Raw genomic sequence first — 144,179 nt, 5'->3', positions numbered from 1 at the left:
TTAGTCTTTATTTATTTGTCTGCACCTTAGCTGTGGCGTGTGAGATCTTTTAGTTGTGGCATGCAAACTCTTAATTGTAGCATGTGGGATCTAATTCTCTGACCGGGGATTGAACCTGGCCCCCTGCATTGGGAGTGCAGAGCCTTAGCCACTGGACCACCAGGGAAGTCTTTGAGTGATTCTCATAGGGTGCTAGCACTGAGAACTGCCATAGGCCCTATAAGAGCATTTCCAGATTAAACATACTATACCTCTATTACAAGCTTTCTCTGAGCATTAAATCCTTGGAGCCAATGCCTGTGTGGGGCTGCTTGCACTGTGTTGAATTTTTCTGTTTGCTTGTATCTCTCTCTCCCTTGCTGTCCTATGCACTTTTCCAGAGTAGGGACCTTGTCTGTCTTGTGTATTTACATGTTGTCTGCATCTAGGACATGGTAAGCCATACAGCACGGGCTCCATACATGTGAATGAGTGAAAGCATTAGTCACTCCAGCGCTTTGCAACCCTATGGACTATAGCCTGCCAGGCGCCTCTGTCCATGGAGTTCTCCAGGCAAGAATAGTGAAGCAGGTAGCCATTCCCTGCTCCAGGGGATCTTTCCGACCCAGGGATCAAACCCAGGTCTCCTCCTTACAGGGAGATTCTTTACCATCTGAGCCACCCGGAAAGCCCCAAAACTATTGGAAATATTTTGAAAGAAGTCTGTCTCTAGATTTCATTGCCTTACTGTTGCTAGACTTTCAGGACATGGCTAATAGCTGCTGCAACTAAGAATCTGTTGCTCACTTGAAATTTCATTTTGGGTTGAGTCCTCAGCAAGACAAGAGAATTTTAAGCCAAGATTTGGCCAGAGAGATAGACAGACATCCAGCAAGACAAAGACCCAGACCAAAGAGTTCTTATCCATGAAGGTTGTTACTATAGGTTCAAAAGAGGATATGATGTTGAGGGAGCTTGAAACCTGGTGGCATGCTTATCCTAAGCATCCTGGAAGAAAGATGTTGTCACTCTGTAGGAGGAACCCTCTTTATAACATCTGGAGGCCATCTTTGAAAAGAGGCTGAACTCTGAAAGACTGGCCATTAACCTGAGCCAACCAGGGAGAGACCCAAATTACCTAAAGAGACCATTCAAATTATGAATGGGTATGAGTTTATTGGCTTGGATTCAATCTAGTCTCTAATTTCCTCCTCCACTTTGACCTCATCAGACTGTGGAGGGGATGTGGATGGGGAGATCAGAACAGTTTTAGGGAAATAACAAAGCTATGTTTTCCTGGCAGATCTGAATTTGGTATGGCTATATGTGAGACCCCACTACAAATGAATGAACTAGATTGCCTCTGGAGGGTTCTATAGGCATTGTGGGGATGCCAGAAAACTGTTAGCAAAGAGCTCCTACCCTGTTTCCACATGGCCTCATGAAACAATCAGAACACTCTGTCATTACAGAGATGCAGGTGTGTGTTTGCATAGTTGTGGAGAGGCAAGAGGCATGTGGGAAAGTGGGGACAATGAGCATTTTGCAGTCAGACAGCAAGTATCCTGTGTCTGCATGAACTTTTCTCGCCTCCTAACTCACGGGTTATTCATACTTAAACTTTTTTGGCTATACTTTAAAAGTTTCCTGATTTTCTTAGGCAAGGGAGGAAGCAAGTAGGCAATCCCATGGTAAAGGCAGAGACCTCCCTGTCCTCAGTTGAAGCTCCTGAGCAAAGTGCCTGTTGGGCACACAAACTTCCTGGGTTTTTCATTAATTCCAACCAGCTACAGTTAACCAAATACCCTTCATTCTCTGGTTATATCCAAATTTCCTTTAAAGGAAAGGTCTTAGAAATTGTTAGAACTGGGATTTGGCCCTTGCCCAAGGTCAAATTCAAAGTCATTTACAGAGAACCTACTTTAGGCCCTGCACAGTGCAGGATTCAAAAGATTCTAAGATGAACCATTTCCTTAGAAAATCACAACCCAGTGGGAAAGACAGACATAGGTGCAAATGATGACAGGGTAATGTGTCCAGGGCTGTCATGGAGGTCTGCACAAATACTCGTGTGACACAGGGGGAAAGTGATTAACTCTGTGTGGGATGGCCAGGGAAAACCACAGAATGGGAAGTTGAATTTAAGCTGGACACATGGGAGCTCACCAGTTATGTGGAGAAGGATATATTTCCCAGTAATTTCTGATGTGTGTGTGTGGTGGGGGGCTGTTGAGGGGAGGGAGCTATTGTATGGCTTTATGCTTGTTTTGTTGAAGTTTTCTCTTTCCACACTTTGGTGTGATATTTGCCACTGGGATTTCAGCTAATCCAGTCTGCTTTGCTCTGAAGCTTTCCCTCACCTCAACCTCCCAGTATAAGGCTTACATGCTTACATGCTTGCTCTCTTTATTTCTCTCATGTGGCAGTCTGGCTGCCCTGGAAAGGAGACTTGAAATCCCCTTTCCTTCTCTTTTATGAGTCTCAGCCTGCAGCTTGCTTACAAGAGTCAGCAACCTACTTTCTTCCTCTCCATCTTGCTGAGGCCTCTTACCTTTCTTTATACCTGCCTCTCCTGTGAGTCCTTGAAAGCCACAAGGGTCCCTCCCAGAAGAGCTTTACGTGAGGCAGAGAGGAAATTCCCTAGGGAAGGGGCCTTTTGAACAATGGGGCCCACTAGGCCCCCTGTACTGGCAAAGAAGAAACCTCCATCTTAATTTTGGACTTGATTTCCAAAGTTCATGTGGTCTGAGTCCTTATCTTCATACAAGTAGTGAACTTTACTTATTTTGAACATTTATAGATGGAGAAGCTGTTGTTCATACAGATAAAGTAACATATCTAAGACTACACAGGCAGCACCAGGATCTAAACCCAGGTTGCTTGACTACCAGTTAAAAGTTCTTTCTGTCATACCACTTGCTGGGTGTCTAACACCTGGATCTCTACGCCACACTCAAAAAAAATAATAATAATACTTCCAACATTCTGCCTGTACTAAATAACTGAAATTAAAAAAAAAAGAAAAAAAAATGTAGAGATAGCTTGAGGGTTCACGGGCTTCTTCCATTTGCCAATCTATTATGTCTCCTCTGGTGTCTTCTATTGTGTTTTTTATCACATCAAAAAGATAACATTATAAGATTTCAGCTATGATAACTAATTTTTTAACCTTTATTTCCTCATATCACATGATAGGTCCTCATTAAAATGTTTTAGGAGGGAAGGAAGGATAAATAGATGAATATAGCCTCTATAACAGCTTATGAAAAGCCCAAAGGAATATTTTGGCCAACCCAATATTGTTGCCAGAATTCATAACTGACTTCTAAAGCTCCCATATACTCCATATTGTTCACCACAGTTAGAGGAGGGTGATCATGATGGCATAGGAGATTTGAAAGACCGGATGCAGAAATAGCAGTTATTTAACCAGGAAAAGAAAAAAATTTCAAAGGGAATATGGTAGTTGATTTCAGAGTTGTTACGTAGGAGAAGGGCTAGACTAATAATATGTCTAAGAAGGACAAAATGAGAACCAATGAGCAGAAGTCAGAAGGGAGCAAGTTTCATCTAGATAAAAGTGATAATCTGCCAACAGCTAACAGAAGTTCAAAAACAGCTGCCTTAAGAAGTAATGGGCTTTTATTGATGGATTTACTAGAGCCATGATATTGAAGAATGAAATTCTACTTTGTGATTAAAGTAATAGTAACACATGGGTTCTAAGGCCCTTTGCAAGTCTGAGATCTGCTGAGATATTGCTGGTGGGGAAGAACACAGAGGTTTATGCTCTGAGATTTAGTCTGGTTTTTGCCTGACTTCTTTTACTGTGAATAATCCTTAAAGAGGTTTTCTGCAGAATTCAGTACAATGTACCTGCTGGATCTGATAAATGTTTATCCATAAACAGTAGTACTTTTCCTGACTCTTGAACTTCATTTGTGCCAATGAGTAGGTCTTGAGATCTCTCTTTTTCTCAAGTGGTTCATTTTTACCTGAACTAGAAATATGTCCCTGTGAGTTTTCAGAATTCTCCATTGACTTCACTCCTTTTCCCTATTTACTTCAAAATGTGGCATGCTAAATTCATCAACCCAAATCATCATAGTGCTATTCATTTAAAATAAAATTAAGGTGAAGTATGATTAAAAGACAAAATGATAAAATATTTAGATGATTTTTAATTATGCATAATTTAGAGGACAACCTAAATTATAACTTCATAAATTTTACTTGTAAAAACAGAAAGTCAATTGGAGTAGGCGATAGGAGAATATCCAAGCTACACACTCTCAGGGGCTTCCCTTAGGGTCCAGTTAAGACTCGAGCTTCCAATGCAGGGGTTACAGGTTCCATCCCTGGTTAGGGAACTAGGATCCCACATGCCACATGGCAAAACAAAACAAAAATCCCAAGGAGTTGTGTCTCAATACATTCTCAGAAAATGGTGTTTAATATCATCAATGTAGGATACTCAGAACTACTTATCCCAGAATCTTGTGAAGCACAGAAGTCCAAGCTATACCATCAAAAGAAAATGCTATTGTTTCTCAGCTTCATATTTTCCTTCTAAATGACTGAAATGCTCTAAAAATTGTATCCCATTAAGAAAAACAGTCTTCAATTTTTTCAGTGTTCATCACACTGAGTTCTACCAAAAAAGTATAGGAAGGTTTCTTGTAACATGTATTTGTTATCTTGAAAAAAAATACCGAACTAGCTATTTTGGAAGCTTGTTCCTAACTTGCTTATATATTCTCAGCTTGAGTTCATTTTATTTATTTTTTTACCATGTACTAGATTTTTTTTTTTTATGTTTCAGAATATATGAAACATAGTTGCAAGAAAAGTTTCAAATCCTAACTGAACTGGACTAACATTATTGTAAGAAGACTTGAGGTTCATCTAGTCCATATCTCTGATTTTTTAAATGAGACAATGTAGGGAAAGTCTTGGGTAAGATTACAGACCAAATTAGCAATAAATTCTGGCCTCTCATTTTAGCGATTCTACAGCTCCAAAACAGTCTACCTCCTGGGAAATGGGCTCCTTGCCAAATCTTTACACTGTCATCTTTATAAAGCCAGAGCTGGAAAATGTGAGTACCTCAAGAGGGACTGAAAAAGACTAGGTGTAATTAAAACTCTGTGCTTAGATGAGTCAGTATCTCCATGCCCCTTTCCTTCTTACATCGTTTGTGGCCAGGCATTTACTTCCAAGCCAAAATTTGAACAGAGACTTCCCTAAGGCATTTGAACTATTGGTATATGAAGAGCTAAGGCAGGCAGTGCAGGGAGTATGTCTCAGTGTAAAGACCATTTCGTTTTGGAATTATGGAATACCCAGTTCTCTGACTACCAACCCTAACACCTGCCAATCCCAAACCCTTCCACACACAAGCCTGGTCAACTTTCACATTCTCTCATTATACATCACAGAAATAAACAACTAATGTTTACTAGATATTTGAAGAAAGCCTGCTGCATGTCCAAGAGAAAGCAAGATGAAAGCAGAACTGACTCAGGAAGAAACAAGTAATTCAGAGACCACAAAACAGCTATTAAAAACAAACAAATTAGCATCCTAGACAATGTGGGAGTTTTCACAATATGTTCGCAGAGTTTTTGATATTCATCAGGCTTCCCTGATGGCTCAGCAGGTAAAGAATCTGCCTGCAATGCAGGAGAAGCAGGCACAGGTTGGATCCCTGGGTCAGAAAGATCCCCTGGAGAAGGGAATGGCAACCCACTCCAGTATTCTTACCTGGAGAACCCATGGACAGGGAAGCCTGACAGGCTACAGTCCATGGGGTCGCCAAGAGTCAGCAACCCAGAGCTCCACCCATGGCCTTAATCCTCCCCCTTGGAGCCAGCCTCCTTCTCAGGGAACAAGCTAGCCTTTGGAAATGAAAATCTGATTACCATATGCAAAATGCAGTGAAGGATTAGACACAGGAAAAAATTTAAAAAGACAAATTATGAAAGAAATGTAAAACTCAGAGTCTCAAATCAGTAGGTCTAGCATCCAACTAGTAGAAAAAAAGATCCTGTTAGAAACAGACTAGACAAAATAAACAGGAAGAAATAAGGTTAAAAATAAAGCAAGAATCTTAGAGTTGAATGAACAGGTAAGCCTTTCAATTGAAAGGACCTAATGAGTGTATTAGTCCAGGAAGAATGAAAAATGATCTACTGTGAATTTCAGAACTTTAGTGATAGATAAGTTCCTGGGAGCTCACAGAGAGAAAAACACCACCAGGACATACATAAAGAAAGAGAACTGGTTTTTATATCAGCTACAGTGGATGGTAGAGATCAGTGGAATAATGCTTTCTGCACTCTTAGGGAGTATGATTTCACCATGTTTCCATACCCAACCTGCTTCACCCAGGATTAAAGGTAGCTGTATTAGATATCCTAGAATCATGGTGGCTTGAAAACAAGACAACATTTCTTTCTTTGTTATGTACAAGTCCCAGTCAGCATTTCAGAGCTGGTACGACATTCAGGGGCTTCCCAAGTGGCTCTACTGGTAAAGAACCCACCTGCAAATGCAGGAGATGTACGAGACATGGGTTCAATGCCTGAGTTGGGAAGATCCTCTGGAGGATGACACTTCTTATATCCATTGGCCATATGCACTTATATCCATTGGCCATATGCACTTACAAGGGAGGCTGGGCGGTAGAGTCTTTATTGTGGGTGACCCTGTGACTAGCTAAATGCCTCATTATCATAGAAGAAGAGAGAATAAATACAGGTCAACTACTAATAGTTTTTGCCACTCTAGCCAAGGTTCTAATGAAATTTGACCTAAGAATACAGAGGATTTTTAGAAAATTCACTTCTGCTCTCTTTCTTAGGAAAGTTACTTAGAGATTTAAGTTATCAAACCAACGGAGTACACCAAGGAAGAGAATGAATATAAACAAACCCCACAGAACAGTGGCTCTATCTGTTGAGAGAAGTGAATATAAGTCTCAGAATTTAGACTCTGCAGTAGATCATCAGGGCAATCAATCCAGACAGTCAGGAGAATGGAGGGCTTTGGGAAGGAGGGCTTTGGGAAGAAGGGCTTCAGGGAATTGAGGGGTTTCTTGGAATAAGAGTAGAAGGAGACAAAGAAAGAATGGGGAAGATATGATTAATACCCCAAAACAAAAGCCAGAATATAAATAAAAAGACAACTCCAAATTCAAGGATAAAGAAGCCATGTTCCAAATATGAAGCAAACATATCACATGGTCAGTGAACCTCAGGAAAAAAATAAAAAGAGGAATACATTCCTAACAAGAGAAAGAATGAGTAAGAAATTGGAAGTCATTAGAAGTGTGATGAAGGAGGTAATCTGTATATGTAATTTCCTTTTCCAATAAGAAAAAGGAAAGCAGATGTGAAAAAGCCAGAAAAACAAAAGAACAAAAGATGTACCAACACGTGTTGTTTCATTATGAAATGAGCTAAATTATGACATATGTTTCAATGTAAGAAAGGAAAATCTGAGTGTTCTTGAGTGTCACAGTGGTCAAGACATTGGAATCACAGAGAATAAAGTACACTCATAGCACATGGCTTGACTCTCCACCTTATAATACTGACTTCCTCATAATAATGTGAATGCTGTTAATTAATCTTTTAACTTTTAGTATCAAGCTGGAGTCAAAGCACAGGAAAGGATGTCAGCAAAAGGAATATAAATGGGATCAACCTCTCCAATGTTCAGTTCAGTCACTCAGTCGTGTCCGACTCTTTGCGACCCCATGAATTGCAGCACGCCAGGCCTCTCTGTCCATCACCAACTCCCGGAGTCTACCCAAGCCCATGTCCATCAAGTCGGTGATGCCATCCAACCATCTCATCCTCTGTCGTCCCCTTCTCCTCCCGCCCTCAATCCTACCCAGCATTAGGGTCTTTTCCAATGAGTCAACCCTTCGCATGAGGTGCCCAAAGTATTGGAGTTTCAGCTTCAACATCAGACCTTCCAATGAACACCCAGGATTGATCTCTTTTAGGATGGGTTGATTGGATCTCCTTGCAGTCCAAGGGACTCTCAAGAGTCTTCTCCAACACCACAGTTCAAAAGCATCAATTCTGCGGCACTCAGCTTTCTTCACCGTCCAACTCTCACATCCATACATGACCACTGGAAAAACCATAGCCTTGACTAGACGGACTTTTGTTGGCAAAGTAATATCTCTGCTTTTAAATATGCTATCTAGGTTGGCCATAACCTTCCTTCCAAGGAGTAAGCGTCTTTTAATTTCATGGCTGCAGTCACCATCAGCAGTGATTCTGGAGCCCCAAAAAATAACGTCTGACACTGTTTCCACTGTTTCCCCATCTATTTCCCATGAAGTGATGGGACCAGATGCCATGATCTTAGTTTTCTGAACGTTAAGCTTTAAGCCAACTTTTTCACTCTCCTCTTTCACCTTCATCAAGAGGCTCTTTAGTTCTTCTTCACTTTCTGCCATAAGGGTGGTGTCATCCGCATATCTGAGGTTGTTGATATTTCTCCCGGCAATCTTGATTCCAGCTTGTGTTTCTTCCAGCCCAGAGCTTCTCATGATGTACTCTGCATATAAGTTAAATAAGCAGGGTGACAATATACAGCCTTGACATACTCATTTTCCTATTTGGAACCAGTCTGTTCTTCCATGTCCAGTTCTAACTGTTGCTTCCTGACCTGCATACAGGTTTCTCAAGAGGCAGGTCAGATGGTCTGGTATTCCCATCTCTTTCAGAATTTTCCACAGTTTATTGTGAAGCAAGGTGGCTGCGACGGCTCGGCACAGAAGCGTGGCCGAGAGGAACTAGGCCAGGCCGGGGGCCAGGAGCCGGGGACGGCAGCCGACAGGGGCTAGGCCGGGCCGGGGGCTGGGGGCCGGCGGCGGCGGCGAGAGAAATTACCCAAGGCCCAAGGTAAGAGAAACCCAAGTAAGACGGTAAGTGTTGCGAGAGGGCATCAGAGGGCAGACACACTGAAACTAAAATTTCCAATGTAGAACCTTTCAAATCTTATTACAGTGCATAAAACTTGGAAGTAGAAAGAGATTCCCAAAGTGGAAAGTCAAGAGAATCTCTATAATTAATAGAACAAGAAATAGAACTTTAAATATATCCAAAAATGAAATGATACAAAAAGTCAAATAACATGAATTAGGTAATGTTGCTCCCAACTGCTTCAAATATAGAAATATATCGTTATACCTTTATACATATTATACACATATATGATTTTTGAGAATACACTGGTGGGGGAGATCCATATCTGCATTTCCATCAGCAAAATAACTGAAGTTGGGCCAAAGGGTTTTTTCTAACTTGAGTCTAAATTCCATTTTATCCTAAGATTCAAACATATGTGTTGTAATGAGGAGTCCGTCTGACTCCATTTTTCAGGTTGGCCTGCTGATAGCAAGCCATTTGGGGACATCCTGGGACCCTGCCCTGTTCTCCCTGGAGAGCAATGTAGGCAATAAACTTTTTCATATCCTCTTGGTGTATAAGCAGCAGCATCAGTCCTGACATTGAATCCAAACTTGTGGTGGGGTCTATTTGACTGCTGGAGGCGGCCACAACATCTCTACTGTCTGGAGTGTGATCACGTGGAAGTACTAGGGAGCCCGTACAGGAGGGTTTGAGGTGTTTCCTGGGAAAGAACTCCTGTTTGGAGAAGGTTCAAGGGGAGGTAGTTGATTCAAAGATGATAGGCCAGTGATTTCAAGAACAGTGTAATAGTGTTGGCTACTTCAGTGGTCCTCTGGCACAGTTCCTATGAATTCATCACTCATCCTTCTGGGAGGATGAAATGGCCAGTAATCTAATAAGAGTTAAAAAGATCTTTTCTAAAAAGAAGCTTTTTTTGCTTGAATGAGGGATGTTGGAAGGGCTTCATCCTGTTTAATGGCAGTGATGACAGCAGTAGGTTTCATTACCGACAGTGACATCAACAGTGGTAGTCATGGTGTCATTGTCTTTGGTTCACGACTTTGGGTGTCAGAGCTCTTGGCACAAACATCAGCACTGCTGACCTTTAGTGCAGTCTGCTTCCATGCAGGAGCTGCAGCACCTACTGCCAACGAAAAGTTTGCTCTGGATTTAGATTATCTGCATTAGAATTCTGGCTCTGCTGCTGCTGCTGCTGCTGCTAAGTCACTTCAGTAGTGTCCGATTCTGTGCGACCTCATAGACAGCAGCCTACCAGGCTCCCCCGTCCCTGGGATTCTCCAGGAAAGAATACTGGAGTGGGTTGCCATTTCCTTCTCCAATTCCTATTTAGGGCAAGATTATTTCTTAGAGCCTCAGTTTCTTTGCATGGGCTTCCCTGGTGGCTCAGAAGGTAAAGCGTCCACTTGCAATGCGGGAGACCTGGGTTTGATCACTGGGTCAGGAAGATACCCTGGAGAAAGCAATGACAACCCACTCCAGCACTCTTACCTGGAAAATCCCATGGACAGAGAAGCCTGGTAGGCTACAGTCCATGGGGTTGCAAAGAGTCGGACATGACTGAGTGACTTCACTTTCACTTTGCATGGAAAAAGTAGAAAAGAATAGTATCTATTACTGACGGTTGTTTGGAGGATTAACTAAGTTCTAAACTTACAATCAAATGTGAATCACCTAGCTGACTGCCTGCTATATAGTATCCACTTGTTAAATATTGCTTATTATTATTGTCAAGTCTTATTTTCCATGTCACTGGCATTTTTGCTGTTGTCAGAGGCCAGAGATATAACTTACATAAGCTGAGAACTGAAAAGACAAAATAAGAGTCTGAGTCTGTGTAAGAGAATGAGTCCCTTCCTCAGGATTCCTGGAATTGTTTGGGAGGAGAGAGAAGTCACCCGGAACCAGAGCAAGCCCTGGTTACAATAAATGGACTGGTGAGGTCTCTGCCCTTGGGACATTTTCCTTTGGTGACTTGAAAGGTAAAGCAAGTAACCATTTTTAGCTTAATCAAAGGGTTTTGATTTAGTTGATCTCAGATGGAACATAATAGATGTCATGGTTTCAACCAGCACTGATCTGGTCCTTTATGACATTGAAGGGTCAGTTTTCAGAGCATTGATATTTGGCGGACGCCTCCCCATTTCTTTTCTTTCCCCTCACCATGGACCTGTGTTCCCACCTTGCTAGGCAGCCTTCTCCCCGAGCCGAGGGGCCCTGCTTCATTCGTTTCTGCACCTTCAGAAGCTAGTCCAGGGCCAGACAATGTTTTGGCACTTAAATAGCTGTTAGAAGAATGAGCGCATTACACGGAGCACCAGGTTCAGCTCAGTGAGTAATGCCATGGAAAACACTGGAAATGGACAGGAGTCCCTCAGTGGCTGGCCCCTCACTACACTGTGCCTTTCTCACTGCTCACACCCACTGACTGCTATGTCACTCCCATCACATTAGTCATTTCAGGTGGCAACACTGACTGGCTGAGGTGGCTCTTTTTCAATGTAACTCTGAGGAAACAAAAGGAAGGCACCAGAACAGTCTCCTGACAGCCAGCCTCAAAGGCCCTTAACTATAGGAATTCACTAGATTTGTGAATGCGGGTGGGGCCCACCTGCCTGTTCATGGGTTACAGGTGTTGGATTTCTCTCAGCTGGTGTGGAAAATGCATTTGGGGTTGGTGGGGAATGGGGAGAAATGGAAAGTTTATCCTTACCTCCCTGGAGTTCTCATTCCAACCTCAGGTAGAGGTTGAATGGCTAGTTTGGACATGAGTGTTGACTGTCGTTCACCCAAACACGGTCAGGGCAATGCCGGGCCTCTTTCATCTCCTTTCCCTTTCTAGGTGTGTCACTGGAAGCAGAGGAGGTACTGTTTTTCCTTGGACAGTCCCCTTTCTTGAGTTCAGAGGCAGTCTGCTGTGGACTGGCTCCACTGCTGTGTCAGAAGATGCCAGAAGGGTATCTAGAGCAGGGATTCTCTCTGTGATCAGTCAGCTGCATCTCCTACCCAGGTGCAAAGGGGAGTGAGAGAGAAAAGGGCCAAACTGCTCCCTCTTAGAGGAGGAGACTGAAGCAAAGAGGATTAGGGACACCCAGCCAAGGGCTTATTCTTGAGCAACCCTGAGCTGGAGAGAGTATCTCTGAGATCCCACGCCTGGGGCATCAACCACAGTTGAAAGGCCTCCTGCTTCTGTTTAAGTAAGCATTGTAAGGTATCGGTTTTTCAAATTACTTTGGAAACAAACTCGGGTTGAAAACCTCCTCATAGCTTGGGTCTGGCATCCAGTGCATCCGCTCTGCCATTGCCTTGCTGATTTAATTGGCCCAGCAAGGACGCTTGAGGTGTTTGGGATTGTAATTAGAGTTGTGGTGGCTGGAAAATCCTCCGTCTGTTATTATTTTTTTTTTCCTAAGATAAACTATCCTAGCTTACCAAACTTGTGGGGCTAATTAGAGTCTAATTCAAGTTACTTGTTTCTATTTTCAAATCTGCCCACTGAGAGAGCCGCAAGGCAGGAGAGAACATATGTTTAAAGTGACAGTTCTAAAAATGCTCCCCACCCAGCCCACCCCATCCCCCCGGCCCTCGGAGCTGCAGCCTGTGATTCATGCATTGATTTATATCCAATGAAAATGACAGCCAGTCTCTCCCAGGGCCCCCTCCCATTTAGCTGTGGGAAAGGATTTGTGTAATGAACAAAGGCCCCTTCTTTGTTAGTCATCTTCCAGCTGGAGATGCCAACTGTGCATTCAGAGGGGAAGTCATCTAGAAAAGGGCTCCTGACAAAATCTGGAGCAGAGACACTGCAAATCAGTACGATAGTGAAGTGCAGAGAAAAGAAGGATGACATTTGTTGAGGACTTACTATGGTTCTGAACACTTGGTACCTGCTTTCTAATTTACTGCCCACTGCAACCCAACAAGCCTGGATTTTGTAGGCTAGATTTTATGGAGAAGGAAACAGTAAGGAAGGAAGGGTGAAATCAGTTTCCCAAGGCTGCGGAGCTCACTCATAGTGATGGGTTTAGGATTCAAAGCACTGTCTGATGTAAAAGTCAACATCTCCTGGACAAACTCTCGCCCCTCTGCTGTGATCGCTCCTGAAAAGTTGCATCACTAACGCAGTAACCCTCTCTTTGCCTCATGCTGCTTCTTCTATAACATGGAAATGATAGTACCTAGATTGCCAGTCTCTGAGTTGTAATGAACAGATAAGATGATGAATTTTAAAGCTCTCTGTAAAGTGGAAAGCAACACTCATAGATGAGGCTTAGGAGAACTATGAACCATATCCTGTTGTATTAGTCATCTCTTTAGGGGTCATGCTTTTATACTCTTTATGCCAGAGACAACTAATAAAATATAGATCTTAAAGCATTTCCCTTGGCTCGGGTACCTCTGCTAAAAGGCAGATCTTCCTTCTAAATAGCCAACCCTTTTGACATGGGAACACTCTGTTGTGCATGACTGAAAGATGTTTAAAACAGTGGTGGCCCAACTCGATTTGTAGTCTTTTCTCTTCTATGATTGTTCCCTAGCTCCTCTTTTTCCTGTGACCTTTGACTGCTAACAACCCAGGCCACGGTGTTCTCTTTGTGGTGGCTGGTGGCTCATCGCAGGCCACTCCACGTGGTACAGCCACTGTCTACTACCCACTCCCAAAGGATGTGGAATTCAGACAAGGCCTGGACCAAACTCAAGCAAATGAAGCAACTAGGGCAGAACATTTAAGGAAGCACCAACTCTCAAGGTCATGTGAGTATGGAGTGAAGGTGAAAGTGAAAGTCACTCAATCGTGTCTGACTTTTTGTGACCCCATGGACTGTAGCCCACCAGGCTCCTCTGTCCATAGAATATTCTCCAGACAATAATACTGGAGTGGGTAACTGTTCCCTTCTCTAGGGGATCTTCCTAACCCAGGGATGAAAGCCAGTTCTCCCACATTGCAGGTGGATTCTTTACTGTCTAAGCCACCAGGGAGTATGGTGTAGGCACTGGAAAGTCAGTGTCTCCTTAAATTTTGCACCTTAGGTACCTCACTTGCCTTAACCTAGTCAGGGGCTAAAGAGGTCATCCATCTCCTAGTCACTGGTGCCACATTCATTTCAGAACCCATTTGTGGACATTTCCTGAAGGTCTGCTCCTCATTCCAGACTCTGTTTGTGGCTTTAATCAAGTCTGTATGTTTGTTCCTGTCTAGACTGCCAGTTTTCCATAGGGGGTGCCACCCCAGTAGAAATTCTAGCTTATAAGCAAAATAAAAATAGTTACAATTTATTGATTGCCTACTGAAAGCCAGGTCTGTAATTAGCTACTCTGCATATATTATTTCTAATCATCACAACCACTCTTTCCTATTTAAGGGAACTGATGTTTAGAAAAGTTAAGTTCAGTTCAGCAAACTCTATATTCCTTTCAGATCTAGAAGAGAGAGTTCGGCTATAGTAGGAGGTAGGTTAGCTAAATTCCCTACATCCTCTCTGGCCTGTTTCCTTTGGCCACTTGAGTCATCGCTTAGGGATACTCTAAATAGGGAGGAAGATGAGGGACAGGAAAGTTTCTCTGATCACTTGATAAGAAGTGATGCTCGAGTTCTTGGGTAAGTTTACACATAAGCAGAAGGATATTATGCAGTCATGTCAGGAGTGTGCTGTGAAATGTATGGGTAGTCTCTCTCTTAATGGGACTATATAATCACCATTGGAAGTGGTTTAAAAACAAAAATTAAAAAAAAAGAAGGCTGCTTTGCTTGAGTTATGTAGCACTATATATAGCAAAAGGGATCAACTTCTGTAATTAATCTACCACCACCTGTGATCTCCTTGAAATGGCTGGAACCCTAAGAAAATGTGACAAGGTTTCTGATGAGAAAGGGAGATGTTGAGATGTATAATTTTGAATGCTACTGAGAAAACATGGAAGAAGTATAAGGGGAGAGGCTCTTGATTGAGGTGCATCTCTGACCTTTATCAGCAATTTGCCTGTGTGTATTTTTTTTTTCCTTTCTCTATCATAAGAGCGCTGGAAATTGAGTGCTGATGCAGTGGTCATGTGTACAGATTTTAGAGGTCTTTAGCAGGCTGTGACATGCTGGGTTACAGTGTTAACAGGGTGACTGGATGTGGCATTCCAAATAGCATTCCTCAGGAGAGATGGACATATGGATATTTTCTCTGCCATCATAGGCGCAAACCTAGAAATCACTTAGTACTTGATTGTTTTATTAGGGAAATATTCTCATGACATCATGAAACATATTTTGGAAAAAGGACTTAAAAATCAGCTATCATCACACAACTGAATAGAATCATTTTTTTTCAGTATTTTGGAGGCTTTGGTCAGAGGTATAATTCTATTGTTTGCTTAAGGCAAAAGTTCTATCCCAGTGAGAAATAAAGGGCAGTATTGTGAGTGGAAGGCAATCACCAGTGTCTGAGAGGCTTCAGGTTGGGTGGCAGTGGGCAGAAGACTGACCTTTCTGATTGTTTCAGCACTGACACTGGCAGTGATGAGGAGGGTAGAGTTTTCTGAGGGGCAGAAGTCTGCAGGCAACTTCAGTGGACATTACCCAGCTCACAAAGTGAGCAAGAGCCATCCGTACATATGTCTGGCTGTGAGAGTGGACAGCTCTGGATCAGGGACCCTCTGTGTCTGGTTTCATCCAATCTTTCAGATCTTGTTGTCACAGCAACTGAGAGCATTGTTGGCAGGTATGGCTTTTTCTCTCCTCACCTTCTGTGCCAGTCAGTGTACAGATTGTATTTAATTACCAATTTGAATAGCCTTCCAAAGCCTGACTGCAAGCCTTGCTCATAGTGCAGCATCAGAAAAAACAAATCCGGATTCATTAAAAATCGCCAAGAACCACTTTTGTGATTGTCATTGTCCACAAGGTTACCACCTCACCTCAGCATAATCATTAGAAAAGAGGCTTTCGCTTTTGACTTCAAGTTGCCCATTGAATACTAATAAGATTATGATAGCTACAGAGCCTATACAGAGACATCAGGGTCACAAAATACAAAAGATACAAGTACTTCTATTGATGTTTTCCCCATTTTATAGACATGTGTATTCAGCTTCTACCAGTGTGAACATACTATCTGAGGGGGAGCTAGTACACTTATTATCCTGGGATCAGAGAGGAGCGATTCCTTTCTCTTATTCTCATAATCTACAGTATCAGTAGAAAACGACTACACGTAGAACTGGATCACTTTGTGGTGCACTGGAAACTAACACAACACTATAAATCAACTGTACTCCAATCTAAAACACACATTAAAAAAATAGAGAAGAAAAGGAGCTATATGAGCTTGGGATAGATACATGTGTATATACATATATATATATATATTATCTAAAATGAAATATATCAATATATATTTATACACACCCACAAACATATACGCATGCACATTGCCTTGGATGAAGGGGTGAAGTCAGTACAAATGGGAACCAGAACTTCTCTGAAATTGGGGCATTTCATTAGCTCCTTCCTGTTTCTTGACATGGGCTGGGACACAAGCACAGACTAGATATTGTTACAGCTCAGCATGGATATTTGCGCCTATTATTAACGTATATTAAATGTTCTGGGAAATGGGTGATGCTAGAAACACCTCTGTTAGGGTTTAAATTGCTGGAGGAGGAGAGTTGCCCATATAGTTGCCCACCCTACAGCGCTGCCCAAGATCCCACATAGGTGTCGTCTTTAAGGAGGTCAAGACCTACTCTAAATAAGCAATCGTGATTAACACCTCATCTGTGGTTTAGGGATTAGAAAGGTGGGAAATCTTCCAGAGGATTTGTTAAGATTATTATAACCGCTCAAAGGATCTAGCCCTTTGCTCTTCCGGACGTCTCCAGCAATGACTCGTTTAACCTACATTTACTGAGCACCTACTGTGCACCAAGTGCTATAAGACACCAGAGATAGACTGATGTATATACACACATTTGATATATATATACATGCATAATACGTAATCTAGGCATGGTGTCAGAGAAGCCAGCTTAAGACAGTTTGAGGTGGGCAGTGCATCAGAAGCTCCAGTTCCTCTACAAGTACTGTGTTTGGAGTCATCATCACTCTCACTCAGATTATTGTAATTGCCTCCTAACTGGTCTCCCTGCTTCAACCCTTGCCCTCCCATAGTCTATTCTCCCTCAGAGTAAACCCAAGTTCCCGACATCCATCTCCATGGCTCTCCATGTTCTATCCTAGAACCCCTTGCTTCTGGAGCTTTGGTTCTTTAATATTTATTTTTATTTGTTTAATATTTATTTTATGTATTTATTTGACTGCACTGGGTCTTAGTTGCCACATACGGGATCTAGTTCCCTGACCAGGGACTGAACCTGGGCCCCCTGCATTGGGAACATGGTAGCTTAACAACTGGATATTATTGTATGGAGAAAGAATGAGTCAGAACGTAAAGGCTACCACTTGACTGACTCTCAAAACAGCCATCAGCAGCTGACAACAATATGGGTGTCTCCACCCTGAAGCCAGGCAATGGAGGAAAGCTTTGGGGTGTTCATCACATGACAGTTGAACACGACACACAAGAGAACAGAGCACTTTCTCTTCACAGAGCAATTTGGCATGACAGCTCAGTGGATGAACAGATACGACTTCAACAGTTGTTGGACTCTAAGGGAAAATCAAAAAATCTAAATGTGGGCTTTTTGTTGGTCAACTTATTAGATGAATTGGGTTATTGTTTCTCTAGTGAAATAAGTTGACCTAAGTAAAGTCTTCTTTTGATCCTTCACTCAAGAACCTGGACTTTCTGGATGAACTCCACAGACAGTTTATCTAGGTTATTTTGATTCAGTGTTTTGATCTGTTGCCAACAAAGCAATGGGAAACCTTTTTTTCAAAAGGGTGAAACCCATTACTAAAATACCTCTTTGATGTTTAAATTAATATATGTCAAAGGTGGAGATCAAACTGTAGCTCTTTCATTTTTAAGGGGAAAGTGAGAAATGGAGAAACTTTGAGACCTTTATATTGATCAAGAAGTCTACTTCAATACCCTCCACCAAGCTCTGACTTGCCCTCAACTGAAGAAAGGCTGTGGGAAGAATTTATGAATCCATAGCAGCTATTCAGCCCATTTCTTCTTTTCTCCTTTGAGCCAATCTATGTTACTGGGAATCAAAACAATAAAATAAGTATCTTTGTAAGACGTAACTCTGGATAAGAGTAATATAGAAATGCACACATTTATATATATATATATATATATATATATATATATATATACATATATATAATATGGTTCTGATAACAAAATATATGAGAGTTCAGGACTGCCTTTGTTTACTCAGTTTTTTAACAGAGATGAAAATGAATGTAATTGGGTTAGTGGTTGTAAATGAAGATTTAACCCTGGAATATAGTAGGTGTCAAACATTTGTGAATGAATTAGTATCTCAGTGGGCTAATTCACTGTTATGAGGCCATGCTTATGTCAAAGATACATTGTCTCTAAGTATGTCAGCCTCATGTGTCATGTGTAGATTGAGCTTTTATTACTGTGGTAGCAAAGTTCATCACAAGCAGAGGATTTAAGACACCTATTTTAACAGGAATTTAATCAGTTCTTACTATGTACATAGCATTGTGCTAGGCATAATAATAATCGGATGCACAAAATTGGTGACAATATTTACAGATATGACATAATTAATAGCATGAAATTATGTAAAGTAAGTCTAAATCATGCATAATTATGCACATCCCATGCTGTGCCATGCTTAGTTGCTCATTCTCCAGACAAGAATACTGGAGTGGGTTGCCATGCCTTCCTCCAGAGCATCTATTCTGTTGTATGAATATACTCCATTTTGTTTGTCCCTTTATCAAATTGCTGGGCATTTGGGTTTTTTCCAGTTGCTTGGTGTTTTGAATAATATTGTTATGAATGTGCTTAGTCCCTCAGTCATGTCTGACTCTTTGCGACCCCATGGACTGTAGCACACCAGGCTCCTCTGTCCATGGGATTCTCCATGCAAGAATACTGGACTGGGTTGCCATGCCCTCCTCTGTGGGGTCTTCCCAACCCAGGGATCAAACCCAGGTCTCCCGCATTGCAGGGGGATTCTTTAACATCTGAGCCACTAGGGACGCCCGTGAATACTGGAGTGGGTAGCCTATCCCTTCTCCAGGGGATCTTCCCAACCCAAGAATCTAACTAAGGTCTCCTGCATTGCAGGCGGATTCTTTACCAGTTGAGCTACCAGGGAGGCCCAGTTATGTACAAGGAAGAACAAATATTAAGTGCTGTGAGCATGCAGGAAAAAAATCAGCTTTGACAGGAGAGCTTAAGAGTTTTTAGCAGTTCAGGGCTGAGAAATGGATCATGTGGTATTGTGGATTCAGTGATCACTAAGACCTTATCCCAGCTCTGTTAGGACAGCACTGTCTAAAAGAAATATAATGTGATGCAAAAGAATGAAATTGGACCCCTATCTTACTCGTAAAAATAAACTCAAAAGGTATTGAGAACTTACACATTAGACCGGAGACCATAAAACTCCCAGAAAAAAACATACCTAAAAAGGTCCTTGACATCAGTCTTGATGATGATCTTTTGACCATGACACTGAAAGCATGAGTAACAAAAGCAAAAATCAACAAGTGGGACTATGAAGAGCTTCTGCACAGCAAGAAGCAATCAAATGAAAAGGCAACCTACAAAATGGGAGGAGATGTTTGTAAATCATATACCACCTACAAAATCTGAGGGAATATTTGTATATCATATATCTGATAAGGGCTTAATATCCCAAATATGTAAGAAACTCACATGAATCAATAGCAAAACACAAACGGTCTAACTGAAAAATGAGCAAAGGACCTGAATTGACTTTTTCCAAAGAAGACATCCAAATCACCAACATGTATCTGAAAAAGTGCTCAACTTTACTCATAATCAGGCAAATCAAAACCATGAAGAGAGATCACCTCACACCTGTTAGAATGGCTATTATCAAAAAGATAAGTGATAAAAAAAATAAAGAGAATGTTGAGAAAAAAAAAGATTCATTGCCCACTGCCAGTGGGAATGTAAATTTGGTGCAGTCACTATGGAAAACAGTATGGAGGTTCCTCAAAGAAATTAAAAATATAACTATCATATGATCCAGCAATCTCAGGTGGTATTAGTGGTAAAGAACCTGCTTGCCAATACAGGTGACTTAAGAGACAAGGGTTTAGTCCCTGAGTCGGGAAGATCCCCTGGAAAAGCGCATGGATAAATTGACTTGGATTATTTTTTCTTTTATATCTTTGAAATCCATTCTGGATTTTGTGGTTACAGCACTCCAGTATTCTTGCCTGGAGAATCCCCATGGACAGAGGAGCTTGGTGGTCTACTGTCCATAGGGTCACAAAGAGTCAGACATGACTGAAGCAACTTAGCACACGCGCATGCATATTCTTACTTTAGGCATATATCCAATGGAAATAAGATAGATATATTAAAGAGATATCTGCACTGCTATGTTTGTTGCAGCATTATCCCCAAGAGCCAAGACCTGGGAAAATCAAAGTGTCCACAGATGAACAAATGGATCAAGAAAATGTGGTGTGTGTGTGCATAATTCAGCCATGAAAAAGAAGGAAATCCTGCCATTTGTGACAACGTAGATTGACCTTGAGGGCATTAGATTAAGTGAATTTTCTGACAGAGGAACACAAGATAGTGTATAATCTCACTTATATGTGGAATATGAAACCAATGAACTCGTACAAACAGAGTAGATTGGTGGTTGCCAGGGGCTTAGGGGTAGGGAAAATGGAGAGATATTGGTGAAAGGGTACATAATTTCAGTTATAAGACAAATAAGTTCTGGGCATATCATGTGCAGCATGGGAACTGTAGGTAACAATACTGTCTTGTATAATTTAGAGTTACTATGATGGTAGAGCTTTAATGTTTTCACCATAACAACAGCAGCAGCAAAATGGTAAATATGTGACATGAGGGATGTGTTAACATCTTTTTGTGGGAAACATTTTGCGCTATGTGTGTATAAAATCATCACATTCTGTACCTTAAACTCACAATGTTCTATGTCAATCATATCTCAAGACCGAGAACATTAAAGCTGGAAAAAGAAGAAATATAGTACGAGTCACATATGCCATTTAAAATTTTCTAGTAGTCATATTAAAAAAGATAAAAAGTAACAAGTTAGGATTGATTATAAAAACTTATTTAACCCAGTCGACTGAACAACTGAACTGAACTGAACTGACTGATTCGACATATTAACATTTGATATGTCACAAACAAAAAAATACTATGAGTGACAAGTTGTATTATTTTTTCTTTTTTTATCTTTGAAATCCATTCTGGATTTCATACATACATCTCCTTTTTGGGCTAGTCACATTTCAAGTGCACAATAGCCACTTGGGGCTAATGCCCACTGTACTGAACATCATGACTCATCAGTTTCATAGTCCAGTGGAAAATAAAGATACTCCCAGAAACAACACTTGTGTAACAGCCACTATGATGTGATTTGTTTTAAAGTCATAAACAATAGGGGAGGGAGAGGTCATTTCTTAGATTGGCCCCTTTTAGTTTAGTGATAAATTCTTCAAAACAGTGATGCCTATTTACTGCCTCTGTTTTCTCAGCTTCCATTTATGGTTTTCTTATAAAATTTCTTGTCTTCCTCCATCAATGCACTAAAACTTACCCAAAGAGGACATACGTCTGTAATTGCTACATAGCAAGTCTTCTCAAATTTGAATCCACATACCAGTCACCTAGAGGTCAGGTTAAAATTCAGATTCTAATTCAGTAGGTCCGCAGTGGGGCCTGAGGTTCTAACAAGCTCCCAGGTGCTGCTGGCCCAGCATCCACACTCTGAGTGTAAGGGATTCCATCAATCAGGGTTTGGTCAGAAATAGAGAAACCACTCCAAGTTTTTTAGTGGGAGGATATCATCTGGGGAACATCCTACTTGCATAACACTTGGTATGGGGCAGAGGTCAGGAGGGCTGAGGAAGTCAGGAAGTATGGGAACAGTAAGTAGCCATTAGCCATGTTGGCAGCAGCTGGCAGCACTGAAGGGAGCTTGCTCAGAAGCCACTGCAAATTTCACATTGGCCATCTGCTCCTGCTTCTCCTTGTATTTTGCTTTCCAAATCTCATAAAACCAGAATGGCAAGGCAATCTGGGAAATATAGTTTCCAAGCCTCCAGCCCTTGAGCAAAAATGACAGGGTTCAGTACCAACAACAATCTCTCTGGCATGTTCCCTTGAGGTTCAGACCTCAACTCCCTCCTTCTCTCTCTCTCTCTCTCTCTGTTCTCCTAGTGTCCCAAACATCTCAGTGAAAACAGTTGGAATCCTTTGTGACTTCTATCTTTTCAACAACGTCCAGATAGTCACTAAGTCCTCTCAAGTCTTCATCTTTCCCTCCATGTTGTCACTGCTTCTCATTTCTGTCATCCTTCTTCTAGCTCTTATGGCCTTACATTTGGATAATGAGAGAAGGCTTTTAAACTGTTTGCCTTTATTAGCTGGCCTTTGGACTGCCACTAGCCACCCTCATCCTCTCATTTCCCCCCATGTATTGATACCAGGATTAAAAGGAGAGAGCAATATCTGAATTAACTGATTCTAACAATCAGATTCAAGAGGAACTGAGGAGCTTCTTGATGAAAGTGAAAGAGGAGAGTGAAAAAGTTGGCTTAAAACTCAATATTCAAAAAACAAAGATCATGGCATCCAGTCCCATCACTTCATGGCAAATAGATGGGGAAACAATGGAAAGAGTGACAGACTATCTTCTTTGGCTCCAGAAACATTGCTTATGGTGACTGCAACAATGAAATTAAAAGATGCTTGCCCCTTGGGAGAAAAGCTATGACCAACCTAGACAGCATATTAAAAAGCAGAGACATTACTTTGCCAACAAAGGTTCATCTAGTCAAAGCTATGATTTTTCCAGTAGTCATGTATGAATGTGAGATTTGGACTATAAAGAAAGCTGAGCACCAAAGAATTGATGCTTTTGAACTGTGTTGTTGGAGAAGACTCTTGAGAGTCCCTTGCACTGCATAGACATCCAACCAGTCCATCCTAAAGGAAATCAGTCCTGAATATTCATTGGAAGGACTGATACTGAAGCTGAAACTCCAATACTTTGGCCACCTGATGTGAAGAACTGACTCACTGGAAAAAACCCTGATGCTGGGAAAGATTGAAGGCTGGAGGAGAAGGTGACGACAGAGGATGAGATGGTTGGATGGCATCACTGACCCATTGGACGTGAGTTTGAGGAAGCTCTGGGAGTTGGTGATGGACAGGGAAGCCTGGCATGCTGCAGTCCATGGGGTTACAAAGAGTAGGACATGACTAAGCAACTCAACTGAACAACGAGATCAGAAAATTTGCATATTGTTGCATATTGTTGTTACAAAGAATATTGTTTAAAATGAATGCTCAGAATGAGAGCCCTTAAAGATCCTCTGACACACTTTTTCTCTGAAATGCAAGAAGGTGCTATAGGATTAATAAGAGCATGGAAGGCAGAAAATTGAGTTCTTATTGTGCTTTTTCACTGTGTGGCTTTGGACAAGTCATTTTCCATCCCTAAGCCTAGTTTACTCCTGATGTAAAATGAGGGAAGAAGGCTAAACTATCATTTCTCAACCTTTCTTCACATTGTGTTGACAGACAACCTATAAAACACATTTTATATCATGTTTTATTTGTGGACTGCATGCATTTAAAATGGCCAAATTAGAGACATCAGTTTTCTCATCTGACTAAAGATCATAACAGGTAGTTTTATTTCACTCTTCTTATAGCAATTCAGTTCAGTTCAGTTCAGTCTCTCAGTCATGTCTGATTCTTTGCGACCCCATGAACCGCAGCACACTAGGCCTCCCTGTCCATCACCAACTCCCGGAGTTTACACAAACTCATGTCCATTGAGTCGGTGATGCCATCTAACCATCTTATCCTCTGTCGGCCCCTTCTCCTCCTACCTTCAATCTTTCCCAACATCAGGGTCTTTTCAAATGAGTCAGCTCTTCGCATCAGGTGCCCAAAATATTGGAATTTCAGCTTCAACATCAATCCTTCCAATGAATACCCAGGACTGATCTCCTTTAGGACGGACTGGCTGGATATCCTTGCTGTCCAAGGGACTCTCAAGAGTCTTCTCCAATACCACAGTTCAAAAGCATCAATTCTTCTGCACTCAGCTTTCTTTATAGCAATAATTTCTACAATTATATTCACACCATGTATACTTTGAGGTAATGTGTTATAGAAAAGGGTGCCGTGTCCAGTTTCTTCAGCAAATTGTCACCTGAGCTGATGACAGCTTCTTCACATGGAAAAACTAACTTTCTTCAAGACTAGAATATGAGCTTGTCTGGCTTTTACTAGTTTCACAAGTGGCTAGAGAGATGTCTTACTTTATTATTAGTAGTAGTTTTTATTTTAATTTTTAATTTATTTATCTATTTGACTGTGCTGGGTCTTAGTTGTGGTGAGGGAATCTTTAGTTGCCGCATGTAGGATCTGATTCCCCCCACCCCACCGCAGGGATGGAACCCGGGTCCCCTGCATTGGGAGAAGGGAGTCTTGGCCACTGGAACACCAGGGAAGTCCCTTAAATTATTTTAATGTGTCTGAGTTACTGATTGATAAATAGATATTTGAAAATCTTGCACTCTATACTTAGCAATCAATATTTTAAATAAAAAGACTGTTTTTAGGACAGTTTTGGTTTACAACAAATATTTGTCACATGCCCCCTGTCCACACACACATATAGACTTCCTTATTATCAGTATCACTCACCATAATGGTACTTTTTTTTTTTTTTAACCAAGGATGAAACTACATTGATACGTCATAGTCACTCCAAATCTATAGTTTATCTTAGGGTTCATTCTTGCTATTGTATATTCTATGAGTTAGAACCAAAGTATGATGGCATATATCTATCATTGTAATTACAGGGTAGTTTAACTGCCCTAAAAATCCTCTGTCTTCTGATTCATCTCTCTTCTCCCACCTATCCCCACAACCACTGATTTTTAATTTTCTCCATGTGTTTCACTAAGTCAACTTCAGTTGTGTCCGACTCTTTGCAACCCTATGGATTGTAGCCCACCAGGCTCCTCTGTCCATGGGATTCTCCAGGCAAGAATACTGGAGCGGGTTGCCATGCCCTCCTGCAGGGGATCTTCCTGACCCAGGGATCGAACGCATGTCTCTTATGTCCCCTGGCATATGGGTTCTTTACCACTAGCACCACCTAGGAAGCCCAATTTTCTTCACAGTTTTCCTTTCACAGAGTATTATACAGGTGGAATCATACCGTATGTGGCCTTTTAAGATTGGCTTCTTTCATTTAACACTATGCATTTAAAGCTCCTTTATGTCTTTTAATTGCTTGATAGCTCATTTATTTTTAGTGTTAATAATACTCCATTCCTGGATATACCATAGTTTATCTATTTACCTTGGACGTGGGGTATATCTTCATGGCTGCTACAGCAAAGTGCAGCCGCTGCTCCTTACCTTGGACAAGGGGTATCTACTCATGGTGGCCCCTCCTGACCTTGAATGTGGAGTAACTCCTCTCAGCCCTCCTGTGCCCAGGCAGCCGCCGCTCCTTGGACATGGGGTAACACCTCTCAGCTGCTGCCCCCGGCCTCCAGCCCGGGGTAGCTCCTCTCAGCCGTGCTTCCACAGGGTCTGTTGCAGCCACCGTGCTTCACAGCCCCACGTCCAAGGTAAGAGAAACCCAAATAAGATGGTAGGTTTTGTGAGAGGGCATCAGAGGGCAGACACACTGAAACTGTAATCACAGAAAACTAGCCAATCTGATCACACAGACCATAGCCTTGTCTATCTCAATGAAACTAAGCCATGCCATGTGGGGCCACCCAAGACGGATGGGTCATGGTGGAGAGGTCTGACAGAATGTGGTCCACTGGAGAAGGGCATGGCAAACCACTTCAGTATTCTTGCCTTGAGAACCCCATGAACAGTATGAAAAGGCAAAAAGATAGGACACTGAAAGATGAACTCCCCAGGTCGGTAGGTGCCCAATATGCTACTGGAGATCAGTGGAGAAATAACTCCAGAAAGAATGATGGAATGGAGCCAAAGCAAAAACAATACACAGCTGTGGATGTGACTGGTGATAGAAGCAAAGTCCGATGCTGTAAAGAGCAATATTGCATAGGAACCTGAAATGCTAGGTCCATCAATCAAGGCAAACTGGAAGTGGTCAAACAGGAGATGGTGAGAGTGAATGTCGACATTCTAGGAATCAGTGAACTAAAATGGACTGGAATGGGTGAATTTAAGTCAGATGACCATTATATATACTACTGTGGGCAGGAATCCCTTAGAAGAAATGGAGTAGCCATCATGGTCAACAAAAGAGTCTGAAATGCAGTACTTGGATGCAATCTCAAAAACGACAGAATTATCTCTGTTCGTTTCCAAGGCAAACCATTCAATATCACGGTAATCCAAGTCTATGCCCCGACCAGTAACGCTGAAGAAGCTGAACTTGAACGGTTCTATGAAGACCTACGAGACCTATTAGAACTAACACCGAAAAAAGATGTCCTTTTCATTATAGGGGACTGGAATGCAAAAGTAGGAAGTCAGGAAACACCTGGCGTAACAGGCCTTGGAGTACAGAATGAAGCAGGGCAAAGGCTAATAGAGTATTGCCAAGAGAACACACTGGTCATAGCAAACACCCTCTTCCAAGAACACAAGAGAAGACTCTACACATGGACATCACCAGATGGTCAACACCGAAATCAGATTGATTATATTGTTTGCAGCCAAAGATGGAGAAGCTCTATACAGTCAGCAAAAACAAGACTGGGAGTGGACTGTGGCTCAGATCATGAACTCCTTATTGCCAAATTCAGACTTAAATTGAAGAAAGTAGGGAAAACCACTAGACCATTCAGGTACGACCTAAATCAAATCCCTTACGATTATATAGTGGAAGTGACAAATAGATTTAAGGGACTTGATCTGATAGACAGAGTGCCTGATGAACTATGGACAGAGGTTCGTGACATTGTACAGGAGACAGGGATCAAGACCATCCCCATGGAAAAGAAATGCAAAAAAGTAAAATGGCTGTGTGAGAAGGCCTTACAAATAGCTGTGAAAAGAAGGGAAGCGAAAAGCAAAGGAGAAAAGGAACAATATTCCCATCTGAATGCAGAGTTCCAAAGAATAGCAAGGAGAGATAAGAAAGCCTTCCTCAGCGATCAATGCAAAGAATTAGAGGAAAACAACAGAATGGAAAAGACTAGAGATCTCTTCAAGAAAATTAGAGATACCAAGGGAATATTTCATGCAAAGATGGGCTCGATAAAGGACAGAAATGGTATGGACCCAACCAAAGCAGAAGATATTAAGAAGAGGTGGCAAGAATACACGGAAGAAGTGTACAAAAAAGATCTTCAAGACCCACATAATCACGATGGTGTGATCACTCACCTACTGCCAGATATCCTGGAATGTGAAGTCAAATGGGCCTTAGGAAACATCACTACGAATAAAGCTAGTGGAGGTGATGGAATTCCAGTTGAGATATTTCAAATCCTGAAAGATGATTGTGTGAAAGTGCTGCACTCAATATGCCAGCAAATCTGGAAAACTCAGCAGTAGCCACGGGATTGGAAAAGGTCAAGTTTCATTCCAATCCCAAAGAAAGGCAATGCGAAACAATGTGCAAACTACCGCACAATTGCACTCATCGCACACGCTAGTAAAGTAATGCTCAAAATTCTCCAAGCCAGGCTTCAACAATACGTGAACCGTGAACTTCCAGATGTTCAAGCTGATTTTAGAAAAGGCAGAGGAACCAGAGATCAAATTGCCAAATCCGCTGGATCATAGAAAAAGCAAGAGAATTCCAGAAAAACATCTATTTCTGCTTTATTGCCTATGCCAAAGCCTTTGACTGTATGGATCACAATAAACTATGGAAAATTGTGAAAGAGATGGGAATACCAGACCACCTGACCTGCCTCTTGAGAAACCTGTATGCAGGTCAGGAAGCAACAGTTAGAACTGGACGTGGAAGAACAGACTGGTTCCAAATAGGAAAAGGAGTACCTCAAGGCTGTGTATTGTCACCCTATTTATTTAACTTCTATGCAGAGTACATCATGAGAAATGCTGGGCTGGAAGAAACACAAGCTGGAATCAAGATTGTCGGGAGAAATACCAATAACTTCAGATATGCAAATGATACCGCTCTTATGGCAGAAAGTGAAGAAGAACTAAAGAGCCTCTTGATGAAAGTGAAAGAGGAGAGTGAAAAAGTTGGCTTAAAGCTCAACATTCAGAAAACTAAGATCATGGCATCTGGTCCCATCACTTCATGGGAAATAGATGGGGAAACAGTGCAAAAAGTGTCAGATTTTATTTTTGGGGGCTCCAAAATCACTGCATGGTGATGCAGCCATGAAATTAAAAGATGCTTACTTCTTGGAAGGAAGGTTATGACCAACCTAGGTAGCATATTGAAAAGCAGAGACACTACTCTGCCAACAAAGGTCCGTCTAGTCAAGGCTATGATTTTTCCAGTGGTCACGTATGGATGTGAGATGTGGCTGGTGAAGAAAGCTGAGCACCGAAGAATGGATGCTTTTGAACTGTGGTGTTGGAGAAGACTCTTGAGAGTCCCTTGGACTCCAAGGAAATCCAACCAGTCCATCCTAAAGGAGATCAGTCCTGGGTGTTCATTGGAAGGACTGATATTGAAGCTGAAACTCCAATACTTTGGCCACCTCATGCCAAGAGTTGACTCATTGGAAAAGATCCTAATGCTGGGAAGGATTGGGGGCAGGAGGAGAAGGGGACGACAGAGGATGAGATGGCTGGATGGCATCACCGACTCAATGGACATGGGTTTGGGTAGACTCCGGGAGTTGGTGATGGACAGGGAGGCCTGGTGTGCTGCGATTCATGGGGTCGCAAAGAGTCAGACACGACTGAGCGACTGAACTGAACTGAACTGATTATTTACCTACAGAAGGACATCTTGGTTCCTTTCAAGTTTTGGCAATTATGAAGAAAGCTGTTATAAGTATCCAAGTGCAGGTTTTTCCGTAGATACAATTTTCAACTTCTTTGGGTAAATACCAAGGAACATGTTGACTGGATCGTCTTCTAAGATGATGGTTAGTTTTATAAGGAATCACCAAACTGTCTTGCAGAGTAGCCGTATCATTTTCCTTTCCCACTAGCGCTGAAGAAGAATTCTCATTGCTGCATATCCTTGCCAGCATTTGGTGTTTCACTGTTTTGGCCATTCTAATAGGTTTGTAGTGGTATCTCCTTGATGTTTTAATTTGCATTTCTATGATAACATATTATTTGGGTTATTTTTTTCATATGCTTATTTGTCATCTGTATATCTTTCTTTGGTGAGGTGTCTGTTATGGTATTTGACCCATTTGTCAATTAGGCTGTTTCCTTATCATTGAATTTTGAGAGTTCTTTGTATACTTTGGATATATCCAAATACACCAGATGTGTTTTTGCAAATATTTTCTCATGGACTGTGGTTTGTTTTCTCATTTTTTGACAGTATTTCTTACAGAGCAGAAGTTTTTTCTTTCTTTTTTTTTATATAGTGAAGTCCAGCTTATCAGTTATGTCTTTCATGGATTGTGTCTTCAGTGTTGTATGTAAAAAGCCATAGCCATGCCCCAGATCATATAGGTTTTCTCCTATGTTATCTTCTAGGAATTTTACAGTTTCTTGTTTTACATTTAAGTCTATGAATCCATTTTGAGTTAATTTTTGTGATGGGTATAAAGCCTGAGTCTAGAATCTTTTTTTTCCCATCAACTGGGTGTCCCGTTGATGCTGCACCATTTGTTGAAGAGACTATCTTGACTCCCTTGTACTGCCTTTGCTCCTTTGTCAAAGATCAGTTGACTATATTTATGTGGGTCTATTTCTGGGCTCTCTGTTCTGTTCCATTAATCTATCTATCTGTTCTTTCTCCAACACCACATTTTCTTAATTACTATAGGTTTGTTTTGTTTTGTTTTGTTTTGTTTTTAGTAAGTCTTGAAGTCAGGTAGCATAAGTCCTCCAAATTTGCTCTTCTCCTTTAATTTGTTTGTTAGCTGTTCTGGTGTTTTAGAATACGCATCAGTTGCTGAATATTCCCATTGAGAGGGAAAGATTCAGGTTGCTATTTGAAAGCACTTTTTTCTGCAAATGATACTTTCTGGGTGGGGGTAGTTTTTATTCCTCATAAATGAATAGAGAAATCATATATTCATTACTTTACTGTCTCTTTTAAGGCTGATTTTTTAAGTCCTGGAGATAGTGTCAGGGTTCATATGAGAATATTGATGAGTCAGAAGTCATAGATCATCAGAAAGCAAATTGGCAGAGTTAGTATCATATCTAGACTCCTCAGTCACAGACTGTATATCAGTATCAGTGTTCCCTATGTTTTCTGTCTTTACTCTGGCCTGTTAAAGGGGAGAATGAAACACATGTGATAAGGGTAAAAACAGCTTCAACTATGTACCAATCAAAGCACTGAGGTCAGTTGGTGGTGATAGTCGTGTGCCATTAGCCACCTCATCTAACGATCAACCACCTCATCTAACAATCACCTACCATGTGACCACTTGGTATATATCTGAAATGGAAACTGAACATTAAAATAATTATCTTATGGTTGACTGATTCTTAAAAAGAGAAATTGAACGTACACAATGACCACCCTGAGCCCTCTGGACATGTTGGCAGATTCTGAGTGTCTATAAGAAACATTTAGGTAAATGATCTCTCAGGGCTCTCCCAGCTTTGATATTTTATGTGTCTATGGGTTACATTGCTAAATGGCTCCCTGAAATGGAGAGATGCAAATTAGTTTACCATGGAGGAATTCTGGCAGTTATGGTTGTTACAAGTATAAATGCTAAATATTTTAGAATCCTTAACCTCGGTTATCCTGATCAATAGTATGCAGTTTCCATAATGCAGTGGTTTGCTTCCCCTCTCAGTCTCTCTCATTTTAGTAAACTATTACATTGTGTTGAGACATTCTAGGAGGGAGAGAGAGGAGTCCTTTCAAAAGAAAGCAGGGAGAACATGTTGAATAAAGGAGAAAAGATCATTTGACATTTCTAAAGGTAAATTAAGTGTTATAAAATGTCAACAGGAAGTAATACTTTATCTTGTGGTTATTTGATGTCTGTCTTCCATTCAAGTTGTCTTTTTTTTCTCATCTTGGTATTATAAAAGAAAAGCATTACATTGAACAGTTCACAAGAAATGTCAATTCAGTGGTTATTCTCATTTATATGTTTTAAAATATATAGTCTGTAAAAAGTATGAAAATGTTGGCTATTTAACAAGCTTGAGAACAAACTAGGTCAGACTGAAATAGATAGCAAATAAATAAGCAAATATAAAAAAAAAAAACCTTTGCCTTCTGTACTTCCACACTAACCCTTCTGTCTTTGTTCTGAATTTTCTTAGATTCTGTATTTGTCTGTTTGGCATCCATTAATCACAGGACCAAACTAATGGCCATAGCTGTTTATATCTCCCTTGTGATCTAGTTTCTGCTAGCAAACAAAAATCATATTTCAAACTCTTGAATCAATTCTCTTATCCCAAATCATCTCCTGTATCTAACTTTCACACAACTAAGTCAATATTTCCCCTGCCCTAAATCGCCCGGGAGCAGGTACCAGACAATGCTTGCATGCATGCTAAGTTGCTTCAGTTTTGTCTGATTCTTTGTGACCCCATGCGCTGTAGCCTGCCAGGTTCCTCTGTCCATTGGATTCTCCAGGCAAGAATAGTGGAGTGGGTTGCCATTCCCTCCTCCAGGGGATCTTCCCGAACCAGTGATTGAACCACATCTCTTACATCTCCTGCATTGGCAGATGGATTCTTTACCACTAGCAGCAGCTGGGAAGCCCACCAGACAACTATAGACCATTCCAAAGTTGTTTCCTTGGTCCTGCTTTGCCTTTCCTGAGGAAAATAGGATAAAAGCTCTGGGTCATGTTTTCCTCTAACTCTTGCTTCTGCCTCTTGACCAAGCCTGGTGCTTCCCCACTGCCCTGCATGATGTGGCATGCTCCCTCCTCTCAGGAAATGTAAGTGACAAGAATCTTCTTTCAGTGGCATTGTCTCATAGTTATCTCCATAAATTAAAATCCTACAAGTACATTTTAACAGTCTTGAATCTACTCCAGTCAAATTTTTACCCCCAGTACTTCACTGAAACTGGTCTTGTGAAGGTCACCGATGGCTCCCCTGTTGCTAAACCCAATGGCCAGTTAACCATCTCCAGCTTACATGACCATCCAAAAGCAGCATGAGGTCCAGTGACTTGTTCTCTCTTCCTTGCAATGCTTTCTTCATTTGCAGAACTAGGACTTGGGGGAGACAACTGAGTGCTTCACTAACCTCAGGCACCAAATTTAAGGGATGCATAAAACCTCAGTAATCAGTTTGTATACTATTTCAGTGCATTACTTCAAAAGTCAAAATACATTCTAAAAATCTATGATGAAAACATCAACATTTTAAATGAAGATGGGATCTAGTAGTGCCATGCCAAGCCATAAAGGAGGCTGAGGCCCATTATATGTGACTCTCTCTATATGCATCTATATGTATACATGTGTATTTATGTATGTATTTTAATATATTTTTCCAAAATAATGAAAAATTTAAAAAGTAAGTATAATGAAACTCATAATATCATTTTGTCTTCAAATATTTTGTTTATACCTCCAATTTTTAAAAATTATTTCACTTTCCTGGCTCTAGTAGAACCAAATTCATAAATACTATTTTCAAACTCTCTTTTTATCTTCTACTTTAATATCAGGAAAACACCCAACAATTTAAAAAGTACATCCAGCATGATACAGGGTGCTTGGGGCTGGTGCACCGGGATAACCCAGAGGGATGGGATGGGGAGGGAGGTGGGAGGAGGGTTCTTGAAGGGGAAAACATGTACACCCATGGTGGATTCATGTCAATGTATGGCAAAACAAATACAATATTGTAAAGTTAAAAAATAGATAAATAAACTATATGCAGTACTTTGAAAAAAATTAAAAAAAAATAAAAAGTACATCCAATACATGTATATGAGGATACGTAGGTTTGCTTTGGCCCAGCACTGTTTGCTTGCTCTTCTAGGAACCCACTCTCTTGTTCTTTCTTTCATGCCCCTGGCAACTTCTTCTCAGTTCTACTTTACTGTCTTTTCCACCTCCCTTTCATCTCTGAGGGTTCTAATGCTCCAGACTCAGTATGGTACTATTTACCCTCACTCCTAGTCATGCCTATGAGTTGAAATATCTGTATTTATATCCTAGCTGTAATCTCTCTTACATGACAGATATAGGCCTGAAAGAGAATATATTCCTTTTCTCTTTTCTCGTACTCTGGGATTTAGAATCTCTGCCTACACAGAACACCAGTACTAGTTTTATGAACATGACAACCAGCTTCTAGAAATACTTATGGAGAAGTATTTGTATGAACATTTAATGGTAATGATTCTTGCCATGGAGGTTTTAGAGTGAATCAAGAGAATACATTCTAGGTGTCCTGTGGTCTCCAAAACTTTCAGAGTCTGTTCCCTTTCAGAGCCATCCCCAATATATCCCATACATTTTAGAATATATAAAATATGTATGTATAAGTAATATAGATAGATAGATAGAGATATAGGTTTCCAGGAAGGCTTATGACTGTCTTTAGCCCCAACTCCTGCTGCCAATTTAAATTCCCAAGGAACACTTGCCACTTCACTTCTGTTTTTTTCTCAGCATTCCCAAATGTGCCAATATCCTTTCCAATACATTCCTAAGGAAATATTGTCAGATTTAGTAAAACTAAAACTGGGCACAATCACATCCAGATACTGTAAGCTGAACAGAGTTCAGTTGGAACAGTGTTGAACAGTACTCTCTTATTCTCGTCTTGATTCTTCCTTATACGGGCCTTAACTTGGATATGCTGTAATCAAAGGTTGTCAAAATTCAACATGTTTTCTGATAAAAAATGAACAAATTGGGCATAGAAGAAAATTACATCAATATAATAGAAGTCATATATGACAAGCCGACAGCTAACAACATACCCTACAATGAAAGGTTGAAAGGTTTTCTTCTAAAATCAAGAAAGACAAGTTTGCCCACTGTCACCACTCCCATTCAACATAGTATTAGAAATTCTAACCAGAGAAATTAGGCAAGAAACAGAAAAAAAAAAATAGCTCATCCAAATTGGGAAAGAAAAAAGAAAATTGTCTCTGATTGAAGATAACATGATCATAGATATAGATATGGATATGGATATAGATATACTGTCCCAAAAGGCTCCACGAAGAAACTGTTATAACTAATAAAGTGGAAGCTTATAAAATCAACATATAAAAAATCAATTATGTTTCTATACACTAAAATGCACTACCTAAAAAGAAATAAAACAGTCCCATTTACAATAGCATCAAAACAATGAAATTTAGGAATAAATTTAATCAAGAAGGTGAAAGATCTGTACAGCATTAATTATAGCACATTGATGAAAGAAATCGATGAAGACACAAACAGATGAAAAGATATTCATGCTTATGAATTGGAAGAATTAATATTGTTAAAAGGTCCATACTACCCAAAGCCATTTATAGATTCAATTAAAAATATAAAATAAAATAATAAAAATATTAAAAAATAGAAAATATTAAAATCCCAATAGCACTCTTTACAGAAATAGAACAATCCTAAAGTTCATGTAGCACTACAGAAGACCAATAACTGAAGGAATTGTGAGGAAGAAGAACAAAGTTGGAGGCATTATGAAAGGTAGTTGCTAAACTACGAAAGACATTGGGATCCTTGGCCTCCAGAGGACAAGAATTCAATCTGGGGCCAAAGACGAGGCTTGATTGCTCAGAGCTGTTGTGTAATAAAGTTTTATTAAAGTATAAAAGAGATAGAGAACGCTTCCGACATAGACATCAGAAGGAGGTAAAAAGAGTACCTCCATGCTAGTCTTTAGCTGGATGTTATATAGCTACTAGCAGTCAGCTAATTAAATAAAGGAAATGTCTCAAAACTCAGAGAATGGCACCAGGACCCTCACCCACAAGATGCATTTTGAGATAATCTTGGCACCAGGTGAGTCATCCCGGGCCATAAAACGCTTGACATGAATCTTGAAGAAAGGCAGATTTCCATACAAATATATAGTTTCATTAATATAGATTAGGAGAACAATGTATGAGTATAACATACTGGTTTGTCAAGTCGATTCTGAGCATTTAGGCAGAACTCACTTGAAGACAGAGTCTGCGGTAAATACATAGCACATTAACATAGCTTAAGACAGACATTTCCATTAGAAAAATGCATTGGGCAGCTCAAGGTTTGAGAAAAGTTAAGTTCAGGTGGAACCAGGTGTCGTTATGGCAACACAGAATTTTAAGAGAAACCTCTTTTTGAATTTGTATAGAGAAGGGGACAAAATGTAGCACTAGTTTGTTTCCTCCTGCCTCTTAAGAGAGAGATAAAAATGTCTGACACTTGCAGCCTATTCCTCCATTTGGAGACCCCTGGCCTTCCTGCCTGTTACCCTCTCAATCATACTTCCTGATTTCAAGCTATATTACAAAGCTCTACTAATCAAAACAGTATTATCCTGGCATAAAAATGGACACATAGACCAATGGAACCCAATGGAGGACACAGAAATTAATCCATGCTTATATGGCCAACTAATTTTGATAATGAAACCAGGAATGTTCAATGGGGAAAGTGTGGTATCTTCAATAAACTGTGTTAGCCAATCTGGATATTCACTTTCATAATAATGAAATAAGACAACTACCTAACACCGTTTTTAAAAATTAACTTGAAATGCATTAAAGACATAAGACTTGAAACTATAAAAATCCTAGAAGAAAACATAGGAAAACTCTCCTTGATATTTTTCTTGGCATTGATTTTTTAGATACAACACCTTTTTAGATATAACACCAAAAGCACAAACAAGAAAAGCAAAAACAAACCAAAAAGCAAACAAAAAAAGCTCAGCCCTCCTCCCCACAACAAAAAACCCCACATGGGACTACATCAAGCTAAAAAGTTTCTGTATAGCAAAAGAGAAGATCAACAAAATAAAAAGGAAACCTATGGAATGGGAGAATATGTTTATAAACCTGATTGATAAATTTGATAAGCAGTTAATGTCCAAAATATATAAGGAACTGATATAATTCAATAAAAAGAACCACAAATAACCCAAATAAAAAAGTGGTGAAGGACTAGAATACATATTTTTCAAAGAAACTATTCAAATGACCGACAGTTATATGAAATGGTACTCAATATAATTAATCATCAGGCAAATGCAAATCAAACCCACAATGAGATATCACCTCATACTTTTTAGATTGGCTATTATCAAAAAGACAAGTGATAATGAGTTACCAATCCTGGAGCAAAGGGAACCCTGATACACCATTGGTGGGAATGTAAATTGTTACAACTACTATGGAAATCAGTATGGAGGTTCCTCAAAAAATTAAAAGTACAGATACCATATGATTCAACATTCCTACTATTGGGCATATATGAAGGATTGTCACTCCAATCACCCCAATGAAAACCAAATGCCCAACAATACAATAGCTGGGTGATGTTGACCACAATGCACTGTAGGAACACTGGAGGTGCAAGTGCAGTGGGAGGTGGGTGCTGGGGAACTTGCTCATGCTGCAGGAGATGGGCACTAGATGCACTCTGGAAGCTGGGTTCTGGGGAAGGTGCCCAGAGTGGGAGCGGGGCAGTGGGGAAGCTGTGGGTGGTGAAGCTACCAGTGCTTCAGGAATCTAGCAGTGTCCGCAGGAACCAGCAGAAATCCTTTCTCCAACAGTGTCTCTCCATTGCCCTCTGTTGGTCAGAGGGGAGAAAAGCACTTTGACCCATTTCACAGAGCAGGGAATAATGATCAATTTTGAAAAAGCATAATATGTACATATACTTTACACTTGTATTTATAGGCTTCCCATGTGGCGCTAGTGGTAGAGAGCCTGCCTACCAATGCAGGAGACTTTGGAGATGCAGATTCGATCCCTGGGTGGGGAAGATCCCCTAGAGGAGGGCATGGCAACCCACTCAAGTATTCTTGCCTGGAGAATCCCATTGATAGAGGAGCCTGGTAGGCTATGGTCCATAGGGTCACAAAGAGCCAGACACAACTGAGGTGACTTAGCATGCACATATGTGAGTGTGTGTGTGTGTGTGTGTAGTGAGTTAGATGGTAATAAGTAGTATGGATAATTTTTTTTAAGGTAAGAGAACAATGAATGACTGAGTGTGGTCTACTTTAGATTGGCTGAAGAGAGAATATTTGAGCTGAAGTAGTGATGACACAAAGAAGTGAGCATGTAACCATGCAGAGAAAGAGCATTCCAAGGCAGAATAACTAGCAGGTGTAAAAGTCCTCAAACAGGAAGGAGCCTAAACTTATTACAGAATATGAAAGGCATCTTTAGAATTGGCAGCATGCTATATCTTCAGAACTGGAGAAAAATGAAGTGACTAGACCAGATCTAGGAGATCACAATAACTTCTACCAGTTACATGATATGGTTGGTTGTTCTTGCCCTAGTACAGAGAATAAGGTTCTTACTCTTTCTGAAACTGTCATTTCCAGATACCTAGATTTTAAGTCTGTTACTACTCTTTACAAGGTTTTAAGTCTGTTACTACTCTTTACAAGGTTTAACATGGATTTATATGATTCAGCAATGCCACTCACAGATATGTACTCAAGGGAAATTAAAACAACTTCACACAAAAACTTGTACATGACTGTTCATAGCCACATTATCCATAATAGCCAAAAAGTTGAAGCAACCCAAATATTCATCAAGTTAGTGAATAAACAAGGTTTGGCATACTAATATACTACAATCTCATTTGGACATAAAAAAATGAATGAAATACTGCAACAACATGAAGGATTTGCTATGACATTGATGAACCTTGAAAACATTCTGCTAAGTGAAAGAAGTCAGACACAGAAGACTGGGGGCAGGGACTGGTGGATGTAATGTTTCTTTTGGAGGATGATTAAAATGATCATGATGAAAATTGATTGTGGTGGGTGCTGTGCTAAGTCACTCAGTCATGTCTGACTCTTTACAATCCCATGGGCTGTAGCCCACCGGGCTCCTCTATCCATGGTATTTCCCAGGCAAGAATACTGGAGTGTGTTGCCATGCCATCCTCCAGGAGATCTTCCCAACCCAGGGATCGAGTCCACATCTCTTATATCGGCAGGTGGATTCCTTACCATTAGTGCCACCTGGGAAGCCCTGATTGTGGTTATGGCTGTGCAACTCTGTGAATATACTAAAAACGATTGAATTGTATTAATGCACTTTAAATGGGAGAATTGTCTGGTATGTGAATTATATCTCAATAACGCTGTTTCAGTAAAATTCTGTTGCTGACTTGGATGTAGTGTCCAAGAATCCTTTTGGAGTGTTTAGTACCGATTGAAAGAACACATCTTTTAACATGCACCTCTTCAGTGAACCGAGTACTGTGTAACTGGACCTCAAACTAGGCTCAGTCTATAGTGCTATTGACATACACATATGAAAATGTCTGAAAAGTCCCCCTACAAGTCTCAGTTCAGTTGCCATATGGATTTTTGCTTTATTCTGCTACCAGCTCTATTTTTCTTAAGAGACATGGTATAAACATGGGAAAAACACTGTTTAGAATCAGAAGATCTTGATTTGAAACATAGTTCTACCACTTAAAAACATACTGCTGTTTGATTTAACATGCATAAACACACACACACATGCACATGCATATTCTAAACAAATTCCAAAACTATGTCATCTTTTCATTTGGCAGAGTGTTCGCTAAATTGTGCTTCTCCTGGAAGCCTGCTCTGTAAACAAATCCCTATTCTGACAATGCAAAACCAACCAATCGGTAATCCAGTTTGATTTATTTGATCAATATAATTGGTAAGTCTTGTTTCCTTCATTTTGAAGAGGAAGAAGTAGAAATGTGATAAGATTCAATGACTTCTGTTGTGCGGTAGCCATGGATGGCTGCTGCTCAAATTTATCAAGACAGAGCTTCTTATAACGTGTACAGTCAGTTGACAACTTTCAGATGTAGTGATTTTGGTCTCCACTTCAGCATTCAGCCCAGGACAGGCTTTCCTTCAGCAGCTCTAGGCAATGGCTGAGCACAATGGGGTACTAGGGTCTGGCTATTTCTACCCAGCACACTGGATTCTTCTCTTGGGCTGAACAAGCCATTCTGAAACAGACAGATTGTACTACAGATTGTACAATCTGTAGTAAAACCTGAGCCTCTTCCTAACTAATCCTTCTTTCTTGCTCCCTCTTTTCATATGTGTCATACCTGCATTTTTCTCTGAAAGCTTTCCCTGCCCACTCCTGCCCTCTTTTCCTCTTATCTATCACAGTGGTTTCTTTCAATAAATCTTTCGCACTTCTAGCTCTGTCTTGGTATCTCTTTTCTGAAGAGGGCTTAAGCTGACACTCTTTGGTGAAGCCAAGACTTACAAGTCTTCTGACTCCAAGGTCATTCCATAGAGCTACTACTATGCATAGCTCACTGGAACTAAATAGAAGAGACTAACTAGATTAACTAACTGCTGTGTGGGTTTATCATGCCCCAGTCCCTGCATAGTTCCGAATGGATGGATAAAGCCACTTTTATAGAAAGAGCAGGCTCTTGTGGCTGAATCTAACATACTCAAGAGCATTCATTCATTTGGCAAGTGAAAAGAAATGAACCCATAGCATGCTGCTGAGTAGAACTCTGAATTTCCTTTATTGCTTCCCATGAAATGTCTCCTGTGAGCTTTCAGTAGGTATATGCAAAGGGCTGTCCCACCACCCATACCCCTGCAGGTATTATGTGAAACAAATTGCTTTCTTCTTTAATGGCCAACTGTGATCAGCTACACTGAGAGAATGGGGGCTTGGAATTGGATTTTAGACGGCAGCAGCGAAAAGGTAATTTTCAGAGTACACACAGCACATCAGGAGAAACCAGTCCACTGGCATGAGGGTACTGGATCTAAGATCCAGTACTGGATCTAAGATGTGGGGAAATATGCAGAACAGAAAGCAATACACACTTGTGTTGGCTGTTTTGCATTTTTGCCTAGAGACCCTAGACAGCCAGATCCTTTGTGCCCTCTCCTCAACCTGTACCCTCAATTCAAGTGCAAACAAATAGACTTGACTGAGCACTTACTATATGCTAAGGTCCATACTAGGAATCTTTCAGCCTCCCAAAGCTAAGGTCAAGTGGAGAGACAAATGTGAAGATGACCTCTCAATGCAAGGTGGGATGTGACCAAGGCTGTAGTGAGGGTGCTAAGAGGGAAAGTGAAAGAAGAGATTGGTTCTGAAACAGACACTCTAGGGAGGTTTACTGAAGTCAGGGATTAAACGGCTGGATACCCAAGACAGAGAAAAAGTTGAACAGAGCAGGCATTCCCGACAGCAATGCCAGCAGGAAGAAAAGTGGCACTGTGAGTGATGATGTGACATTTAGGGGAGCAAACAAAAGTTGTTGAGTTATTGCAGAGTCCCGTTCAGAGCAAGGAGGAGCAGGGCTGGGTGCTGGGAGACACAGAAGGGGCCAAGTCCTACAGGGTCTCATGTGCAAGTTGAGGAGCATGTATTTTATCCTACAGACAAGCAGGGGATGTATGTGTGCGGGGAGGGGTGTTTATATGCTTTTTTTACATGAATGCATCCAAGTCTGAAATCTGCAGTGTCTGCAATACATCTACAGAAATGTACACCTCTATGCCATAACACATTTACATATTAGAAAAAACACTAGACCATAGTAAAGCAACTAAGCCTCTTTAGATTTCAGTTTTCTCATCTGTAAAATGAATGTGACCTCCAAGGTTTCTCCTTCCCTACACTTCTATGATTCTGTTCTTAATAGCTTGTCTTGACATAAATGATGACAGCTTGACGTGAAAATCTACTTGAATTGAGTCTCTACCATTAACGTGAAGTAGTTAAGCAATTAGCAACTTAATTTGACAGTGTAGCTGAGTTTCCAAAGTCAGTCAGTTCAGTTCAGTTGCTCACTTGTGTCCGACTCTTTGCGACCCCATGAATCGCAGCACACCAGGCCTCCCTGTCCATCACCAACTCCTGGAGTTTACACAAACTCATGTCCATCAAGTCGGTGATGCCATCCAGCCATCTCATTTTCTGTCGTCCCTTTCTCCTCCTGCCCCCAATCCTTCCCAGCCTCAGGGTCTTTTCCAGTGAGTCAACTCTTCACATGAGGTGGCCAAAGTATTGGAGTTTCAGCTTCAACATCAGTCCTTCCAATGAACACCCAGGACTTAGCTCCTTTGGGATGGACTGGTTGGATCTCCTTGCAGTCCAAGGGACTCTCAAGAGTCTTCTCCAACACCACAGTTCAAAAGCAGCAATTCTTTGGCTCTCAGCTTCCTTCACAGTCCAACTCTCACATCCATACATGACTACTGGAAAAACCATAGCTTTGACTAGACAGACCTCTGTTGAGAAAGTAATGTCTCTGCTTTTTAATATGCTATCTAGGTTGGTCATAAATGTCCTTCAATGGAGTGATTTTGCACCATCTGCAGTGATTTTGGAGCCCCCCAAAATAAAGTCTGACACTGTTTCCACTGTTTCTCCATCTATTTCCCATGAAATGATGGGACCAGATGCTATGATCTTAGTTTTCTGAATGTTGAGCTTTAAGCCAACTTTTTCACTCTCCTCTCTCACTTTCTTCAAGAGGCTTTTTAGTTCCTCTTCACTTTCTGCCATAAGGGTGGTGTCATCTGCATATCTGAGGTTATTGATATTTCTCCCGGCAATCTTGTTTCCAGTTTATCCTTCTTCCAGCCCAGCGTTTCTCATGATGTACTCTGCACAAAAGTTAAATAAGCAGGGTGACAATATACAGCCTTGACGTACTCCTTTTCCTATTTGGAACCAGTCTATTGGTCCATGTCCAGTTCTAACTGTTGCTTCCTGACGTGCATACAGGTTTCTCAAGAGGCAGGTCAGGTGGTCTGATATTCCCATCTCTTTCAGAATTTTCCATAGTTTATTGTGATCCACACAGTCAAAGGCTTTGGCATAGGCAATAAAGCAGAAATAGATGTTTTTCTGGAACTCTCTTGCTTTTTCGATGGTCCAGCGGATGTTGGCAACTTGATCTCTGGTTCCTCTGCCTTTTCTAAAACCAGCTTGAACATCTGGAAGTCCACGGTTCACGTATTGCTGAAGCGTATTTTAATTGGGTCAACTATCTGGATAAGACACTTCTACTATGAGGGAGGCATGCTCCTCAGCTTATGTTTTTTAAAAACAAAAGCTTTGGTTCCACGTTTGAAATCTGATGCTTATTTGCATGGGTCTCAATGCCTCAGAAAACAGTGTGCCTATCAGGCTTGCTTATATTTAAACATGTGGGAAACACCCCCAGTTCACTCTAGTCTTTAAATCTGATAGCTTGCTGGGTCCAGAGAGGAGCCCAGGCAGGCTGCTGCATAAGAGAATCCTGAAATTGGTTTGGGGGTCTTTTTTTTAAAGCTTACTTTCAACCCAGCCCTTTCCAGTTAACCATCTCCTTGATGGTGAGTATTAGTTGGTTTATTCAGCAAATCATAAATGCAAAATGATGAACCCGGGGCTGTAGAGATAAGGATTGTCTTGCCTATCTGGTGAATAATACAAAGAATGTGGTCTTTGGAAAAGCCTTAGAAGTCATCTTGCTTACATCTTTCATTTTACAAATCACGAAGCCATTAGGTCGGTTGGCTCTTTTCAAATCCACAAGTAGTTGCAATCTGTTCTTTTTGAGCCTCATTCCTCCTAAACATTGGCCAGAATCATGGAATTTTCTCTCTGTAAAACTGTGATTTCCTACCAGTTGAATACTCTTGATGATAACGATGTGATTTAGCTACAGAAGGGAATCATCCCTGAGTGTCCTGGCAAGCTAGTCATTTATCTATTCCCAAGGGGCCTCATTTCTCTTTAATACTTTTCATCTTCAACATTTGTGTAAATTTGTGCAACGTCCCTTCAGCAGCTTTTACTGAGCTGGTTTTGTTCTCCTCTCAGAGATGAGTAAGATATGTTCTCTGCTTTGAAGAGATCATTCTTTCTTGGGGGTAGACACCCTGAAAAGCAACTTCAATTGAATGTGATAAGTACTATTGAAGAGAAATGAAGTGACAGAAATGAGGGAGCAATTAGTTCCAGCTAAGGTAGACAGAGTGACACTTAAGCTGGCCCTGGGATGGGGAGAGGTGTAGCAGGTAGTTGAGGACCAGGATGTGGAGGAGGGCAATCTAGACAGGGTGATGACTCAAAGGCACTGAAACATACAAGACTATGCCATGTATCAGAAAGTGCAAGTGAACAGCTGGGGTTTAGGGTGTCTAGTTACAAAGGGGCCTGGGTGGCGGCCCCTAATTTCAAGTTGGAGAGGAATGGTAGTTAATTTTGTAAGGCAGTTTTAGGCATGAGGGGGCTTATCCTATAGCTCTTGTCTGATAGGTGGTAGCCCACGACAATTTGTGGATGCAACATGATTTAGGAAAAACACCCTTGTAGCTTCCGTGTGCAGGAAGGACTGAACTCCAGGAGCTCAGTGAGAAGATGGGCCTAAATGCATAGTTATCCTTGGCCACATGAGGATGACTTCATTTCTCTGTGTGTGTTGGGCTTTACTTGGCAGTAATCTTTATCTAGAAGACAGTGCGCAGTTGTATTACGGTGTTCAGGCTGCCATAAAAAAAAAAAAAATACCACAGACTGGTTGACCTAAAAGACGAAAATTTGTTTTCTCACAGTTCTGGAGGCTAGAAAGTCCCTGACTGAGGTGCTGGCAGAGTCTGGTCCTGGTGAGAGATCTCTTGCTGGCTTACAGATGACCACTGTCCTGTTGCGTCCTCACATAGCCTCTTCTCCACGTATGTGCAGAGAGAGACAGAGATCTCAAGTGTCCCTTTCTTTTCTTTTGAAGACACCGGTTCTATTGGATCACAACCCCACTCTTTCATCCTCATTTAACCTTCATTATTTTCATAAAGGCCCTATCTCCAAATACTACCAGAAAGGGGTTTGGAGCTTCAATACAGAAAATTGGAAGGGGAATGTAACTCAGTCCCTAAGGACAGCTGACTTCCCTTTTCGTCCCACAGAGCAAGCAACTCACGCAAAGTTATGACAAGAACTTTAATGAACAGAAACAATACCTATCATTTCTGCAGATGACAAATGAAAACCAAATGTGCCATAAGAAATCTCAGTTTGGTCCAGTATCTCCAACATGTATTTTCTGACTTTCCCTCTGCTGTAGGGACCAGAGGCTCCTCCTTTGCTAGCACTAGCATCCCTTTCCACGTTAACCGCACTTGGAAAATGGCCCTAGCCAACCATGACTTGGTTCTTCTGAATAGCCTACCCTCCCCCAGTTCCAGCATTGCCCTCCATGATTTTCTCTCTCACCTCTCCCCCAAATAATCCTGGATTTCTCTCTTTCCCAGTCCATAATCCTTTTTCTTCTCCAATTCCCAGACCCTTCTGGAAGCAACAAATCATTTCCTTTCATCCAGATTGTAGGCACAAAGCGTGTCCTTCAGTCTCAGCTCTCTTTTCTGCAAGCTGAGAGGGCACATGAACTGTGAATGCCGTACTGTTTCCTAAAGTTTGCATCTGAACAACTAATTGATTAAATGCCTGATGAATGGATGCTGCAAAACAAGGTGAATGTCAATAGTCACTGGAGCTAGAAAGAGGAGTTGTTTCTAAACTTAGCAAGCAAAGTGCTACAGAAAATAACAGTACTGCTAATATTTCAACAGAATTTTAGAATCTTGGTTTCCCAAATATTGACTTGCATATCATTTTATTTAATACAAAATAATTCTTTGGTCATTATTTCTAGATAGGAGGGCTTCCCTTGTGGTTCAGCTGGTAAAAAATCCGCTTGCAAGGTGGGAGACCTGGGTTCGATCCCTGGGTTGGGAAGATCCCCTGGAGAAGGGAAAGGCTACCCACTCCAGTATTCTGGCCTGGAGAATTCCAAGGACTGTATAGTCCGTGGGGTCGCAAAAAGTCAGACACGCCTGAGCAAATTACACTTCACTTCACTTCAGGAGGGTAATATGTAGTAGAAGAATAGTGTTCTTTTCTCTAGGAAAATAGGATAAAAGACATAGTTGCAAGAATATATTGGGTAATAATGATACCATCTTTACATGCTATATCCCTGGCCCCTATAACAGTGGTGTGGCACAGAGAAGGTGCTTGGATATGTCTACAATACATAAAATAATACAAAATTGGAATTGATGTTTAGCACAGATTAATCCCACAAAAATGTACTGTGTGTTGACTAAATGTTCAGCAACTTGCTAGGGCCTGAGGAATCTAGCAGGGGCCACATCTGCTCTTCTATCCACTATCAAATAATGCCCCTTGTCTATGTCAGGTGCTCATGTTCTTTGAAACCACAGTTTAGGGTTGAATCCACAGGGGAGACCAGCTAGCTGAGCCTAATCCAGAGAGCAATTTTATTGTAAATGGCCAGGAAATAAAATATTTTAGGCTTTGTGGGCCATACAGTCTCTAAATGTGACTACTCTACCCTGCCTTTGAAGCAGAACAAAAGCCATAGACTATATGTAAACAAATAGGCTTGGCTGTGTTGCAAAAAAGCTTTGTTTCTAAAATAAAATAGCCAAATTTGGTCCATAGGATGCATTTTTTTCCAGAGCCTATTTGGCAGCAACTGGGGTGAAAGATCACCTTAATGCACATAAAATTGTGGAATTTGGAAACTGCATGGACTGTACAGACATTGCCCTCTGTTTTACTTAAACAGCAAAATTGCAACCCTGGTAGATCCAACTCTCCACTTACCTATTGCAATAGGTGAACGTGATTTCAGAAGAGCATACCATCATGCTGCCCAGAAATCCTACTGCATTAACCTAAGGCACTCGTTATCCTTCACCCCAAGAAGACTTTCTAATGCTTTTCTTCCTCACCTGACTTCCAGCACCACAGTGGCCACCATGGATGTCTGTGCTCGGATCATCTGGCAAGAAAGAACTTTCTGTTCAGGCGTTCACTTCTTCAGAAACCATCTTAGTTCTGGCAAGGCCACATTCTTTCCAGGTGAGCCCTCTAGATGATGACCAAAAGTAGCGCGTGTACAAGTGCCTGGCCATTTTGGCTAAGGTAGAATTCTCTAACACTTCCTCTTTGCCTCAGACTTCTGCTTTGGGTTGTCAATAATTTTTCAAGTCTCATCACTGTCTGAGTTTCTCCTCTCCCGATTCTGTTTCCTCTACCCTTCCTGTGCACAGGTGTCAAAACAGCCTAATTTATTTTAAACAGAAATAGAGTATGCACCACGCAGAAACATTTAAAGCTAATTTTGTTTTTTCTTGTCTTAGTGTGTAAAACATTTGTTACAGCAAAAGAATTTTTGAATCAGCATGCTGCTAATGGCAGCTATGGCTTTGCTCTGTTCTCTGCAAACCTCCCACTGCATCCTAAGCATCAAGCCTATCTCCCAGGAGACTAAAGCAGCAGTTCTAACACCAAAGAGCACCACTGACCAAAAGATAACAAGGTGTGACAAGGACTGATAGCTATTTTTCCACACCAGTCAGAATAGTAAGGGAGTCTATATTCCCCTATAAAGCTTTGTATCCCCAACAACTGTGCCTTGGAAACATGTTTGTTGTATTTCATACTTGTGACTTGACTCTATGATACAAGAAAAAAAAAATTTTTTAAGAGAAGCACCGGATTTAGAGAGTTATTCAGACTTTCTGTTGATTGAATCAGTAAAGTATTAACTGGCTAATTCTTATCTCATATTCATACCTCCTGTGTGCATAGTCATTGCTGCTGAGAGATTTTGCCCTCCAATGTTTCATGTGAATCTTACGATTTTGTGAGAGGACAAGGACAGGTAATGTTATCTGTGTTGTCCCACATATGAGGAAAACGAGGTTCATGGAGGTTAGGTGCTTTTTTCAATGTCACATAGCAGGAAAATGCAAAAGCTATTATGAGATCCTAAGCTGTCCAAGTCTGATGAAGACCTATTCTCCAAAACTATGTGTCTTAAGAAATGTTACTCTGACAAAATACAAGAAGACATCTGTTATTTCAGTCCCCACTTTTATCAAATATGGCTTAGTGCATAATAACAAGTGAGGAACATTTGTTTCTTTATTCTATTTGCATGAGATGCAAAATAAAATAAATATTCATTATGGAAAACTTCTTTGAAGTAGAATACTTGCCTGCCCTGCTTAAGTATTAAAAGCTGCCGGTTGTTCACATTCACTAGGGCTATTTTTGTGCAAATAATAATTTGGCTGTGACTCATAATGAAGGTTTAGTGGGTACAACAACTCAAGGATGGAAGAAACAGTGAACCCTCTGCCATTGCCATTTAGTTCCCAACCAACACATCAGACTACTGGATTAGACTCATCAATAAGCCATTGGGCACAATATGACTATTAAAAACATGTCTAATGATTTTTGGCCCAGGGAAACTGAAATCATTCAGTTATGCAACCTTCGTTTTTCTTTTTTCTTTTGTAGCTCCCCAGCTAAGCAGAATAGATTTACTAGCATTAAAAATTAAACTTGGAATAATTTAATGAAACCAATGAACTTTTAAATGGGTAATTACACTTATCATATTAAAGAAATAAGAAAAGATATAGCACAGCTTATGGAATTGTGAGTTATTCAGGAGCAGGAATTAGGAAAGAAAACAGAGATATTTTAATTTGTTTTCAAGCAAGCAAAGTGTGGACACCATATTGTAATGAGAAATGATTTCAAATATGCAGAATATAGGATAAAAATGGAATGTGTACCTTTAATTCCACCTTTCTTTCCCAGAGACAACAACTGTGAAAAGTTTAGTTTCTATTTCTAGCTGTATCAATGTATAAATAAACATTTTTATATTAATTAGACTTTGTTCTATGTATTCTTCCATCACTCTCTTATTTTCACTCAGTGATGGGTATACAGATCTTTCTATGTCAATGTATACATCATTATGTTTAAATGTATCATATTAATCTGTGATACAGGTGAAATTGCAACTTATTTAGCCACTTCCCAATTAATATCCATTTAAGTTGTTGCCCATCAACAATGTAGTGAGCAACATTGTACATGCCTCTTTGTTCACATAAGGATCAGTACCAGAAATCGAATCAAGGGTTTGAAGTTTCTGTGCATTTAATATCTGTATACACTCTGCTGAATTGCCCTCCAAAATGACTACCCATTTATCTTATCCCCAATAACATATGAGATAAATGTTCACAAACATGTATATTATTATAATTTGAAAAATTTGTGTTTTTTTCAAAGAAGCAACTCTTGTTTTTCTCACTCTTTCCTATTGTCTCTATTCTCTATTTCATTTATCTGCTAACATCTTTATTACTTACTTTCTTTTGTTAACTTTGATCTTAATTTTTTCTTATTTTAAAAGTTCCTTGTGATGTAAAGTTAGGTTGCTTATTTGAGATCTTTCTCATTTTTTACAGATGTATGTGTTTACCAGTATAAACTTCCCTTTTAGATCTCTTTTTCCTGCATTCATTAATTTTGGTACGTTGTGATTCTATTTTCATTTGTCTCAAGACAGTTTTTATTTCCATTTTGATGTCTTTGATCCAGTGGCCATTCTGGAGTGTGTTGTTTAATTTCCATGTATTTATGGGTGTTCCAGCATTCCTCCCATTATTGATTTCTGGCACCATTCCATTGTAGCCAGAAAAGATACCTGGTATAATTGCCTGCTTCAATTTTTTGAGGTTTGTTTTGTGGCCTAATATATGATTTATCCTAGAAAATGTTCTGTATGTGCTTCAAAAGAATGTGTACTTTACTACTGTTGGATATGTGTACTCTACTACTGTTGGATGGAATTTTCTGTATATATCTTTTAGGTCCATTTTCTCTATAATGGTTCTTCAATGCTGGGTGTATAAATACAATTGTTTTATCATCTTAATGGCAAATAAATAAAATTATAAATGAGAGAGGATACAACTGATGCCACAGAAATACAAAAGATTATCTGAGACTATTATTAACAACTATATGCCATCAAATTGCATAACCTAAAAGAAATAGATAAATTCCTAGGAACATTCCACTATCAGGACTGAATCATGAAAGACTAGAGTTTATTTGCCTTTGATTTTAGATTGTTAGAAGATCTGTATATATTCTGGATTTTAATCTTGCCTGTTTTAAATAGTTCTTCTCAGCCTCACACTTGTATTTTGCTTTTTCCTTATGGTGTCTGTCATGAAATGATGTGTTTACATACTCAGATCTGTTGATCTTTTCCTGTAGCCTTCTGTGTTTTGTGTCTTGCTTAGGGAGGCCTTTTCCACTTTGAAACAATAAGAAAAAATTCTCTTAATTTTTCCAGTATGTTTGAAACTGTGTAGTTTTCATACCCAGATCTTTAATCCATATGGAGTTTACTTTTTGAATGAACTGATGAAAAGATCCAATCATCTGTTTTTTTAACAGACAGACAATTGTCCTAAGTCCATTTAATAGATATTTAATTCATCCCTGACTGAATATCCAAGTTTCTCTATAAAACCTGTATTTGCTTTTAGACTTTATTTTCTATTTCATTGATGTATTATTCTAGTCCTATGCCAGTGGTACACTCTCTTAAGTACTATAACTTTACAGGTAGAGGGCTACCACCCCACCTTTATTGTACTATATGAAATGTGCCCCATCAAATGCGCCCCCTATTTTCTCATGCATTTTCTTTTCCAAATAAGGTTTTGAATTAATCTTTAATGTTCTATGACAAAAATGCTAGATTTTAAAAACTCTAGAGTGCATTGATTTTTTATGGTTTATTTCTAGCTATGTTCCCATTCTCATTCCAAAATTTAAAATACTTGTGCATTTATTTGGTCTTCTCTTTTTCGCCAAACCTGCATTCAGATTTCACCAAGATTTGCCAATTATATTGCTTAAAAAAAAACACACACACACTACCTTTTCCATAGGCAGCAAAAGTAAAAATAGATGAATTGGGCTGCATCACATTGAAGGAGGGGAAGAAGGGGACGACAGAGGATGAAACGGTTGGATAGCATCACCAACTTGATGGACATGAGTTTGAGCAAGCTCCTGGAGTTGGTGATGGACAGGGAAGCCTGGCGTGCTGCAGTCCATGGGGTCGCAAAGAGTAGGACGTGACTGACAGACTGAACAACAATATTGAAGACTTATTAGCATTAAAAGACACTGTCTGTAGAATGAATAGTCAACCTATAGAAGGGGATAAGATATTTGCAAATCATGTATCTGATAAGAGATTCTTATCTAGAGTATATAAAAACTCCTACAACTCAACAACAAAAACCACAAATATTCAATCAAAAAATGGTCAAAGGACTTAAAGACAAGTTTCTCCAAGGAAGATACACAAATGGCCATGCATACATCTAAGTCATTTTTGTCGTGTCTGACTCTTTGTAATCCTGTGCACTATAGTCCACCAGGCTCCTCTGTCGATTGGATTCTCCAGGCAAGAATACTGGAGTGGGTTTTCCACTCCAGTGGCCATTTCCTCCTCCAGAGGATCTTCCCCAGCCAGAGAACCCGAGTCTCTTATGTTTCCTGCATTGGCAGGAGGGTTCTTTACAACCCTGGGAGGATAAATGGCCCTAAGTATGTGAAAAGATGCTCAACATCGCTAATCTTTAAGGAAATGAAAATCAAAATCCAAAATGAGATATCACCTCATATCTATATTAGAATGGCCCCTACCAAAACAACAACAACACAACAAACAGAAAATAACAAGTTTTGGTGAAGATAAGAAATTAGAACCCTTGAGCACTATTGGTGGAAACATAAAATGATGTATCCTCTATGGAAAACATTATAGCATTTCTTCAAAAGATTGAACATAGAATTTTCATATGATCTAGAAGGTCCACTTCTGAGAATATACCCAAAATAATTAAATCAGTATCACAGAGATTTTCATATACCCCTGTTTATAGCAGTGTTATTCACAGTACCTAAAAGGTGAAAGCTAACATGTGTCCATTGAAAAATGAGTGGATAAACCAAATGTGGGATATTCATGCATTTGGAATATTATTCAGCCTTAAAAAGGAAGAGAATTCTAATATTTGGTACAACATAGATGAACCTTGAGGTCGTTATGCTAAGTGAAATAGTCACAAAAATATAAAAAATATACAAAAGTATACAGATACAAAAAGTATCACAAATACTGTGTGATCCCACTTATATGGGACACATAGAGCAGTCAAATTCATAGAAATAGAAAGCAGACTGGTTGTTGTTGCCAGGGGCTAGGAGAAGGAGGCCATGGGAAATTATTGTTTAATGGAAAGAGAGATTCAGTTTTGCAAGATGGACTAGTTCTGGAGATTGGTTGCAAACAATGTGAATGTATTTAACAGTACTGGACTATGAAGTTAAATATTACTGTGATGGTAAACTTTACATAGTGTTTATTTTATCACAATTAGAAAAACTGGCTTTTGGCTTTATTAGTCAAGTCTGCTTTTAATGTTTTCTATTTCTGAATTTCAGCTTTTATTTGTTGTAAGTCTTCCCTTTTGTTTTATTTACATCAATTTCATTCTTTTTATTAGCCTTTGGAGTTGAAGTAGAGACATACATGTTAATGTCTCTCAATATGATTGTGGAAAATGTCAAATTTTTATTTCCAGAATTTTTGCTATATCAATTTTTAAAATACTGCTAGATTCAGAAAGTTTTCCAGATGTTATATCTTTTACACAGATTGAATATTTTCTCAATGTTAAAAATTGTCCTATAACCTTTTTAATCCAATTTAATTCTTTTAAATATGAATTCTCCTCTGTGTTAGTATCAGTACACCTGTTTTTTCCCCGAGATCTTTGACTAACATATCCATTTTTTCTTTCTGTCCCTTAATTTTTAATCATTCTCTGTTGGACAGAAAATGCCTCTTCTCAATAAAGCATACCTGGATATTTTTAAATTGATGCTGGAAACCACTATTTTGTAATAATGAAATTTAATACACCCACATTTACTGTTATTATCTGTTTGATTTTATTCCTGGCATGTAATTTTACGTTTTCTGTTTACCGTGCTTTTATTGTTTTGTTTTCTCTTTCCTAACAGCTTGCCATTTGTTAGATTGATCAAAATTTCTTGGTTTCATTTTTCTTCATATTTCTGTTTTCTAATACTCGAAAAACTTTTACACATATTTAACCTTATACTTTTCAATACACATTTATATCTAATTAATATTTTTATGTTCCTTCAAAAAATAAAAGAAAGTCTATTACTTTCTCCCATTCCCCTAAAATCCCATGTGTAGTCATCATCTGAGGTTTTTACTGTATATTGTCATCAGCTTTCTATATAATGTAAACACATTTACTTAGATGTAACAAGAAATTATGCTGTATTCTTTGCTCACCACTCATGTGTCTGGTATCACCCTTCTTCTTCCCTTCATCTTTTCCTTTTCTCCTTTGTTGTTTTTTGCTTCATTAAAACCCATTATCAAATATTTCTTTCAGGGAAGGTCTCGAGGCAGTAAAGTTTCTGATTTCTTTTTGTCCAAACTGTCTTGATTTTACTTTCACATTTGAATGGGAGCTTGGTTAGGTATTGATTTTTAGGTTCAAAATCACTGTCATGCAGAAATATCAATAATAAGCCTGATGCCAGTGTGATTTTAGTTTTCCTCCCCTGGGAGCTTTTCAGATTTAGAGGTCTGAAATATCACCAGGATGTGTCCAGATGTGGGATAAGTGTTCTCTTTTCATTCACCCTGTGTGATACTCAGTGGATTCTTTCACACTGAAGTGTTCTGTGTTTCCTCCACACTGGGGGCTTTTCCTAGCCTAGCTCTCTGATTATTATTATTATTACCTCTTATCCATTCACTTGGTTGTTGTTCTTAACTCCATTTCGTGGTTGTCAGAATTTATATCACAGAACTTTTCACCCCAGTATTCCATGTCTTGTCATTTTAGCTACATTCTGAGAGATTCCCTCAATTTTATCTTCTAGATCATGAATTTAGGCTTTCCTTATTTCTATTTTATTATTTAGCCCTTCTATTAAATGACATGTTTGCCAGTCAAAGTTTTGATTTTTAAATCCTTTCTCTCATTGGATTGCTTTTCTTTGTAGAAGTCTTGTTGAATGGATGAAATCTTCTTTCATAGCCTAAGTATATATACTTCTCCTTTGTCCCCTAAATTATCTACTTCCTGTAGAGTCAGTTGTACACCTTTGTCCATGTTATTCACCTTAGTCCTTTTCTTTCATCTTCCTTGTCTTCCTGACATCTGATGATTCACTTTATTTTTAATGAAGATTTGCATTGATTACTCTAGACCCGGGCAGTTTTGCTGGGTCAACAGTATACCCCCCAGGTTACAGCAGTGGGCTGACTGAGGCTCTGGGTAAGTTGGAGTGTGTCAACTGGCAGGCTTTTCTATGGGGTAGGTGGGCTTAGAGGCCTCTGTGATCCACTGCCAGCAAGCAATGTACTGTAATACTGGTGGAGGATTTTAGAGTAACTCCCTCTGAGGTAATGCTTCTCCCTGCACCCATACCCATACCACATCATGCACACGCACACATGCATGAGCACATGAGTGTGATCGCTATGGAGATCCATAACTACCATAAGCCCTTCTTTGCTTCTCTGTCAGACTGCTATATTTTGTAGGAAGCTTTTTCCAGTCAGGTAGTTTCTTTTTGGTTTTAGTGTGGGGTCCAATGTCACTGTGTGTGTATGTAGCTATGGAGATTGTTGCGAAAGAATGTCTCTTGAAAAGACACAGTTACCTTGAGAAGTTTCCCAGGAATCCCTCAGGTTCTTTGTGTTTGTTTTCTCTGTTCTTAGAGCTTCTGTAATTCTGTCATAACCTTAGAAAGTTGTTTGTTCCTTTCTGTTCTTTAGACTGTGTTTTCTCTTATTTCTGCATTTTAATCCAATTGCATCTACTTTGAGAAGCACCTTGCAATTTGAGTCCTTGGTTGCAATTCTTTTTGTTGTTTAGTGCCATTGTAAGTGTGCCATTGGTGCTGGGGGTGGTGAGACGTGTACAACACTTATTTGTAATAGCTCTGTCAGTTTTAACAATTTGAGCAGGAGTTCAAGTAGATTGTGTCATGAGTTGAAAAATGATAGCCATTCCTCCCTCAGCATCTCTTCTAGGCATTGTACTCAGTACGTCACGCACATTTTTTCAAATACTTGAACACTATTAGAACATAAGATCTGTGGGGATATGGATTGCAGGGTTTCTTGTCCACTGTTGTATTCCTAATGCCTTGCACAGCACCCAGCACATAATAGCTGCTCCATAGATATTTGTTGAAGGAAAATCCTACCAGATAAGTAATAACTTTACTAAAATTTAGCAGATGATGAAACCTAAGCTCAAACAGCTTTATTAGACTTCTCTAGGCTGTAAATACTGGAGAGAAGATGCAAATACAGATCCATATGTCCTAAGATTACTCTTATATCTGGCAATAGTCTTCTAAGGGATTCTTTAAGTGAAACTCTAGAAAGGAGATATAAATAATTGTTCTAGATCTGACTTGAGTTCTATTTTTCTCTTTGTAATGAAGTTGCATATCAAGATTTGCCCTTGTGTGTTCAGCAAAACAAGAATCTCTTCTCTGGGGTGCACGGATTTTAAATGGGAGAGAGATGACCTTCAAGAAGTTCATATTCATAAGGCCTGAGAGTTTTAATTTATCACAGATTCAAAGTGACCCCACAGTGTGACATGATCAATACAGAAAGTAAGTTTACTTTAGGGCAAATATATGGAAATATGATGCCCAGGCCAAGTCCCACTGTATTCTGTGCTCATTAGCTCTCCTGTGGGGAATTCTGTTTATCTCTGGGACATTAACAAACCATGTCACATGTGGCATAGTGAAGGACCAGGTGCATTTTATATCTGACCATGTTTGTGTTTCCAGTTTATCCTTCTCTCTTGGCACCCACGGATGCTGCCTTCATTGAAGGCCTCATTATCCTCTCCCTTTGCAACATTCCAATGACTTTTCCCCGTCTACAGTCTTACCACTTCAGATTTATCCTCCACACAGCAGTCAGAGTTGATCTTTCAAAAAGAAAAATCAGATCTTATTTTGCCTCTTATTAAATACTGTTCATGATTCCCTGGGACTCTAAAGATTAAAATAACATGAGAAGGGATGACCTGTATGATCTGAGACCTTGTACAATCTTTGGCTTTGTTTCTCATCACTTCCTTCCTTCACATCAGGGAAGGAGGTGATGCCGAAGTACGACTGAGGTAATGTTATGAACCAACGCCATGTAGTATAGACACTCACTCTGAACACTTTATATCCTCTAAGTCTATGCTTTCCTACACTGTATGGATAAATGTTATCTGGTGCTATGGCTATTAGGGTCTAGGTCTCAGAACCCAGTTGGATAAGTACAATCAATATGATCATTTACAAATGCTTATTCATCAAGAACAGCACAACGACTATATTCCAGAAAACAAAGATCTTAATTTTCTCATTTTTTGCCAAGTTATAGACATATTGGAGTTCAGTGGCATATGGCTCTGAAATCTAGAGAAGTCAAAGGGTTGTGGATGTACAAGGCTTACCAGCAATTGAGGGAAAGGAGGTAAGATAAGGCAAATGGGACCTGTGTAGACCAGGTGGTTCAAGAGCCTTATAATTGTCAGCACAGGACTGTTCAGTCACTCATTCCAGGAGCAAACCTCTGAGTGTGTACTTTGGTTTGATTCATGTGTTATGTGAGTTTCCTTGTTCCTTCTCTAGTGTACTGTAGTAAGGAGGATCTCAGGATCTTTCAGATGAATTTTATTCCTCACTTAGCAAACAACAGTTAAATCTTCTCCATCATCTAGTCATTCATTCCCTTGCAATTTACTAGGAGCCTGCCATGTGACAGAGGGGCTGAGATATGTTAGATTTTGAAATGCTAAACTTGGCTATAGTGTGTAGAACGGATGAGGAGACAAAAGTAGATTGCAGTAAACCAGTTATTATGATCAGATTCAAGGTAGATGCTTAGCAAATATTTCTTGTGTGAAATCAGGCTGTAGCAGTGGTCAAGAATGAGTTCATGACAGCTTGCACTAGGGTTGTGGTGGAACGTGTGAAGAGAAGCAAATGTTAATTTCTATTTAAAAAACAGACCTAAAATCTGGATGATTTAACCTTTTAAAAATTTAACTTTTGCTCTGATCACAGTCCTATGTGGGTCGGTAAAAGATACTTCCCCCCATGCAGTCATTCAGGGCACTGGGCTCCTTTCATCTTTTTTTTTTTCCTTGAATCTTGAATGTCACCTACTTCTCGGTCCTTGGAGGCCTCTCTCATTCAGTGAGCAGACAGAGAATGAGAGAAATTTGAGCCAAACCTGGAAGGGGCCCATTTCACTTCTACTCATATCCCTTTAGCTAAACTAGTCATATGGCTTCTCCTAAATATAAAGGACCCTGGGAGATGCAGACTTCCTGTGAATCTAAGAAGAAGTGGAGGAGACCAATATTGGGCATCACCAGTAGTGTCTATGGATGCGGCTTATAGAGCTTTAACTTTATAGCCATATGCCAAGAAGTTCAGATCTTAAAATATGACAGCAAAGGGAGTATAATGGAAAAACACAGGGTGAGGGCAAGGTAAGCATCATTCGAGAACTACTGAGAAAGTATCTTTCTTGAGATAGAGAGTGGGAGAAAAGTAGAGGCAAATGCAGAAGCGTTATTATTTTCCTTGAATTTTTAAATAATTAGACAAAGGCATCTGTCATTCATAATTGCTGATGGCCACTTAGCTGACCTAAAACTAAGAAAGCCGAAAGAAACAAGTCATTTCACAAGTCGTTCCTTTTTGGCAGAGCAGCACTCTTTGCCAGATCCTCAGCTATGTGGGCTCCGAGGACACAGAGATGGATGAAACCAGTCCCTGTCCTCACATCATTCTCAGCCCAATGAGGTGGGTATGTGGGGTGGGGAGCGAGGAGGAAGTGAGGAAGCCATCATCCCTACTTAGGGGCTGTGGACAGTGAAGAGCATGGCATTGGAGCCTTTGCCATGTATGGGGCTATGCCAGGTCAAGGTGGGTTCCAAGGACAATTGAAGCAGAAAAGCACTGGGAAAGACACAGGAAGATGATGGTGTATAGCATTTATCAGGCATTTCTCAAGATCTGGTGGCTTATTTCAACAAACCTCAGTGGTCCTGAAAAACACCTTAGAAAACAATTGTTTATCCTGTGGTTTAAAATAGCCACATTGGTATCTATAACTGCTGAGAAAGACCATTATGTATGAAATTGTGCTTGGGCATTTTGGATATTTTTGGTTGCCTACTGAGCAAAAATTGTTTTCTCATGTAAATATCAGAATGGCAGACATATTGGCAGCCATATTTATGCTAGTTAATATTTATTCATTTTTATTTAACTGTAGGTAACATTCACAAACTTTCAGGCCCTGTTCTAAGCACTTTATAAATATTCACCTATTTAATTCTCATAACAACACTAGGAGGTAAGTACTATCATGATCTGCATTTTACATATGAGGAAACTGAGGCCCAGAACATGGAAGAAGCTGCTCCAGACCACACAGCCAGTAAGTAGCCTGCCAAGGCTTTAAGCCCCAAGCAAACCAAAGCTCCTGAGTCTGGGCTATTTTCAACCATTAACTCATATCCAACAACACAGAACGAGGTTTATTTTGTGATACTAGCCACCTTGGGGTTCCCAGAAAGATGATTTACTTCAAGGATGAACGGAGGTAAGCAAGGTGTCCAGTTCAAAAGTGTGACCTCAGCGGAGGCACTGAAGATTAGTTCTGTGGAGGGGACTGGACCAGGGGGAGCTGTGAGGACAGTGTGGTCACAGCCCGCTGAGCTGCCAGGAAGGGCTGTGACCGAGAGAGGAGGCAGAGCTACAAAGCAGACTGTGCACAGCAAAAGCAGCAGGCTCTGGCAGCAGGTGGCGAGGAGAGCACAAGAGAGGGACGACTTTCCAGCAGTGTCCATCTGCCGTCTTGTCGCTTGTCTGCCAGTCAAATTGAGCCGGGTGACTTCTGAAAGCAAACTGCCCTTCACCTTAGAGTGGGCTGTTGATAAACAGTAATAGTACATACAAGTGAAGGAGGGAATTGGTTCTGGAAGGAGAGAAGGCAGAGAATTTCCTATTAAGAAACTCTCAAGACACAGACTGGCCACCATCATGTGCCCACGGGACCCAGAGCCTCCTTACTCAGGATGAATCCTGCCCTCCTGTGGCTTCTCAATGCGAACATGCTCAGAGGAGATGAAGAGGATGGTTTTGGGGCTCAGCAAGCCTCCTCTTAGAGCAATCCCCAGGGAAGCCCCACGTATGGGCCCCGGGTGCCCCGACAGCCCTGCAGAGGAGTTGGGTGCTAAAATGAACTGTAACTGTTTGAACATTAGTAGCTTGTATCAATTCAACTCGTTGGACTCTATTTTCAATGATAATGGGTTCTGTTTGTGTGTATATTTCTTTCATTTGGTCTTTCTTTGACCAGAGTGCCTTCTCTTCCAAGAGAAGCATCTTTGTGGAGGGAGTCTTGGCCTGGTGGCTAGGACAAAGAAGTTGAATTCCTTTCTCCCCTGCCTTTTCTTTTTTTTTTTTTAATAAATTTATTTATTTTAGTTGGGGGCTAATTACTTTACAATACTGTAGTGGTTTTTGCCATACATTGACATGAATCAGCCATGGGTTTACATGTGTTCCCCATCTTGAACCCCCCTCCCACCTCCCTCCCCATCCCATCCCTCTGGGTCATCCCAGTGCACCAGCCCTGAGCATTTGTCTCATGCATCGAACCTGGAATGGTGTTCTGTTTCACATATGATAATATACATGTTTCAATGCTATTCTCTCGGAACGTCCCACCCTCACCTTCTCCCTCAGAGTCCATAAGACTGTTCTATGCATCTGTGTCTCTCCCTCTCCTTTTCAAAGCCAGCTTGTTAGCCTTCAGCATGTCTTGAAACTTTCTCGGCCTCTCTGCTCTACTGTCTGTTGCCCCAAAGCGTGCTGGGTTTCCACAGTGCAAGACCCGCTTAAGTACAAAGAGTCAAGATGTGAAGTCTCCGAGCCTGCCCTCAACACTGCCCTTAAGTGATTAGTTCAGAAGGATGTGCAGACTAACAGTAACTCTTTGAGCCTTCAGGTGAGTGACAAGGCATTCCATCCCAGTTCTGCACACGCTCCTGTTTATAGGGCTTGACATAGAGCTGCGGAACTGTGCCTTAGATGTTGCAGGAGTTGCACATCCCTGGGAAAACATTTCCTTCCCGTTGATTCACACTCAGCACACAGCTTTGTCAAATTACTCCTCTGATCCATCCCAGTGGCTTGCTATTTTAATTTTTTTCTCAAGGACTATAAGTTGCTTGACAAGAACTGCATTTGCGATTCAGATAGGAAATTACTTTCTCACCTTAGTTATTTTACCCCATCTTTTAAAAAAATTGAGATATAATTGACATATACATTGTGTAAGTTTAAGGTGATGAGTTGATTGCAATATGATGACTGCTGTAGAATTAGCTGCCACCTCCATCTCATAATTATCATTTCATTTTACCCCATCTTAAACCAATGAAGAACTTGTTTTTAGATAGGAATTCATGGGAGCATTAAAGGTGGCTATAGCATAAGCACAAGTCATGAAGTGTTGACAGGTACATGGGGTAATTGATTTCGGTCAATTTTAAAGGTCATCACATCTTCTTTCCTGCTTCCTGTCCCCAGGTTTAAGCCTGTAAACTAATGGGCAATTTTGCTTTTACCAGGTTTCCTTAATCCCCAGGCCAGATGTGTTAAATCTCCCCCAGGTTTCTCTTAACAAAATGACAGCAGGTTTTAATCTTCCTGTACACACTGCAGCAGCTGTGCAAACATTTCATTAACAAAAGAAAAGTGGGAAGCTTTAAACCTGTGGGTAACTTGTGCCTAGCATTTGATATCAGTAGACTTTAAGATGCCCCAAAGTAAGGATAAATCTGTATGCCTTAAATTCTACTTTATTTCAAAAGCTTGACTAGTCATAACAAAGAAATTAAACTCCATCTAGGGAATTAAAAAATGTAAGAAGAATCTCTGAATTAGTATTCAGTGACACAATTCTCTAAAAGCATATGTGGCAGAAATAATAAAACAAGGCAGCTTCCAGACAAATATTCACATTCTGAATGGGGAAGCTGTAAAACCTGAGGCAGGCAAGACTTTTAAATGAAAAATTGTTTAATATAATATTTACGTGCTGTCCTTCATAAGTTTTTGGAATTATGTCGACATTTGTTCTCAAGATACAAAATTGTTCAAAGATAACTGGAAAGTTAACACTGGGACTTTGATTTTTCTTGGTTTTATTACCATTAAAGTGATTTATTATGCTTATTTCATAGTTCTCCTCCCTGAGAATTTTTAACATATTGCTGATGTTTTATTAGAGAATTTTTTATATCAAAGACTCTATGGATTCTGTACTTACTAATATAAACAGTAAGGACAAATCTCTACTGCCTTCCTAGCTCATTTTTTGTCTGAACATAATTCATACTATGTACAAACAGAAATATTTATCATCTACCTTTTATCTGAAAGCATTCAGGCTACTATGCTTTTAAATGTATGCCCCTTCCTCCATGCAGTCCTCCCTAATCCAAGAGTAGAAAATCATTTCCTGCAAACCTTCAACAAGGCTTTATTATATGTCTATCATAGTATTTATCATATTTTGTTGTTGTCTAGCTGCTAAGTCATGTCTGACTTTTTTGTGACCCCATGGACTGTAGCCCTCCAGGCTCCGCTTTCCATGGAATTTCCTAGGCAAGAATAATGGAGTGGGTTGCCATTTCCTTCTCCAGGGGATCTTCTTGACCCAGGGATTAAACCTGCATGTCCTGAATTGGTAGGCAAATTCTTTACCACTGAGCCACCTGGGAAGCCTGTTCATCACGTAGTTCACTGTATTATAGTTCTTTGAGTATGTGTTAATCTTCCTACTCTACAGTGAGCTCCTTGAGGTCAGGTACTAAGGCTTAACTAAAGTTTTTCTACCCATAGCGAAGACTTGGCCACAGACATCTGTTGAATGAAGCTCTTGGGTGGGACACAATGCTTATGATGGGGATCTTATTTTCCTCCTGTTCAGCTATTTGTTTAACTGATCAGACACTTTTATCTTTTATCCCCGGTTATGTGCTGGGTCTGGAGAGAGTTACGGGGCTGAGGTGAAAAAGAGGCAATAGACATTTCAGGGAGGAAATTTGCCAATCAACAATAAACATTATCTGGCATCTTTAATAAAAATAATCTTATAGTTATTTTGAATGAAATGAATTTATAGGCATCTAAATTTTCCATCATAAGAAGAGTCCTTTAACTCTAAACAAAAAGGCTTAATCTCAGCAATTCTCCATTCCTCTTCCTATAGGTGATATTGATTTTTATTTAGAGGTGATTGACTAAGCATGTGTCTGGAGAATTTGTCACCAGGGAAACTGTATAGCTGTCATGATTACAAAGCTTTTCAAACCTTTGTCTTTAGGAATGACCTGGGGTGCTTGCATTCTCTAGGGACTTTGGACCAGAGATTTTGGTTTTGGAGGTCTGGAACTGGGCCCGGAAAGCGATTTTGACAACTCCCTTCTCACCCTCAATACGCACACTCTCAACACCAGCAACACAAAGGGTTCTGATGCAAGTAGTACACAGAAAACACAGAGAAACCTTGTCTTAGGCCTTCTAGCCTACTGCCCACCTACTAGTTCATTTTCAAAGTCAATATAAGTACTGAGCACTAATATAAGTACGGAGTACTAATATAAAGTATCAATACTAATAATACTATTACAAACTGCTATTAGTACTATCAAGTACTTAATACTGAGTGCTATAATATAAAGTACCAAGTGCTAATATAAGTCAATATTAGTTCTTGGGATGGAGTGGGGAGGGGACATCTCAGAAGAGGTGACATTCAAGCTAGGCCCTGAAGAGTGAGGACAGAAATTCAGGAAGACTTTCCAGAAAGAAGGGACAGAGAACTAGAAGGTTTGGGGATCCAAAGGAGCACTTGCAGCCAAAGAACAGCAAGCAGGCTGTTATGGTCCAAGTTAAGGTCGTAGGGAAGGCAGTAAGAGTCTCAGCTCTACTAGTGGCTGGCTGAAGGACCTTGGAAAGATACCTTAATTTCCTCCCCTGGAAGATGATGATGATAAGCTGTAAGGATGAAAAAAGATACATGTGAAGCATATTGCATTCTCCTGGCTCAAATTAGGCCTTTAAGAAATGGTAGTTGTTAAGAAAAAGAAATGCAAAAAAGCAAAGTGGCTGTCTGAGGAGGCCTTACAAATAGCCATGAAATAAAGGGAAGCGAAAAGCAAAGGAGAAAAGGAAAGATATAACCATTTGAATGCAGGGTTCCAAAGAATAGCAAGGAGAGATAAGAAAGCCTTCGTCAGCGATCAATGCAAAGAACTAGAGGAAAACAATAGAATGGGAAAGACTAGAGATCTCTTCAAGAAAATTAGAGATACCAAGGGAACATTTCATGGAAAGATGGGCTCAATAAAGGACAGAAATGGTATGGACCTAATAGAAGCAGAAGATATTAAGAGGTGGCAAGAATACACAGAAGAACTGTACAAAAAAGAACTTCATGACCCAGATAATCATGATGGTGTGATCACCCACCTAGAGCCAGATATCCTGGAATGTGAAGTCAAATGGGCCTTAGGAAGCATCACTGTGAACAAAGCTAGTGGAGGTGATGGAATTCCAGTTGAGCTATTTCAAATCCTGAAGGATGATGGTGTGGAAGTGCTGCACTCAATATGCCAGCAAATCTAGAAAACTCAGCAGTGGTCACAGGACTGGAAAAGGTCAGTTTTCATTCCAATCCCAAAGAAAGGCAATACCAAACAATGCTCAAACTACCGCACAATTGCACTCATCTCCCACACTAATAAAGTAATGCTCAAAATTCTCCAAGCCAGGCTTCAGCAATGCATGAACCATGAAATTCCAGATGTTCAAGCTGGTTTTAGAAAAGGCAGAGGAACCAGAGATCAAATTGCCAACATCTGATGGATCATTGAAAAAGCAAGAGAGTTCCAGAAAAACATCTATTTCTGCTTTATTGACTATGCCAAAGCCTTTGACTGTGTGGATCACAATAAACTATGGAAAATTCTGAAAGAGATGGGAATACCAGACCACCTGACCTGCCTCTTGAGAAACCTGTATGCACGTCAGGAAGCAACAGTTAGAACTGGACATGGAACAACAGACTGGTTCCAAATAGGAAAAGCTGTATATTGTCAAGGCTGTATATTGTCACCATGCTTATTTAATTTATATGCAGAGTACATCATGAGAAACACTGGGCTGGAGGAAGCACAAGCTGGAATCAAGATTGCTTGGAGAAATGTCAATAATCTCAGATATGCAGATGACACCACCCTCATGGCAGAAAGTGAAGAGGAACTAAAGAGCCTCTTGATGAAAGTGAAAGAGGGGAGTGAAAAAGTTGGCTTAAAGATCAACATTCAGAAAACTAAGATCATGGCATCTGGTCCCATCACTTCATGGCAAATAGATGGGAAAACAGTGGAAACACTGGCAGACTTTATTTTGGGGGGCTCCAAAATCACTGCAGATGGTGACTGCAATCATGAAATTAAAAGACGCTTACTCCTTGGAAGGAAAGTTATGCTCAAACTAGACAGCATATTGAAAAGCAGAGACATTACTTTGTCAACAAAGGTCCGTCTAGTCAAGGCTATGGTTTTTCCAGTGGTCATGTATGGATGTGCGAGTTGGATTGCAAAGAAAGCTGAGCACCAAAGAATTGATGCTTTTGAACTGTGGTGTTGGAGAGGACTCTTGAGAGTCCCTTGGACTGCAAGGAGATCCAACCAGTGCATCCTAAAGGAGATCAGTCCTGGGTGTTCATTGGAAGGACTGATGTTGAAGCTGAAACTCCAATACTTTGGCCACCTGATGCGAAGAGCTGACTCATTTGAAAAGACCCTGATGCTGGGAAATATTGAAGGTGGGAGGAGAAGGGGCTGACAGAGCATGAGATGGTTGGATGGCATCACTGGCTCAATGGACATGAGTTTGGGTGGACTCTGGGAGTTGGTGATGGAGAGGGAGGCCTGGCCTGCTGCATTTCATGGGGTCGCAAAGAGTGAGACATGACTGAGTGACTGAGCTGAACTGAACTTATTGTTAATACTAACCATATGGTTGGAATTTTCCATCAGGAAGATGAGTTCATGTACATAAGGTAAAAAGAATAGATAGACTAAAAAGTTTTTTTTAAAAAAAACACATCAATTTATTCATGAATTAGCAAGGGAATTGAGGCACAACTGAACTAATCTTTACTCTTCCTATTCATTGAACTGAATCTATGGATGACTTAAAATGTGCCCAACACTGAACAATTCTCTCAGTTCTCTTTTCCCTTCTCAATGTGTTGATACAGCCAAGTGACAACGTTGTTCTGTTTCATCAAAGAATAAGACATCTTAATCCTGAAATTCTGGCCCACTCATAACCCATACTCCCCCTACACAAACAAGATCCATTTCTCCACTAATGGAAATTCTCCATCACCTGGGGGATACAGTCCAATGTCTGGTTGCTGCCCCCTATCTCACAACCAACTTGAAGTAGCATCAGATAATTCAGGAGAGTGTATCCTACTAGCACACAGCTGTAACTCAAATACATTCTTTCCCACTCAAACATAAAACTGTTAGCTAAAGCAGAAGTCTTAAAATATTCTATGTTTATTCTAGCAAATGAGTTCATTTTTTTGTAAGTACTTCAAACAGTGCCCAGCTCTTGGTAAGTGCTGCTGCTGCTGCCAAGTTGCTTCAGTCGTGTCCGACCCTGCACGACCCCATTGACGGCAGCCCACCAGGCTCCTCCATCCCTGGGATTCTCCAGGCAAGAATACTGGAGTGGCTTGCCATTTCCTTCTCCACTTGGTAAGTGCTATCTACATATTAAAATAGATAAAATATTTTCAACCTTATCAGGAGAGGGATCACGCTAAATGCTCACTCTTTCCTCCCTTTCTGAAGATTGCCTCAAAGAACAACCTGTTTTTTGTGGATTTCTTCTCCTCAATTGATTATTCCAATGTAGAGCTCTTAGAGAAGACTTTCCCAGCCCAGTGGTGGGAGCTGTGTGCAGCTGGGTGAATTATTGGAGCAAAGAAGGGAAAAAGAAAAGAGTAAGCTGATACATAAAGAATTCAAATTTAATAGCTAGTTTGTAGGAAAGTGCTTGAGAGTCAGGGTTCTAGGATTCTTAGAAATATGTTTTTGTTGTTGTTAAATTTTAGAAGCTGCATAGTGCAAATCTAAGTGTATTACCTTCCTGAGCTGTTAGCAAAGTGTGTGAAGAGGTGCAATTATACTGTACTAAACAGTACTCTTCATCCCTGCTTTGATTGTTGCAAAGTGTCTCAGATATATATTTGAGCATCACAACTTACGTACTCATTACATAAGTAAAAGCCCAGCATGTTGGCAGTTCAAATATCTTCTTCATTGAAGCAGGAAGACAATGTTAAACTTTATTCATAAAGTCTGTAGTTTCAGTAAATTCAAGAGCCCCTTTGGGCCTGTCCTAATTCCCCTTGGGGCTTTCCCGTTGAAAGGTTATTTTCCTCATTCTTCAGAAACTTCTCCAAGAAATTTCTACTTCACTTACTTTTGTGACTCCATAAATTTGTTTTTCAGTTGTACCTGTGTTTTAATTTATGGTTTCAATAGGTAATAAGTAGCCACCTGTCCTGAGCACTTGTCTCATCACTGAGGCTTGTTGAGTAGGCAGAACTCAGCACCCATGAAATCCCTGATCCCTGCACTTGACACACTCGTAGTGTAGTGAAGGAGACAAGACACTGAAGAATAACAAGAACACTCATTCCAGATACAGTGCAGACACCGTGGGGAGGACTTAGACGAGCCTCCAGTTAAAGCTATTCAGCTTAGAGAATGAGAAAAGCCCTTGGCAGAGCACTGACCCACCCACCTCTCCTCATACTTGGAATGTTGTAGCAGCCTCCCTACCATTCTTTATGGCTCCTCCGACCCCAATCCATTTTCGGCAGAACTGTAGGTGAATCTGTCAAGAAGATATCGGCAAAGAAAAGAAATGGATGAAAATCAAACCACCATATATGTCAAAATTGTATTATCTTCTGTGACTATGCCACTGTATACACACACGACTTACTTTTTTCATACCTTGAGGCAATTCTGAAATGTGTTTATGTGCTTTAATGCATTTCCAGCCATTTATATTTCTTAGAAAATATTTTTGATAATTTCCATAAATACTGGGAAAGTTTTGCAGTTGTTAAGCAAGTTTCTCTGTTAATAATTTTTGTTCCCTTTTTTGAATTAAAAAAGTTGAAGTCATTTTTGAAATTATACCAGTTCTGCGTATTTTTCAATGTTGCTTGAATTTAAGCATTTTTGCCTCCAGCTCTAAATGAATTTTCAGAAAGTAAAGTGGTCAAAAGCAATATTATCAGCCACTAGTTCACTTATTAATGACTTTTGTTAATCTCAAGGTGATCCTAGAGCATCTTTGATATTCACTTGGGTCATGAAGGCTTATTTTTTTACCTATTTAGTATTTTCAATCCATTATAAGTTGATTTTTATTTTGTATTTCAGCACAGTTAACAGTCTTCATAGCAAAGAAAAGCAAAAATAAATCTTCTAGGAGGAATAAGAGGATGAGTGCTTTGCTTTTTGGATGGTTTTGAAATAGGCATTACATTAATTTTTTTTTTAATTGGAGTATAGTTGATTTACAATGTTGTGTTAGTTTCAGGTGTACAGCAAAGTGTATCAGTTATACACATACATATATCCACTATTTTAAAGATTCTTTTCCCATATAGGTCATTATAGTGTACTGAGTAGAGTTCCCTGTACTATACAGTAGGTCCTTATTAGTTATCTATTTTATATACAGTAGTGTGTATATGTCTATCCCAGTCTCCCAATTTATCCCTCGTCTGCCTTACCCCCTGGTAACCATCAATTTATTTTCTACATCTATGACTCTACTTCTGTTTTGTAATTCACTTGTACCCTTTTATTAGATTTCACATATAGGCTATATCGTATGATAGCATTACATTTTAAAATGTTGATTTAGCATTCATATCAAAATGTGAGAAATCAATTCAGTAGCTCACTTCTTGTTAACCTTTCCAATACCAGTAGGCATTTTGTGTTTCTCAATTGTACTTAGATATTCTACTCCCTTAGATTGGCTGATCACAGTGAATGAAAGATAACGTAGACAAGGTGTGCTAAATATTGACTCAGCTACTACCTGGAAATGTTCATTTTTCTGGCAATTCACTGTGTCAGCTTACCTACCATTTCAACCAATTGTTGAAACCAAATCATTTCCTATCTACTGTCCCCAGAGTTCACCACTTGAAACCTCCTGTCACCAAGACTATTTCTTTCTCAAAAAAATCCTCTACCTTATTAGCAAGATACATTGCACATTTCTTAGCTTAGCAGTCGGCATTAACAGCATAAGAATACTCAATTACTTTTGTTGCTCATAAGAATAATAATATTTTGTAGTGTGCTTAATATGTGCTAGACACTGTACTTTTTTCATGGAGGGCTTTTCATGGATTATGTCAGATAGTCCCACAAGATGTGTCAGGTGCTATTGTTATCTTCCTTTTCCAGATCAGAAAATGGGAACTCAGAGAGGTTAATAACCACCCCAAGGATACCTTGAATTTGAACTCACCTCTGCTGAACTCTCATGTTCTTTCATTGTTTTCTTTTCTACTATATATCATTTGTCATATTTCTACAGGTCTAAAGCCTAGCTCTGCAAGTTAATTTTAAACTTTTTACCTTTTTATCTTGCTAAAAATACATAAAATTTACCCTTTTATCCATTTCTAAGTGTACAATTCAGTGGCATTAAGTAATTTATAATGTTGTGCAACCATCACCATTATCTATCACTAAAACTTTTTTTGTTATTCCCCAAAGAAATGTTCTAGCCATTGATCAATAGCCCCCATCCCCTCTTACCCGCAATCCCTGGTAACCTCTATTTTACTTTCTCTCTCTGTAGATTTGCCTATTCTAGGTACTTCATATAAGTAGAATCATATAATATTTGTCCTTGTACGTCTGGCTTATTTCATGTAGCATAACATTTTCAAGGTTCATGCATGTTATAGCACGTACCAAAATTTCCTTCCTTTTAAGGCTGAATAATATTAAATTATGTGTATATATTATATTTCACTTATTCTTTCATCTACTGATGAGCATTTGGGTTGTTTCTACCTTTTGGCTATTGCGAACATTGATGTACAAGTATCTGTTATGTAGTAATTCCATTTTAAATTTTTTGAGGAACCATCATACTATTTTCTATGTTTTTTTCTATTGAAGTATTAAATACCTTATAATATCATATTAATTTCAAATGTACCTCATATTTATTCAATAATTTTATATATTAGGAAATGATCACCATGCTAAGTCTAGTTACCATCTGTCATCATCCCTACACTGTATATTACACCCTTGTGACTTATTTATTTTATAGCTGGAAGTTATAATCCCCTTAATTATCCCCTTAATTATTATTATTAATCCCCTCTTAATCCCCTTCACCTATTTCACCAGTCCCTGCCCTGCACTGCCCCACAGCAACCAACACTTTGTTCTTTGCATCTACAACTCTCTGTTTTTTTATATTTGTTCACTTCTTTTGTTTTTGAGATTTCACATGTAAATGAAATTGTTTGGTATTTGTATTTATCTGTCTGACTTATTTCACTTGACATAATATTCTCTCTAGTTCTACCCATGTTGTCAGAAGTGGCAAGATTTCATTCCTTTTTACAGCTGAGTAGTAGTCCATGCATATATATACCACAGCTTCTTAATCCATTTACCTATCAATGGACATTCAGATTTCTTCCATATCTTGGCTATTGTAACTAATGCTGCAATGAACAATTGGGGTACAATTATCTTTTTGAATTAATGCTTTCATTTTCTTCAGAAAAATACCCAGGGATGGAATTGCTAGATTATATGGTGGTTCTATTTTTAATTTTGGGGGGAATCTCCATACTGTTCTCCACAGTGGCTGTACCAACTCACATTCCCACCAACAGTGTGTGAAGGTTCTCTTTACTCCACATTGTCTTTTTGTTAGCAGGCATTCTGACAGGTGTGAGTTGGTATCTCACTGTGGTTTTAATTTTCATTTCTCTGATGATGAGTGATGTTGAGCATCCTTTCATGTGCCTGTTCTACCAGGGTATTTTCTACTGCAGCTGCACCATTTTACATCTGCACCAGCAATTCACAAGTGTTCTAATTTCTCCATATCCTCTCCTACATTTGCCATTTTTTATAATAGCCATCTTAATGGGTGTGAAGTGGCATTTCATGTTGGTTCTGATTTGTATTTCTATAATTACTAGTGGTATTGAGCCTCTGTTCACATGCTTACTGACCATTTGTATTTCTTTGAAGAAGCATGTCTTCATGCCATTTGCCCATTATTAAGATGGTTTCTATGTTTTTTTGTTGTTGGGTTTTTCATTTTTTAATACCCTGAACTACATATAGGATATTGTGAGAGATAATTAAGACAGTTTTGACCCTTCAGGTGCAGTAGCAGTAAAGCAACTAAGGCAAATAGATGAAAGATGAATAGATGAGGGTGAGAAGTGCCCAAAGAGGCACTGGCACAGGAGAGGGGACAGAACATTTATTTTCAGTGTTTTTAGAAGTAATCAGCTAAGCCAGCGTGAAATCAGTGGACTAGAGATGAACTTTAAAGGCTGAATGGGACTTCAATAGGCACAGATGAGGACAATTCGGCTACGAGATTCAGCATAATCAAAGCCTGGATGTAGGAAAGCTCCAGTCAGGTTTGTGCACTAGCAACTAGTTCAGTTTGTTCATAGAGATTGACTAAGGCTTTACTGCAGAGGGCCTTGAATGTCAAAATATTGGGTTGGCGAAAAAGTTCATTTGGATTTTTCTGTATGATGGCATGGAAAAACCTGAACTAACTTTTTGGCCAACCCAATAACAGATTTCTAACTATTCTCATAAGCAGTAGGGAGCTGGTGGACATTTTTGGAGAAGGAAACAGATCTGAAAAGAGCTGGGTCTTGATTAGTATGCCCTCCATTCTCATGCTTTTGTTGGGCTGGGTGTCACGTAGCCTCTAGGATGGACTTTGCACATATTCTTCATCCAAGAGATGATTGATTGCTAGCACAGAACCCTTGGTACCAGTCCATTTTCTGATGTGTCATTTATCTGAATATGTAGAAAATCAATGGCATTTTTAGCAGTCTGATTCTCCATATAATTATTTTGTCAAAGCTACCAATGCTTTTCCAGAATAATGAATGGGTTACCTGAGTGTGTCTTTTATTCCAATGGATTTTGTAGGAACTGCAGCTGTTTTATCAGCGTGTCTTTGCTGGGACAATTAAGAAGAAAATGGAGCTATTATGAACAGAACACACGACTCCAAACCAGCCCTCAATCATTTTCTGGCTGCCGATATGAAACCCTAGTTGATTCCAGGCTACACATTCTGTGATTCAGCCCTGAGATGGTAAATGTGAATAGTGGTATATTATTTTTTTTCAAAATAGACAAAATCCACATTGAAGTCAACAGAGAAGAAAAAGATTTTCTTACAGTTACCAGATGGAGTGGCATATTTTTCTTCCATATAGTGTTTGTGGTTTCTGAGATCAGCAGAAGCTGAGGCATTGGTGAGCTAGTTCAGTGTTTACAATGACTTCAGCTTCACATTATTCAAGAATAAACCACAAGGTGATTTACACATATCTTTAACAATTTAGAACAACTCAGACTTGCTCTAATGGGTCAATATTTCTACTACATAAAGATGTTATTGTCAAAAAGCAAAAAAAAAAAAAAAAAAAGAAATCAGTAGTTGCAATGAATTGATGCAAATTGTTAAGGCTGAAGATCACTACATTTAGGGGCCAGGCACTGTGATAGAACCTTATTACATTTACTTTTCCCAACATCCCTGTGGGTCGATGTTTTTCTCCTCAAATTATAGATGAGGCAACAGTTAGGTAGAGTTATACAGTAATCAGACTTGGCTAATGGATGACTATAGAATCTATGGCTTAACACAACAAAGGTTAATTTATTATTCCTATCATAAATCTAATTGGGTCAACAGGGAACTCTGCTTTAGGGATTTGGGGTCCTTCCATCAAAAACTCACACCCTCTTAGACAGCCTTGGACTTTTCCACTGGATTATTAATTTTTTGCATCCAATTGGCTGGTGATGGAAGGGAAAACCATGCAGAATGACTTGAGAGGTGCTAGAAACTCATCTACTTCAGTACACACTCCATTGGCCAAAGCATAGCCACATGGACCCACCTAATTGCAAGTGGGCCAGGCAAAGTGTCTAATGATGTATCAAGAGAGACGGAGAAAGTAGATGCTAGTGAGTACTAGAATGCTTTGTTATGTCACACCCTTGTGATTACCAAATTTACTTTTACTCTTCTTCCTACACATACAACTCATTAACTCTCTACTCCTCCCATAGGTAGACAGTAGCTGAAGTCCCCAGCTGTTTATTGCATCCATACCTGGTGAGGGGACACCTATCCCTTTCCAGCAGGTTCAGATATGGCTCCACTTGGCTCTGTGCTTTATGAAGTGAAACATTAGGTCTCTGATTCTCTGACACCAACACCACTCAGGATACAGTGGCACCATCTAGCAGTACAATCTCTTTTTATTTATAAACAATTAAATGTATATTTGAAGAAGGCACATGATTTCCTTGGAGGTAGAGCTAGACCAAGAATCCATGTCTCCTGATTCTCACTATAATGTTGAAAGTTATCTTGCGTGTGTGCCAAGTTGCTTCAGTTGTGTCCGACTCTTTGCGACCCTATGGACTCGAGCCCACCAGGTTCCTCTGTCCATGGAATTCTGCAGGAAAGAATACTGCAGCGGGTTGCCAAGCCCTCCTCCAGGGAATCTTTCTGACCCAGAGATCCAACTTGCATGTCTTACATCTCCTGCATTGGCAGGTGGGTTCTTCACCACTCACCCCACCTGGGAAGCCCCCAAAGTTATCTTACCTTTGTGAAATTGTGAAAATGTATGCCATTAATTGCTGCAATGTATGACACTGTTATGAGTTGTTAAAATGCTCAAATGTGTGCCATTTATATGAGTCAGTGGGGCTCATATATGGGAGGAGAAACGATATAATTTAATACCCCATCTTATACACAGTCTCTTGCTACTTATCTAATGGAGCTTTGTCTGCTAAGAGTCCACTCTTAGAGCATCACAGGACCTCCTTGTAAAAGGTCGACAGGTATTTGAGGCCCATTAAAGTTAGAGTGTTGGCTATAAAAGGCTTTTATGATTCTGTCAGGACCTCGTTGTGCTTGTGGCAATGGGCTCACCATAAGGAATGATGGTGACAACAGTAGCAATAACTAGGAGAATTTACAGAGATTCACTGTGTAGAAGCACTTGATGTGGATGATCTTAATGAATCTTCACAGATCCCTTTGAAAGGGGTGTTACTGTTCTTCCCATTTTATAGGTATAGAAACTGAGGCTCAGTGGAAAGCCTCTTGCCTAAGTTACTCATCTAGGAACTAGCAGAGCCAGATTTCAACACAGGCCTATCTTTCACTGAAGCCTGTGCTTCTAAGTACCAATGAGAGTTATTAGTTTTATTGGAGCTTGGTGACTGTGGTGAGAAACGAATGTTGCCTGCCATTCCAGTAAACAAAGGATGCAACCTGCTATCACGCCATCAGCCACTGTAGCCACCCCCAGACAGCGCACCCTGAGAGAAATTCAAGATGGAGAAAAATAGGAAATGTTCTGTGCTCTGGGTACTGGCCCTAGAGAGTTCAAATGAATATTTAAGGAATAATTTCAATGATTCCAGACTCTTGCATTTTCCTATACACAGAAACTCACTAAAATCATTAACTTGAGATGTCTGGGTTTTGTGATTAGCAGTAATCTTTTGATGTTTGACTGTGTGTTTGTAAAATTTTTTTCAGCAAAAATTCTTATGTATCCCGACCCCTCTGTTACCACTTTGGAGCTGTTCCTCAGAGCTATCTGAGAGGATGGCTCTAGTCCTCAGTAAGGTCCTCCTATATAATTTAACTCACAACTTTTAGTTTGTGTGTTTATCTTCAATTGACACTGTCTTAAGGAAAAAAGAGAGAGCAGTACTGGCTAGAAGTGAGGCATGGCCCATGCCTGACTTTTTCCAGGACAAGTTGGGAGAAACGAGGGGCAAAGCACTGCTGCTGACCACCAACTCTCTAAAAGTACAGAACTGGATGTGTTTCTCCTGATGTCATAATTTCTAATGATTGATGAAAGATCAGGCCTTTTGAAATTTTCAGTGCATGGCAGTAGAGTTGAAATTAGAATTTGCCCAAGATAATTTGGAGAGGAATTCCATTCCTCTTTGAGGAGTAGCATGCTGTGCTGTCCTGTGCTCAGTCTTGTCTGATTCTTTGCGACCCCATGGACTGTAGCCTGCCAGGCTCCTCTCTATCCATGGGATTTTCCAGGCAAGAATACTGGAGTGGGTTGCCATTTCCTTCTCCAGGGCATCTTCCCGACTCAGAGATGAAATCCGCATCTCTTATGTCTCCTGCATTGGCAGGGTGATTCTTTACTACTGTGCCATCTGGGAAGTCCAGGGGTAGCATGCTTAGTGCATTTTCATATTTTATGCTGTCCTGGGGTAGAGTGGAAGTGAGATGACTCAAAAACAGCATCTTTCTGGCCAAGAAGTTTCAACTGTGTTTCCAAAAATTGGACTATAGCTGCTGCTGCTGCTGCTAAGTCGCTTCAGTCGTGTCCAACTCTGTGCGACCCCATACACGGCAGCCCACCAGGCTCCATCGTCCCCAGGATTCTCCAGGCAAGAATACTGGAGTGGGTTGCCATTTCCTTCTCCAGTGCATGAAAGGGAAAAGTGAAAGTGAAGTCGCTCAGTTGTGTCCGACTCTTAGCGACCCCATGGACTGTAGCCTACCAGGCTCCTCCATCCATGGGATTTTCCAGGCAAGAGTACTGGAGTGGGGTGTCATTGCCTTCTCCTTGAACTATAGAGGTAATGTCAATTCATGCACATGTATTTCTTTCAAATCACTGGCTATAGGTAAATCTAATTCTTAGGTTGTATCAAGGCTATATATCCCCATGGAAGGGGTAGAAAGTTGAAGGTCAAACTGTAGGTGGACAAAGGCAGACAACTGCAGTTAAGAAAACCCAAGCAGCCAAGCAGAGGAAATAAATAGCTTCCAAACTATGTTTCATTTTTCAAATCCTTGTTATTCAGCATTTATGTGACATGATTTTGGAAACATGAGTAAATAGAGACCAAAGAGTTGATGAAATTATGAGATAAATCAAAGTATGTAATTAGTCATGAGTGGATTCTTACATGTCATTTGTACACACACACACACACACACATACATCCACACATGCATAGTAATCTGTTTCCCTCAATTGCAATCATCGCATATGGTAAGTTTCATGACTCTACAGTTTACTTAACAATATTACGTGATAGCCTTTCTGTGTGTTTATATATAAATAGATCAGCTTTAGTCTTTAATGGCTGAATACTATGACCTGCTATGCAGGTTTTCTAATTTATTTTAACAATCCCTTGTTGGTGAACACTGTTTCATGTTTTGCATTTTTACAAAACAGTTGTTTTTGCTGACTCTTTGTCACCAGCCTTCTAGAAAATTTATTTTTAGTACATCCCATGCATTTCCTTAGTCTACTCTGATTCTTTGATTGGTGCAGAATTTCCACTTCAGCTCCTCTTAAGTAAATAAATAAAGATTCTCCTCCTTCGTTACCTCCCTCTCCTGCTTTTTCCCTGGAAGTGATGGGCATGATGGTGGGGGGGTGGGTGCTCACCTTTTATCCTGGCATTGGAGAAAGACCACATATCATCTGCTCACTGTTATTTTTGACATTACACACTCATCCATGCTCTAGAGTGTGTAGTTAATCCTCATTATTCTTGTAGATATATTCTATAAAGTCAGTGTAAGCACTGAATTAGTGAGTACTGAACCCTAGCTCCTTGGGTAAATATGTATACACACAGACAGAATGGTAAATAGACAGTTATTCATATTTACATACACCTCACATAGATTAGTTGGCTCAGTGGTAAAGAATCCACCTGCAATTCAGGAGATGCAGGAGATTTGTGGGCTGGTTTTGATCTCTTTGAATTCTTGAGTTGAATGATTTGTGGCTCAGTCAATAGAGAGATGGAATTATAGCAGCAGTCCCCAACCTTTTTGGCACCAGTGACTGGTTTCATGGAAGGCCATTTTTCCATGGACTAGGGTGGGGAAGGGGGAATGGTTTTGAGGTGACCCAAGTACATAACATTTATTGTGTACTTTATTTTTATTGGGCTTCCCTCATAGCTTAGTTGGTCAAGAATCCACCTGCAATGCAGGAGCCCCTGGTTCTACTCCTGGGTCAGGAAGATCCCTGAAAAAGGGAAAGGCTACCCACTCCAGTATTCTGGCCTGGATAATTCCATGGATTGTATAGTCCACGGGGTCACAAAGAGTCAAATACGACTGAGCAATTTTCACTTATTTTTATTATTATTACTTCAGCTCCACCTCAGATCATCAGGCAATAGATCCCAGGGCTTGAGGATCCCTGAATTATAGGGCTAAGTAAGAGTGATTTTGCCACCATAGAGGCTTGGTTACATGGTTGCTTTTTTCTGCAGATTTGAACAAGACTCTGGTTCTCTATCTATCTGGTTCAGTCACAAAACTGAGAATTAAATGACTGAATAAATAAGATGAACTCTTTATGTTCCTAACTCTTATGCACACAGACCTATTTCACTTTCATACCTGAGTCTAGTGGAGTTCTTGTTTCTATATCTGAAATTAGAATTATCTTGATTTGAATTTTCCCATCGAGGACACAAAGTAGCATTGATTATAGACTCTGAAATTTATCAACAGCATGGCCTCTGGTTTTCATGTATTTAGGCCACTTAAAAATACCCCACAGCTTAGTAGGTTCTCGTTCCTTCCATCACCTTTCTTATGACTATCCTTGTACTCCCTCCTAACCACCCCCAACAGTTACTCTTCTAAACTGGTACAGTTAGATCATAGTTCAGGCCAAAACTGTGAGCCAAAGCTCTCAAGGGACTTTTGTGTCCAGTTAAATAAGAAGTGGGGCCACTTTTATGACTGCTCTCTGCATTTTCCAGATTAGCTTTCGAAACATTCTATGCTGATAAACTAGATATTTAGAAGCATCCACCCCACTCCAGTACTCTTGCCTGGGAAACCCCATGGACGGAGGAGCCTGGTAGGCTGCAGCCCATGGGGTCGTGAAGAGTCGGACACGACTGAGCGACTTCACTTTCACTTTTCACTTTCATGCACTGGAGGAGGAAATGGCAACCCACTCCAGTGTTCTTGCCTGGAGAATCCCGGGGACGGAGGAGCCTGGTGGGCTGCCTTCTATGGGGTTGCACAGAGTCGGACACAACTGATGTGACTTAGCAGCAGCAGAGGCAGCAGCCTTAATGAAATGCAGTGAGGGTTTTGGTGCAGTCTCTTCAAAATGCTATTTTATCTCCATTAATAGTGGTGCTTAGATGTTTTGTTATGATGCTTGCTTACAAAGATGACTTGAGGTGGCTTACAGTAAATTTTTTTTTTTATAAAAAAAAAATTTATGATGACTGTTCAAAAAAAAAAAAAAACCTGTGGAGACTGAGGAGGAAGCAGTTACATGGAGGAGTGCCATAAGTATCATAACAATGACTGAATATTCAGGTTGACTGTGAGCTTCCTGGCCACCAGGATATAAAAGAAAACACAATGTGTTACAGGATTCGGTGTTTTCTGCTACAGAACAAATGGCTACTTTATTTATGGGAGGTGAACTATACATGCTGTTTAGAAAATTCTTCCCCATAGTTGCTGATTGGGAGGGGCATGGTTGATGCAGATATTGGATTCTAAAAATAATTTATCATATGGATCCATATGCATGAGACATTGGTCAACAAAATTGAAAGCTTCTTCTGAAGCTGTTTATCATAAAATACAGAGAAGCATCATTCATTTTCATTTTCTGATTTCAGCATTAATAAAAGTCAAGGACATCACGTTAAGGTTGTCATCAGGAAAGGCACTCTGGGGAACTAAGGAGTTAGACCCAAGATTTTTTATATTGTTGTATTATGTTTGTCTTTGTTTATTTTGGTTTTAGGGGTTATTTGTTAAAAATAATTTACTGTGGTTAAAGTGACTTATTTTGAAATTCATGGGTAGATTAGACAAAAGTGATATTGGGCTGGCCAAAAAGTTCATCCGGGTTTTCAAGACCATCTTACTGAAAAAACCGAACAAACTTTTTGGCCAACCCAGTATATGCACCAACTTGTGAATTTGCCTTGACTTAAGCTGTTGTTTTTTGAGACTTGTAAAAGTGGAAGGATAATTTTCTTTGACGCATCTAATAATACAGTCCTGCTTCTTAATAGCATTACCCATTGAACTGTAATTCAACAATATTGCTTCTGAGGACTGAGAGGCCATAGTGAGGCTTTTTTTCATCTGATAGACTTTCAGTGTGAGAGCAAAATGAACCAACAAGTTCTTTAGACACAAGAAATTGTCTGCTACCTAACAGCTTGAGAGAATTGTATCATCAAACTGACAACAGACGAGCATACTTTCAAAAGGCAATACTGCAGAATAGTAAGAGTTTATCTTGTCCTATGTGTGAGGCAAATAAATGTACAAAAAGGCTAAAATGTCTGATGACTTCAGATAAAAGCTCTGTGAGGTTTGGAATGGAAGCCTATTGGAAGCTCTGTCCCTATTCTATTCCTCACTTGCCCAAGCTCCTTGTTCTTTGAGTCCGTGTTTGACCTTACAAAAAATGATAGCATTGGATGTGTGCATTCTCATTCACTTCAGTCATGTCTGATTCTTTGTGACCCTGTGGACTGTAGTCCGTCAGGCTCCTCTGTCCATGGGTTTCTCCAGGCAAGAATCCTAGAGTGGGCTGCCATGCCCTCCTCCAGGGGATCTCCCCAACCCAGGGATCAAACCCACTTCTGCTGCATTGCAGGTGCATTCTTTACCCACTGACCCACCTGGAAAGCCCCATCATTGCATGAGGTGATATCTAAATGTCTTTTACTTTAAAAATTAAAAGTTTTTAGATGAAGTCCAGAAAAGATTGCAGCAAGCTATCTCAAAAGACTCATTATCAAAATGAAATGTAAAAATGGGTAACTGTCTGGTCCTGCCCCTGGGTCCAAAGAGTAAACTATACACCTATAGACTGTGGGAGACATACCTTCATCTTGACTAGTGGAGTTGGTGAGCAGACATTTTAGAACTGTAAAAATCATAATGAGTCATTATATTGTGTAGCCACTGAAAGAGTTCTTTAACTCTTTCTCAAGATAGATGTACCACTTTAAAAGTGTTACCTAGAGTGATAAAGATGGTATTCCCAGCTCCCTTGCACTAGGACAGCCATGTTGGGTCGAGAATAGGCATCCGGGATGGAGGAGGGATATACGTATGTATCTTCTGTAGAGTGAATGGAGGAGTGGAGGATGGTTGGCTGGAGAAGAGAAGACTCAAAGAGGACACTAGTTCTGCCTTTAAAAATGTGCAGTGTGTGGAGACTTCCCCGGTGTCCAGTGGTTGAGACTTTGCCTTTCAATGCAGGGAGTGTGGGTTCGATACTTAGTTGGGGAGCTAAGATTCCACATGCCTCATGGCCAAGAAAACCAAAACATCAAACAGAAGCAATATCGTAGCAAATTCCATAAACACTTTAGAAATGCTCCACGTCAACAAAAATATTTTAAAAATGTGAAGTGTGATTTGTCCTTCAGGATCCTTTTCCCACCCTCTGCACTCTCTAGCTCTCTGCCTTCTGACCGTATGTAGCCAATGGGAGGTACCAGCAAGTGATGGTTAGGGGAGGCAGGAAAGAAAAGTCAGGGTATCTATTTTCCCATGTCTTCCTTGCTGAACCTGGGCTTGGCTCTGTCTCTTCTCCTTTCCTGGAGGTCACAGCTCCTGTTTCTCTTATAGATACATTTTCCTCTGTAATTCTTCTCCATGTCCTCTCAGCAACTTTCTAGCCCCAGGGTTCTTCAGCTCCTTTTTTTTTGTCTCTCCCCTTATAAATAGTGTCTTTATGAAACTCTTTAATTATACCTTTGAATGTGCCATCTGTTTCCTGCCAGTATCCTGATGGATATGTGTTTTCATGTAGGAGACAGACTAAGCTGTGGTACCAGAGGAAAGTGCTCATATTAAAAGATAGAAGTTGTGAGAAGAAATATTTTGGTTTAACATTTCTATCACTAGAGCTCTCTTAGGATGCAGTGGGTTGCCTCAGAAGGTAGAGAGCCCCTATGAATGGGGGTGTTCATGCAAAATATCAGGATTCAAGGAGAAGGGAAGGAGGAGAGTGAGCATAGATGTGAGTTTGGAATAGATAACTTTTGAAATATCGTTTAACAAGATGTCATAAGAAACAGTAAATTGTGTTGAAATATATATTCTTTTTTTGTTTGTTTGTTTCTACCTCCATGTTTTTTTCCCAGCTCTGTCAAAGGCTAGCTGGCAAATAAAATTATAATGTATTTAAAGATTACAACATGATATCTGCTGCTGCTGCTACTGCTAAGTCGCTTCAGTCGTGTCCGACTCTGTGCAACCCCATAGACAGCAGCCCACCAGGCTCCACGGTCCCTGGGATTCTCCAGGCAAGAGTACTAGAGTGGGTTGTCATTGCCTTCTCCATGTAAATATATGAGATATAGATATATAGTGGGAGAATCCCCACAATCTTCTTAATTAACACATCTATCACGTCACATATTTACCTTTTTTTTTTTTTTGGTGAGAATGCATAAGATCTATTCTCTTAGCAAATTTCACTTACATAATATGGTATTATCAACTATAGTCACGATGCTGTACATTTGATGGAAATATTTTCTTTCTTCTGATTTGCATCTGACTTTGACACGGTGAGGGAAGTAAAACTAATCAATTGAGACTCAACAACTGGCTCTCCTCTCCATTCTGAGCCCCCTACATGTGCTTGGCATGCTAAGTGCTGCTTGAGGGGAAGGGTTAGCTATAGGCAGGCTGCTGTCCTTTCCCTTTCAAACAGAATCAAAGCATCAGATCTTTGCCTGCACTGGTGACCTTTATGGTTTCCTCCAGCTCACCTCTTCCTTCCTTCCTCCCTTCTTCCCTCCCTCTCTCCCCCCTTTGCTCCTTTCCCCGCCCCCTCTTTCCTGCTGCCATCCTTCCCTCCCTCCTTCCTTTACTTCCTCCCTTCCATGCTTCCTTCTGTTCATTCACTCATTTCCTTTTCTCACATTTCCCCAACAGTATATGTGTCGAGAATTCCGCAAGCTGCTTGCCTTGGAGGTTTAGGGAGGGATTGCAGTACGTTGTAAAAGTAAAGAACACACAGCCCATGAAGCTCAGGTCTCCAAAGAGTGTAGTCTAGCAGGAGAGACAGAGATGCTGACAAGATATTTTCTCCTCGTTTTCTTAAACTCATCTGTTCCATGTTTTGGAATTTCTCCCCTTACACGCTCACACATTTAAAGTTTCCTCAAGCCCTTCCTCACCTTTGTTAAGACACTCTTCATCTTTTCCTATAATCTTTTTACATATTTGAAACGCTGCTCCTATAGCCATGTCTTTGCAGCTGACTGCCATCCCCTCTCAGTCATCTCTTGATTCTCTTTATCACTGTTACCAGGATAACAGTCACTGTTTGGGCAGAGGGAAGTGTTACATATCACTATCTGCTTCCAACTAGTATAATGAAAGGTTTGTGTCCTCCAATTTCCTTTGAGAAAAAAGCATAGCCATGAAAACAGCCTATAGTTATTATAAAACCAGAAAAAGAACACATCAGTGAAACAGAGCAAGCCTAGCTCATTACAAATTGAGGAGGAAAATATAACATATTGATAATGCTGAGAAGCTGGGTAAAATAAGCGTGCATTAAGAAGCATTGTAGTATCACTAGCTGTATCAGAATTACTTTTGAGGGTTTTAAAATATGATTTTCAAGTTTCTATATCTTTCAGCCTAACTAACAAAAGTGGCTTTGTCGAATTAGCATTGAGAGGTTGCCATTGGTGTTTTCCCCAAGGCCAGAGAAGATCATCATACCCAACTTTCTGGGCTGGTTTTTGAAGCTTCAAAGTCTCTACTATTCCTTTAGCGTTCATTACATTTAGAGATATCGGATTATGGGTTTACAATGTAGTAGTCTCTGTCAGTCATGTTGTGCAGTGCTCAGTTGCTTCAATCATGTCTGACTCTTCGCAACCCCATGGACTATAACCCACAAGGCTCCTCTGTCCATGGAATTTTCCAGGCAAGAATACTGGAGTGGGTTGCCATTTCCTACTCCAAGGGATCTTCCTGACCCAGGGATCGAACTTGTGTCTCCTGCATTGTGGATTCTTTACCTGCTGAGCCTTTGGGGAAGCCTGTCAGTCAAGTTAGGTAAATGCATATTGCATGAAGAGAAAAGGAAATTAAATGGTGCCCATTGTTCAGAGATTGTGATGAGCACAAAAAGAGAAACTTTTCTGCAAAAAAAGTAGTCTTTTCTGGATGTAGGCTGGTACTTTGAGGATAAACATGTACTATGTATTGTACCCATCATGGTTCAAAAGCGACTGATCTTCCACAGTCCTCAGCACTGCCAGGATGATGTTTAGAATGCACGGCATTGCCAGTACCTGTACTTCACCTGTATCACAGTCTCATTGGAATAACTAGCACTGAGTCGAATACCCTTTTTAGTTGTAGCAGTTGTGTGATGTATATAAAGTGGCATGGAGTGGAGGGTGGGGCATATAGTCTCATAGTCTCATTTCCAAAGGCATAGTTTCACACTGAGTTAGCTATTACCATTTTACAGAATACGAGAAATGCATGTCTCCCACTTCCCTGAACACTGGAGGGGAGATTCCTCCCAGTCTGGTGTGCCAAGCCTTGTCTTGTTGGAAGGAGATAGTTTAAGTAGAGATCACATCTTGTGCAGTTTTTTGGGTGCTCACCTTTGCTCTTAAAGTTAAGATAGTGTTCTTAAACCTCATTGGTATAGATCTGCAGTGCAATACAATAGCCACTAGACATATGAGGCTGTTTAAATGAAATACAATTAAAACTTCAGACCCCCATTTATGAAAACATACTTTCAATTGCTCGAGAGTTATATGTGGCCAGTAGCTACCTATTAGATTGTGTAGGTACAAAACATTGTCATTGTAACAGAAAGTTATAGTGGATAGCACTGGTATAGACATCTCCCTTATTTAGCTTTGTTTATTGTAGGATTTCCTTGGGAATCTTCATGTCCCCAACCTATCAAGAGTAACAGAGATCTAGTATATGTAATAACTATAAAGTAATGGATGTTCAGATGACTAAAGAGAAGTAGGGCAGTGCGTCAGGAAAGCTGTATTATTCTAACCTTGGATAATTTGAAAAAAAACATGTTTTAATATGTGTATGCTATTTACTTTGAAGAATTAATAAGACATTAAAACAATATTTTGAAGTATTTTGATATTTACTATATAGCTTTTTATTGTTGAAAAAACTGATATATGCTAATATAGAAATAGCTTTTAGCAGTCTCTACATTTAAGTGCTATGGCCTTTTGCCTTTAGGACTTACCAACTCATTTCCTGAAATGGTTCTTAAATATTGACCTAGCTGGAGGCAAAGCCTGGGGGGACTGGGCTTGCCCTAGTGCAACATTACAAGTGATACTGCATTAACATTATGTAGCATTACAATATGCCAGTTTTGATTACATATGTGAGAGCACGTGAATGTCTTCTGCAACGAGTGAAGTGGTATGTATCTTACTTCATACGAAAGTCCATTGAAATAATTGCTCATTATATTCTAAGCAACTTTCCAAAACTATCTATATAGTAGAGAAGGAATTACTCAGGAACACTGAACCATATCCAGATTCTACATGCATTTTCATAGCTCCTCCTAGAGGAAATGGAGTTTTGAAAGCCTGGGGAATCTTGTGCATAGGTGTATATGTGAGCCTATGTATATGGGCATGCACGAGCACACACCCCTAATCTCTGAGGTTGTATTAAATGAGATCATTAGAATGTAAGATACCTGTATCAATGACTGCTACATGTTGAATGGCCAGTAAATGTTGTGCTAACACTATCTTCTCCTTTGTGATAAATAATAGTGTGGGAAAGGCCAGGATATTTAATTTTCCCTATTGTCCATAGCTTTGAATAATGAATACAACTTAGAGTGGGGGAGGAGTCTGAATAGGTTCCCCAGCTGCCTTTCCTGTCTCCATACATAGGTTCTTCAAGGTTATCACTCTAGGACATGTTGGTTGACAACATTTGCTTTTCCCAGGGCCAGGTCTACTGCTAATCGGTAGCCTGCATGCGTCGGCGCTCAGTTGTGTCGAACTCTTTGCGACCTCATGCACTGTAGCCCACCAGGCTCCTCTGTCCATGGGATTTCCCAAGCAAGAATACTAGAGAGGGTAGCCATTCACTTTTTGGGGGGATCTTCCTGCATCTCCTGCACTGGCAGGTGGATTCTTCACCACTGAGCTACCTGGGAAGCCAGGTAGCCCGAGTGTTAGCATTTAACACTACCTCTGAGAAGGCAGTGGCACCCCACTCCAGTACTCTTGCCTGGAAAATCCCATGGACGGAGGAGCCTGGTAGGCTACAGTCCATGGGGTCGCTAAGGGTCGGACACGACTGAGCGACTTCACTTTCACTTTTCCCTTTCGTGCATTGGAGAAGGAAATGGCAACTCACCCCAGTGTTCTTGCCTGGAGAATCCCAGGGACGGTGGAGCCTGGTGGGCTGCCATCTATGGGGTCACACAGAGTTGGACTGACTGAAGCGACTTAGCAGCAGCAGCTGAATTCCACAGGAAAACTTATCCATGGAGAGATATCAGATTCTCCACACACCATACCAGAGATGACTGCCCCTTGGTAACATAAAATCTCATTTTCCATTAAGGTTGTTATAGATGATTAAATGAAATGATATATGCAAAGCACCGGGCACAATGTTTGGCATTTAAGTGCTCAGCTGTTAGAGTCCTGCTTCCAGGTGTTATATTATCCTCCATCACCAGGTCTTTCTCTGTCTGCCATGCCGTCCAAACAAACTCTGACTTCCATGCTTTTAATACAGCTACAGTATATGTTCTATAAAACTAGTGAATCAAAGATTTAAAAGATTGCCTAAATAGAGTCCATCTCTTGTGAGTGCTCTTAGTGAGGAAAATGAAAGACATGATGCTGGAGTCTCATCAAGGGTAATTTTATGTTACTTCTTGTTCATATGTTCTGCTGTTCACAATGATGAAGCCACTGTAAATGACTTGTTTCAAGATGCCAAACGCTCTAGTATCTAGCAAAGCACTTTATCTCCATGAGATGTTTTTTCAAGTTGGGAGATCATGGGCACAATTTTGAAAATAGCACTTATATATCAAATAAAGGAATGGATTATGGCTTAGTAGAAAAGGTTTATTTTTCCTCCAAAATGGACTATAGAAATGCAACTTGGTTTTTTCTATTGGGTCATAGATGCCATCTCACTCTCATCTCAAATCAGGGAGCACTACCCAGTGCCCATGCAGAATCAATTTCTTTTGGCCCAATAAAAATAGACCAAGTATGAGGCTGGTATGTGGATAATAACTAGAGTGTACATTTTTGAGTGGTACCCACTGGTCAAGAAGTCCTCTAATTCACTATTTCCAAAACTTTCCTCGAGTTATGAATCATGGGAACTCACTAAGAAAAATTTCCGGTCCCACACCAGACAATCTGAAGCACATTCTCCAAGAGATAGTTTGGCAAGATAGTCTACTACCAAGCTCCCAAGCTGATTATTATTATCAGAAATTTGGGGAAACACCACCTAGCTTGCCTTCCAAACCAAAGGTAGGTGTGAGGATCATTTTATGGGTGCTTGGTTGTGTTTGACCTAACCATTAAGGAACAACCATAAGAAATCTAGAAAATGGTCAAAAAGGTTGATGGTTATAAAATTCTTTTCTATGTGTGATTATTTCGGGAAAAATCCCTGGAAATGAGACATAATCTTGTCTGTTCAAATCACTCCAATGGAGAATTCATATACAACAGGGGGAAGCCCCATCATAGTGGATCCTTATTATACAGATACTTTGCTTCCTTGGATTCGGCTTCTATAGCTCATGTGTGGCACCATCAGAATCAAAGATAGGCTCTTGGAAAAAAAAGATTACTTTCTTTAGCTTAGGAGTCATAATATTGGCTGTGTTTCTTTTCCTATCATTTATCTCAAACATAGTTTTATGTACACAGTTGATAGTTACTGCATGGTGATTATTGAAATAATTATGTCAACTTGATATATATATATATATATATATATATATATATATATATATATATATATATATATATATATATACATCACCTTGGCATATCTCCATGAAGGAGACATCAGGGTATGATGATTTATAGTTTACAGAATCCCCTATGAAAAAAAAAAAAAAAACTTATGGAAGACTTCTGCTTCTAGGCAAGATGGAATAGCAGTGTCCAGATTCAACCTCTCCCTGAAATATTTTCTGGCCAAGACACACACACACACACACACACACACAAGTTTATGAAACAATGCTTTCAAGACAGTGTACATCAAGTGGCAATAAACAGCAGTACCCCAAAAGTGGAAAACATCTCAGGTGTTTTCCACGTGATTACTGTTACAGTTTATTTCTTGAAAAGAGTTTCCAGCTGCACAGAGAGAGAGAGCCAAGGTGAAGCCAGGTGAATTATCTGACTTGAGGAGATAGAGGTGAGGGTCTAGGGGCTAGAGTCCATAGCACAGAGTACTGGAGAGGAAAGAAATGAACAGAAATGGAAACACTGACACCTGCAGAGTGTCTCATTCATGCATTCAGCATAGTTCAAGCATATGAGGAAACTATCCCAGGGCAGGGAAAGAACCATCTGAGAGATTTATAGGAAACGGTACTCAGTGTTGATACAGGGCTGAAAATAGTGCCAGTTTCCACCAGCCAAATCGGAAAAACACATAATCCATAGGGCATTAAATAAAGTGCCCATAAGGGACTTGCCTCAGCCATGGAGAATAATTAGCCCTAAATGCTTTCATTCCCATTTAACAAATCATGAAAATAAAGCAAAAACAGGATCAAACTGTTTCCAAGTAAGTAAACTGCAACCCAGAATAAAGCTTGAGGATATTTATAGAAAGACAACCAATAAAATAAAATTAACAAGGTCTGGCATCTATGAAAAATTCTCAAGCAGGCAAAAAGTCTAGAAAATAAGTCCCATAATGGGGATAAAAATCAATTTAAACCAACCAAGAATTATATAGATGTTAGAATTTGTAGACAAAGACATTAAAAGAGTTATCATTACTGCATATGTTTGAAAAGTGAAATAGGGACATGGATGATACAAAAAAGATCCAAATCACATGTCTATAGATGAAAACTACAGAACCATCTGAAATATAAAATGTACAGGATGGGACTAAATACAGATTAGACATTGCAGAAGATGAGATTAGTAAGCTTGAAGACATAGCACTAGAGGCTGTCCAAAGTGCAATATAGAAAGAAACAAGAAAATATTTGAAAAAAAAAACAAAAAAAAAACACATCTGAAACTTGTAGAACAACTACAAACACCCTAACATATGTGCAATTTGAGTTTCTGAAGTGGAGAGCAGAAAAATGTTTGAAGAAGTAATGGTCCCCAAATTTCCAAATTTGATGATAACTAAAAACTCAGAGATCCATGCAGCTCAACAAATCTCACACAGGAAACATGAAGAAAACTAACTAAGAGACAACATAATCAACTGCTTAAAATCAATGATAAAAAAGAAATATTTAAAGCAGAAAGAGAAAAAAAGATACACACAGGAACAAAGTGTATCAGATTTCTCACAGGAAATAATACAAAGGAGAAGAAAGTGTAGCAACATCTTTAGAGGACTAAAAGAAAAAATAACTGGAAACCTAGAATTCTACACTTTGTGTGTATATCTTTCAAATATGAAAATGAATTAAAGATGTTTCAGACAAGAGGTGCTTGGGAGAAATACTAATAACCTCAGCTATGAAGATGACACCACCCTTAGGGGAGAAAGTGAAGAACTAAAGATCCTCTTGATGAAAATGAAAGAGGAGAGTAAAAATGTTGGCTTAAACTCAACATTCAGAAAACTAAGATCATGGCATCGAGTCCTATCACTTCATGCCAAATAGATGGGGAAACAATGGCAGACTTTATTTTGTGGGGGCTCCAAAATCACAGCAGATGGTGATTGCAGCCATGAAATTAAAAGACGTTTGTTCCTTGGAAGAAAAGTTATGACCGACCTAGACAGCATATTAAAAAGCAGAGAGATTAATTTGCCAACAGATCTGTCTAGTCAAAGCTATGGTTTTCTAGTAGTCATGTATGAATGTGAGAGTTGGACTCTAAAGAAGCTGAGCGCCAAATAATTGATGCTTTTGAACTGTGGTGTTGGAGAAGACTCTTGAGAGTCCCTTGGACTGCAAGGAGGTCCAACCAGTCCGTCCTAAAGGAGATCAGTCCTGAATATAGATTGGAAAGTCTGATGCTGAAGCTGAATCTCCAATCCTTTGGCCACCTGATGCGTAGAACTAACTCATTTGAAAAGACCCTGATGCTAAGAAAGATTGAAGGTGGGAGGAGAAGGGGATGACAGAGGATGAGATGGCTGGATGACATCACCGACTCAATGGACATGAGTTTGAGTAATCCCGAGGAGTTGGTGATAGACAGGGACGCCAGGCATGCTGCAGTGCATGGGGTTGCAGAGTTGGACACGACTGAGCGACTGAACTGAACTCATAGAAAAACTATAAGGAACAAGTAATGAACACACAGACATAAAAACACAAAGCTTAAAACTTTAACGTACTATGGAAATTATATTCACAGTAACTAATAGTATTACAATTTATTAGTACACTTTAATTGGATGCTAAGTAACATAATAAGAGCTTTAGGTGTAGAATAAGACATGGTGCAGATATATTTTTTAATTCTTTGTGAACTCTAAGGAGCTATGCAGACTTGAACAAGTCTCTTCCCTAAACTGGACTTGTATCCCTTCTCTGAAAAATTAAGTGAGTTGCACCAGAACAATAATCTTCAAGTTGTTAAAATTTGTAGAACAATGCAATCAAAGAAGTCCTCATTAAGAAGTTTATTATTTATACAGATAAATCAGAACTGTTCTGGTTAAAGTAGGGGTGGAAGGCCTAGGTTCTTGCCGTTGAATTCTAACTTCACCTCCCTCTACAGTCCCTGAGAGAAACTCTGAAACTGCTGGACAAGGTTTCTTGGGTTCCATCCAGGTCTAAAAAATTATTTTCTGATTCATGCCATTATAAAATACAGCCTTGTACTTAATCTTCTCTATGGGTGTGTTGATTGAATTATTAAGAAATGAAGTGTGTCAACAACACCGTGTCTTCAGACCATGAACATCTCTTTCCACTTGACTTTTTGGTGAAGAATAAATCACTTTGCAATACATATCTTTTTTTTATATTTATAATTTATTTAATTTGTTTGGTCACACCAGATCTTATTTGCAGCATTTGGCATGCTAGATCTTTAGTTGTAGGTGTGATCTAGTTCCCTGGCAGGGATTAAACCTAGGCTCCCTCCATTGGGAGTGCACAGTCTTAGTCACTGGACCACCAGGGAAGTCCCCATAATACATGTCTTGATTTTGCAGATTCGGCCTTGAAGGTATTTTTTTTTTCTTGAGGATGGATAAGCCTATTCTAAGGGGTAGAGAGAAGTAAGATTTTCTCCATCTAGCTTGAATGGAGGATTATACATTATGAATATGTATAAAGAGAATGGGATCCTGGAATTTTTATTCTGGTTTAAAACCAATACCCTCAATTCCATTTGTTGTTACAATTGTGATTTAGAGCCAACACTATTGGCACTAGAATCCTGGAGCCACTACTTAATTGCTGTGTGACCATAGGCAAGTTAGTGGACTTCCCTGAGCCTCAGTTTCCCCATCTGTAAAATTTAAGATTGTTGAAGGATTAAAGGAAGTAATGCAGTCCAAGCTTCATGACCCCCAGGAGATGATAAATTAGTGTTCAGTTCCTTTCTACCTTCCTCTTAGAGAACAGTAGTACATTTCACTGTTTACTCAGCTGTTGGTTAAGCATGTGGTAGTCAACTTTTCTCCACACTTACAGAAGATGGCATCAAGAATGAATTTATGTGTAGTCTGCAAATTACATTTTGGTCTGTATTAATATCTTTCTCTGTAAGAAAATCTATCTAGAATATTATGTCAAACTTATCTAAGATTTCTTCTCTTTCACCCATTTTACTCATATTTGAAAGAGGACTGGCAGTACAACTGAGTGGAAATCTGGCCCGTATTGAGATCTTGGTAATCAGAAGGAACACAAGGCATTTTGTGTAATAGAGAACTTGGTAAAATCAGCCCTTTGCTAATTGAAAATATTCTCTCTTATGTATTAGATAATCTGCAGGTTTATGGATATCCTTCCTAGACATGAGTTTCAGTGAGATCTATCTTTTATGACCATAAAAGTACACAAGGAAAATGGATAAGGATTAGGATATTAAATTCAAATACATTTACCATTCTCAATGTAACACTATACCAATTTTATTATATTTATTCTCTTTCTTAGAGCATAACAGAATATTACATCTGGGGCAGAAAGCCCCATGAAGATTGAAAGGAAATTTGAATTTCATTTTCATATATCTACAGTGTCATATGACAAGATGAAAAATGTAAATAATATAGTTTTCAGAAAGACAACTATTTGAATCCATCTTATTTTATTAAGATATATCAAAGTCATCGGGAGCTGGCTATTATTTTCTCAACCTGCTAAATCATTGTATGGCTTCGTGTTAAAATGCCCATGGATGGTTTTAGGAGTCTAGCATGTGATATACTGTGTGTGTGTTAGTCACTCAGTCATGTCCGACTGTCAGCAACCCCATGGACTGTAGCCTGACAGGCTCTTCTGTCCATGAAATTCTCCAGGCAAGAATACTGGAGTGGGTTGCCATTTTCTTCTCCAGGGGATCTTCCTGACCCAGGGATAGAACCCGGGTCTCCTGCATTGCAGGCAGATGCTTTACCGTCAAAGCTATTAGAGAGGCCCCAAAAGAATACTGGAGTGGGTTGACATGCCCTCCTCCAGGGGTTCTTCCTGACCCAGGGATCGAACCTGCGTCTCTTATGTACCCTGCATTGGCAGGCAGGTTCTTTACCACAAGTGCCACCTGGGAAGCCCGCCCAACCCGATATGGCTGTAATGCCTCTCTAATGTGACTATCTTTTCTTATTTAATTAATATCATCTGGGGATGTTAAAGTCTCATTATTATTGGATGCTTGAGGGCTGAGATTATGCCTTCTTAGTGCTTTGTAAATCCCATAGCACCTGGGATCTTAAAAGGCACTTGAGGATGACATTTTCTATGTCAATAGTAACAAAGCAAATGTATTTATTAATATACATGGGGAAAAGATCTTTGTTGCTATGCCTGTGACATTTTAAGACTTCTTTCATTCTAAGATAATTGTGTGGGTCATATATTGACAAAAGGGAAACCAATCAAGATACAACAGGATTTGAGTAAGAATCAAGCAGCCCTCGTTTGGAATAATAGATTTTTTATGAAACAGGAAGAACACTGAAGAAAGTTTTATAACACCCACAGAGATACCACTCAAAATAAGCAGGAGTGCTAATAAATCGCATACTTTCTTCAAATATTTTTCTTAGGAAATAAAGTATTTCAGATATATTCAAATGTCTTCCTTTTGAATCCTCTTTTATGTCTTCCAGGATGCAACCATTAGGCTGAACTTGGTATATATAATTCCAGTCCATGGTTTTTATAATTTTACTATGCAAAAAGTAGCTATGATCAGTATACAGTATCATTTTGTTCATTTTAAATATACATAAATATATATCATTTTGACTTACTTCAATCATATGAGTTAGTGCTGCTATTTAGCATGCTTGTTTGTTCGTTTAGTTTTTATTTTTCCCCTGGCTTCCTAGAATTTAGAGCTGTCTTTACCTTCTCCATCTCTTCAAGAAAATTAGAGATACCAAGGGAACATTTCATGCAAAGATGGGCTCGATAAAGGACAGAAATGGTATGGACCTAACAGAAGCAGAAGATATTAAGAAGAGGTGGCAAGAATACACAGAAGAACTGTCCAAAAAAGATCTTTACAACCCAGATAATCACGATGGTGGGACCACTCACCTAGAGCCAGACATCCTGGAATGTGAAGTCAGGTGGGCCTTAGGAAGCATCACTACAAACAAAGCTAGTGGAGGTGATGGAATTCCAGTTGAGCTATTTCAAATTCTCAAAGATGATGCTGTCAAAGTGCTGCACTCAATATGCCAGCAAATCTGGAAAATTCAGCAGTGGCCACAGGACTGGAAAAAGTCAGTTTTCATTCCAATCCCAAAGAAAGGCAAGGCCAAAGAATGCTTAAACTACTGCACAATTGCACTCATCTCACATGCTAGCCAGGCTTCAGCAATAGTTGAACCGTGAACTTCCAGATGTTCAAGCTGGTTTTAGAAAAGGCAGAGGAACCAGAGATCAAATTGCCAATATCCGCTGGATCATCGAAAAAGCAAGAGAGTTCCAGAAAAACATCTATTTCTGCTTTATTGACTATGCCAAAGCCTTTGTGTGGATCACAATAAACTGGAAAATTCTGAAAGAGATGGAAACACCAGATCATCTGACCTGTCTCTTGAGAAACCTGTATGCAGGTCAGGAAGCAACAGTTAGAACTGGACATGGAACAACAGACTGGTTCCAAATAGGAAAAGGAGTACATCAAGGCTGTATATTGTCACCCTGCTTGTTTAACTTATATGCAGAGTACATCATGAGAAATGCTGGGCTGGAAGAAACACAAGCTGGAATCAAGATTGCCGGGAGAAATATCAATAACCTCAGATATGCAGATGACAACACCCTTATGGCAGAAAGTGAAGAAGAACTAAAGAGCCTCTTGATGAAAGTGAAAGAGGAGAGTGAAAAAGTTGGCTTAAAGCTCAACGTTAAGAAAACTAAGATCATGGCATCTGGTCCCATTACTTCATGGGAAGTAGATGGAGAAACAGTGGAAACAGTGTCAGACTTTATTTTTTTGGGCTCCAGAATCACTGCTGATGGTGATTGCAGCCATGAAATTAAAAGACGCTTACTCCTTGGAAGGAAGGTTATGACCAACTTAGATAGCATATCTAAACGCAGAGACATTACTTTGCCAACAAAGTTCTGTCTAGTCAAGGCTATGGTTTTTCCAGTGGTCATGTATGGATGTGAGAGTTGGACGGTGAAGAAAGCTGAGCACCGAAGAATTGATGCTTTTGAACTGTGGTGTTGGAGAAGACTCTTGAGAGTCCCTTGGACTGCAAGGAGATCCAACCAATCCATCCTAAAGGAGCTAAGTCCTGGGTGTTCATTGGAAGGACTGATGTTGAAGCTAAAACTCCAATACGCTGGCCACCTCATGCGAAGGGTTGACTCATTGGAAAAGACCCTAATGCTGGGAAGGATTGGGGGCAGGAGGAGACGGGGACAACAGAGGAAGAGATGGTTGGATGGTATCTCCGACTCAATGGACATGGGTTTGGGTAAACTCCAGGAGTTGGTGATGGACAGAGAGGCCTGGTGTGTTGCAACTCATGGGGTCGCTAAGAGTCGGACACGACTGAGTGACTGAACTGAACTTACCTTCTCAAGCCCTGTTTCTTCCTCCTCAAACTGACTTGGAATTTCTGTCTTTGTATTTGTAAGGGTCCAACACACAAGGAAATACACAAATTGTAAGCTCCAGATTGGTTATTGAATAAATTAATGAACGGGCGGCACTTAAAGGTGTTGGGGGGGTGGTTAACAAAAACAAAGTGTCATGGGTCATCTTGAGGCTCCTTCAATAGGATCTGAGAGACCAGAGGAAGCTGCTAGCACTTCAGAAGTCTGAGAGGCAAGAGGAGGCAGGCTTTCGCAGAGCCCAGCAAGTGCTCCAGGTTGTGGAAGATGGTCATCCCATCAGAGCTGTGGCCTTCAGCTACCTCAGCCACTAACAAACCGTGAAGCCAGAAAGCCAGAGAGGCTGGTTGATGTAGTTGTTAGAGGTAAGCCTCTAGATGTACAGAGTAGGACAGAGAAGGGTGGAGACTGATCTTAGTGGGCAAAGGGGAAATATTCAGCATAGGCATCTATATTCTGTTTTTTAATTAACATTTGTTTATTTTATTTGGCTGTAATGGGTCTAAGCTGCAGCATGCAGTATCTTGAGCTGTGGCATGAGGAATCCAGCTCCCTGACCAGGGCTGGAATGGCCCCTGCATTGGAAGGTTGGAGTCTTAGCCACTGCACCACCACCAGGGAAGTCCCTCTATGTGCTTTCTTGTCACGTCAACCCTTTAACCTTTTTAACACAAGTGTTTCACCTCTAAAGTTGCTCGCTAGCTTTGCTCCTCAAGCCTTCAGAAAGATTAAATTCAAACACTCCCATTGCATCTTCCAGTCTATGTGTGTCTCATATTTTACTTTGGTTTTGACCCATCCAAATTTGCCATTGCTATTATTTTCACTATTATTGTTGTTATTGTTTATTGCCAATAATTATATAGATTTCACCATGGACCTTAACCAATTTCCTTGCTTTTTCATCCTACTTCTTTCTTATGGGTCTACTTTCCTTTATTAACACAGCACAATTTTCCCATGGAGGCGCCTCGTGCCTTTAGAGTCGGGGCCTACCTCTGGTGGATTATGTATTAACTGCTGCAGGATTGCCTCAGTTCTAGTTTTGTGTTAATTCTCAATGTAAGTCTTTAAGTGAACAAAAGACAGTGCACATTTGAGTTCCATTTTATCAAGGTCATCCCCCTCCCTTTCTTCCCCCTCAAAACATTATAGAGATGGGAGTCTGGCAAGACAGGACAGGGAAGCTTCCTTGCCTTGTCTTAGACTTATGGGAACAATTTTGTTTCTAGTTCCACTTTTGATAGACTTTATTTGAGGAGCTCAGTTCTACCTCTGTAATCACACACATGCCTCAGGGCTTCTCTCAAATTCATATGCTTCTTGCTCACTTTCTGGCTTGGAGATCTGCTTCATTTTGGTTACCAGGGGTTTCCTGTTCTTGCTTTTAGTCTTCGGTCCATGCTTTTAAAAAGAAAACCAAATTTCACTCAGTACTTCTCTATCTTTGAAGCCAGAGGGGATGCTTTCCCTCTTCTCTTAGCTGACCATAATAACTAGAAGTTCAATGACAGGATATTTGCAGCTCAATCATGTTCTGAAGAGTCTTTCTGCTTTGTGTTGTTCTGTTGCTATTTTTATTCCACATTTCTATTTCTTTCACTTTTTTTTGCTTGGGTATTTTGATCTCTTTACTTTAGTTGGCTTATTCTTCTTTCTCTTGCCTTCTTTACACTCAGTTCAGATGATTATTTTTGTACATTATCAAAAAATGGAGAGTTGCCATTTGACTTAATTATGCTTTCAGTTCTATTTTAAGGAACATTTCCAGTTGTCTCTAAGATCTTATTTGATTCTTTGTTGTCTCCACTCATTGGATATCTCCCCTACACTGTGAAAGTTCTTCAATTAGTCACATTTCACCATCTCTCCCTATGCTTATGCCCATAGCTTGTCACTTGCTGATTTCATTTGCTCCTCAGCTTGCTGCATTTGGGTAGTTGCCTGGAGACAACTTCTGGGCATTTTTTTTTAATCTAGTGATCCAGGATGGTAAAGCCAAAACACTAAATAGAACTGCTATAAAGTTATTTTTAATGGAAATAATCTTTACCCCCATGTATGGTTAATTTTGCCCAGTTTCTGGAATAAAATGAAGATTTTATTTTGGCATAAAAATTACAGGAATGTATAAATTGTAATTATAAACGAAAATGTCTGCAGCTTGTTTTTACTCAATATCTGAACCTGGGAGATGTAAATGACATTGTCAGTGAGGCTGGAAGAGAAAATCAGTACTTAGTTTCTCACTGTTTCTATTGAATGTCTTTTAAAGAGGTTTTTAAAAATTATTAGGTCCACACTTTCTGTGTTACAAGAAGATTAACACATTTCCCACTTTTTATATAGCTCTCCTTTTCTCCCTCTTTGTTTTTATTTTTGGTTTTCTAACAGTATGTGTATCTAAATTAAAGCAAGACATGTACAGAGTTCAAATAAATATTTCAAGGCTTCTAAAGTAAAACAGCCCTCCTCTGCCCACCTCTCCCAGCCCTGTTCTTCAGAGACAACCTATTTCCAAATCTTTGTCCTGCTGCTCCTGGATTTTACTTCCATTATTTCTTTTTTTTGGGGGGGGGGGCTTCAGGGGGTCTTTATTAAGTGATACTTTAGTCTCAAGTCTCTGCCAGGGACTGAAGTGGGTGTGATCCCACTCCCTTAGGCTGTCCCAGACTTGCCTTCTTAGAGGAAGGATGCAGGAAGCCTGCTGTCCCGAGAACAGCCTGGGAAGCTGGGCTAGTGCTGGGGTGGGAACAGCAGAGCTGAGACCCCCCACCCTCAACCCCCAGCCCACGCTACGTGTGCAGCCCGAGGTGGAAGGGGCCGAGGCAATCCCGGCCAAAGTCTCCCTCCCGCAGCCCCACTCTTGTGGCTCCACTCACTGCCCTGAGCTATTCATGATCTCTGCTCTCACATTCACCTTGACAACTCCAAAAGCTAGCCCCATGCTCAGCTCCTCCAGGCCTTCAGTCCTGGGGAAGGACAGAAGTAGGGAAGCCCATTAGGGCAGAGGGCACCCAGCCAGGCAACTTCAAGGGGCCTCTCCTTTCTTCTGCCCATCCGAATTCAGGCCCCTCCCTCGATAGTAAGGGGGGTGGTGGCTTCAAACTTCGCCCCCCTCTCCTCTTACTGGTGTCCCACTCTGTCCCAAGCCCAGAGAACACCATTATTTCTAAATAATACGCATATGCTGCCAGTACTTGATTTTTTTTCTCAATTTTAGACATTAGTCCTTTTCCTTCTACCATAGAAACTGTAGATTTCACACTCCTACATCACCTTCACATACCATTAATCACCCTCTCCTTGCCACTCTCATACTAGCAGAAAGTTGGGTTTACCAAATACTCAGTGTTTGCTCTATTTTGTTCACAAAAGAGTCATACACATATCTCTTATCTGTCGGGGAGCTTTGTTTTGCCTACACTTAAAAATTGACTTGATTTTTCACTTGATTACTCTTCAATACAAAGCCATTAATTCCCTCCCCCCCCCAGTCTCCTTATTGTGGTTGTTGTTGTTGTTCAGTCGCTCAGTAGTGTCCAACACCTTGCAACCCCATAGACTGCAGCACATCGGGCTTCCCTGTCCTTCACCATCTCCTGGAGTTTGCTCAAACTCATGTCCATTGAGTCAGTGATGCCATCCAACCATCTCATCCTCTGTCACCCCCTTCTCCTCCTGCCTTCAATCTTTCCCAGCATCAGGGTCTTTTCCAATGAGTCAGTTCTTCGCATCAGGTGGCCAAAGTATTGGAGTTTCAGCTTCAGCATCAGTCCTTCCAATGAATATTCAGGGCTGATTTCCTTTAGGATGGACTGGTTGGATCTCCTTGCAGTCCAAGGGACTCTCAAGAGTCTTCTCCAACACCACAGTTCAAAAGCATCAATTCTTTGGCACTCAGCCTTCTTTATGGTCCAACTCTCACATCAATACATGACTACTGGAAAAACCATAGCTTTGAACGGGCTTAGTCACTCAGTCATGTCCAACTCTTTGCGACCCCATGGACTTTAGCCTTCCAGGCTCCTCTGTCCATGGGAATTCTCCAAGGAAGAATACTGGAGTGGGTTGCCATGCCCTCCTCCAGGGAATCTTCCCTACCCAAGGATTGAATCCAGGTCTCCCGTATTGCAGGCAGATTCTTTACCATCTGAGCCACCAGGGAACCCCATAGCTTTGACTGTACAGATCTTTGTTGGCAAAGTAATGTCTCTGCTTTGTAATGTGCTGTCTAGGTTTGTCATAGCTTTTCTTCCAAGGAGCAAGCATCTTTTAATTTCGTGGCTGCAAACTCTCCTAAGTTACTGTAAAATCTTTCTTCAAAGCACATCAAGTATTCTATGAGGGTTTTTCCCCGTTTAGAGCCCTTGGTCACAGGTGTTCTCTAAGCCCTCTGACTTGCTGCACAGCTGTAATCCTATTATTTCCATTGACCCCTGTGTTGGAATCTCCTTCACCATTCTCCTGAATTGGATTCCCCGTTGGCTTGGTCAGTTTCTTCTGAGAGAATTGTCTCATCACCTGCTTAGGAGATGTGTATGAGAATTCTAAATGTCCAAGAGAGAGAAAGAAAGAAAGAAAGAAAAACCTGGTTTCCAACTGATCTTTAGAACTGACACTGCACCATTCTGCTTGTACTCCATAGATTAAAGCAAATCACAGGGCTAAACCAGAGTCAAACCAGAAAAACTACATAAGCTTCTGAGTACCAACCATGTGTGTTTTGGTGACTACCTCAGCGACAGAGTCCTTCAGTAAGCACTTAGTTTTCAGATCTGCTTAATAAACAAAGGCCCATCCCATTTCCATCCTTGGACATGCTATTAACCTCTCTTCTCTGCTGTTTTCTCTTCTCTCATGTTTTGTCCTCTTTCTTCTTCCTTTTTGAATTTATTTTATCGACGTATAGTTGATTTACACTGTTGTGTTAGTTTCAGGTGTACAGCAGAGTGACTCAGTTACACACACACACACACACACACACACACATATACATATATACACATTCTTTTTCATAATTCTCTAACATTATGATTTATCACGGTATATTGAATATAGTTCCCTGTACTACACAGTAGGACTTTGTTGTCCTATTCATCCTATGTATACAAGTTTGCATCTGCTAATCCAAACTCCTAATCCATTCCTCCCCCACTGCCCTCGTTCTGTCTGTTCCTTTCTGTTTCTTTTCCTATCATTTTACTGAAGATTCTGGAACAAGTGGTGACAATCATGTATGTTTAATTCTTCGTTTTAAACCAGACATCCCTATTCTTCCTTTTTCAAATCTCTTTCAACTATCCTCCTATATCAGCAGAACTTATTTGGAACTTGTTTGTTAAGAGGTCACAGATAACTACATCCACACATAACTATGCTTGATTCTCATTAGATTACTGTTTTCACTGCTTTTCACTTAGGAGAATTTCATCATTGTATTATGACATAGAAATATTTTTTTATTAAATAAAATCTGCTCATTAAACTTTCAAAACCTGAAAAACACTCAGTGGAACATTAGAGGATCTGAGTGAAATAGGTTTTCTTGCTTTTGCTTTTGCTTTTGTTTTAGTTTTCTGTGGAGAGCAAAATGAAGATATGTAGTTATAGAATGAGCTCCACTAGGGTCGGCCTGGATCCAAAGGAAAAAAGAACTTTAAGTCCATTGCATGTAATGTGAGAAGGTGTGAGCTTTGACTGAAGAAAAACAGTGAAACATAAGTATAATAAAAACAGTAGGAGGCTTGACCTTTGACTTCCCTAGATTAGAATCTGACCTGTACTACCTATTAGCTATCTGGCTTTGAGCACTTCACTTGACCCTTCTGATTCCCAATTTCTTTGTGCCTATAATTGAGATAATTAGATGTACCCAAGTCTTGAGTTTGCAGTGTTCATGAAATGAGATATCATATGTGAAAACAGCATCTTTAGGCACAAGCTTTCCAGAACACTTTTTTTCCAGAAAGTATAGTGATTTATCCCATGGAAATATTTGGACAAATATACAAACATTTTTTGTACCAGGATGTTCACTGAAAAAATTATAATGGCAAAAAGACCAAAACATTCATTAATAGATGATTGGTTACACAAATTGTGATCCATTTTATATAATGCAGTCACTGTGCCAATTTTAAAAGAAATTTAGGCACTTCCCTGGTGGTCCAGTGGTTAAGATAAGAGTCCACCTTCCAATGCAGGGGAAGCAGGTTCAATCCCTGGTTAGGGAACTGAGATCTCACATGCCTGGGGGTAACTAAGCCCCTGCACCACAACTAGAGAGCCCGCTCTTGGCTATGAAGACTCTCTTTGAAACCAAAAAAAAATGTTTTTTAAGAGGTCTCTCTTCTACAAAACAAGAAAAAAAAATTAATTATTCTTGTAGGCACATAGCATACTGTTTGTAAGTATAAATTCTGGATCCCAGCTACCTGGGTTTGCATTCTGGAGAGCCACCTACAGACTGCATGACTTGGATAGGTCGCTTAACCTCTTTTCTATCACTTTCCTATTCTATAAAATATAGATCATAGCAGTAGCTAAATCATTAGGCAAATCACATAGAACACTGCCTCAGTTCAGTTCAGTTCAGTCGTTCAGTCATGTCTGAGTCTTTGCGACCCCATGAACCGCACCACACCAGGCCTCCCTGTCCATCACCTACTCCTGGAGTTAGTTCTGAAAACTAAGATCATGGCATCTGGTCCCAACACTTCATGGGAAATAGATGGGGAAACAGTGGAAACAGTGTCAGACTTTATTTTTTTGGGCTCCAAAATCAATGGTGATGGTGATTGCAGCCATGAAATTGAAAGACGCTTACTCCTTGGAAGGAAGGTTATGACCAACCTAGATAGCATATTTAAAAGCAGAGACATTACTTTGCCAACAAAGTCCGTCTAGTCAAGGCTATGGTTTTTCCAGTGGTCATGTATGGATGTGAGAGTTGCATGGTGAAGAAAGCTGAGCACCAAAGAATTGATGCTTTTGAACTGTGGTGTTGGAGAAGACTCTTGAGAGTCCCTTGGACTGCAAGGAGATCCAACCAGTCCATTCTAAAGGAGATCAGTCCTGGGTGTCCATTGGAAGGACTGATGTTGAAGCTGAAACTCCAATACTTTGGCCACCTCATGCGAAGGGTTGACTCATTGGAAAAGACCCTAATGCTGGGAAGGATTGGGGGCAGGAGGAGAAGGGGTCGACAGAGGATGAGATGGTTGGATGGCATCACTGACTTTGATGGACATGGGTTTGGGTAAACTCCAGGAGTTGGTGATGGACAGGGAGGCCTGGCATGCTGAGATTCATGGGGTGGCAAAGAGTCGGACACGACTGAGCAACTGAATTGAACTGAAAGTTAAAAAATAGATAAATAAACTAATTTAAAAAAAAAGAATATAATCAGTCTGATTTCGGTGTTGACCATCTGGTGATGTCCATGTGTAGAGTCTTCTGGCATACTGTAAATGCTATATAAATGTTTTCTATTATCATCTATTGGATTTTTGTAGCCAGATAAGTACAGCTATATATTGTTGCATTTTCAGAAATGTTTTGGCCATTTTATCTTATAGATAAAATTATTTAAAATAGTTTTGCATATCCCAACATGCTTAATGTGTCAGTTGAATTACCATGTTCAATAAGGCATGGGCGTTTGACAAGGGACAGACAATAGGAGACGTGTTCTGGGAGCATTAAGTGGCTCCCTATTCTAGAACACCACTGACTCCACAAACATATTCTTAAAGCAGATGTTCAGTAATACAGCTGACCTTTGGGAAGAGAAAAATATGGATTTATACAGAAGGCATATTGCCAACACAAAAATCATCCCTGAATAAATTCATGGGTAGGTTGATTGATTTTGTATTACCATAATGAAATATGTGAAAATAGAAAATCTACTGCAGTGGTTTGACTTACAGCTAGAAAGCTAGGCAAAATGTTTGTTTATTTCCACATTCTTGGAAGGGTCAGCTGATGGCCTTGCCTTTGTAGTTGCCAGGCCTCTCACCTGTAAATGCACTGGATACACAATGACACCAAAACTTATATTTCCATTTAGACTCAGGTTGATGGTTTTCAGAAATATTACCTGATTGTATCTTTACAACAACCAACAACATTATGGATCATTTAGGATGGGTAATTTATCTCATTTTTGCAGGTAATTGAATAGGCACTCCTGTCTAATATCACTTGTGTAGAAGAATGCAAGTTAATAAATAGGAAAACTGAGAATTCAATCTGATCTGATGAATTTAAATCCAGTGATCTTTTCAATACACTACTCACTTATTCATCCATTCAATTAGAGCTACAAACTTTGTGAGTGAGTGAACACTAGTGAAAGTCACTCAGTTGTGTTCAACTCTTTGCAACCCCATGGACTATACACTCCATGATATTCTCCAGGTCAGATTACTGGAGTGGGCAGCCGTTCCCTTCTCCAGGGGATCTTCCCAACCCGGGGATCGAACCCAGGTCTCCTGCATTGCAGCCAGATTCTTTACCAGCTGAGCCACAAGCGAAGCCCAAGAACACTGGAGTGGGTAGACTATCTCTTCTCCAGGGGAATCTTCCCGACCCAGGAATCGAACTGGAGTCTCCTGAATTTCAGGCGAATTCTTTACCAACTGAGCTATCAGGGAAGCCCTGATATGTTGTCATATGTAACAGTGGAAATTGTCATCTTGACCTTGTGATTTTCCGTGAAGACCAGATGAACAAGAAAGTTTGTATGCTGTTCTCGAAGTAATTATGGGCTGTGGTGACAAACAGCAGAAGCAAGGATTTGGAGTACAAAATCGATTTTCTCACTGTTGATTGGGGCAGAAGGAGTGGAAGCAAGATGTCATGAAAGGATTTGTGAGTTAGGAAGATGGGGCTGGTGATGTATGGCTTCATAGGTCAGGCTCAGGCATTACCTATGGCTTTCTAAGCAGCAGGGGATCATCAGAATCTAATAGACAAATAAAACAGGGGAAATTGGGGAAGAGTAGCTTGGCAACAGTGTAAGATGAATTGGGAAAAGCTAAACCAGCAGGAGAGAACCTGTAAGGAGGAAACTGATGTTCCAATTGTAACTGCATTGCACATGAGACATTCAGAGAATAAACCCACAGTCAGGCAGACAGCATTTTGCTGTAGAGAGGTCATTTTGTCTTACCCCCAGTTAACTCTAACTGGGGAAAGGTTCAATAGAAAATGAGAAACAAATAAAGAGGAAATGATTTTGGAGTCTAACAGTGAATTACCTTTCAAGTATCACTCTTTCTCCATCTACTTTTTTCTCCACTTGAAACCACTGATGTCCAGAAACCTCCACTCACTTCACAAAAGTAATATTACATGACACATTCATGGACAATTTGTAAAAGGAAATGGTGGCTTGAGTTCACACTGGAGGAGAGTCATGCCTCTGAATTTCAAGAATAAGCATGCATTTGGATTAAAGAGCAAACAGCCCCAGAAATAGCTAAGACTGAAATTTGTGTAGCTAAGGCAAAAAGGCCTTTGTGACTGAATTGCAGTTATTGACACTAAGGACAATCTAGTGTTCAAATATCTCCTATGGCTTATAGATACGTGTAGATTGATGTGGAGCTATGACAGATATAAATACAAGGCATTCTGAGCAGAATTCCAAAGGAAAAAAAAGATCCACACCAACACAAATGTGAGAGAATACACTTCTGTTTTCTCATTGCCTTACATAATAGTGGTTGATATTTAACACAAAATCCATGCTATGTTTATCCTTGAACAGTGGTGAAAGCTGATAATAATGATTTTCCATCTAGGTACATATGAATTGCTTATTTTTGTAGATATCTTGTGTGTGTGTGTGTGTGTGTGTGTGTGTGTGTGTGTGTGCTCAGTTGCACCAGTCGTGTCCAACTCTTTGCAACTCCGTGGACTTTAGCCCGCCAGGCTCCCCATCCATGGGATTCTCCAGGCAAGAATACTGGAGTGGGTTGGCACGCCCTCCAGGGGATCTTCCCGACCGAAGGATTAAACATGAGTCTCCTGTATTGCAGGGGGATTATTTACCCACTGAGATACCTGGGAAGCCTGATATCATGTATGCTAATTATAATTGTCTTCAATTTATACTATAGCACTTCCTCTCCTGATTCAATTCACAGATTGAATAGTCTAGGTAAATAGTTCTTCCTCAAAGAAGATTGTCCAAAGAGGAACTGATTTCTTGGCATATTGTAAGGAGCCCTTGGAGATGAGATGATGACAGTGTCAATGTAGAATAGATAAACTCTTATCAAGGAAGGAGCAGCAGGAATAAGTAACTGCCTGGATAGGATGGTCAAGGGGAAGGAGCCACTCAGATAAAAGTTCATAAAAGTGCCTTATGGCCCTTGAGATGGGTGGTACCACTGGAAGCAATGACAATGGTGGATTGGAGGACACATTTTGAGGCTAATTTATAGGCTTAATGTTTTATATTTTAGATTTGAAATGCAGGTGAGATACTCAAGCAGAAGCAGCCTGCAGGCGGATACAATGTGTCAGAACAGAACTCTCAGTTTAGGAGATGAAAGGACAAAGTTCAAAATGCAGTACAAAATGAAGCAGGGCAAAGATAACAGAGTTTTGCCAAAAGAACACACTGGTCATAGCAAACACCCTCTTTCCAACAACACATGAGATGACTCTATACATGGACATCACCAGATGGTCCACCTGAAATCAGATTGATTATATTGTTTGCAGCCAAAGGTGGAGAAGCTCTATACAGTCAGCAAAAACAAGACCAGGAGCTGACTGTGGCTCAGATCATGAACTCCTTATTGCCAAATTCAGACATAAACTGAGGAAAGTAGGGAAAACCACTAGGCCATTTAGATATGACCTAAATCAAATTCCTTGTGATTATACAGTGGAAGTGACAAATAGATTTAAGGGATTAGATCTGCTAGAATGACTTAAGAACTGTGGATGGAAGTTCATAACATTGTACAGGAGGTGGTTAACAAAACCATCCCAAAGAAAAAGAAAGAAATGCAAGATAGCAAAGTGGTTGTCTGAGGAAGCTATACAGATAGCTGAGGAAAGAAGAGATGCGAAAGGCAAAGGAGAAAAAGAAAGTTATACCCAACTGAATGTAGAGTTCCAAAGAATAGCAAGGAGAGATAAGAAAGTCATCTTAAGTGAACAATGCAAAGAAATAGAGGAAAACAATAGAATGGGAAAGTCTATAGATCTCTTCAGGAAAATTAGAGATACCAAGGGAATATTTTATGCAAAAATGAACACAATAAAGGACAGAAACAGCAAGGACCTAACAGAAGCAGAAGAGATTAAGAAGAGGTGGGAAGAATACACAGAAGAATTACACAAAAAAGGTCTTAATGACTTGGATAACCACGCTGGTGTGATCACTCACCTCGAGCCAGACACCCTGGAGTCTGAAGTCAAGTGGGCCTTAGGAAGCATTACTACAAACAAGGTGAGTGGAGGCAATGGAATTCCAACGGAGCTATTTCAAATCTGAAAAGATGATGCTGTTAAAGTGCCACACTCAGTATGCCAGCAAATTTGAAAAACTCAGCAATGGCCACAGCAATGGAAAAGGCCAGTTTTCATTCCAATCCCAAACATGGGCAATGCCAAAGAATGTTCAAACTACCATAAAACTGCGCTCATTTCCCATGATAGTAAGGTAATACTTAAAATCCTTCAAGATAGGCTTCAATAGTATGTGAACTGAGAACATCCATATGTACAAGCTGGATTTAGAAAAGGCAGAGGAATTAGAGGTCAAATTGCCAACATCCATTGGATGATAGAAAAAGCAAGGGAATTCCAGAAAAAAAAAACATACTTCTGCTTCACTGACTACACTAAACCCTTTCACTGTGTGGATCACAACAAACTGTGGAAAATTCTTAAAGAAATTCTTAAAGAAATTGGCAGACCAACTTACCTGCCTCCTGAGAAACCTGTATGCAGGTCAAGAAGTAACAGTAGAACCGGACATGGAACAATGAACTGGTTCAAAATTGTGAAGGGAGTATGTCAAGGCTATATATTGTCACCCTGCTTATTTAACTTATATGCAGGATACATCATGCGAAATGCTGGGCTGGATGAATCTCAAGCTAGAATCAAGATTGCCGGGAGAAATGTCAGCAACTTCAGATATGCAAATGATACCACCCTAATGGCACCAAGAGCCTCTTGATGAAGGTGAAAGAGGAGTGTGAAAAAGCTGCCTAAAACTTAACATTCAAAAAACGAAGATCACAGTATCCAGTCCCATCACTTCATGGCAAATATATGAGGGGAAAAGTGGAAATAAATGAAGATTTTATTTTCGTGGGCTCCAAAATCACTGCAGATGATGACTACAGCCTTAAAATTGAAAGATACTTGTCCCCTGGATGAAAAGCTATGACAAACCTAGACAGCATATTAAAAAAACAGAGATATCACTTTGCTAACAACGGTCCATATAGCCAAAGTTACGGTTTTCCCTGTAGCCATGGACAGATGTGAGAGTTGGACCATAAAGAAGGTAGAGTGCCGAAGAATTGATGCTTTGGAACTGTGGTGTTGGAGAAGACTCTTGAGAGCCCCTTGAACATCAAGGAGATCAAACCAGTCAATCCTAAAGGAAATCAACCCTGAATATTTATTGGAAGGACTGATGCTGAAGCTGAGGCTCCAATACTTTGGCCACCTGATGCAAAGAGCCAACTCATTGGAAAAGACTCTTATGCTGAGAAAGATTGAGAGTAGGAGAAGAAAGGGGCAACAGAGGATGAGATGGTTTTATGGCATCACTGACTCAATGGAAATGAGTTTGAGCAAACTGCGAGAGATAGTGCAGGACAGGGAAGCCTGGCAAGCTGCAGTCCATGGGGTCACAAAGAGTCAGACACCACTGAGGGACTCAGCAGCAACAACAACAGGATAAAGTTCAGAAGAAGCTGTTGTGAGTAGGAAAATGAGAAGTGAAGAACATAAGACTTACCTCTAGTACCCACAGTGGAAAGACAAAGAACAATAAACAAAATAGAGGAGTAGCTATAATCATGGGCAGGAGGTAAAATTTTTGCCTGATTTAGCAAAAATACAGGACTCCCAGTTACATTTGTATTTCAGACAAACAATGAATGATTTTTTATATGTAAGTGTATCTCAAATATTGCACAGGATATACTTATCTGAAAAATGTCAATTGTTTATCTGAAATTCAAATATAACTATTTTATTGGTGCTCTTGTATTTTATATCATCGGCAAATCATATCATTTTGACTTTGTAATGTATCAAAAACTGCAGAGAGATAAAGGAGTCATGAGAAACATTTACTCAGTTGTCTTTCCCTGTCCCTGAAAGATAAAATGTTTTCATGTCCTGAGTTAAGGATGATTTAGGAATGATGTAGCCATATGTAAGTTTGGGCAGATAAACTTAGATCTGATTTGCAAATGGTTTCCTGTTTATTGACTAGAGAATTTTGTCAGAATTCATACATCCTTGTTGGCAGAATAAACAGTGCTATTCTTTAATGTAATTTATTTCATAAAGATATTGATCAAATTCTTTACATTATGCAATTCAAGGAAAACAGTTTCTAAAATTACAATTCCAGTTTAGCAAGACTGACCACCAGACTCAGGAAGAGTGCTAAGATACAAAGATAATTTTTTGAAAAATTTGGGACTTAGTTGCTTTACAGTTCAAGAAATTAGTTTTAACTGTGCTTTGTCATTAAAGCATACATAAATAAGATTCATATTTTGTAATGCATCATTGAGTCTTTGCACTACTACTCCATCAGTGATCACCTTCAAAAATGTCAAGAAAACAAAAACCATATTAAGTTTTGATCATTATTTAAAATGAAAGGCCAAAAACTTTTAATACTTCCATAACATTCTAATCAAATTATATCTACATTTTTTTCCTAAATCAATTCTTGACTCATTTACAATAGCTATAATTAAGAAGGTAATAAATATTATCTTTGATATACTGTGAAACAAAGTTCAGAAGCTTGTCATTAAGAGATTTATCTATAAATTCAATTTTTTTAATTTTCACGGAGCACAAATTTTAAATTGCCCATGTGTGCTCAGTCACTCAGTCGTGTCCAACTCTCTGCGACCCCATGTAGCCCACCAGGCTCCTCTGTTCATGGGAATTCTCCAGGCGAGAATACTAGAGTGGGTTGCCATGCTCTCCTCAAGGGGAACTTCCTGACCCAGGGATATAACCCCTGTCTCCCACATTGCAAGAGGATTCTTTACTGTCTGAGCCACCAGGGAAGACCCTAATTTGCCCATAAGAAATATCTTACCTGGGAAACATTCTGCAATCTAGGAAAACCATGCAATGTTTTCAGAAATGAAAGATTAACTATCAGTTAGGTTGTATCCTCTTGTAAATAGAATATTTTATGTTTAAAAGAAAGTCTAAACCTAACTGAAGCTCAGAAAATATTCAGAAAACACTCAAGACAACCAAATTTCCCAAGTGAAAGATATTCATATCTGGATTGATCTTAACACCCTTTAGAAATGAGTAGTTTGAATGACAAGATACGCTTCCCTGTTTTTTATTATTTTAATTGTTTCCTTATGCAATATGTTTTTCCCATTTGAGCCTTCATTTTTTATTTTACGCTGTAAGAATATAGTAATAACATTTGTCTCCCTCACAATTTTGTTATTAGGATGAAATGACATAATATACATTAAGTATAAAATATTGTTCCAGTTATATAAAATGTATTTGATTACTAGTTGCTATGATTATTATTATTACTTTACTATCATTGTCACTATTAATGAATTCAAACTTAGGGAAAGGGAAGAACAACATAGAACCTGTGAAAAAAATCTAAAACAAAAGAGTAGATGACAAAAGTAGGAAAAGGTTCAGAAATATATTTCTCCTGAAAGAGATTTAATATATGAAAAAAAACATTTACTTTTTTGTAAATATATACACACATACTATATATATATATAAAATATATTTTGTAAATATATATAGAGGAGACTTAAATGAAACAAGAGTGCAACAGAAGGAAAGCCTCAGGAATCAAAATAATATTTGTTAGAAGTAAAAATCTACTGGATTGTAGAAAATGTTCAACAATAAACATAGAAACAAATTTAATTTGTAATAAATAATTTATAAAGTTATGTATTACCATGCATTAATTAATTAAACTATTTGAACAATATCAGGATTCTATTGTTGGTACTTCCTAGTAATTAATGTCATGTCACACATAGTGTCTATTCACCAGGAGAATGTCTTTGCCTCTTATCAACAAAGATGTATCTGTTTTCACTATATTTTTAGAGACTATTATGTTTAATAGTCAACTCACGACTTCTGACATAGTCTATGTAATCCATTCAACTCTCATTTTGTTCTTAGAGTGTGAGCCAAATGCAATTTTTATTTATTTGGTCACCCTGTGTGGCTTGAAGGATCTTAGTTCCCCAACCAGGGCTGGAATCTGTGCCCTTGGCAGTGAAAAAGCAGAGTCCTAACCACTGGACAACCAGGGAAGTCCCCATTTTCACTGTATTTTTATGTGTGTTATTTTAATTAATATTTATGGTGGCTAGAGTCTTCCCCTGCCTTTACTCGTTATTCTGATTTATTTGAGTGTTCATTCAGTAAATATTTTTTGAGCATCCACTGTGTGCCAAGTACTAAGCTAAGTACTCATACTTTGCATAAGTAGTTGTAAGCAAGATAATGATGCTTAGCCTCTTGGAGCCTATAATCGTGTGGGTGAAGAGAGTGATTAAACAATCATAAAAAGCAAATGTAAAATGGTAGCTAGAACAAATACTACAATGATGAATCTTATAATTAGGGAGAAGATTTCCTGAAGAAGAGATAATGGACTTGAGGTATGAAGTGTAACTGGGAAAAAGCAAAAGTGGTATCCCAGGCCAAGAAGGCAATGTAAGCAGAGCCCTGTGACGAGAGGAAACATAGTGACTGAAAGAATACCAATATGGCGAAAGCGTTGAGAGTAAGGGTGAATTTGATTGAAGAATTGGGGGTGAGAAGGGTGAATTTGATGGAAGAAGCGTTTCTCTTTATACCAATAGCAAAGAGAAGTCCTTGACGAATTTTAAGCAAAGGAGTAACAATGTTTTGCATCTTTTAAAAGATCGCCCTGGTTACAGAAAGAGAATAGAGTGGATGGAAACCAGAGTAGCTGCCATTAACAGGTTATTACAAAAGTCTAGGTGAGTTACAGTGGCAGCTTTTACTAGAGCAGTAGTGGTGGAAATGGAGTGGAAGGTAAAATAAACAAGAATAGTTGATTATTGGATATGAGAGTAAGGGAGCTAGAAATGACCATGACAACTCCTGAATTTCTGGCTAATATAATGGGATGGACAGTGGGGCTCTTAATTGAGCGGGAGAACAGCAGAAAAAGAAAAAAAAATGAATGGAAAGCTCATGAGCTCTATTTTGGACATATTGATTTCAAGGTGCCTTTAAGACATTCAAGAAGAGATTTCAAATAAGCTATTGGAAATACAGACCTGATGTTCTGAAAAGCGGTCCACTGTGGGGATGAAATACTGGGGGCTGCCTCAATACAGGGGGTGATTCAAGTCGTGAGTGTGGGTGACTTCACTTGGGTACAAGGAAAGAAGTGAGCTTAGAATCAGGTCGCGATGTGCTCCATTATAAAATGCCCAGAAAGAAAAAGGAAAAACTAAAGATAATGTGTTACGTTCTCCAAGAGAAGAGAATGTTTCAAGAGAAGAAGCGTCGCCAATGATACCAAATGTTGTTGAAGAGCTGAAGATTTGTAAGAGCTGAAAAGTGTCCGTTTGCTTTAGCAATATGGATGCTGTCAGTTGTGATGTGGCTGAAAGCCTGACTGAGTTGGTAATGAATGGGACAGAGAATTCTTTTAAGAGATTTGCTTTTGAAAGGAAAAGATAAAGGAGCATAATCAGAAGGAATATGGGGTTCAGTGAGGTTTAAATTGTTTTAATAGTGGAGGCTTGAACATGATTAAACGGGAGGATCTATTTGAGGAGAGATTGAATATACAAAAGAAAGAAGGGATTGCTAGTGTAAAGTGGTGTTGTTTAGTCGCTAAGTTGTTTCTGACTCTTTGCGACACCATGGACTGTAGCCTGCCACGCTCCCTCTAGCCAAGAGATTTTCCAGTCAAGAATACTGCAGTTGGTTGCCATTTCCTCCTCCAGGGGGTGTTCTCCACCCAGGGATCAAACCCACACCTCTTGCATTGGCAGGTGGATTCTTTACCACTGAGCCACTAGGGAAGCCGGGGGATGCTGAAAAAGATGTGATCCTAACATGGGTGGAGAAATGGCTGTAGAATAAAGAGTGGATCCTCTAATGTTAAGGATGATAGAAATGGAGTATGAATTAAGTATAAGTATATGATTGGTAGCAGAGAGAGAAGAACACTCCCATCTGGTGTGCTACATTTTCTCTGACTTACATTTTCTCTGGAAAGTAGCATTTAAGATCATATGTGAGAGGAAGGGGATAAAGCAGTAGGGGAGTTAAGGAATTGTGTTGGTGTTTGTGAAGAGTTGATTAAAGGAATGTGGCAGGCTTGCTAGGCAGTATTGAGGGCCCATTTGCATCTGATGGTTATACATGTACAGTGGGACCAATTTGTATGGTGTTCAATATTATACCAACAAACATTTTTCAGCAAGGGTCCCAGCTTGAGCCTAAAATATGTCTACTATGGGAATCATTCATGTCTGCAGGAGCCAGTTAGAGAGACTCAGATGTTAAGGGCTAACACCTCCTGCTATAGCAACATCTAAAGTATGACAAGGATAAAATTGTGGCAATGTTTGCATTAGTTCAGCCTAGTAGAGGTGACCATACAAGTGCCTAAAGTTCTTATGTTCCATCCTTTTCAGGAGCTAGGAGAAAAGGATAAACCAAACCTGGATATTTCTGGAGTGCAAGTTTAGGAAAACTTTCTTGGCAAATATAAGAAAGCAGAAATATGTTGCGGAGGCAGAAGAGGCTTATTAAAATTTTAAATCAGAAAATTCTAAAAATGAGGGAGTGGTGGACCCAAATATGGTAGTTGTCATGTGTTTGCTTAATCTCCCATATAGTAAGGGCCTTCCTATCTCTCTCTCCCTGATTCCCAAGAGGGGTGATTTCTGTCCTTTTCTCCATACAACTCTCCACTAATGCTTTTGGAAAGCCAGCCACCATGGACATGCCTGCCTCCAAGGATTCTCTGTGAGGGATGGGATTGAATGTCCTTTAAACTCTGTTCTGGAAAAGTACATAGGAAAAAGGTGATGATTAGTGTGACGTTCTACAACTCAGTACCTATACCATGAGTGCAGGGGGGTGGAGGAGACCTGCTGAAGAAATCCTGCATAAAGAATTTATGCTCCCAGGAGCATAGGTGTCATACAAAGGATTATACTTACTAATGAAAAAGAAATTCTTTTGGTTTTAGCACTCCTAATAAAATGTCCATGATATCACTACTGTTCCTGTGCATATGTAAACTGCTGGTTCCCTGATCCTCTTGGAGCCATGGAAGGTGCCCTTGAGATAAAGAGCCATAGGGGCTTTACGACTGTGAAACAGCAAATAAATAGGAGCAAGTTCTCTTATTTAATGATTTCAATTTTCTTTCATCCCAAAGCTATTTAATGTCCATGGTTTTTGAAAGAAGCTATGAATTGTGTTCAGCTTTTCCTTGCTCAATCTCTAATTATTCCAGAAGGAATTTCCTCTCAAATTCATTCATCACATACTGAGTGGCTAACATGTACTAGGCGCTGTGTACTAGGGCTGGGCATGCAGTGGTGACCTTGACAAATGTGGTCCTTACTCTCATGGAACATATAGTCAGGTCACGTGAGCACCTCCCTCATCAACTATACACTGAGATACCTTCACAAAATGTCTATATCCTCTTCTGAATGGCCTGACCTCTAATAGTAACAGTGTTGGTAACCTTTTAGGAGTGCCTTGAGGCTCTCATATTTATTTGACCACTGGCATTTCTTAGAGAAAATGCTGTCTTCTCTTAAAGGTATTATTGCATTACATTCATTATCTTTATTGCATTGCTGATTCCTGCATTTTGAGCATTTCTTCTGGTGATCAGAGGTGTAATTTTAACCTGTCAGGAGCCAGGGTTATTGGAGAAGATGCCGGATTACCATTTGTATGGTTTATTTCCTGTAGCTTCCTCGCACTGGTGGAATATGAGCTTTGATTTGTCCTGATGCATACAGAATTCCTAATTTTCTTTATTTGTCATAAATATTTGGTTGTAGAGAATCAATACAGTAGTTGCTAAGTAACCAAATTGCCCCACTGGCCCTAAGATTGTATTGTGAGGAATATAAAAGTACACTGCTGTAGAAAGCATTTCATTTAGATAAATACTTCTCCTGTTAGGCCAATAGTATTCCTTGTTTTTCTACTAAGGCTTGTCTATACAAGTAGAGAACTGAAGTGACCATCACTTTCAAAGTAAAAGTAGAAATGTTGACAGAAATTAGCCACTTGGCTAAACTTATTTATCAAATTCAACAATTAATTGCTGAAGTTTCTACTTCACTGCCTGGCTATACTCAAGGCAGCATTCAGGTTCAACAATAGCATATTGATATGGGAATCTTACACAAATGGTCAGATTTCCTCTTTCAAGATACATGCCAAACAAGTGCATACATATTTGCAAACATGTTACACACATGGCACCCATCTGTCTTGGGTTGCCCTGCATGGCATGGCTCAAAGCTTTATTGAGTTATACAAGCCCCTTTGCCATGACAAGCCTGTGATCCATGCAGGGGTTGTAACAGGTATGTTTAGATGTATACTCAAGGTGTCCTGACTTTCTTTTATTTGTTTAATTAGGAGACTATTCTCCAAAATTTTCCTTACAGAAGTTGGTAAAAAGCATGATAAAGGCAGAATTGGGGGAATATCTGTTTTTTTTTTCAGTAGTGCATCATTCTGTTAACATTTTCAGACCCCACCATTGAAAGTGCTGAAAAGAGTTCACAGCTTGTGTCTTCAAAGAATTCACAGTCCAGTGAGAAAAAAAAGCATATGAGGATAATGGAAGGGGTGGGATTATTGCTATGATTGAAGATTTGTACTGCTATGAAAGCATAGGGTTGGGAGTGGGATGGGAGAAAGCATATCTACCTGGTCAGGGAAGAGTGAGTCCAGGCTCCAGGCAACATGGTGTACTGGAGAGAAAGGGGGCTCAAGGAAGACTAAGCAAATATGAACAGGCCCCTAACCCTTGACAAGCATGTACATATTTTGGGTAAAATTCAGTTCAAGAGTTATCTGTGTCTATATATACACGGATATAACTTTGAACTCTATTGTCTATATAGTAAAAGAGAAGGAGTGCTGACCTCAAACTAAGATACCAGAAATAATGAGAAAAGTTAATCAATGTATGGCAAAACAAATACAATATTGTAAAGTTAAAAAATAGATAAATAAACTAATGTAAAATAAAAAAAAGTTAAAGCCTAAGAAGTGACTGTGACTTTCTGTGTCATGGTGTCATGGTGTCCCACAGGGTTAAGGATTCCTGTATCACAGTGGAGGAGGCAAGAAGGCTGGAAGTAAGACCCCTGGAGAACAACCTATCCTTAATGTAGAGCTAACATGTTTGCATACCATTTCTGTCCTTTATCAAGCTCATTTGCAAGCTCTTTATCAAGCTCTTTGCATTAAATGTTCTCTTGGTATCTCTAATTTTCTGGAAGAGATCTCTAGTCTTTCCCATTCTGTTGTATTCCTCTATTTCTTTGCATTGATCTCTGAGGAAGGCTTTCTTATCCCTCCTTGCTATTTTTTTGGAACTCTGCATTCAAATGGGTATATCTTTCCTTTTCTCCTTTGCTTTTTGTTTCTCTTCTTTTCACAGCTATTTGTAAGGCCTCCTCAGGCAGCCATTTGCTTTTTTGCATTTCTTTTTCTCGTGGATAATCTTGCTTCCTGTCTCCTGTACAATGTCACAAACCTCCGTCCATAGTTCATCAGGCTTTCTATCAGATCTATTCCCTTAAATCTATTTCTCACCTCCACTATATAATCATTAGGGATTTGTTTTAGGTCGTACCTGAATGGTCTAGTGGTTTTTCCTACTTTCTTCAATTTAAGACTGAATTTTGCAATAAGGAGTTCATGATCTGAGCCACATTCATCTCCCAGTTTTGGTTTTGCTGAGTGTATAGGCTCTTCCATCTTTGACTGCAAAGATTATACTCAATCTGATTTTGGTGTTGACCATCTGGTGATGTCCATATGTAGAGTCACAATTTGTATGGAAACACAAAAAACCTCGAATAGCCAAAGCAATCCTGAGAATGAAGAATGGAACTGGAGGAATCAACCTGTCTGAATTCAGACTATACTACAAAGCTACAGTCATCAAGACAGTATGCTATTGGCACAAAGACAGAATTATAGATCAACGAAACAAAATAGAAAGCACAGAGATAAATCCATGCACCTATGGAGACCTTATCTTTGACAAAGGAGGCAAAACTATATAATGGAAAAAAGATAATCTCTTTAACAAGTAGTACTGAGAAAGCTGGTCAACAACCTGTAAAGGAATAAAACTAGAACACTTTCTAACACCATTCACAAAAATAAACTCAAAATGGATTAAAGATATAAATATAAGACCAGAGATTATAAAACTCTTAGAGGAAAACATAGGCAGAACACCCTCTGATATAAGTCATAGCAAGATCCTCTATGACCCACCTCCCAGTGTAATGGAAACAAAAGCAATAATAAACAAATGGGACCTAATTAAACTTAAAAGCTTTTGCACAACAAAGAAAACTATAAGCAAGGTGAAAAAGCCTTCAGGATGGGAGCAAATAATAGCAAATGAAGAAACTGACAAAGAATCAACCTCAAAAATATACAAGCACGTCATTGCAGCTCAATACAAGAAAAATAAACAACCCAATCAAAAAATGGACCAAAGAACTAAACAGACATTTTCCAAAGAAGACAGATGGATAACAAACACATGAAAAGATGCTCAACTTCACTCATTATCAGAGAAATGTAAATCAAAACCACAGTGAGGTACCATCTCACACCGGTCAGAATGGCTGGCATCAAAAATCTACAAACAATAAATGCTGGAGAGGGTGTGGAGAAAAGGAAACCCTATTACAGTGTTGGTGGGAATGCAAACTAGAACAGCCACTATGGAGAACAGTGTGGAGATTCCTTCAAAATTTGGAACTAGAACTGCCATATGACCCAGCAATCCCACTGCTGGACATACACACTGAGGAAACCAGACTTGAAAGAGGCACGTGTACCCCAATGTTCATCACAGCACTATTTACAATAGCTAGGACATGGAAGCAACTTAGATGTCCATAGGCAGATGAATGGATAAAAAAGCTGTGGTACATATACACAATGGGATATTATTCAGCTATTAAAAAGAACACATTTGAGTCAGTTCTAATGAGGTGGACGAAACTGGAGCCTATTATACAGAGTGAAGTAAATCAGAAAGAAAAACACCGATAACGTACATTAACACATATATATGGAATTTAGAAAGATGGTAATGGCGACCCTATATGTGAGACAGAAAAAGAGACACAGATATAAAGAACAGACTTTTGGACACTGTGCGAGAAGGTGAGGGTGGGATGATTTGAGAGAATAGCACTGAAACATGTATATTACCATGTGTGAAATAGATGACCAGTTCAAGTTTGATGCATGAAACAGGACACTCACAGCCAGTGCACTGGGACAACCCAGAGGGATGGGATGGGGAGAGAGGTGGATGGGGGGTTCAGGCCGGGGGTCATATGTACAACTGTGGCTGATTCATGTCAATGTATGGCAAAAACCACCACAATATTGTAAAGTAATTAGCCGCCAATTAAAATAAATAATTAAAAAAATTTACTGACAGACCTTGAAAGTAGCAAGTAATCTCAACTTCTGTTTGCTCATATCATGTGGAAGTGAAATAGAAAAATTACCCATGAGACATCTCAAATGTGTGCCATGTACAGGCATGGATTCATAATGCTTGTGTGTTAAATCCTAGATGCTCTTAAAATAAAAATGGGGCAGGGGCCATTAAAGTCTGCATGGGAGTCTCCCTAAATGGAGATACAAAACCACTTTTGTAAGGGCATGTTTTCAACCCAAGGCACATAAGACTCAATGAGAAAAAACAAAAACATATAAAGCAACTTTAAACTGGGGATTAGCCACATAAATAAAGAAATAAAAAGCACATAACAAAATTAGCCACCATGAACAAGAGCCAGCTAATTTCAAAAAAAACAACAGATTTAGCAAACCAAGAAATGCAGGTAACAGAATAATCTGTAAAAGACTATAAAATAAGTGTGTTTAAAATGAGGAAATAGTAAACCAGAATCTAAAAGTCATAATGAATGAACTGGAGAGCAATTTTTTGAAAAAGAACAAACAGAACATAAATAAAATGGAAAAAAATAATATGAATATAGAAAATTTGACCAACTCAGTAAAGAATCTTGATTAATGGACAGTGTAGAGCATCTCACACAACAAATAGAAGACACATCTATTTTAAGTACACATGGAATATTTACCCCCCGACTTACCATGGACTAGGCTGCAAAAGAAGTCCAAAAACTTACTAAAGAATTTGTATCATGCAGATCAAATTTCATGATTACAACATTAAATAAAACAAAATAAATAGCAATATGAGAGCCAACATCACCACTGTCTCACATGTTTCATAATGAAACTTGCACCTTTCATTAACTCATGAGTCAATAAAAAAACCTAATGGCAATTACGATTTAGTGATGATTAAATGACAAGAATAACATCATTTCAAAGATGAACAAGCTGCTAAGTTGGTACATTGATAGAAAAAATTAGCTATAAAGTGTTATATATAAAATAAGGCTGAAAAAAAATAAGGCTGAGAATTCATGTGCTGTGTTCAACTCACAAATATAGAAGAAGAATAAAGTCAAAGTAAAGAAAACTGAAGGATGGAATAGAACAAACAGAAATTAATTAAATGCAAAAATAATTTTCTGGTTAGATCAATAAATCAGCTAACCGATAGGTTATTCTTTTGAAAACAGATAAACATCTGACAAACATTGCTCCAGGAAACAAATAGTAGAGTTGGCAGAAATAAAAGAATTAGAAATTTAAAAGGGAATATAACAATTAGTGTAGATATTTAAAATATAAGAGAATACTTGAAACAGCAACATGTCAATAAATTTGAAAACTTAGATATAGTAGAATTTTACTAGAAAAATATTTTTTACATTGAAACAATATATACATATGTATAGACTAGTTGATAAATGATATATAGTACTTCTCTTTCTCAAATGATAGCTAACAGTACATTATTAATATTTAAAAATCAACAACTTTCTCAGTTTGGACAGTTAACGATTATTTTATTTTTCTAAAATCACCATACTCTTTCCAAGTAAACATGCTATGTTTACATTTTTTTCTTCAAATTCAGGAGAAAGATTAAAATCCATCTGAAGCAATTCTTAGCACAATCCTTTGAGCTTGAAGATATTACTTACTGTTCTTTTTTTTTTTTTTTTTTTTTTGCAACCATACTAAGAATCCTGTTCTACCCAGCAGCTCCCAGCATCACAGCCTTAACACGAGTTTAAAAGAGCACAGACCCATATTTCAAGGCTGTTAGAAAATAATTGATTTCTTAGGGCATGATCCTAATGCACCTGATAATATTCTAGGCTGCCATAGATTTAGATTTCTCCTTTGTCTTTCTAAAACTTACTGTATAATGCAAGAGTCATTTTATTGACCCACCTGATCCACTTAATCTACGAATTATATTTTTAACCGTATCACCTCATTGGAAGTGTGGAAAAGTATTTCAGCTTGACATATTTCTTATTCATCTTTAACCTCTTCATATAAAAAGGCAGGATTTCTTAGCAGTGCTGCTGCTAAGTCACTTCAGTCGTGTCTGACTCTGTGCGACCCCATAGACGGCAGCCCACCAGGCTCCCTCGTCCCTGGGATTTTCCAGGCAAGAACACTGGAATGGGTTGCCATTTCCTTCTCCAATGCATGAGAGTGAAAAGTGAAAGTGAAGTCGCTCAGTTGTGTCTGACCCTTCGCGATCCCATGGACTGCAGCCCACCAGGCTGCTCCATCCATGGGGTTTTCCAGGCAAGAGGACTGGAGTGGGGTGCCATTGCCTTCTCCGTCTTAGCACTAGGTATTATCATAAAATATATGAACCAGAAAGAACTGAGCTGAGTGAGACTTGATTGCAATTAACTCTGGAAGAAAGAATGTTGAAAGGATGAAAGAAATGTAGCATTTTTATATGACATACCTTACAAGACAGGTGTAAACATGATGCCATTGTGTCCCTAAATGTGCACCTGCACACCTATACACACTCATCTGCGCACGTGTGAACGCAGGGGAGCCAGGCGAGTCATCCATTATCATCCTGTCCCATTTTACACATGAAAAAAACAGACTCAAAGATTGAGAGTCCCTTGTCAACGTTACACAGTTTAATATGCAAGTATTTGTGGTTCAACTACAGAGCCCGTGTGCTGCAACTCCTGAGCCCCAGTAAGACCCAATACAGCCAAATAAATCAATAAATATTTAAGAATGCACATATTTGTGGCATTGTTTGCCAGTATTTTCTCCTTTACTTCACATTGAAGACTGATCAAGTTGAGGGCAGTTACTCACTGGGAGCCAGAAACATCACTCATTTTCTCCTTGCTTTTGTTCCTTAAATCAGTCTTTCTCAGGTGCCTACCTTATGCCAGCCACTATAACTGAGTCTTCAGTATGTAATCAGCTTTCCTTTTGTCTTCTTTCCCTCTTTTTGATGGCTACATTGCCTTCCATGTTTCTTTAGTAGTCTCTGGCTCTAACCATTTGCTGGTTTCAGCCACCCAGTAATGAAGTTCCACCAAAGCAAACCAGAGCTGGATATCGTTCACTTCTGTAACTGGTGCTGGATCCTTATAGGGTGGTTCTCACTTTTGTGAAGAGAAATAATGGCTGTTTTCTGAACATAATGCTTCTCTGAATTGGGCCATAAATCAATTTCTTATGGAAAGGTAAGAGGGAACACTGAAAATGGTGGTCAGGGGTGGGAGAAGCACCATCCACAAATTTGAATCTATATTGGGAAATTTTCTCAAATGTCCTTGACCCATTTTTACTAGATGTTGGGAATTTAGGATAACTATTAATTGGACAGAGACATTACATATGCTCTGATTGTTTGGCACAATAAAGGCATATGGTGGAGATCTGCAAACATAATTTGGCTACTCAGTGTAAGGTGACCCTGCATTATGGCCCCTGGCCAGTTCATTATTATTATGGATGTACAACCTTTGTATCTGACTGTATTTCCTTGGAAGGACTTGAGTCTGGTTGACTTCTAGACTACATTCTGCCAAGAACCCTAATGAAAAGTTACAAAGTATCCCATGATGTCCCAAAACCTAGTTAGAAAGAGCTGCTTGAATTTCAGGATAACCAGTGTTCAAGATAACCAGTTGTTGAACCAATTTAAAGCCTTTTCTTAAAAGAAAAAAATAAGATTCTGCATATGCATCCACACAGCCAAAGCATTGCTCATTCCCAAGATGGCAAGCAAAATGGTATGGGAGTCCCTGTACTGTAATGTTATGTGGCAGTTTTTCCCTATTAAAATGCTTGAATTCATTGCAGCTTAGCAAAGGTGTCATAACAAAAGCATTTGCCCAAGTTTTTGAGAAAATACAATCAGAGCTCATGGGGGATATGGCTGTGCATGAATACTAAGTGTTAGTTTTATGTTCTGGGTCTTTTCAAAGAAACACAGAGATGTTTGAAAAAATAGAAATATAACTATATTCATTCTTTTTGAGATGGACTTGCACTAAACAATGTCTACATCCTCCTGTGAAGGTTGCAGGGTTTGGGATTGATATATTCATCTGGGGGGTGCTCCAGGCCCAGGCACCTCTGTGAAAGACATGTTTAGTTATTTGGCAAATCCATTGCAGGCTGGCAACCTTCTCTTCCTGCCTGCTACATTTTAATATGCAGAACGAAACTTGTGTGGAAGGGCGGCAGATATTTAGGTCATTTAACTGCTCTAGTAAAATACAAATTAACAGGAAAATTGCTGACATCATTAGTATAAAGCATTAACATCTGCAGGTTACACATGCCAGCTGCATAATATCTGTTAATTATGGTTGTAATAGGAGACCATTGGGAGTGTGAATCAGGATTTATGTGAAAGTTTTGCCACTTTCAGAAATATAGAATTTGACTTGGAATGTTCCATTTGTAAAAATGAAGAAAATTCTGTGTGTGAGTAGGGATATAGGTGAATCAAATGCTTTTGAAAATGAATCCAATCAGTTATTTATTTCTTTTTTTCCCCAAAGACATTTAATTAAGCTTAATTTTGGTAATATAGAAATATAAACTTTCGAGTCCTTTGTTTAAAAAACACAGGGATCATTTGTTTAAAACTTTTTGCTTCTGTGTTATTTTGTGGGGTTTTTCATCTTTATACGTGATGTAGTAGCACTTATCCCTCTGTACTTTTTCTCAATTAACCTCAAAGTTTCACATATTATTTCATTTATACTTTAGTTGTGTTTTCATTTCAGTTTGTGCTATATTGAAATATCTCTCTGAGGGCATCCTGAAGCTGCTATTATATTATATTAATCATGTCCAGTGAAAATACACGTGGCCTGAGATGAGGCACCCACCAATTTAACGAGTTTAAGGACTGTGAAAAGGGCTTCCCTGGTGGCTCAGTGGTAGAGAATCCACCTGCCAGTGCAGGAGACACGGGTTCAATCCCTGGATGGGAAAGATCCCACAGGCTGCGAAGCAACTAAGCCGGTGCACCACAACTACTGAGCCTGTGGTCTAGAATCCAGGAGCTGCAACTACTGAAGCCCACATGCCCTAGAGCCTGTGCTCCACAATAAGAGAAGCCATCACAATGAGAAGCGTGCACACCGCAACTAGAGAGTAGCCCCTCCTTACCACAACTAGAGGAAAGCCAACACAGCAGTGAAGACTCAGCACAGTCAAAAAAAATACACTAAATTATTTTAAGAAGGACTGTGAAAAAAATACACAGTAGAGGTTTCTTTTAATATTTAATTAATTGATTTTATTTGACCACACCAGGTCTTATTTGCGGCATGTGGGATCTTTGATCTTTGTTGTGGCATACAGGATTTTAGTTGTTTCATGTGGAATCGAGTTCCCTGACCAGGGATTGAACCCAGGCCCCTGCATTGGGAGCTTGGAGTTTAAGCCACTGGACCAGAAGAGAAGTTCCCACAGTAGAGGTTTTATAGGTGAAACTTGGGAGTTCATAGAATAGGAAAATCATTACTGTTACAAGTGACTAATAACTTTCCCTGGTTTTGACAGGTTTGACTGAGTTTTTTCCTTAAGAAAAGGGAATATTACACAACATTTAGAAGTTTCCTTTGCATTGATCTGTCCATGCAGTTAGTGATATATAACCAGATTCTCTGAATGCCCTTTAAAGAGGCCTGCTATCAATTATCAGATTTTCTCTCCTAGTAGATTTGCATTATTTTTCATGATTTTTATATTACCCATTCCAAGGTTACACATACTTAGAACAATTGATTGGATTCAAGTAAGACATTTATCCCAGAGGAAATATTCCTGAATAATTTAATGATACATGGAGAGAATGCATTGAAAAGATAAAAATGAAAGGCTGCATATAGTGTGCAGATACTATGAAAAATGGTCACATAAATGGATAAGGATTAGAAAATTGAGGAGCCAAAGGTGTCACCATACAAATCTAATATCTGAAAACCTGCAAGGTGTAGATGTAATTACAGAAAGTCAAAGTATGACATTCTAGATGCAAGTTCACTTCAGTCTACAAACAAGGCATGTAACTTTAACCACATTTTCTAAAAAGCCAATTTTTAATTTTAAAATTCCAATCTCCACAATAGCAAAAATTACTGTGAGTCAATTCAGGATTCCTTTCCTTCCTTGCAGATGTTCCTGAATTCTGAAGGAAGCCGCATGTGTCAGAGTGTCTGAGACTCATTTTGTGTTCTATTTCATATGTCCACCATGATGTTTGCCTCATCAGCCCATCCTTTCTGCAGTTGAAGGGAGCCTGCGGGTCACCAGGGCGATACCCACCATTCATTACCTAGTAGTCCCCTTGGATCTCTCTGTCCTCTACATTCTTCGTATGTAGGGGAATATAGAAAGTACTGGATTGCCTTTGCGTCACACTCGAGGGAAGGAAATTCCATGCATCTAAGGCTTAATTTTCCAAGCAAGCTACATAGCCACTTCTACTTCAGTCTGCCACTCCCCTGTTCTGTCCCCTGGCCACAGGGCCAGAGTTGATCCTGTCCTCATATCTCACAAACCTCTTCTAGGGCAACTTGCCTACTATTGGTACTTGCCCCTCTCCTGGGGACCCAACAGCATCCACTCTTTCTTCTTGCCCACATGATTCTCTCTTTTCCCCTAGCCTTCAATCTACTATTTTATCCTAGGGAGTAACGCTGTCATTCTCTTATGAGTTCTTTTTTTTTTTTTTTTTCCAAAATTCATTCTACAGAGAGTAGAGGGTTTTGAGTTTCAAAAGCTTGGAAAATAATTCTTTGCATTTATGTTGTCACATCCCTTCTCTGAATGATAAAGAAATTATCTAGTGTTTCAAATTGGCAGAATAAAGCATGAGAGTGGGAAAAGGAAGAGTTCACATTGGTTACTATTTTTTTATTTGTTAATTAATTTTTATTGGAGTATAGTTGCTTTACAATGTTGTATTAGTCTCAGCTGCATAACAAAGTGAATCAGCTGTAGGTATACACATATACCCTCTTTTTTGGATTTCCCTCCCATTCAGGTCACCACATTGGTTACAAGGGAAGCCCCCACATTGGTTAAGAATTTTAAAAATATTATCCAGTCATATGGAAAGCAGAACTAGAAAATGCTAGAGAAGAAAGGAGCCTGGTGATTGTATCTGCCTCTCCTAAGTCAATATTGGCCTCTATGGCCAACTGTTTTTGAGTATTATGGGAAGAGAGAACTAATGCAGGCCTTTCTTCTTCTGGAACTGGGAAAGATCTCAAAGGCAAGTATATGAGATTTGGGATGAAAGTCATAATGCAGAGAGATTTGGGGGTGAGTGTATACTGCAGAGCTCTATGAAATGCCTGGAGAAGGCTAATGTCACTTGCCACCCCCACATTAGTATGCTTTATCTACCTGGTCCTCAACAGTCCCCAAAGAAGATCAGCAGTGGCCTGATTACTCCTGCCTTGAGCCTGCGCGAGGAGAAAAGTGCAATTATAAACTCAGAAGCCATGAAAGGAAAAGAAGGCTTATTTGTTATATACATTTCATAAATGTAATGTGAAATTATAATGAAAGTCAATAGATAAGCAATTGACTTGCAAAACAGAGGATTGCCACACAGAGGTCAGAAAGAGAGCTTATAGCTATAATATATAAAGAGTTCTTACAAATTAACAAGGAGATAAAGAATCCAGCTGAAAAATATGCAAAGAAATAAATAGGCCATTTAGAAAAGAGGAAACCCAAATTGCCGCAAGTGGATTAAACAGTGTTCAAACTTAGTTAGGAAAAGGCAAAATAATAATAATAATGACAATGAAATATCACTTATTCAGATCAGACTGGCAAAAATTTAAACAGCACTAACATCTATTGATTGTGGGCTTCAGGAATAACAGTACTCTCAGACATTGCTGTTAACCTGTGGATTATTATAGTCTTCTGGGAAATAAATTTCATATCTCACAAGTTTTTTTAATTTATTTTTTATTTATTTAACATTGGTTTATAAAAACATATAAGTTTCATGTGTACAACCTTATATTTCTACTTCTGTATACTCGACAGAGTGCTCACCACCAAAAATGTAGTTTCCATCCATCACTACACAGTTGATTTCTCTTTACCCTTTTCACCTATCCTTTGCCCCTTCCCCTTTCATAACCATTACTCTGTTCTCTGTATCTATCTGTTTGTTTTTGTTTGGTTCAGTTTGTTTATTTTGTTGTGTTTTTTTTTTTTTTCGGTGTATTTGCTTTTTTTTTTTTATTCCCTTTGAATCATCAATTCCACTCATGGCAGTTCTACACCACAGACAGAACACTCCCAGTTTATAAGGATGTGTACATGTGTGTGCTTAGTAAAAGTAAATCCCCAGCAATAAGAAAATGGTTCATTAAATTAGGGTTCATTCACCCTATGTTGTTGTTGTTGTTTAGTCTATAAATCATGTCCAACTCTTTGAAATCCTGTGGACTACAGCCCTCCAGTCTTTTCTGTCAATGGGATTCCCCAGGTAAGAATACTGGAATGGGTAGCCATTTCCTTCTCCAGGGGATCTTCCCAACCCAGGGACTGAACCTTCATCTCCTGCATTGGCGGGCAGGTTCTTTACCACTGAGCCCCCAGGGAAGCTCCATCCACCCTATAGATTATCATAAAACCATAAAAAGAACCAAATTAGGGCTTTATTGTGTGGTGAATTGGGAAGATTGCATGGTATCCTTTTAAGCAAAAAGAAAAGTCTCAAGGTGTGTATAATCAATTTTTATAAGAAGGTGATTAAAAACCACCTCCCTCTCTGTATGATTAACACAGATAGCTTGCTATATGATTATGTAGACTTGGAGAAAAAAAGTAGGATATGTGCTGGGTTTTTAATCTTGGCTACTCGGGGTGGTAGAGACAGGACAAGAGAAGAAGGAATCAAGAAAAATGATCCCCAAATTAAAAACATAAAACAGCTAGCCAATAAAGAGTGCATTAATAAAACAAGGAAGTTTCATTTAAGTACAAGAAATATTCATGACCATAGATTTCATGTTATGCTATTTACAAAGGCCTCCTAGGTATAAACTGTATTATATACATTAATGGTCAATGTGCTGTTTTTTGTTTGTTTGTTTTTTGATAACCAAAACATGTTCTCTCTTTGAGGAGAGAATCCTCGCAATGTATTTTTCTGCTTACAGGTGGCAGGACTCTTGCCCTCTTTCAACTTACTGGTCATATTCTTCACAAAACGCTATTTGAGGATCTTATCTTAAGCCCATTAACAGGAAAAGAATTGTTAAACATAGAGACATTTGTGGATCACCCTACTTAATAGCATATTTATACACTATTTGGCATCACTGATGACAGACACCATGTTTGAACTTTTCAGTGTCTGACATGAATCATATTTTTGCTTTCTTGATTATATAGAAAAATTACACTGTTGCAGAGATCAAGCCTGGTTATTTTGTTTTCAAAGACATTAGAATGTGTTTTTCTCTCTATTTCTAATATGCAAATATTTCACCATTGCTTATCAAGAAGTCCCAATATTATTCATCTGTTGTAGCTGTTGAAATATTTCTTTCACTTAGCTTACAGTATAATCACTGAAACATCCTTTACCTAATTTAATAACCACATCGGTAATTTACAACTCCACTCTATTCCTGGAAATATACACAACTATACACATACATATGTGCACACACATACACAATTTTAAATTTCCTTTGCATTTAAGATATCTTTCTTCCCTAAAATCTACTGTGTGCTCAGTCCTGTCTGACTCTTTGTGACCCTTTGGACTGTAGCCTCCCAGGCTCCTCTGTCCATGGGATTTTTCAGGCAAGAATACTGGAGTGGGTTGCCATTTCCTCCTCAAGGATCTTCCTGACCCAGGGATCAAACTTCTGTCTCCTGTGTCTCCTGCATTGCAGGTGGATTCTTTACCACTGAGCAGCAAGAATTTGAGGGAAATCCAAGAGACAGTGAAGGACAGGGAAGCCTGGTGTACTGCAATCCATGGGGTCACAAAGAGTCAAACAAAATTTAGTGACTGAACAACAGCAAAAATCTACTGTGTTTCTATCCTATACAATGTCTGGTTTACCTCATTCATCAATCTGATAAAATATTTTAAATAATTCTGGACCTTTGGGCTGTACATAAGACATCTTTTCCCCAACTCAGAATCTTGTTGTAGTGATAATTTGCCTTTCATACTGTTCTATAGCCAAACTAAATCACATTATATTTTTGTCAATTTTATCAAGGTATAATTTATTTATTTGAGTAACTATCACCACAATTTAGATGCATATTACCACCAGTGCTTATATTATTTGCAGTTGAACATGCAGAACCTCTATACAGGCAGCAAAAACAAGACATGGAGCTGACTGTGGTTCAGATCATAAGCTCTTTTTGCAAAATTCATGCTTAAATTGAAGAAAGCAGAGAAAACCACTAGACCACTCAGGTATTACCTAAATCAAATTTCTTATGATTATACAGTAGAAGTGACAAATAGATTTAAGGGATTAGATTTAGTAGACAGAGTGCCTGAAGAACTATGGGTGGAGGTTTGTAACATGGTACAGGAGGTGGTGACCAAAACTATCCCCAAGAAAAAGAAATGCAAGAAGGCAAAGTGGTTGTCTGAGGGCCTGCCTGCTTGCTAAGTCACTTCAATTGTGTCTGACTCTGCAACTCCATGTACTTCCAGGACCCTATAGCCTTCCAGGCTCCTCTGTCCATGGGAATCTCCAGACAAGAATACTGGAGTGGATTACCATGTCCTCCTCCAGGGGATCTCTCCAACCTAGGGATCGAACCCAAATTTCTTATGTCTTCTGCATTGGGAAGTGGATTCTTTACCACTATGCTACCTGAAAGCCCTGGTTGTCTGAGGAGGCCTTACAAATAGCTGAGAAAAGAATAGAAGCAAAAGGCAAAGGAGAAGAGGAAAGATATACCCAACTTAATGCAGAGTTCCAGAGAACAGCAAGGAGAGATAAGAAAGAATTCTTAAGTGAACAATACAAAGAAATAGAGGGAAAAAACAGAATGGGAAAGACTAGAGATCTTTTCAAGAAAATTAGAGATATCAAGGGAACATTTCATGCAAAGATGGGCACAATGAAGGACAGAAACAGCAAGGACCTAACAGAAACAGAAGAGATTGAGAAGAGGTGGTAAGGATACAGAGAAGAACTATACAATAAAAAGGTCTTATTGACCTGGATAACCATGATGGTGTGATCACTCACCTAGAGCCAGACGTCCTCGAGTGTGAAGTCACGTAGGCCTTAGGAAACATTGCTACAAACAAAGCTAGTGGAGGTGATAGAATTCCAGGTGAGCTATTTCAAATCCGCAAAGATGATGCTGTTAAAGTGCTACACTCAACGTATCAGCAAATTGGGACAAGTCAGCAAGGGACACATGACTCGAAAAGGTCAATTTTCATTCCAGTCCCAAACAAGGGTAATTCCAAAGAATGTTCAAACTACCATACAACTGCACTCATTTCACATTGAGCAGCAAGGTAATGCTCAAAATCCCTCAAGCTAGGCTTCAACAGTACGTGAACTGAGAATTTCCAGATGTACAAGCTGGATTTAGAAAAGCCAGAGGAACCATAGATCAAATTTCCAACATCCTTTGGATCATAGAAAAAGCACGAGAATTCCAGAAAAATATCAACCTCTGCTTCATTGACTACACTGAAGCCTTTGACTATGTGGATCACAACTAAGCAAAGCCTTTGACTATGTGGAAAATCCTTAAAGAGATGGGAATACCAGTCCACCTTACCTGTCTCCCAAGAAACCTGTATACAGGTCAAGAAGCAACAGTTAGAACCAGACATAGAACAATGAACTGGCTCAAAATTGGTAAAGAAGTGCATCAAGGCTGTATATTGTCACCTTGTTTATTTAACTTCTATGCAGAGTACGTGAGTCCTAAGTTGCTTTACTCATGTCCAACTGTTTCCGACCCTATGGACTGTAGCCTGCCAGGCTCCTCCGTCCATGGGATTCTCCAGGCAAGAATACTGGAGTGGGTTGCCATGCCCTCCTCCAGGGGATCTTCCTGATCCAGGGATCGAACCCACCTCTCTTGCAGCTCCTGCATCTTTTTACCTCTGAGCCACCAGGGAAGCCCTCTATGCAGAGTACATCTATGAAATGCTGGGCTGGATGAAGCTCAAGCTGGAATCAAGATCACTGGGAGAAATATCAATAACTTCAGATATGCAGATGATACCACCCTAATGGAAGAAAGGGAAGAGGAACTAAAGAGCCTCTTGATGAAGGTGAAAGAGGAGAAAAAGCAGGCTTAAAAGTTGACATTCAAAAAACTAAGATCATGGCACCTGTTCCCATCACTTCTTGACAAATAGATGCAGAAAAAGTTGAAATGGTGACAGATTTTATTTTCCTGGGCTCCAAATCACTGTGGACAGTGACTGCAGCCATGAAATTAAAAGACACTTGCTCCTTGGAAGAAAAGCTATGACAAACCTAGACAGCATATTAAAAAGCAGAGACATTACTTTTCCAATAATGGTCCATATAGTCAAAGCTATGGTTTTTCCAGTAGTCATGTATGGATGTGAGAGTTGGAGCATGAAGATGGCTGAGCACTGAAGAATTGATGCTTTTGAACTGTGGTGTTGGAGAAGACTCTTGAGAGTCCCTTGGACTGCAAGGAGATCAAGCCAGTCCATCCTAAAGGAAATAAACCCTGAATATTCATTGGAAGGACTGATGCTGAAGCTGAAGTTCCAATACTTTGCCCACCTGATGCAAAGAGCTGACTTATTGGAAAAGACTGATGCTGGGAAAGATTGAAGGCAGGAGAAGAAGGGGACAACTGAGGATGAGATGGTTGGATGGCATCACCAACTCAATGGACATGCATTTGAACAAACTCTGGGAGATAGTGAATTACAGGGTAGCCTGGCGCACTGCAGTCCATGGGGTCGCAAAGAGTCATACATGATTGGAGACTCAACAAGAACAAGCACCAGTGAACAAAAAAGTTGCTTGGTGCTCCTATGCAAGTCAGTGCACTTTGCAAACCAATGCCCCATGCAACTGCTTATCTGTTTTCTCTCACCATAGTTTAGACGGGTTATGGATTTCATATAAATGGAATCAAATGGTTGGTTATTTTTTTCTGGCTTATTCCATTCATCCAAATTCTTTTGAAATTCAATCATATTGTTACAGGTGTCAGTTTTTCGATCCTTTTTATTTTTGAGTAGTATTTATTTCATTGTATGTGTGCACCACAATAGATTTATTTACCTGTTGGTGGACATTTGGTTTGTTTCCATTTTCTCAGCTTGAATAAGACCGCTCTGAACATTCATGGACAAGTCTTTGGACATACATATTCTTTTTTCTTGGATAAATATATGGGGGTGAAATTATTAGGCAGTATAGTAAGTGCATTTTTAATTTTATATGAAACTGCCTAACCCCTTTCTGTGTTGTGCTGTGCTAAGTCACTTCAGTCATGTCCAACTGATTCTGGAGAATCCCCACGGACAGAGGAGCCTGGTGGGCTACTGTCCACGGGGTCACAGACTGTATCATGACTGAGTGACTAAGCACAACACATTTTCTTTGAGGTTTACAAATATTTTATCCATTTTTAGTAACTTGTTTGTCTTCCTATTGATATATAGAGGTTCTTTATGTAGTAGTTACTAATTACTTGTCAGAAATGTGTATTGTAAATATTTTCTCCCAGTGTGTGATTTGCCTTTTCACTTTCTCAACTGTCTCTCCAATACCAGATGAGTTTAATGTTGATAAAGTTGAATATGTCCATTTTTTTTTCTTGTTGTGCTCTTTCCAAGGAATACTCCTAGTGTTGCCTATGAAAATTTTCTTCTCAGAATTAATTAATCAAGAAATTTTTGTTTTGGCTTTCACTTTTAGGTCTGTCATCTGTTTCACTTAATTATGTATATTGTGAGGTAAGGGCTTCCTTCCCTGGTGTCTCAGACAGTAAAGAATTTGCCGGCAATGCATGAGACCCAGGTTAGATCTCTGGCTCTGGAAAATCCCCTGGAGAAGGGAATGGCTACCTACTCTAATATTCTTGCTGGGGGAATCCCATGAACAGAGGAGACTGGTGGGCTACAGTCCATGGGATTGCAAAGAGTCAGACATAACTGTGCAACTAAGCACACACACACACACACACACACACACACACACACACACACACACATTGTGAGGTAAAAGTTAATTGTTTTTCTAAGTGGATATCCAATTGTTTCAGCATGGTTTTTTCGAAAGAGTATTTTCCTCCTTGAGTTACCTAGGCAACTTCTTCAAAAATCATGATGTCTGGGTTTATTTATGGAACTTCTAGTCTGTTTCATTGGTTTACATGTCACTTCCTTTCACTAATACTATACTGTCTTGATTATCATAGCTTTCAGTACCAACTTTTTTCTTTTTCAAAATTATTTTGGCCATTTTTGTTTTTTTGTGTCTTAGTACAAATTTCAGAACTTGCTTAAAGATTTATACAAAATATATCATGCATTTTGATTAAGGTTGTATTGAATTGAGAGACCAATTGGGGGTTAATTTAAATCTTAATGATTGAGTTTTCTGACCCATGAACATGGCATGTCTCAAATTTATTTCTTACAAATTTCATCAATGTTTTGTAGTTTTCAGGGCATCAGTATTAGATATGTTTTATAAATATCTCTTGCTTTTTCTTACCATTATAAATACTACTTTGTACATTTTATTTTCTAGTTGTCTAATTTTTGTACATAGAGATAGAATTGATTTTTTGTATTGACCTGTATCCTGAAAGATTTTATGTTTCCTTACTATTTCTGGAGCTTTTTTGTAGATCCCTTATAATATTCTACATAGACAGTGATGTCATCTATGAACCAATCCAGTTTTATCTCTTCATTTCTAATCTCTATATCTTGTGTTTCTTTTTCTTTCCTTATTTCACTGCATACAGCATGTAGTATAATGCTTAAAATTTTCTGGAGGACATTTTTAAGTTTTTTTTAGTGACGTTGGTTAATTTGGTCCCAATGAATCATATGAGGCCTTAACTATGAAGCCCATCCTACTGTGGATTAGCTCTTAATTAGTAAATTGCTGCTAACCTCACTAGCAACCAGAAACATAGAAATCCAAATAACAATGTGATATTACTTTTTATCTATCAGATTTGCAAAGTTTAGAGATGCAAATAATATCAACTGTTGCTGAAGATGTGGAGAAATGGAAGTGCCATAAACTGCTAGTGAGAATGTAATTTGGCACAGCCATTCTGGAGATAAATCTGGCATTCATTAGTGAAATTAACAAATGTTTATGCCTATTTACCCATACATCATCCAGGTATTTGCCTTAGAGAAACTCTTATACAAGTCCAATTACAAACTTCCTGATGGTAGCAAGATAGCTAGATGTCTATCACTCATGGAATGAGCAAATGTAATGCAGTGGGGGCACACCAGAAAATGCTCTGCAGATACTAGAAACCATGAACTAGGTTTATATATAGCAACACAGGTACATCTTTGAAACACATCACTGAGTGGAAGGAAAAGAAAGAAAATAAATTCTATAGTATAAGGCAAGTTACATGAATTAAAGCCGTATATATACACTCAACCATAGTACGTATTTTATAAGAATATATATATATATATATCTCCAAGAGAAAAGGCAGTAGCTGTTAGGAATGATAATTGGAAAAATAAAATAAAATAACGCAAGGATCTTGAACCTATCATAATGATGAAAATACTCAGTGAACTGAGGAATATGGTTAATTCAAGTCTTTAGCCCTGAGTTTAAAATAATAAAAACTTTAAATCTCAGGTGATATTAAATGGAGAGTAGGATATGCACCAAAATATGTAGTGTAGTCCCATTTTTTAAAGCTTTATACATATGAGTAGGAAAAGAACTGTATAGAAAAGCACAAATATATTAACACTTGTTGTCTCAACAGGAGCATGGCTAGTAAGAGTGATTTTCAGTTTTTAGTTTTGTCATTACACCTTTCTCTTCTTCACAATAAGCATGTACAACTTTCATAATGAAAAGAATAACTGTTACTTCCCCAAAACCATGTAAATGAGAAAATTATATCTAACAAAATTTATGCAAATTAGCACGATCACCTTGATTCCACTGAAGTGAATAAACCCCTGTTTCAGGTCACAGAACAACAATCGTCCATAGAGACATGATTTGAGAGAATACCTGTCTTCCAGATGGTCAAGACATCACTACAGCCATTTTTTGCTCCCTGAAGAAAGCATTGCTTAAACGCAGGTCTTTTGTGTTTTCAGGATGATAATTATTTCAATGGGTATGGGCTCTTTCTTTCTAACTGAGACTATCATGGTAATATTCAGAAACTGCACAAGTTAAAGTAATATGTTTCTAAAGCTGGAGTAAAACTAAATTAATAAGATCTTAAACCATTAAGAAGTAATTAGAAATATAAAAGCATTAAGAGCAAAAGCTAAAAACCAACTAATGGACTATGGTGAGCATGAGAAAATTATTCTATGTTACAATGGAACCAGGAGTAGACTTCAAACTGGCAGGATAATAAGATCTTAACATGCTATAAAACATCATGAAACACTAATAGCAACTATGGCATGGGAGTGATAAGAAAATGTGGTTTTAATTCAACATTTCAGGGTCAGAACATTCTTCGCTTTCCCATCTTTGCCAAAGCTTGTGTAGAATTTCCTGGTGTTTACTGAGGGAGTGGGAAGTCTCTATATTTCTATAATATCCTACCCAGTGAATTATGAATAATTAAATGAACACATCACGAATTTTAAACTCAAGCTTTACAACTTAAAATGATGGTTTTGTAACTCTGTAAGTGTCTTTATATTTTATTGTTTTTAAACCCAGTGTGCTTCTACCTCTGTGTCTAACATGAATTGCATGTTCATCATTTCTAAACAAGCATTTCCTATGCAGTTGAAATGCTCCCACTTGTGCAATTTTCGAACAATTTAATTCACTTCCTAACAGGCCATTCCTTGCCCAGTTATATTAATACTGTCTAATAATTTTTTTCCAAAGTGTGGTTTCCTGAACCATAACTGTCTCTATCAGAAATATTAGGGTATATTAAAAAAATGCATTTACTTAGATCCCACCACTGTCAGGTTTTGGATCTAGGATTTGTATAATTAAAAAGTGTCCCTGTTTAAGGACCATTGCTCCAGGTGTATGAAGATCCTCTACGTCTGCCCTCAAGGAAGAAGGGTGTTGATCTAAGTTCATAAAATTCAAAGGTACTAATTTGGTTCCTTGTGATGGTGGCTGGAGACAATATGCCTTATTCAAAGACCTAGGGAACTTGACTTTAACATCTTTTCATATGATTAGATGATGAGGATGAGGTTAAAAGGCTGAGGTCATCTCCCTTCTATTCTTTCTTCTTCTATTTATGAGGCCATTTAAACAGTTTCCCCAATTCTAGAGGCCCTGGCCTGTCTCTCTTATGCTCTCCCTTCTCTATGTATTCTGTCATGTTTGAAGATTTGATTGGCTCTTCTCTAGGCAGTGCTGGCAAAATGGTTTCTTGTTCTCTTTGGGTTCTTTTTTTCCCCTGACACTCACAGGTGTATCTCAGACCAGCATTTTCTCTACAACTAAGACAAGATTTGAGATTCAGGTTTGGACTTTGGGCAAAAAATAGTCTAATGAGCACCTCTGGGGAGTGTGTCTGTTTCAGATCTTTTTTAATGTGGTAAGAATACTCCACATTAGATCTACCTCTTAAGAGATTTTCAAGTGTACAATACAATCCTTTAACCCATAGGCAGATATGTTCATAAGTGGATCTTCAGAATTTATTCATCTTTCTTAACTAAAAGTTTATGCCCATTAATTAGTAACTACCTATTCCCACCCCCAGCCCATGCCTCTTTCCCCTGAAGCCTGAATCCACTGACAAGAAGTTTGAGGGACCATAGGAATCAACAAATCAACCGTTTTAAGGCTGGTCGTGCTGGTTTCAAGATGGCAGGTGGTTAGGCTTCTGACATCTTCCTCTTTTAAATTAATTTATGCACCTGGTCACAGACATCACAGCTGCCAGAGAACAAGCACAAGACTTCCCCACAGAGGGGCTGAGCTAGACTGGGTCTTAGTTTCGGCATGTGGGATCTTTGGTCTTCATTGTGGCATGTGGAATCTTTAGTTGGGGCATGTGAACTCTTAGCTGTGGCATGTGTGATCTATTTCCCCAACCATAGATCAAACCTGGGCCCTACTACATTGGGAAGGCAGAGTCCTAGCCAATGGACCACCAGGGAAGTCCTAGCACCATTTGTAGAAGAGACAGTTCTTTGTCTTGGCACCCTTATTGAAAATCAATTGATTGTGTCTGTATTTGTTTATTTCTGGATTCTCATTTCTGTTCTATTGATCTATATGTTTATCCTTAGGTCAGTATCACGTGGTTTTGATTACTCAAAGTTTGTCTTCACTTTTGAAAACTGGAGTGTATTTATTTAAGAGGCTGCAACTTAATGGAATATTTCCACAGACTGTGCAGACCACTTTGGGAGTACTGTTGCCTTTGAGGCTGCTTCGGAGTATTTTCTGATATTTTTTCAAATTAATTTATTTATTTTAACTGGAGGCTAATTACTTTACAATGTTGTGGTGGTTTTTGCCATACATTGACATGAATCAGCCACAGGTGTATTTTACTAGTACTAAAGTTTCAACCTCTGGTATACTTCTGAGCGGAATAAATATTTGGAGATAAGTGGAGGAATCATTAAAAGAAAAGATCATGTAAAACACATTAACATAAATTCCTGAGGACAGCCTTGAAAAAATCCTATGCTGTAGCGTTAGTGAAGATAAGCAATAAACCACAATTATTTAAAAGATTGATATCATTTGTGATATAAATATTGTATATATGGATCAAGACACTCAAAAAGATCATTAGGAGGTTTTATTTAGTTTTTAACCACTGTATGCTCATATTTTTCTCCCTCACAAATTTTGCTCCAGCATATGTGAAATAAATGCTAAATAAATTAAAGGCAGTGAAATAGATTGTTCTTCTGTACGAAAATAACATGTTTTACATTGAAGATGTTAATGAATTCTTTATACATTTTTTTTTTAAGTAAGAATCCATTTCCATATATCTCCATTATAGTCAATGACCTTCTAAGGTGAGAGATTTTTAGTAGATGATGATAAAAGCCTGATTTTGGAAGGGGTGTTTGGAGGCTTAAGAGAGGATAAGTGAGCAATTAAGACTGGGAAAATACACAACTGTTTTAATTAGTTATATTTTAAAATGGAGCAGAGAAATTGGACAGAAGCTGGAAAGGGATGTGGGGGCCAAGAGAGCTTTTGTTTTTTTAAGAAGGAAATGATTGTGTGCATGCTGAGGGTATTATCTACTATATGGTGAAATGTTGATTTTGCAGAACACTGGGGTTAATTATAAGAGAAAAGTCCTTGAGTAGGTAAGAGGGCATAGGATCCCAGTAACACTCTAAAATGTTACTCTGAAGAATAAATTAATTCTAGAATGTTAATTTCAACATATAAACACCAGGATTGATCACCAATTGAAGTAGGGAAGGGAAGGTTTATAGAGAAGAATTCTATTCTTGGGCAGTATTGAGTATGCATTTGAGATTTATGACTTTAAATTTCATGTAAGAGTAGTCAGTGTCATTGGTATTTTTCTCCAGTCACTTTTAGCTGCATAAGTGAAAGTTCCAGAGATCTGTGTTTGAGCAGTGTTCAGGTTTTGTCAGAGAGAGAAAAGGATGTGGGAGTTCAAGGTGAGTATGTTAAAGGCCATGATGCTAGGCTGTGGAAGCCACTATGGGTAAACAAGAGAAGGGATAATATTGAGAGATGACAATTTAAAAAGTGGTAGGGTAATTGGGTTAGAGGTCTTGATGCAGTCCCAGAATTGTTGGAATGGGTGTCATCGTTTAAATTAGCTGAAAAGGTAAAAGATGGTTCATAAATGGGATGACTGAAAATGAGATTTCAGAGCAGTTCAGTTATTAATGATGACAAAGTCTATAAATTAGGCTTAAATTTTCCAAGAAGTGATATCATATAGACTACACATGCAATCAATACAAATGTAGGTGACTAAGTGTCATAGGTTTAGATATTTTAAAATATATTGTTCATGGTTAAAGAATAAATCATAATATTAATTAGAAAATGCCTATGGACAATGAAGAAAATATCACACATCAAAACTCACTGGACACAGTTCAAGCAGTACAGAGAGGGACAAGGATGGTCTTAAAACTTCTGTGAGAAGAACATTCTTAAAATTAATGAGCTAAGAGTCCTAAACAAGAAGTTAGACAAAGAAAAATAGAAGAAACCCAAAAAAGGAGAAGGAAATAAATCATAAGAATAAAACAGAATGCATTAAGTAGTAACGCATATATATATATATATAGTAAAAAGAATCAACAAAGGCAAATATTTACTCCATGAAAAGACAGTTAAAATCAATAAACTTCTGGTAAAATTAAACAAGAAAAAAGAAAGCATAAATAATAAAAATAAAAAACGGACATCATGACAAATAAAGTAGAGATTAAAATGATGATAGGATTTTACAAACAATTTTATAACAAAATATTTGAAAATTAGCGGCGTATGGACAAATTCCTAGAAAAGAAACATTATCAAATTTACTCAAGAATAAATAGAAAATAGACCTGATTTGTTTCATAAGCATTAAGGAAATGTAATCTGTAAGTAAATGTCTTTCCACAAAAATAAAAACTCACCTCAGGTCCAGATGGTTTTATAATTAATTTTTATCAGTCATTCAAGGAAGAGGTACACCTAATGTTTGCAAAATTCTTCAGTAAATGTAAACAAACAAAAATGACAAACACCTCACCTACACACTCATTTCATAAGACTACTAGACCATAATAACAAAGCAAGCCAAGAGTAATATGAAAATAATAGTAAGTAGAGGCCAATCCCACTTATGAACATAGATACAAAAATCTTAAAATATTAAAAGTAGATTTTAAATATGTCCACTAACTGGCCACTTCTCACTACTTCTTCCACCACCATCCTGAGACAAAGCACCATCACCTTTTGCCTGAGTTAATATAAGAAAATCCTCGCCACTTCTTATGCCCCCATTCAACATTGCAACCAAAGGGATCCTTTAAACATGCAAACCAGGCCATGTGCCTCAGTTACTCAGTACTCTCCAATGATTCCCCATCTCAATCAGTGAAAGCCTCACAATGATCTTCAAGATCCTAGATCAGAGTCAGCCAACTGTGGCCCATGGACCAATTCCAGCCTGCTATCTATTTTTATGTGGCTCATGAGCTAAGATTTGTAAGCATATTTTGCATAATATTTTATATATCTCAATGCTTGGAAAATAATACAATAAAAAGAAAAAGAAAATTTCATTGTATGAAAATCGCATGAAATGCACATTTCAGCATCTTTTGGAACAAGGCTACACCCATTGTTTATAAATTGTGGATGCTTTTTTTTTTTAATTTTAATTGGAGGCTAATTACCTTACAATATTGTGGTGGTTTTTACCATACATTCATATGAATCAGCCATGGGTGTACATGTGTTCCCCAACCTGAACCCCATTCCCACTTCCCTCCTCATCCCATCCCTCAGGGTCATCCCAGTGCACCAGCCCTGAGCACCCTGTCTCATGCATTGAACCTGGACTGGCGATCTATTTCACATATGATAATATACATGTTTCAATGCTATTCTCTCAAATCATCCCACCCTCACCTTCTCCCACAGAGTCCAAAAATCTGTTATTTACATCGGTGTCTCTTTCACTGTCTCACATATAGGATTATCATTACCATCCATCTAAATTCCATACATATGCATTAATATACTGTATTGGTGTTTTTCTTTCTGACTTGCTTCACTCTGTATAATAGGCTCCAGTTTCATCCACCTCATTAGAACTGATTCAAATGCATTCTTTTTAATAGCTGAGTAATATGCCATTGTGTATATGTACCACAGCTTTCTTATCCATTCGTCTGCTAATGCTTTTGCATAACAACTAGCCACACATACCCTTATTCCTTGCAAATGCAAGGCATGCTTCTGCACTTGCTGTCCCTCTGCCTGCATTTCTTTTCTTCCAACTATCAGCATGGCTCACTCTCTCCTCAGTTTCTTTAGGTCTCTATTCAAATATAACTTTATCACTGAGCTTTCCTGAGGACCCTAAACTTGAAACTGTTCTTTCACCCTCTCCCTGGCAATCCCTGTCTCCTCTTCCTGATTTGTTTTGCTCTATTGCATTTAATCACCAGCTCACATCTTCTCGATGTATACTCATATATTTTGTTTCTTTTTTGTCTCATTATGGGGAGAGATTTTTGTCTTTTGTTAACACTTGGCCTACCAAATAGAATATGTTCATTAAATGTTGAATAAATGAATAAAGCGGTTGATGACTGATAAAAATACTCTAAATTATTGCATACTTACTATAAGTTAGACACTGCGCTTTAGAAAATTATTTAATGAAGTATATTTGGTTTACAATGCTGTGTTAATTTCTGCCGCATAGCAAAGTTATTCAATTATACGTTTTCATATTCTTTCCCATTATGGTTTATCCCAGGATACTGAATACAGTTCCTTATGCTATATGGTAGGACCTTGTTGTTTATTCATCCTCCATATAATCACTTACGTCTGCTAACCCCAAACTTCTGGTCCATCCCTCCCCTCTCCCCTCCCCCTTGGCAACCACAAGTCTATTCTCTATAGACACTGTACTTCTGTATCATTATCCTTAATTTGCACAACAACCTTGTAATTTAGGCATCACTAGGCCCATTTTACAGTATACAGAGCAAGGAGCTGAAGTTCAGAGAATTTATGTAACTTACCCAAGATCAGAAGAGGCACACAGAAATCCAGGGCACTGGTGAGCATTGTAGGCTTTAGGAGAAAGACATAAAGAGTGGGAGAGATTATTAGAGGAAGAACCTGGGCTGACCAAGTCCCCTTGATATCCTGGGACATTTACATATTCAAGATAAGGATTTTGCTAGTTTGAGGAGTGATTAAAACTGGGGCAGGCATCTTTATTCAATTGGTAATGAAGCAAATCTGATTTTATAGCAATTCCAAAGGAATTTCAGTTCAGAAAGAGACTTCTGAATAAATCAGTCACTAGACACAGAGATGGCAAACATGCTTATCATGTTTCCATAAGTACCACCTGTCATGGTCATATCACAGATGATGGCTATAAAATAAATATCACATGGAGTTAAAAAGAGCTATGGAGACAGAATGCATTGCTAAGACCTAATAACTAATGCAAGTGAAATATTTTGTAGTATAGAGATGAAACTAATAACAGTCATTATGGACCAACACTGTTGCACTTAAGGGCTATGACTCCATTTGCTCTGAGGATTGAGGATTATAATTTTATACTTGGTAATTTCACAGCTACACAAGGTTCTTTTATGAAATTGTGTAGCAATATTTAATGTTTCAATATCAAATGCTGTATTTATTTGTTTGTCTTTCTTCTAGGACAAATAAAGCTGTGAATGTTCTTTTCTGGGGTTTATCAAGGTTGCCACATAAAGTTTTATACATATGATTTCTCTATCAGTCTCTTAGGTTTCTATGGTAAATCTCCATAAGGCAAGTCAAACAATGCATGGGTTTATCCTAGTGACTGATGCACACCTTTTTTCACCTTAAAGTCACCAGGAAACATTTTTAAAAGTACTCTGGCCTGTGCCTGGCACCCAGAGATTTTTATATAATTAGTTGGGTGGGGTCTGGGCATCAGAATTAAAAAAAAAAAAAAAAAAACACAACTAACTTCCCCAGTGAATTCTGCCAGAGTTGAGACGTGATGCTGTGGAGCTACACTTCAGCATCTAAGCGTCACATAGCTAAAGGGTATCTATATATAGGCATGATTTGTCTGTATAGCATAGCCCTAGGGTTTGTTGCTCAATGAAATTTCTAGTTACTTACTAAGTCTCCTTGGAGAATCTCTCTAACTAACTCCCATACATTGTATCCTTTCTTTAGGCTTCTAAGGGTTGTGTTGTAGCTTATGTGATAAGAATGACCAGAGACTAAGATGAAAAATAAGGAACTCAGGAATTTCCTCACTTCCTCTCCAAATTGCCAAGAAAGGAATAATGATATTCACATGAGTCCATTTCATTTCATTTCAACAGATGGGCAGTGTTTGGGAGGAACAGTCTAATAGTGATTAAGAGTATAGGCTCTGTAGGCAAACTGCCTGATTTCAGTTCCAAGTTCAGCTAAGTAGCTCTGTGACTTGTCCTAAATTACTTCCCCTCTCTGTTCCCTAGTTTACTTGTGTTAAAAACAGTGCTAGCATTAATTTGCAAGATCAGATGATGTGCATCAACAAATTCAAAAGGAAGCTCCCATTTCTTGAATGCCTTTTGTTTCCATTATACCCAGTTTCCTTATGTTCAAGACAGGGCTAACATTAATTTCTACCACGAAAATAATAAATGCTTTCCCTATAAAGTATCATTATAATTATTCTGTGTTAGGTGAAAGCTATAGCTGAGAGGTTCAGTGAGGATGATAAACCTCTGGGTTTATCTTTACTAGAGATCTGAGGGCCCCCGGGTGCAGGAAGACTATAATACTATTCCTGGGTGATCTTACTCATTCCAGTTAAAATAACTCTACATACATCCACTTGTACGTAGATGATTCTGAATCAGTATCTATGGCCTTGACCCTTTCTTAAATTCAAATTCCATACTTACAAGTTCCTTTGGGTAATCTTCAACTGGACATCCCACGTTGTTGTTGTTTAATCGCTAAGTTGTCTCCGACTCTTTTGCGACCCCATGGACTTGATCCCGCTAGGCTCCTCTGTCCATGAGATTTCCCAGGCAAGAACGCTGGAGTGGACTGCCTTTTCCTTCTCCATGGGATCTTCCAAACCCTGGGATCCAACCCACATCTCCCACGCTGGTAGGCGGGTTCTTTACCACTGAGCCACTAGGGAGGCCTGGACATCCCATAGGACCCTCCCTTCACCATGATGAAACTAACATTTTCTCTGTAATATACCAGTTTCTACTCCCCTTCTCTTTGCAACACTGTGTTACAGCCTTACCATCTACTTCAAAAACAAGCAGAAAGAAAAACCACAGAAACAAAAGACAAAACAAAATATTCCCCTATTCACCCACACCTCTAACAACCCATTGGACTACCTAGTTTTATTTTGCTTCCAAATATCTTTTATATCTATTTCCTCCTCTCTAGTCTTATTGAGGGGAGAAGGCAATGGCATCCCACTCCAGTACTCTTGCCTGGAAAATCCCATGGACAGAGGAGCCTGGTAGGCTGCAGTCCATGGGGTCGTGAAGAGTTGGACACGACTGAGCGACTTCACTTTCACTTTTCACTTTCATGCGTTGGAGAAGGAAATGGCAACCCACTCCAGTGTGCTTGCCTGGAGAAGCCCAGGGACGGGGGAGCCTGGTGGGCTGGCGTCTCTGGGGTCGCACAGAGTCAGACATGACTGAAGTGACTTAGCAGCAGCAGTCTTATTGAGACGACCTTACCCCAGGCTTGGAAGGCAGCATGGCAAAGAGGAAAGAGAGTGATAAGTTAGTTATCTCATCACTTGTAGAATCATCTTATAAAAACTATCTTTGGCAGCCTGAGAAACAAAATGAAAAGAATGCAAAGCCATAGGACCAGATTGTAGCTCTGCCACTGACTTGTTGTGTTGCCTTGGTGAAGGGACTGAACCTTTGGTCCTTGGTTGTTTCATCTGTTACATGGTAATCCTAAAACCTATTCTGCATGTAACACATGGTATGATGGAGACAGAAGACATTCAAGAAATGGGAGACTCCTTTTGAAATTGTTGATGAAATCATCTGATCTGCCAAGTAGCATTGTTCAGCAGCCCAAAAGAGATTTTAAAATAATTTTATCCTTTATCAACATCTCTTGAAAAGGATCTAACTTGCAATCCATTGTTATGCCTCAAAATTTCCTTCTCATCTTTCTTCATTCCCTGGTACCACTATCTGCCCCAGAGTCTTCCCCATTGTCATCATTCTCTTTCCAACTCCAAACCTGATTAAAATACTGACTCACCAGGCTTAAAAACCAACCAACCAAGCAAAGAATAAAAAAATAAATAAATAAATAAAAAACCTCTTTATTCCACTATCATCTCATCTGCTTCCGTATAATACAGGTCTACTAATCCTTCCTCCCAGTAAGCAAAACCCCTTAGGCATCAGGAGGGGAAATGAGGAGAGCAAGTGGCAGTGGAAGAAGGGAGAGGGAGAAGAAACCAAGAGAATAAAAAAAGCACTCTCTTTTCCTTGGAGGGGGTGACGCCTATAAAATTGTATGTCCACAGTGTTTATCCTGTCACAGTGCTATCGTTCAAGACATGGACATCTTTTGCCTTGTCTATTGCAGCTACTTCTTAACCTGATGTCCATCTCCCTTCCTCTAGTCTCTCCATGCCCTGATCTGGCCGCCTTGACCAGTCCATCTTTCCTATTGCTCTCAGAGGAATTGTTCTCCTGCACACCAGCTCTCATCATAGGAGTCTTTCTCTGCTCCCTCCAGCCCAGTTTTCCCACAGACCACAGGGTTAAAGCTAGAGCCCTTAAAACAATGTATCAAGTGAAGCACAATCTTCCTCTCCAGTTCTCCAATCCCACATCCTGCCCCTGACATTCGCTCAGGGTCCTAACTAGTGAGAACACACTGTCCTATTGCAAGTTTCACTGAATCTGCACCTGTTGTTCCCTCAGCCAAGATGATCATTCTGCCTTTTTTCTTTATGTGTATGTTTGTATGATCAGACTTGAGAGAACTGGGAAGTGATACTCTTTTCTTTCCCTTATGATTCACAGGGACGTCTATTTCTGGTATTTTGTATAATGCATTCATTAGCCAACAAATAGCTATCAAGTGCCTCCATGCCCCAGGTCACACAGTTCTCCTAGAACAGATCCAGGAGGAAAAATCTTTCTTCTCTTTGCCTTTCCAGTTCTGTGTTCTTTTCACTACATTATGTTACATTCTAAGCGCCAGATGCTGTATCAGGCATTAGTGATAAAATTATCTTGGAATGGGCATCTGTTATGAAAGCCCCTAAAAAAATACAATATCTGCTTCACTTGTAACTAGTTTTTTTTAATGTGACTTGAGTTGTAACTAGAGTTTTCTGATATCTCTTGGTAGCACTAGGGAATACAGTCCTAATGCTAGGCCCCTCTTGTATTTTTTTTTAATAACTGTGCCTCACCCTATTAGGCCATGTGATTAATCAAGACTGAAACATAATTTTGAATTTTTTTTACTAGTGGTGACATACATCCCTTTCTATGACCAGTGGAAATACATCCATATATTTACTTTCCTTTCCAGGCAAGGAAAAAAAACCCGAATGACCTTGCATGGCCTCAGGGAAGGGAGTGGATGAAACCCCAGCTGTGACAGAGAGTTCCAATTTACTGCCACTCTGCTGATTATACGCTTGCATATTTCCTGAAATAGTGAAAAGCTGTCCAGGCTATAAAACAAATGGAAGACATACAATGCTGCCGAGTATGGGGGTTTTAGAATCTGAGAGAATATGATGAACTGAGCCTCAGTATCTGTATTGACGGTCTCAGAATATGCGAGGAATGTTGGTACCAATTAGGAATCAAAAAGCAGAATGTGATTTCTTTTTGCAGACTTCCTGACTCAAGGTGAAGAGGTGAATGTGGCTGATATTCCATC

At 39.3% G+C, this 144,179-nt stretch overlaps 1 long non-coding RNA gene across 1 annotated transcript; it reads right to left on the bottom strand.

Annotated features, from left to right (window-relative positions):
- Positions 1-63,608: 63,608 nt before the first annotated feature.
- LOC145535933 (uncharacterized) lies at positions 63,609-141,361 on the bottom strand. Its single transcript, XR_014075541.1, has 3 exons — positions 141,176-141,361; positions 139,283-139,334; positions 63,609-66,371 (listed from the first exon to the last, which is right to left on the bottom strand). It is a non-coding gene; the product is annotated as an uncharacterized LOC145535933 (long non-coding RNA).
- Positions 141,362-144,179: the final 2,818 nt, after the last annotated feature.

The sequence above is a fragment of the Giraffa tippelskirchi genome, chromosome X (assembly GCF_054371585.1).
Source record: "Giraffa tippelskirchi isolate mGirTip1 chromosome X, T2T-mGirTip1v1.2.pri, whole genome shotgun sequence".
NCBI classification, from domain to species: Eukaryota; Metazoa; Chordata; class Mammalia; order Artiodactyla; family Giraffidae; genus Giraffa; species Giraffa tippelskirchi.
The sequence above is the reverse complement of the archived record's forward strand: the minus strand, read 5'-3'. Positions and strand labels throughout refer to the sequence as shown.